The 114,499-nt window shown below is 41.2% G+C and overlaps 4 protein-coding genes and 3 pseudogenes across 7 annotated transcripts; 4 read left to right on the top strand and 3 right to left on the bottom strand.

The window, feature by feature from the left end:
- Window positions 1-45,114: 45,114 nt before the first annotated feature.
- Window positions 45,115-53,821, bottom strand: LOC139421448 (zinc phosphodiesterase ELAC protein 2-like). The gene is made up of 24 exons (XM_071172363.1): window positions 53,323-53,821; window positions 53,149-53,199; window positions 52,993-53,063; window positions 51,878-51,942; window positions 51,648-51,778; window position 51,520; window positions 51,340-51,481; window positions 50,715-50,770; window positions 50,568-50,626; window positions 50,409-50,481; window positions 50,181-50,293; window positions 49,960-50,058; window positions 49,689-49,827; window positions 49,438-49,523; window positions 49,099-49,220; window positions 48,744-48,840; window positions 48,479-48,617; window positions 48,343-48,381; window positions 48,134-48,243; window positions 47,929-48,028; window positions 47,682-47,802; window positions 46,951-47,029; window positions 46,198-46,342; window positions 45,115-45,864 (listed from the first exon to the last, which is right to left on the bottom strand). The coding sequence occupies exons 1-24, from the start codon at window positions 53,664-53,666 to the stop codon at window positions 45,619-45,621; spliced, it is 2,628 nt and encodes an 875-aa protein (XP_071028464.1). The 5' UTR covers window positions 53,667-53,821; the 3' UTR covers window positions 45,115-45,618.
- A 2,500-nt stretch (window positions 53,822-56,321) lies between these two features.
- LOC139421449 (dual specificity mitogen-activated protein kinase kinase 4-like) lies at window positions 56,322-72,677 on the bottom strand. 4 transcript variants are annotated; one of them, XM_071172364.1, is made up of 13 exons: window positions 72,070-72,603; window positions 71,091-71,126; window positions 69,573-69,605; window positions 67,556-67,658; window positions 64,321-64,492; window positions 63,821-63,940; window positions 63,545-63,664; window positions 63,386-63,437; window positions 63,086-63,213; window positions 58,462-58,539; window positions 58,170-58,318; window positions 57,806-57,851; window positions 56,322-57,629 (listed from the first exon to the last, which is right to left on the bottom strand). In XM_071172364.1, the coding sequence occupies exons 1-13, from the start codon at window positions 72,212-72,214 to the stop codon at window positions 57,516-57,518; spliced, it is 1,296 nt and encodes a 431-aa protein (XP_071028465.1). In that variant the 5' UTR covers window positions 72,215-72,603; the 3' UTR covers window positions 56,322-57,515. The 4 variants fall into 4 exon arrangements, with proteins under 4 accessions (XP_071028465.1, XP_071028467.1, XP_071028466.1 ...); XM_071172366.1 differs by lacking the exon at window positions 69,573-69,605 and having other exon boundaries at window positions 56,325-57,629; window positions 67,556-67,646; window positions 72,070-72,677; XM_071172365.1 differs by lacking the exon at window positions 69,573-69,605 and having other exon boundaries at window positions 56,325-57,629; window positions 72,070-72,677.
- Window positions 72,678-73,167: 490 nt separating this feature from the next.
- On the top strand, window positions 73,168-74,059 carry LOC139421450 (transmembrane protein 220-like). Its single transcript, XM_071172368.1, is given in 4 exon segments — window positions 73,168-73,311; window positions 73,359-73,516; window positions 73,608-73,667; window positions 73,783-74,059. Coding segments are annotated over 4 exon segments (492 nt in total). The 3' UTR covers window positions 73,913-74,059.
- Window positions 74,060-74,541: 482 nt separating this feature from the next.
- On the top strand, window positions 74,542-77,364 carry LOC139422300 (protein SCO1 homolog, mitochondrial-like). The gene is made up of 7 exons (XM_071173492.1): window positions 74,542-74,924; window positions 75,061-75,180; window positions 75,341-75,431; window positions 75,613-75,810; window positions 76,004-76,096; window positions 76,206-76,321; window positions 76,445-77,364. Exons 1-7 carry the CDS (start codon window positions 74,769-74,771, stop codon window positions 76,577-76,579), a joined length of 909 nt encoding a protein of 302 aa, XP_071029593.1. The 5' UTR covers window positions 74,542-74,768; the 3' UTR covers window positions 76,580-77,364.
- A 2,681-nt stretch (window positions 77,365-80,045) lies between these two features.
- LOC139422563 (myosin-8-like) lies at window positions 80,046-89,537 on the top strand (annotated as a pseudogene).
- A 4,674-nt stretch (window positions 89,538-94,211) lies between these two features.
- LOC139422564 (myosin heavy chain, fast skeletal muscle-like) lies at window positions 94,212-100,285 on the top strand (annotated as a pseudogene).
- A 100-nt stretch (window positions 100,286-100,385) lies between these two features.
- Window positions 100,386-104,159, bottom strand: LOC139422565 (myosin heavy chain, fast skeletal muscle-like; annotated as a pseudogene).
- Window positions 104,160-114,499: the final 10,340 nt, after the last annotated feature.

The raw sequence follows: 114,499 nt of genomic DNA on the forward strand, positions 1-114,499 counted from the left end.
TTTCAAGACATTTGCAAAAATGTCTAAAAACATGTTTTCACTTTGTCGTTATGGTGTATTGTGTGTAGATGGGTGCGAATAAGAATATATTTAATCCATGCTGAATTTAGGCTGTAACACAACAAAATGTGGAATAAGTCAAGGGGTATGAATACTTTGAAGGCACTGTCTCTCACATGGTTTCCTTTTTCCCTCATCTTGTCCAACTGTTACCATGCACCTGCAAAAAAAGATTGCTCAGATGTGCGAGTGCCTTTTGAATCTTAAAAATATGCATTTCCATTCTACTCTAGAATCCAATTGAATGTAAAAAATAAAAAGATGAATAGCCAACATTATTTAAGTTGATAATTCAAGAGATGCCAAGCAATTCATATAAATGTCATATACCAGCAGTGCAGTACAAGTACACCCTTGGTTGTGTCCTAAATTCCTTTCTCACACATGGGCTTTATTGATATGGTTTGAAGACTTTAGCGGTGGGAGTTCTTGTGTGAGTGTGCTTCTCGGCTGATGAACATGAGAGAGGGAAATGTATGGGCACATGGAAAAAGGAGGCTTTATCGTGTGTCTCCAGACAGAGACAGTCAGCAGGCTGGAAGCAGCCGTTCGTTGGCAGCTTTTCTTCTCCGTCTCAGACAGAATCATTCTGAGCAGAATCAGAAGCCTCAATCAAGCAGCTTCTTCAGAATTTGCACTGTCAGAGGATAGAGCATGAGACAGATCTACATGAAACACCTGGGGACAGTCATTACTACTCTCAGAGACACAGACGTTGAGTCCTAGGATTCCCCCAGCAGTAGTCTAGTGGCCGGGTTTGGAGGAAATTAGGACAAAACATATTTTACTTGATGTTTCAAGCAATTGTCTGCGGAGCAACCTCAACCTTTTGCAGACCAATGGTAACATCCTGTAACAACAGAAATCTGTGTTTATTTTGATTTCATGATATCCTCAACACTCCAGATACTATGCAGTTCTAGACAACCAGGATTGGTTGTATTTGTAATGCAAGAAAGGAACGAGGTGAAGGTCGGTCTCACAGAGAAGGAGGGAGGAAGGTAGTCCTTCCACCCTGTGGTCAGAAGGCATCGCCTGCATTCTGATCAGAATGGGGTTGGGGGATGCAGGGTTGGGGTAGGGTTGGGCAGGATGGGTTGGAGTGCCAACCCTCTGTGAGATGGTGCCCTCTTCTCAGGAGAAAGACCTCTGAAATTAGAACCCAGGAACCTCATCTGACTTCCAATTAACATATGCCCTCCCCGTCATTCCACATCTGCATCTCAGTGTTCGCCCTGCTCCAGCCCGCCTTATACTTACACTAGGAGGAGACTAGAGGCTCTATAGGATGACGTGTCTTAGTAGAGGACATGCTGCCACCAAATGATCACCCTGCCATATCTGTCCCCCATCTCCTGCTCCCTGAAAATGAATAAACTCCTTATCAAGGCTTGGTGCCAAACAGATGCCACAGCCCAGATACCATGGGTTCTCAGTGCGAGACGTAGCAATATGGGATGGACTTAGACAAGATGAAGAGATAGGTGGCTAAGAATATATTCAGAGACTCAGAATCTAGAGACAACACCCTGGAAAGAGACTCAGAGACATATAGTCTGTGTCCATAGCAGGGAGCAGAGGTAGTAATTACCAAACTGAGGAAAAACAACCGGATAACCTGATTGTGTATCGATTGCGTATGTTCTGCTGTGGCTAGATTTAAGTTTGTTCCTTTAACAAGGCCAAGAGCATAGTGTTCTATGACTTACAGGGAGGGGTTGCATGTTGTAAACACAAATGGTGATAAATCACAACTGCGGCATGCACAGAATTGTCAGCAATTTTGCTGACATTGTTGTGGCAGTATGACATGCGACTCATACATCTCCAGATTATGGAAAGGGTTTTCACACAGAGAGCACAAATTAAGGCAGTGCCCCAGAGTTTGAGGCTGTTTCAAAACAGTGCTTCATTTTGTGATTTTCCAAATAGATTGTGTTTGTGGGAATGTTCTGTTGTCATTTCCTCCTACAAGGGAGTTTTGTTCCAGTAAACAGTATTTTTTTACACACCTGTGGGTATTATTGGTGTCTTGTGAAGTCATTATGAACCCAAAGAAACAACAACATTACCCTCACATATCTGCTATGGATCTAAAGCCCAATTTCCTCCCAATGGAAAACAAAGAATAGTCTCCCCCCTTCCTTACAAGACAAACTCCCTTTGTTTATATATCTAATTGATCACCTGATTATTTTCTTCTTCAAAAGAGGTGAAGATCTACCTTTCAAAAACAGAGGAAATAATACAAGAGGATTTTATTTTCTTCTTCTCCTGATGCAAACAGAGGCTATATGCAGACACAGATTGGTTTTGTTTTGTTGCAGGGGAGTGTGATAAGAAGGGGGAAATAATGAGGATTGTCTCATTAATGGGTAGAGAATGCATTATGGGTCATATGTTGAATAATTCATGAGGCATAAACACCCACTGTGGAAGTGGCGATCAGAGATGCCACATTACTCTGAGCAAATGTTTGATCATATTTCCTACACCTGAGTGGAACTTATATTGCACAGGGAATACATCACTGCAAGGACGCCAAGCAGTGTTGTTTACCCAATACAAGAATGGAAAAGGTTTCTCGTAATGAGTAAACATTACTGCGTTTCGCCTGGGTGCTATTTGATTTCTGTTTCTTTAAGAGCCTCGTGCAGGGAAAAACCCTTCGGGCTCGATTCAGGAAAAGCCTACCAAATATTAAGCAGGTCGATTTTTATCAAAAACCTTTTGATATTTCTTTAACTTATCTTGTTCCTGAAACAATACACATTTCATTAGGGTTCTGCTGTACATGAAAACGCTTCAGTCAGCCCAACCTCTCTCGTGCCTGATCCATTTAAAAGACAAAGGCAATCAACCAACAGCTTAATAAAGCAGTGTTAACAACGATGAACAGTTACATGAAAATGCTTCATCAAGCATCCCAATTGTTTCTGATGGCCCAATAAAAGAGTTCACTCAGCTCCACAACGACAGTGCATTCGGAAAGTATATAGAACCCTTGACTTTTTCCATATTGTGTTACGTTACAACCTATAATACAGTGTATAATACAGTGAATACTACAGTCAAGTCATCAAAAACACTATAGTGAATACTATAGTATTTATACCATAGTATACAATAGTATTTTTTAATGTGGGAGAGGGCACCATTGGTTACTGAAACTTAAGGTTGTGAGAGAAAAACAGGCCAATGCAGAGTTTCTCTTTCTCTTTTGATCTTCTGTTTCTCACTGTGGAATGGTGTTACTTCACTGATAAGGACAGAGTGAAAAATAACTAAGATAGACGCAGGACCTTCCAAAGCTGCAGTAACATGACTTTTAAGTCACTGACTGAAAAGCACACACATATATGGGTACACTCAATCATGATGGCACAGTTGTTACTGGTCTGAAATAAATAAGCACATTGCCCACAACATGAGATGGAAACACATATTTACCTCAGATTACACAGAGACACAAATCATTTGAAAACAAATCCAATTTTGATAAACTCCCATATCTATTGGGTGAAATACCACAGTGTGTGTAATATTTACTGTTCACTTTTTATTGTTTATTTAACTTTTGTTTATCCATTTCACATGCTTTGGAAATGTAAACATATGTTTCCCATGCCAATAAAGCCCCTTGAATTGAATCTAATTGAGAGCGAGAGCAGCTTGGAGTGGAATCTTAAGAAGGAAGTTTTTAACATCCTCTCTCCTTGGAGGATCATTGGAAGAAAAGCACTCAGATGTTCATTTTCAATAGTAGTGAGTTTGTTAGTCCAGAGTGAGTCACACTCTGAGTAGAGCTGCTTGTTGACTAACACTTACAGGAGGGCTGATCTATATCACTGGGAGTTCACTACCTAATGTACTGTAGGATACTATTCAATCAAAACTGTTTACCGGATTTGTGGGGAGTTCCCATTTGATCTTTAAATATACTGTATGTGGATTTTTATCTCCAGTGATTTGTAATCGATTGTAGGCAAGGTCACAACTGAAACTTCTGAAAGAGACCAATAAGAGACAGGTGGGATGCACATGTCACCTACAGTATCTCAGAGAGATGCACTCTCTAAGTATGACTCTGTATATGTGTACAGGCACATAAATAGTTTCCCATTTGTGAAGCTGTCCATCTAAATACATCATTCTCCTGTCACCAGCTGACTGGTCAGGCCATATTCCCAGCTTGTTTTGTTGCGGCCCAGAGATTGAGTGTTGATTGCCTGTCCCCTCCTGTCGTGGAGCAGGGGAGTGATCTGAGACAGCAGGCCATTATTCAGTCTTTGGATGTGCTGCTTCTTATCACTACGCAGGGCTGACTGAGGCAGCTGGTCTTGTCAATGCGCCAGCATCGCCATGTCCTTTGGGGATGGACTTTGACGAGACCGGCCGTCCGCACAACAACCTCCTCCTCCAAACGCACACAGACAGACATGCACACACAACCAAAAGAACACACACACATGTATGTACACAAACACACACTCACTCTTTCTCCCTCCCTCCCTTTCTCAAACATGCAACACACAAACATGGCCCTGGATTTTAATTGGGACTTCAGACGAGCACTGTGATAGGGAGGTGACAACTCTGCTCAAATTAAATCAAGAATATGTCCATTTTAAATTTAAAAAAAATTGCTTCCAGTATTGTTCATTTGGTGAGAATTGGCAGTGATGGACTAGGGCCAACATACAGTATGTTCCTCCAGCCCCATTTGGGGGGTGGGGGTGTCTATATAAGGACATGTTTAATCGCTGATGGAAACTCGCCAAGTAGTATAGCTACAACAAGATATATAGCTAGACCTTGGTAAACAATGCTTGATTACTGTTTCTTTATCTTTTGGAGTCCCCTCCAATCTGCTATGTCCATGCTGCTGACTATGGCTGGTTTAAGTCTTATCTCTCCAGATGCCTTAATAAGTCCATGACACTCAGCCTACAACTATTTACTGGTTCCGACCATGTATCAGGCTACGGGAGCAAGGAGTAAAGTACAGGAAACAGTGTCCCGACAGAGTGAAAACTGTGAAATAAGCAGGCCACTTGTATCAATACTGTCATTTTTTTCAAAGAGGTCTAACCTATAAACATACCGACTTCTCTTGCATTTACATAAACCACCTAATGGTCAGTCCAGGCCTGAGACTTGGAACGCTACAGTTGTGATTATCTCAGTGTTTATCATTATGTTTGGTATGGGGGAACACACCATTTTCCTACTTTAATAACGTATAGCAGAGGGATATCTCAGGGGAGGAAGGCAGAGTCCCCCGTTTTAATGTATAATTCTGAGCAGCAGAGGCACAGGGATAGGCGACAGGAAGAGACTAACGAAGACCGATGAAAGATAAGTCTCACAACATTTCAAGAAATGCAACGTCTAATATATTAGAAGAGCTACTGTATATAAACACTCTGAGGATAAATATCCACTGGGTACAGATGTCAATCCAAGGGTTCAACGTAATTTCATTGAAAGGATGTGGAAACAACGTTGATTCAACCAGTGTGTGCCCAGTGGGTAGAGTTTTACCTGAGGAGTAAATGTGGGACTAAGATGGAGACCCCACTCTAGAGACCCATCACCTGGGTTTCACACAGTTTTCTACGCAGAGCTCTACTCCGGTCTGAGCCCCGGGGAGATGACAATGGATTTTCATGTTTTCTTCTCTGTCTCCTTTGACAACGGGAAATAATAAATAAGTTAAGTCAGCTACAGCTGAATTTATAATACCTAGACAAACGCACGGATTAGGCAGTAGTCGAGACAGGCCGCTGTTCTGCTCTGCTGGACCGACATCATACACAACAAGAACAGGGGGCTGCTTTTTGATGTGCAAACTCTCTGAAGTTTGTCTGAGGTCTCTGGGAGACAGCTTTCACCATCCTATATCCAACCTGCTGGTCGGCTGCAGCTATGCTTCTGTTCAACTGAAGAAGGACATTTTGGAACAAGTGTCAAATGTTACTACAGTGACTTTTGAGGAATGATATGAGATGGAAATTAATCTAACGTTATCTTCACCTGTCCAGGTGTCCTTTGACAGCATAATGTTGACATCGTCAACCTCAATGAAACATCATACCATGTAATGCTGCCTTGGAAGCATGAAGATGCCTTAAAGCCCTGAGGGGTCTTGTTGAGGTTTAGCCCTGACCTTTGGCCACCATTACAAAGTCAGTTCTCTTGAGTCTTAAATTGAGATCTACATTTTGCCGTGTGGCTGACTGTTTGAAAAGACCATGTACTTTCAAAGCCGAGTGTATTCCTGAGTGTCCTTGGAAGATAAAGCAGTAGCAGGTATCTTTCCCCCATCTGTCTGAGGTGCCCTGCTTTAAACACAGCTCTGAATCCTCCCTGAACCCCAGCTCCGCCACAGCAGGCTCACAGCATGGGCAGGTAAATGGAGTCTACTATCATGGCTACCTACCTCTGCTAAGGCTGCTGGGTTCACTTCTCCTCCCATAGTGGAAGTCGACTCTGTTCTTCACAATGCTGAGTTCACATCACTCAAGTCTGGTGTATTGTTGATAGCAATATTTGTAGTTCTTTTCTTCCAGTTTTCCTTATCAGCAGCTATTGCATGTGCAGTGCACCACAGAACGTGGAGATTACGACACATGTACTAACAATGAGCAAATGCCCCCAGAACAAATTAAAAGTTGGAGAATGTGTTGGAGGAGCATTGTAGGGGAGATTTTCTTCCCTTTCTGCAGTGAAGCAATTTCACCATGACTCACAGGCAAGACCTCATAAGGTTATCATACAGTGTGCATGAGCCGCTTCAACAGCCGTCCTCAAATAATGGATCTCTTTGATCTACCAAACGTCAGCACTTAAAATAGCAAATATGCTTGTCGCTAAATCCAATCTCAAATTGAGCCCTGGCCTGTCTTACATAAGCCACATTTCTGAGGAAGGGACCTAAATCATAGAAGGAATGGAGAATCCCAAAGCCTTTGTGTTCTACAGGCTCCTGGTGAACCTGAGTACTGTTCAATCATCAAATGAATGGACTCCATACATTCAATATCCCGCATCACATCAGTCCTCTTGCCATGGAACATGGGGGTATATTAAGCTGGTGACAAGGTTAGGACTAACTGTTTTTAGTTTGAGGGTTTAGAACAGCGCTGTTGTCACTGTTTAAGTTTATAGAGCAAAACCAGTTGAGGAAGCGGAGATGGTCTGGAGAGGGGCTTATGGAAACATTTTGGTATTCTTCTTTATAGACTTCCAAAATAAAAAATAAAAACTTCCCAGCCTTTATGTCTCTTTACTGCAAGCTGGAGGACCTTGGTATCAGCACAGATAAATAACCACAGTGTTATAAGGAAGAAACCTAGACTTTTTGTTGACCAGTTTCATGACAGAGTATAGGTCAAAGGTATTATCAAGTTGGGTTCTATAACTGATTGAAATATTTTTAGCCAAATCCTAATTGGTATGTTGAATTTTATGTTCCTTTTGATGTATAGAAGGCCCCATAACTAAAATAAATGAACAGCAAACATTACACTCACAAAAGTTTTGAAGGAATAGAGACACTTCAAATGTCTTATTATGGCCACGTACAGTGTTGTAACAATGTGTTGAAGTACACTCTCTCTCTCTCTCCCCCTCCCTCCCTCTCTCCTTCTCTCAGTCAGTCTATCACTGCCTGTGTCTGGCACAGTAGGACATGGTCCCTGCTGGTGGTCTGATTGGAGCAGCTTGCCTGCATCACAGAGCCCCTGTCGATGACACTGAATAGTAGTGGGACCAGATGGTTTGCCAACTCAAAAGAAACAAGAACAATAGAATATGGGCCCCCCAAAAAACGAACAAACACATCAAAGTGTCGCTGGTGACTTGGAACAGTCGCTTTTTATCAAGAACACAGGCCCAAAGATAACATAGTTGAACTACATGGGATAGCCAGGAAATGATGAGTGAGTAATTTTGCTGAATGTCAAGCAGACACATATTTTGTCCTCTTTCACAGTCCCTCTACACAGCAGGCCTGTCATAGTGTTGTGTAAAGAAATCTATTACAATTCAAATTCTTGTTAACACCAACAGATACAAACGGCATCACATTGCATTTCTCAACACTTGTCTCAGCATTTTGTATTATACTGTAGAGACGGATAACAATACAATTGTAATACAACAAATCTGGCTTCAATGTTGTCATGTATACATATCTTTTCTTAACGGGCTTACTCAATTCACCTCTCAAAAGTAATCCGTGAACACGACTATTGCAAAATGCTGCATGATTAATAAGAAAAGTTCCAGAGAAACCATTTGAAACGTTGCATTACACGTAAATCAGATGTTAACAGCTAGCTCTGGAGAAGATAATTCAGTCCCTGTGTTAACAGATGAGATGACATGAGCCAGTACTACATTAAAATGACAAGAGAGATGAGTTACCCCCACCAAATGATTTCTCAAAGGACTTAAAGTACAGACATAACTGGTAGCACATACTCTATAATAGACATTCTTGTGATATATATTGTCTTGGTATAAATTAAAACAACAATGTATTAATTTATCTCACTTTTTGTGGGACACGTACAGTACTCCATAATGGGTACACAGTCATTTGATTGAACACAACGTGGCTCTGGGTATTGTTGATATGGATTCTGACACACGTACTAACTACAGTGCATCAATTGAACCTGACCTTGCCCTCGAACGTCTGTGCTATGTGGGGGTCAATGAGAAGCTCAAAGAGAATACAACATGGGAACAACACTTATGCTGACTTTTCCAACCACAAAGACACATGCAGCTCATAAAGGTCGACAGCATGGTTGAAACTGTCAAATGCAATTCAATTATGTTTTTGCATTAGTGAATAGCAGTCTGCAAGATGGTGTGTGTGCTCCGGTGCGTTCATGTAGATTTGGACCAAAGCCGTATATTCGTTTTTTTAGCCTCAAGACTAAGAGATTTATTTTCAAAGGCGAGTCTTACAAAAAGAATGCTAATGTTTGATCCCGTGTTTATTTCATCCCTTATTATCCAGCTGGTCTCTAAACAGAAGGGAATGGATTTGTGCTGACGAGTCAACTCCCTGTCTTCTCTTTTCCTGATCCCTTGTTTACATTTCCTTCTCTCTGTACACAGAGGTGGAGTTTGTTCTTTTTGTAAACTAGCTACAGTATCAACCAGAAAGAATGCAGAATACATTGCCTGCAGCCTCAATGGCACAATAGTTGACCACGGTAGAGCAGTGTTTTTATAAATTACAGAAATACTTCTAGAGATACCTAATGACTCACAATGGGCCTCTATAAATTACAGAAATACTTCTGGAGATACCTAATGACTCACAATGGGCCTCTATAAATCACAGAAATACTTCTAGAGATACCTAATGACTCACAATGGGCCTCAAGATCTACATTTGAGGATGTCTGGGCTGCCAGCTAAGATGTCTTCACACTCTTTATTACCACCCAAACTAGTGTCCTACCTCTCTATAGAACATGGAAGTAGGGTTCGTACATATGGTATTCCTTTAAACAGTGTTTCTTGATAACAATGAAAAAATGCAATCTGGTTGATCTAATGGGACTAAATAAATATCTTCCATTAATCGTGAAGATTGAATTGGTTCATAATTCAGTCTTTTTTTTTACACATTTCATCAAGCAGTTCACAACTTTCTGAGCTCTATCAAAGCACACTACTTCTGAACTAGCACTTTAAAGTACTCCTAAAGGTCGCCCACCCATTGAGAAGTGTGGAGTTTGTGAACAATTCATTCTCACTGTTCTCTTCTAAAAATGGAGAGCGGAAATAAATTTCACATACTTGAGTCCATCTCCTTATTTATGCCTGTTGGTAATTTTGGGTGGCATTTATTTTATAATTACTGTAGTAAATTATCAATATGCCAATTGATTTGGCAAAGTGTAAGACTGTAAAAAAGTGTATTTTGTATCATTGGAATGTGATACAAAACGAGGCAATGGTGTGCTTTAGGACCATGAGGACGCCTCTAAGTGGTCGGGGGGAGTGTTTATCTGACTCGATAATAATAAAAGTTGCTCTCCTGTGTAGTAAGATGGCCAATGATCCTCATACTGAACATATCCACTCCCAAGCAATGAAAACTACTACTCTCTAAGTTTTCAGACACTTACATTGACATTTTAGCTATCCAGAGTGACTTACAGTTTGTGCATTACTCTTAAGACTGGTAGGTAGGACAACCACATATCACAGTCATAGAAAGTAAAAATGTTTGCAATAAAGTAACTATCAGCAAAGTCTGTGCTTGTAGGGGAAAAAAGACATGGCAGGGAACATGGATTCATTTGTTTGTTTTTCATTCATTATTCAAGGATTTCAAACACAGTATGAAACAAACACTGAATGAAATGAAGGGCATTTCAAAAAGGCTTCCCTGAATGTCACAACAATACGTCGAACAAGGGCAGCAGCTGTAGACCAAGGATTAAATCTCTGGCACAATTCAATGGCCATGGAGTCAACTGGGCCCATGCTGCCATAGTAACTGACCTTTCGGCAGCAAGTGACGACTGAGGCTGCTGTTCGAGGCCAGACCACACACCACAGCACAATCCTCTGGTTTGGCACCAGCCATAGTCATTAGGGGCCATTGCCACATCCAAAGTCTCCACTGACACCGCTGCCAGCAGTCCACCCCATATGATCATCAAACAGCGATTTGCCCACTCACCAGAAACTTTCTAAGTAAGGTCTAAGTTGAAATGCAGGACAGAAGGATAGGACAAAATACAGCATGTACATAAAGATAGGGCTCCTGAACGGTGCAGTGGTCTACAGCACTACATCTCAGTGCAAGAGGCCTCACTACAGGCCTTGGTTTGAATCCAGACTGTATCACATCTGGCTGTGATTGGAAGTCCCATAGGGCAGAGCACAATTGGCCCAGCGTCATCCAGGGTAGGCCGTCATTGTAATAAGAATAACTTGCCTAGTTAAATAAAAAATGTAGGTTAATTCTATTGGTTGTAATGGTTGTAATATATTTTCCTAATTGAGCATGGCATATTTGGCCTAGGACTTGCCTTCATGAAAATGACAAGAGCTTTCTTATTGCTAACAAGACGCAAAGTATAAAACCGTTCTATGTTCTCTAAAGAAAAAACATCACAGCCACTGCCCAGGCACTCTGTATCTGTGCTCACAAACCATTGCAAGAAGATAAATGGAGCTCACTGGGGGAAATGGATACTGTGTCATCCATTCACAGAGCAACGGAAGACTGGTCACAGCAGAATGTAACCAGTGGTACACAGAGGAAATTCTGCTTCAGTCTGCTTGAATGGACACGCCTGTAAGTGAGGCTTACTGTCACAGTTACAGTGTTCTTCTCAATCGAATACAATTCTGTAATACCTATGTTACTCTTTAGAGAGCCGTTCAGCTTTATGGGAAACGGATACTGTTTACTTGTCATATCAAGGTGTGACAGATGGAACCACCAGTTGATTGTTGATACGGTTGCTCCCTGCAAATACATGTCAAATCAAATTAAATCACATTTCATTTGTCACATGCGCCGAATACAACAGCTGTAGTAGACCTTACAGTGAAATGCTTACTTACAAGCCCTTAAGCCCTTAACCAACAATGCAGTTTTAAGAAAAATATGTGTTAAGTAAAAAATAAGAAATAAAAGTAACAAATACTATAATTAAAGAGCAGCAGTAAAATAACAATAGCGAGGCTATATACATGGGGTACCGGTACAGAGTCAATGTGCGGAGGCACCGGTTAGTCGAGGTAATTGAGGTAAGTTTACATACACCTTAGCCAAATACATTTAAACTCAGTTTTTCACAATTCCTGACATTTAAATCCTATTAAAAATTCCCTGTCTTAGGTCAGTTAGGATCACCACTTTAAGAATTTGAAATGTCAGAATAATAGTAGAGAAGGATTTATTTCAGCTTTTATTTCTTTCATCATATTTCCAGTGGGTCAGAAGTTTACATACACTCAATTAGTATTTGGTAGCATTGCCTTTAAATTGTTTAACTTGGGTCAAATGTTTTGGGTAGCCTTCCACAAGCTTCCCGCAATAAGTTGGGTGAATTTTGGCCCATTCCTCCTGACAGAGCTGGTGTAACTGAGTCAGGTTTGTAGGCCTCCTTGCTCGCACACACTTTTTCAGTTCTGCCCACAAATGTTCTATAGGATTGAGGTCAGGGCTTTGTGATGGCCACTCCAACACCTTGACTTTGTTGTCCTTAAGCCATTTTGCCACAACTTTGGAAGTATGAGTGAAGACATTGTCCATTTGGAAGACCCATTTGCGACCAAGCTTTAACTTCCTGACTGATGTCTTGAGATGTTGCTTCAATATATCCACGTAATTTTCCTTCCTCATGATGCCATCTATTTTGTGAAGTGTACCAGTCCCTCCTGCAGCAAAGCACCCCCACAACATGATGCTGCCACCCCGTGCTTCACGGTTGGGATGGTGTTGTTCGGCTTGCAATTCTCCCCCTTTTTCCTCCAAACATAACGATGGCCAAACAGTTCTATTTTTGTTTCATCAGACCAGAGAACATTTCTCCAAAAAGTATGATATTTGGCCCCATGTGCAGTTGCAAACCGTAGTCTGGCTTTTTTATGGCGGTTTTGGAGCAGTGGCTTCTTCCTTGCTGTCCGGCCTTTCAGATTATGTCGATATAGGACTCGTTTTACTGTGGATATAGATACTTTGAACCTGTTTCCTCCAGCATCTTCACAAGGTCCTGTGCTGTTGTTCTGGGATTGATTTGCACTTTTCTCACCAAAGTACATGAATCTCTAGGAGACAGAAGGCGTCTCCTTCCTGAGCCGTATGATGGCTGCGTGGTGTTTATACTTGCGTACTATTGTTTGTACAGATGAACGTGGTACCTTCAGGCGTTTGGAAATTGCTCCCAAGGATGAACCAGACTTGTGGAGGTCTACAATTTATTTTCTGAGGTCTTGGCTGATTTCTTTTGATTTCCCATGATGTCAAGCAAAGAGGCACTGAGTTTGAAGGTAGGCCTTGAAATACATCCACAGGTACACCTACAATTGACTCAAATGATGTCAATTAGCCTATCAGAAGCTGCTAAAGCCATGACGTAATTGTTCTGGAATTTTCCAAGCTGTTTAAAAGCACAGTCAACTTAGTGTATGTACACTTCTGACCCACTGGAATTGTGATACAGTGAATTATAAGTGAAATAATCTGTCTGTAAACAATTGTTGGAAAAATTACTTGCATCATGCACAAAGTAGATGTCCTAACCGACTTGCCAAAACTATAGTTTGTTAACAAGAAATTTGTGGAGTTGTTGAAAAATGAGTTTTAATGACTCCAACCTAAGTGTATGTACATGTAGGTAGAGTTCAAGTGACAGTGCATAGATAACAAACAGAGAATAGCAGCGGCGCAAAGGGGGGGGGGGGGGGGGGGGCAATGCAAATAGTCTGGGTAGCCATTTGATTAGCCATTCAGGAGTCTTATGGCTTGGGGGTATAGCTATTGAGCAGCCTTTTGGACCTAGACTTGGTGCTCCGGTACCACCTGGTATAGAGGTCCTGAATGGCAGGAAACATGGCTCCAGTGATGTACTGGGCCGTACGCACCACCCTCTGTAGTACCTTGCGATCGGAGGCCGAGCAGTTACAATACCAGGCAGTGATGCAACCATGCTCTCAATGGTGTAGCTGTAGAACTTTTTGAGGATCTGAGGACCCATGCCAAATCTTTTCAGTCTCCTCAGTCATCAGCAAACTTAATGATGGTGTTGGAGTCGTGCCTGGCCATGCAGTCATGAGTGAACAGGGAGTACAGGAGGGGACTGAGCGAGCACCCCTGAGGGTAGAATTAAAGTAATATAATGTTGTATTATTTTAGCAATTAAAAAAAAAAATTGTATTGTATTATCCTGTTAAAACACTGCTTACATGCTTATCTACATACATGTGCTTATCTACATACATGTGCTTATCTACATACATGTGCTTATCTACCTACATACATGTGCTTATCCACATACAATTTTCTTTTCCATCTAGATTAAAATTAATATAATTTCTTACCAAAAAAGCCAATCTATCTGTAGTTGATTTAATAATTTAGGGGTCTGTAATAAATCACCTTGAGAGGCTCTTTGGAGGCCCGGGGTGAAATATATCTGAATTAGCCTCTGAATATATCTAGCTGCTCCATAGCAACCAGTCAACTCAGCGGAACCAATGATGTTCTAGCAATCATCTTTTGGCCCACGTGGGTGGCATTTTAAAGAGTCTACCGTCACAAAGGTAGGGAGGGTAATGGTGAAAGAGGGCACTCTAATGTGGCTCAAAGCAAATGGAGCTCTGACGTAGGGGAGTGTCTGTGAGTCCCCTACTTACCTTTGGTCGTCCTTGAAAGACTGCTGTTGTCAATTCCCCTCCCACCCAACATCTTTTCCCTCTGCTCAACTCCAACCTACTTAATACACTCTCACACCATCTGTCTCTCTCTCTCTCTCTCTCTCTCTCTCTCTCTCTCTCTCTCTCTCACACACACACACACACACACACACACACACACACACACACACACACACACACACACACACACACACACACACACACACACACACACACACACACACACACACACACACACACACACACACACACACAGCTGTGTTTTCATGACATTTCAGGACTTTTATTTTTACCATTAAAAAACATTTTTTTCCTAACCCTAAACCTAGCCCTAACGCTAAACCTAACCCTAATCCCAAAACCCTAAACCTAACCCTTAAGCTTAAAATAGCAATTGAACAATTCAGGACCTGGAAAAGTCCAGACATTTCAAAAAAGTTATTGTAAGGACATCACGCTGGTTGCTTAGCATGTACCACTTCCTCCTGATTTGGTCACACTAAGGCTCAAACCCAGGAACTCTGCCTTGCTAGCACATGTGACCGCCCTCCTGAAGCATCCTACCGGTTGGCGTCACCAGGCTGAGGAGTAGGTATCACACATTTCCATGTGCTACATTCACCTCTCAAACTTACTCAACAGTGACTCCAGCGTTGAGCTCTAAAGGACGTCACATTGCTTGCTTAGCGAGTACCACTTTCTCCTGATTCATCCAGGTGTGCACACACACACATACACACACACACACACACACAGACAATCTACTTATTTTCTTCATGGGGCATTAGACATTTGTTCATAGGCTAAGGAGATGATTGTGGACTACAGGAAAAGGAGGACCGAGCAAGCCCCCATTCTCATTGACGGGGCTGTAGTGGAGCAGGTTGAGAGCTTCAAGTTCCTTAGTGTCCACATTAACAACAAACTAGAATGGGCCAAACACACCAAGACAGTCCTGAAGAGGGCATGACAAAGTCTATTCCCCCTCAGGAAACTTAAAAGATTTAGCATGGGTCCTGAGATCCTCAAAAGGTTCTACAGCTGCAACATCGAGAGCATCCTGACCGGTTGCATCACTGCCTGGTACGGCAGTTGCTTGGCCTCTGACCACAAGGCACTACAGAGGGTACATGCGTACAGCCCAGCTTCCTGCCATCCAGGACCTCTACACCAGGTGTCAGAGGAAGGCCCTAAAAATGGTCAAAGACCACAGCCACCCCAGTCATAGACTGTTCTCTCTACTACCACATGGCAAGCGGTACCGGAGTGCCAAGTCTAGGACAAAAAGGCTTCTCAACAGTTTTTACCCCCAAGCCATGAGACTCCTGAACAGGTAATCAAATGGCTACCCGGACTATTTACATTGTGTGGCCCCCCCTCCCAACCCCTCTTTTTACGCTGTTGCTACTCTCTATTTATCACATATGCATCGTCACTTTAACTATACATTCATGTACATATGTACATACTACCTCAATTGGGCCGACCAACCAGTGCTCCCGCACATTGGCTAACCGGGCTATCTACATTGTGTCCTGCCACCCACCACCTGCCAATCCCTCTTTCACGCTTCTGCAACTCTCTATTCATCATATATGCATAGTCACCTTAACCATATCTACACGTACATACTACCTCAATCAGCCTGACTAACCGGTGTCTGTATGTAGCGTCACTACTTTTATAGCCTTGCTACTGTATATAGCCTTTTTACTGTTGTTTTATTTCTTTACTTACCTATTGTTCACCTAATACTTTTTTTGCACTGTTGGTTAGAGCCTGTAAGTAAGCATTTCACTCTAAAGTCTACACCTGATGTATTCAGTGCACTTGACAAATAAACTTTGATTTGATAATTATCCACATGATGATTACATGGAAAATGACCAGCACACTTATTTCATCACTTTTCTTTGGAATGTGTTGCTGTGATGAATGCAACAATTTCACTGAGTCATTGTGTCCTTAACACTTTGACCTCTGGCATAATATATGTCTGTATTTCTACAGCTTCATTTCATCCAGTCCAATATGGAGATTGCAGCTGTGTTACTTGGAGGTGGGGATAAAATGACCCATGCAATAAAACGAGAGGAAATTCACTGTAATTTCACTGTAAGGTCTACTACACCTGTTATATTCGGAGCATTTGACAAATAAAGTTTGATTTGATTTGAATCCTTTTTTATTAGTGTACAGGTGTCTGAACATTTTGAAATACATTCTTGAAGTTATATTCCTGGCGGCAATGACGTGTTTCTCACCATAGTCTGGGTAAAAAAAGGCAATTCTACAGTTCTGAGAAAATGGCTGTTGATAATTATCTTTCCTCAATTGCAGAGTAATAACATCTAACTTGGTGTGACACCAATATGAAAGGAAAGAGTCATGATTTATTAATGAAAGATAAAAGACAAAAGCATTCTCACCCATTCCAGCTTTGAAATGTAGCTTTGTCAGTTGTTCTTTTTTTAGTAGTTGTGCAACACCATTTTTCTAATTATGCTTAAATTACTTTCCTGCCAACTCATTCAATGTAAAAAAAAATAATGGCATGACAGTGAAAGTGTATTACAATTTAAGATCCATTCTATCAAATCCTTACGCCATGAACTAGCCTAGTTAAATAGAGACCATGCCTAATTAAATAGAAACGTGACTCCTTTTACTTTCTGAATCCATTACGGTTGATCTTTATTGTTGAGGAAGTTCTGGCAAAAAGACAATAGTAAGGAAGTCTCCTAATCAGTGTAAAGGTTTGCCCTATGGCACCAGTTGTCAGGACCGTGGACCAAAGCACAGCGTGGGGAGCATACATCTTTGTTTATTTGAATGAATGTCGCCCAACAAAACAAGAAATGACCATAACACTTACTAGGGCTATAGTGCCACTAACAAAGATAACTTCCCACAATAACAAAAGGGAAAAAGGCTGCCTAAGTATGATTCCCAATCAGAGACAACGATAGACAGCTGTCCCAGATTGAGAACCATACCTGGCCAAAACATAGAAACACAAAACATAGAAACACAAAACATAGAAATCAGAACATAGAATGCCCACCCAAATCACACCCTGACCAAACCAAATAGAGACATAAAAAGGCTCTCTAAGGTCAGGGCGTGACACCAGTGAACATTAGACATTTTCAATTTGGAAATGTTGTTCTGAGTTCGGTTCTAGTTGTGTAGATTGTTTCATGAATTGTTCTGCATTTAATGAATATACGTCTCATGATGAACCACTCCTAAAAGGTCAAGGTTTTATCAGGGAGTAAAAAGAAAAACATGTCCCTTGCAAATATTGAAGTGTTCTTTTGAATATTAGCTTTGGGTAGTTCTTTGCAATGCAGCATCGCCCAATGAAAACACACAATCAAACCATTTTCAGCTGTACTACTTATTCTAATAACCCCAGCAAAGTATATTCAATAATATTGCACATGCATCTGAATCTTGGTTTCCTCTGGCCTATGCAGCTGTAGCTCAATGTTAGGGACTTGAAATCCCATTGTGTTATGAGAGGAAATGGCCCAGACCGAGTAGTCAACTATGGTGAGCGAAGAACAAAATAAATCATTTATCACCTATAACTGCACCCATTGAACCATGCAGTGGTGAAATAGAGGAGGCAGACCCAGCAGGGCTTTATCATGCAGATGACATACACATGTACCACGGGAGAGAGAGAGCTAGAATGACTCCCAATCCCTTCACATCCTGCTGACATTGGAGGTGTAGGAGTATTGGGGCTAGAGTAGAATTCCTAACCTGGTGGCATCGTGAGCTGATATTGGGAGGAGAAGTTGGGAATAGGGCAGAAGGTTATGGAATAATGGAGATGCATCCCTGCAGTGCACAATGTATGAGACAGTCATTCAACAGTTTCCCCTATTTCCCTGCACATATTAGACATTTAGGGGCCCTGTAGGAATCTATATACCACAGCCTACATGCACCAGGAATAGAAGCTCATAGCATTGTTTATGAGATTGTTGTTCAATATCCAACCCAGGGCCTCTATAGAAAGACTGTACAGTATTTCAAGTTAGACACCTCTCTTCCAGTTGTGCTTTCTTCCTCAAATTGTTGGAAAAATAATAGGCCAACTGTGTTCTGTGCCTCTCTCAGTCATTACCATGGATACCAGAGGGATCAAGGGGCCTGTAGATGTATGAGGCCCTGTGAAAATCTGATGACCAATCTGATCCAGCAGATAATGGCTGTGGATGAGCTGTGTTATCTGCAGGATGGCCAACGGGTTGTGATGTATTGCCCCCATCCCCTGGTTGACACCTTCCAAACAAAGTGTTTTTTAAGTCTTCTACAATAAACAGAGGGAGGATTAGTGTCACATGGGCACAGACCCATTCTCAGTAGCTATAGTGTCACCAGAGTGGAACTTCCTAGCCCCAACAGATCAGGTTGGAATGCATATGCTAGCATGCAGACAGGTCTGTGGCAACTTGGGGTTAGATTTGAAGGTCAGACTTTATGGCTCAATAGCAGTTATACAATATGTAATGTTGTAGTTTTATTAATTTAGTTTTATTTCCTATAATGAAACTAGCTTATAAGCTTATAAAAAAACATTTAAATCAAGAAGAAATAGATAAATTCCTTGTACGGCTTACAAAGCATTCAGCAGCATGGACAACTCTGCGTGGCTAACTCAATCAGGGGGGTTTAGGAGCTACAACTAGACAGACCAATGTTTTCATGCCATATATGTTACAATAAAAAAATGTATCATGAAACTACAATGTGCAGACTTTAATGTGCATACTGTATATGAGAGCCAGGAAGCTTGGCCCCAGTGATGTACTGGGCCGTACGCACTACCTTCTGCAGTGCCTTGCGGTCAGAGGCCGAGCAGTTGCCGTACCAGGCAGTGATGCAACCATGCTCTCGATTTTGCAGCTGTTGAACTTTTTAAAGATCTGAGGACCCATGCCAAATCTTTTCTAAAATGGTTTTGCGGCTGACCCCATAGGATAAGACTTTTTTGTTCCAGGTAGAACCCTTTTTGGTTTCAGGTAGAACTATTTTGGGTTCCATGTAGAACACTCTGTGGAAAGGGTTCTACATGGAACCCAAAAGGGTTCTAATTGGAACAAAAAGGGATTCTTCAAAGAGTAGTCCTATGTGGACAGTCGAAGAACCTTTTTTAGTTCTAGATAGCACCTTTTATTCTAAGAGTGCAGGCCCGAATAATGAGAGGTTCTGAATACCCGTACTCTTCTCATGACTGGGAGCAAAAAGTCTAACCCCTCAACCCACTACTCAACACCTACTCAAAGTTCAGTGTGAAATAACTTCAGCTATGTCCTCCAACCCTTGAGACGTCCTCTGTATGTGCTTTGCTTTGTTAGTGGGCGGCATTCACGTATATGATCTCTCTCTCATAACAATAATAACCATCTACCCACCTTGGACATTTCTGCCTCACAGTAGGATGACAGTGAAGTTTTATGTGAACATCTGAAAAACGAAATTCCTGTCACCATCACTATCTCTGTGACAGGCCAGGGGACCAGTCCCCCTCCTCATTATGCCTGACCTCTTCCTGTTTGTGTCCAGCTGTCCTTGCATCCTGCCCGCCACTGTCTGTCAAGCACCATAATCATATTCAGACAGTGGAAATCACATGACATATTAACTGCTACTGTGGAGGAGCCTGGTTAGTGACTGGATCAGCCTAATGAATGCATAACCATGAAAATGACCGTAATAATGACATGAAAAGAGAGCCCAAAGATATCCCTGTCCTCTCCTCCACCTGTCCCTGTCCCCTCATAGCCCCTCAATGCACTGAGTGGAGAACACAGTCACACACACGTCTTATGTTCCTATACGAAGTGAAAGAAACAGCACAAATACATTGTGGTGAAAGAGGTGAATTAAGTCAAGAGGTGGAGGATGTGTCTTCTCAGCCGATGGAGTGGAAAAGGAGGAGGAGAGGGAGCAGGGGAAGGGTGAGTCTGACAGGGTTAATGTGATAACTAAAGGGAAGCTCATGTCACCCAGACGCTCCGAAGCCTGGTGAATATTCATTAAATCTCCACAATAAGAGAGAATTTAATCTGCCAATTTAATTACGATGCCGGCGCTCAGGAAGGCTTTGGTCTAGATTCCGCTTCCCCAGGAGATTCACTCTCTATCCCTCCTCACTCCCACGATGAGCACGAGAGGAGCCATTTGACCAGCAATGAAGGGAGGCTTGGCCTCACAGCTGCCTCACCACAGAGGGCGAAATAATGAGAGAAGGGTGAGGGAGGGAGAGAAGAATGGAACAATAGAGGAGTGTGGCCATTACTTCTCCATGTGTCCCATTATCCTGAGAAAACAAGCAATCTCCAGCACCACAAATTGGGACACTAGAGAAACAGAGAGTTATTGGGGAGAGGAAATAGTCTGTAATAGCTTTAGAACACACTTTTAAACTCTGTAAGTCTGACATTCTTCCTAGCTCGCTAGGTCCTGGGCCTTGAATGAATGATGTGGTATAGTATACTGGTTCTCAGGTCAATTAAGTAAGGCAAGCCAAGAGGAACAACCTATACGCTGGCAAACTGCTTTAGAAAATGTTGAACACGGAAAACCACTTTCACAATGGTCTCTAACGGTTTGCGAAGATATATAACCTGACAAAGTGAGTGGAAAAGTATCATTTCTTTGCAAGTAGATATACATGGTCTAATGGGTGTTATGTTGCTGATACTGTAAATATTGCACCGTTAATGAAGCAATTCAGCTCCTCTTTTCATTTCTCCTCACAGCAGTCAAAGCAATATTAACCATCTTATACTAAATAGTTTCATTACAAAAGATTTCATTCCATCTGATTTTTAAAACTCATTAAAAAGTTATTCACTAAAATAATGAACATAAAACCATTCTTTCTCAAATAAATTTGATTTCCCTCTTTTATGTAACCAATAGTGCTTTGCAGAGAGAGACAAATTGACTAAGAGAGTCATCTAAGAGAGTCATCTAAGAGAGTCATCTCTGGAGGAGCAGAAAGTTACAAGTTCCAGTAATTGCATTTCATAATAAAGAAAGCATGTCTCAGCTTCTTGCCCCTATATAATGACATCCAATTAGAAAAGGGTAATGCAGCTTTGCCTCTCTACATGAATTTCAGCACCAAGAAAATCACACTCATGAAACATGTCCCTCAAATGACTTCTCCTGGAAATAGCTGATCCTCCTAAACTTGTCAACTCTAACATCTAACTTCAAACATACACAATAACATAGTCATAATGGACGACTAATACTGTACGTCAAAAGGGAGCTGGTAATTGTAAAATATGCATTGAGAATAGAATAGTAGTTAGATCCTGGAGTAGGGCTAGTGTGGTGCTGTTGCTGCACCTGGTTCACTGCAGATCCCAAGATGCAAACGTATCAAACAGTGGGAAAATCAGCATGACATAGTGTTGGGGCTATTGTGCCTGCTTCTGCCAGGGTTGTCATCTCTTGATAGGTTTGCAGTTGATGGCATTCTATTGTGCTGGAGGAATTAACTAAGTGTAATCTACTGTTGTGACATCAAATGTAAAGAGATTATTATAGAGCTACTCTGGCGCCTGAAGTAATGGACATTTCAAGCTATGAGTAGCAATTAAGTACCTTAGAGTGATTGTTTTCAATTCAAATGGTCAAAAAGAAACAAAAATGGCTTCTTAGCTAAATGCAATTTCTCAAGCAAAAATGTAGCTAGGACTGTCTGGGAGTGGTCTGAGAGGCCAATCGGAGGAGCCTAATGAGAGAGAAGTGTAACCTGAAAACTATCTTTTGGCAGAGCGGAGGCTAAACTTTCTTTGTTATTGGTCGTCACCAGGGGGTCCCCCCCAAAAAATCAGCTGAAATTTCAAACTGCTTTTACACTATAAGTGCATTGTCATAATTTTCTCAATTTCACAGCATTATTCCAACCTTAAAGTGTGGGAACATATAAAAACACTAATAAATACAATGTTTTACTTCACTGCCCCATTATATGTAAACAGAACATAGAGCATTATCGTTATTATGCCTGCCTGCAACTCTGCTGTGGTCCAGGTACCCTCTAATCACGGACCTACTCTGCTCTGCCTGGCCCATCCACACTAAGGATATGACTAAGACTACAGCAGGAGGTGTCCATCACAGGAGGTTGGTGGCACTTTAATTGGGGAGGACAGGCTTGTGGTAATGGCTGGAGCGGAATCAGTGGAATAGTATCAACTACATCAACCACATGGTTTCCATGTGTTTGATGCCATTCCATTTACTCCGTTCCAGGCATTATTATGAGCCGTCCTCCCCTCAGCAGCCTCCACTGGAGTGTCTACATACAGTTTTGTCCTGTCCACGTTTTGAATCCAGGTAGATTATGAGGTTGATTGCCACTAATAGGAAGTAATACCTCATGGCTGTTTTCTGATAGATACCAGACAGTAAATGGGATTCTAAAGCTGACATGCTCTACAGGCAGTTATGGTTATATCTGCATAGTGATATGTTAATTTTTTTGCCAGGAGAGATTATTTTCAGGACAGCTTTCCTGTGATTTTGGGAGCTTAGAGATGATCAGTGTAGGGAAGTTTACAGCATGTCAGTTTCACACAGGTCTTTACCATTGCAGCAGAGGATACAGGGATAAAACAAACTGCAGATCCCAAGATGCAAATGCATCAAACAGTGGGAAAATCAGCATGACATAGTGTTGGGGCTATTGTGCCTGCTTCTGCCAGGGTTGTCATCTCTTGATAGGTTTGCAATTGATGGCATTCTATTGTGCTGGAGGAATTAACTAATTGTAATCTACTGTTGTGACATCAAATGTAAAGAGATTATTATATGCAGAGCTACTCTGGCACCTGTAGTAATGGAAATTTCAAGCTATGTACCGGAGGAAAATGAATGGCCTTGGATAAGCTCAAGTCCCATAGGTCTTCCCCTCAATGCAAAAGACCTGACATACATTATTAAAATATGAATCAATGCAGAGCCTGTCTGCTTTTTGTAGATCTTTATTCTGATCTCTCGCCCAGATGGAGGTAGACAGGGAGGACAGGGGGCTGGAGGCCTGCTCTGGTCCACCCGTTGACCTGCCGTGTGTCCACTAGCCTCCTCCAAGGATTACGCGGTGAATTTCTCTGGCTTGTCTGCGTTTTTCCTCCCCAACAGTGGGACACCTGTTTCTGCTGCCGGCAGCCCTCGACGGGTCATCTACAGACGATTATGTCAGGCGGTGGAGAGATGAACCGACTCTGCAGGGGAGAAGTGCGACTGACAGTCAAGATCATTTCTTTCTCATCTCTCTTTTCATGACTTTTTTTTATTCCCGTTTCTTTTGAGTGGAGAATATGGGATGTATCCCTCCAGGGGATCAATGAAATTCTGAGCCAAAGTGAAGAAAGAGAGTAAAAACAACTGAAAATATAACTCAATATAATAGAAGATTCTATTTGGATTATGACAGAGAGCCCATGAAGCAGAATGGTCATATTATTTACACTGTAGGCTTTGGGTGCTGGTGGGTGCTGGTAATTTAATTAAATGCTGTATAACCTTTTATACTGTATACCCTGTAGTCAGGAAAGAGTAAATATTCAAGAAGGAATTTAGAATTTAAATTGCAGGCTTCACACCTACAGTAGCTCCTCTTTATTGCACCCGAAAGGAGTGCAACTACTGTCTGCAGGTATCACTAACACAAGTGATTATGAACTCTCTTTGGCAAGCTAACAATCTTTTACAAGTATTCAAATGACCTAATTCTCCAAAGTGCCAAACATTTGAAAGTGCTTTTGGGTGTATTCCAATTCCACCAACAATGACATTAAACTCTGTGAGTTGGATGCTCATCGAAGGTTTCTTCTTGCAACTGAGAAAATCAGAGGTGGAATTTGAAGGCCCATTTTCAAGAACTGCTGACACAAAGTGTATTTGAGGCAATTTACAGGCTGTAAGGGCAACAAATCAAATCAAATTTATTTGTCACATACACATGGTTAGCAGATGTTAATGCGAGTGTAGCGAAATGCTTGTGCTTCTAGTTCCGACAATGTAATAACCAACGAGTAATCTAACCTAACAATTCCAAAACTACAACCTTACACACACAAGTGTAAAGGGATAAAGAATATGTACATAAAGATATATGAATGAGTGATGGTACAGAACGGCATAGGCAAGATGCAGTAGATGGTATCGAGTACAGTATATACATATGAGATGAGTAATGTAGGATATGTAAACAAAGTGGCATAGTTTAAAGTGGCTAGTGATACATGTATTACATAAAGATGCAGTAGATGATATAGAGTACAGTATATACAGTGGGGAGAAGTATTTGATACACTGCCGATTTTGCAGATTTTCCTACTTACCAAGCATGTAGAGGTCTGGAATTTTTATCATAGGTACACTTCAACTGTGAGGGACGGAATCTAAAACAAAAATCCAGAAAATGACATTGTATGATTTTTAATTAATTAATTTGCATTTTATTGGATGACATAAGTATTTGATACATCAGAAAAGCAGAACTTAATATTTGGTACAGAAACCTTTGTTTGCAATTACAGAGATCATACGTTTCCTGTAGTTCTTGACCATGTTTGCACACACTGCAGCAGGGATTTTGGCCCACTCCTCCATACAGACCTTCTCCAGAGCCTTCAGATTTCGGGGCTGTCGCTGGGCAATACGGACTTTCAGCTCCCTCCAAAGATTTTCTATTGGGTTCAGGTCTGGAGACTGGCTAGGCCACTCCAGGACCTTGAGATGCTTCTTACAGAGCCACTCCTTAGTTGCCCTGGCTGTGTGTTTCGGGTCGTTGTCATGCTGGAAGACCCAGCCACGACCCATCTTCAATGCTCTTACTGAGGGAAGGAGGCTATTGGCCAAGATCTTGCGATACATGGCCCCATCCACCCTCCCCTCAATACGGTGCAGTCGTCCTGTCCCCTTTGCAGAAAAGCATCCCCAATGAATGATGTTTCCACCTCCATGCTTCACGGTTGGGATGGTGTTCTTCGGGTTGTACTCATCCTTCTTCTTCCTCCAAACACGGCGAGTGGAGTTTAGACCAAAAAGCTCTATTTTTGTCTCATCAGACCACATGAACTTCTCCCATTCCTCCTCTGGATCATCCAGATGGTCATTGGATTTTAATCCATGACGGTGTAGTGTGTTACTAATGGTTTTCTTTGAGACTGTGGTCCCAGCTCTCTTCAGGTCATTGACAAGGTCCTGCTGTGTAGTTCTGGGCTGATCCCTCACCTTCCTCATGATCATTGATGCCCCACGAGGTGAGATCTTGCATGGGGCCCCAGACCGAGGGTGATTGACCGTCATCTTGAACTTCTTCCATTTTCTAATAATTGCGCCAACAGTTGTTGCCTTCTCACCATGCTGCTTGCCTATTGTCCTGTAGCCCATCCCAGCCTTGTGCAGGTCTACAATTGAACCCTGATGTCCTTACACAGCTCTCTGGTCTTGGCCATTGTGGAGAGGTTGGAGTCTGTTTGATTGAGTGTGTGGACAGGTGTCTTTTATACAGGTAACGAGTTCAAACAGGTGCAGTTAATACAGGTAATGAGTGGAGAACAGGAGAGCTTCTGAAAGAAAAACTAACAGGTCTGTGAGAGCCGGAATTCTTACTGGTTGGTAGGTGATCAAATACTTATGTCATGCAATAAAATGCAAATTAATTACTTAAAAATCTTACAATGTGATTTTCTGGATTTTTGTTTTAGATTCTGTCTCTCACAGTTGAAGTGTACCTATGATAAAAATTACAGACCTCTACATGCTTTGTAAGTAGGAAAACCTGCAAAATCGGCAGTGTATCAAATACTTGTTCTCCCCACTGTACATATACATATGAGATGAGTAATGTAGGGTATGTAAACATTATATTAAGTAACATTGTTTAAAGTGGCTAGTGATATATTTTACATCAATTTCCATCAATTCCCATTATTAAAGTGGCTGGAGTTGAGTCAGTGTGTTGGCAGCAGCCACTCAATGTTAGTGGTGGCTGTTTAACAGTCTGATGGCCTTGAGATAAAAGCTGTTTTTCAGTCTCTCTGTCCCAGCTTTGATGCACCTGTAGTGACCTTGCCTTCTGGATGATAGCGGGGTGAACAGGCAGTGGCTCGGGTGGTTGTTGTCCTTGATGATCTTTATGGCCTTCCTGTGACATCGGGTGGTGTAGGTGTCCTGGAGGGCAGGTAATCTGCTGAGAAATATAGTGACAAAGTTGATCAGAGAATTGATTTGGCACAGTTTCGCAATTATTGGGCAATGCAAATGGCAAGGGCTCTAACCTTAAGGAATCTTGCATTGTGTTAAAAAAAACTCTTCATGCTTCATTTTATAGGAACATGTTTAGTTTAATATAGTAGTTCATTACTTTAAAGTTAAAATGCAGCCATTTTTATCTCAATATCAAATAATTTCTGGGTAGAAATTAAGTACCTTAGAGTGATTGTTTTACATTCAAATGGTCAAAAATAAACAAAATAGCTTCTTAGCTAAATGCAATTTCTCAAGCAAAAATGTAGCTAGGACTGTCTGGGAGTGGTCTGAGAGGCCTAATCGGAGGAGCCTAATGAGAGAGAAGTGTAACCTGAAAACTAACTTTTGGCAGAGCGGAGGCTAAACTTTCTTTGTTATTGGTCGTAACCAGGGGGTCAAAAAAAAAAACAAGGTGAAATTTCAAACAGCTCTTACAAGTGCATTATCATCATTTTCTCAATTTTACAGCATTATTCCAACCTCATAATGTGGAAATATATATAAACACGGGAAAATCATATTTTTGACTTCACTGCCCCTTTATATGTAAACAGAACATAGAGCATTATCATTATTACTTGGGTTACGTCTGTGGTGCACAAAATGTCCATATGTTATAATAACATTTTCTTGAAATACTTTTTTCTCATCAGCTTCAATTTGAACAGAATTCCTTAGAATCAATAGAAAACCACCAGACTATTTTAAGGCCACATGACAAACAATAATGCAGGTACTATGGATGGGGGTGTGAGCATGTGGGTCTGGGCAGATGGGATGGAGTCGTTTGTGTGCGTCTGTAAGTTTGTATGTGTATGTTTGTATTTGGAGTGAGAGAGAGAGAGAAAAAAAAAGGAAAACCACCAGTCCATCAAACATCCTCTGACTCAGCTCCATAATTAATAACACAATTCTAAGACCTGTCGTTCATAGCCATATGTCAGGAACGCTCTGCACTTTAGCTGCATTGTCCGTTATGCTCTGGTTTATACTAAGTGAGGGAGGGGGCTTTCCTCAATCATTTACATTTCCTTGAAATATTTCATTATGGTCCCAAAAAGCAATTAAGCCACATTAACAAGCAATGGTTTGGCTATTGTCTCTAACGTCAGCCATTAATGTTAGGATTAAGGTTTGCCTCTCTATTCTCATTTGGGACAGTTAATGGCTTTCTGTGTCTCTGGCAATAATGTGATTTATATGCTAGGCAATTTTCCTCACTTTTAGCACAGTGCTAGTGGATATACATCAATTCTGTTTTTTCACCCTCGGTATTAAGTTATACAGCTAAAGTCAGTAGCTTGTGTTTTCATCTAACCAGCAAATATTATTTATTTTTTATCATGCACTTGCTCCTATTTTGCCCCATATTTCTTATTAAACTGTGTGTTGCATTAGTGAAAAACACGGTTTTCATCTAGGCTTGATGGTTCTCAGCATGACTGAGTCAAGTGAAATCAGTGGTTTCCCAATATAAAAAGTGCCTGCTATAACTCCAGTCCTGGGATAGTATTTGAGCTGACAGTAAATCAAAACCAAGGACACTCTTCCACAGCACCGGGGGACTTAGGAGAGACTGAGATGATATCACCATACAGTACAACGATAATAAGCCTGCACACATTCATCACCCCAGGCAGAAAGCCTTACCTCAGCTAAAGGCTCCATTCATTTCCACTGAATAGCCACAGTCTAACTTCATGATCATTCTATTATTTCTGATTCCTCCCATGTTAAATTAAAACGTCCTCATCTTGGAGTTAAAACGATTGGCCTGCGACTGGCTTCTTGTTCCTTTGAGAAGTGCTCGCTAGCTATTGTATTTTCAAACTGCCATCATTTCTTTCTCTGCAGAAAAAAACAGCTATATTGTTTGTACTTTGTTTCACTTGCAAATATGATCTGTCTTGTGCTGTTATAAAAACATTACCATATGCTGCAATGCCAATACATGACTTTGTTTATATTGTATTGAGCAGTCTGTGAAGACAGAGGAATTAACATAGAGCTGAGCGTAGCTATTCAGACGGAATACAAGTGAAGGTTACTACCATAAGAAGGACTTTCTCTATGATGATTCATCATTTAATAACTAATGCACAAAATAATGCAAGGATTGCAAATGTATACCATTTTCTCAGATACCCTTGGTCTGCGTTAGGCATACTAATCATCTGAACAGATATGGTCCTGAATAGTTTCTTCCTAAGGATCATCTCTGGGTCATAAGTTGTTTACGATTGCAATGAGAATCACAATGTATTATTCAAGAAGACAATGCTTCAGAATGTGCTGCACATAAAGAAGGTAAATCGGTCAGATGACGCGGATGCTACGCTACAGGACAATTTTGCTAGCACAGACTGGAATATTTTCTGTGATTCATCCAATGGCATCAAGGAGTATACCACCTCAGTCACTGGCCTCATCAATAAGTGCATCGATGACGTCGCCCCCACAGTGACCATACGTACATACCCCAACCAGAAGCCATGGATTACAGGCAACATCCACACTGAGCTAAAGGCTAGAGCTGCCGCTTTCAAGGAGAAGGACACTAATCCGAACGCTAATAAGAAATCCCGCTATGCCCTCAAACCATCAAACAGGCAAAGCGTCAATACAGGAATACGATTGAATCCTACTACACCGGCTATGAAGCTCGTCGGATGTATCAGGGCTTATATTGTGGACTACAAAGGGAAACCCAGCAGCAAGCTGCCCAGTGACGCGCCTACCAGATGAGCTAAATGCCTTTTTTGCTCGCTTTGAGGCAAGCAACACCGAAGCATGCATGAGTGCACCAGCTGTTCCGGATGACTGTGTGATCACGCTCTCTGTAGCCAATGTGAGCAAGATCTTTAAACAGGTCCACATTCACAAGACCGCGGGGCCAGACGGATTACCAGGGCGTGTACTCAGAACATGCGCAGACCTGCAAGTGTCTTCACTGACATTTTCAACCTCTCCCTGACCGAGTCTGTAATACCAACATGTTTCAAGAAGACCACCATAGTCGGAAGGTAACCTGCCTAAATGACTACCGCCCCGTAGCACTCACGTCAGTAGCCATGAAGTGATTGAAAGGCTGGTAATGGCTGACATCAACACCATCCCGGAAACCCAAGATCCACTCGAATTTGCATACCGCCCCAACAGATTCACAGATGACGAAATCTCAATCTCAATCTCAATCGCACTCCACACTACCCTTTCCCCACCTGGACAAAAGGAACACCTATGTGAGAATGCTGTTCATTTGCTACAGCTCAGCGTTCAACACCATATTGCCCCCAAAGCTCATCACTAAGCTAAAGACCCTGGGACTAAACACCTCCCTCAGCAACTGGATCCTGTACTTCCGACGGGCCGCCCCCCAGGTGGTAAGGGTAGGCAACAACACACAACACCGGGAACCCATCAGGGGTGCGTGCTTAATCCCCTCATAAACTCCCTGTTCACACATGACTGCGTGGACAAGCACGACTCCAACACTATCATTAAGATTGCTGACGATACAACAGTGACGATACAACAATCACCGACAACGATGAGACAGTCTATAGGAAGGAGATCAGAGACCGGGCAGTGTGGTGCAAGGACAACAACCTCTCCCTCAATGTGAGCAAGACAAAGGAGATGATCGTGGACTACAGGAAAAGGAGGGCCAAACAGGCCCCCATTAACATTGACGGGGCTGTAGTGGAGCGTGTCGAGAGTTTCAAGTTTCTTGGTGTTCACATCACCAACAAACTATGGTCCAAAAACACCAAGACAGCTGTGACGGGGGGCACGAAAACACATTTTCCCCCTCAGGAGACTGAAATGATTTGTCCTCAAAAAGTTCTATAGCTGCATCATCAAGACCATCCTGACTGGTTGCATCAACACCTGATATGGCAACTGCTCGGCATCTGACTGTAAGGCGCTACAGAGGGTAGTGTGTACGGCCCAATACTTCACTGGGGCCAAGCTTTCTGCCATCCAGAACCTACACTACCGTTCTAAAGTTTGGGGTCTCTGAGAATTTTTTGTCCACTAAAATAACATCAAATTGATCAGAAATACAGTGTAGATATTGTTAATGTTGTAAATGACTATTGTAGCTGGAAACGTCAGATTTGTTTTATGGAATATGGCATATGGAGGCCCATTATCAGCAACCATCACTCCTGTGTTCCAATGGCAGGTTGTGTTAGCTAATCCAAGTTTATAATTTAAATTTTTATGCTAATTGATCATTAGAAAACCATTTTGAATTATGAAAACTGTTATGATTAAAGAAGCAATACAACTGGCCTTCTTTAGACTAGTTGAGTATCTGGAGCGTCAGCATTTGTGGGTTCGATTACAGGCTCAAAATGGCCAGAAACAAAGACCTTTCTTCTGAATCCCGTCAGGCTATTCTTGTTCTGAGAAATGAAGACTATTCCATGTGAGAAATTTCCAAGAAACTGAAGATCTCGAACAACGCAGTGTACTACTCCCTTCACAGAACCCCGCAAACTGGCTCTAACCAGAATAGAAAGAGGAGTGGGAGGCCCCGGTGCACAACTGAGCAAGAGAACAAGTACATCAGAGTGTCTAGTTTGAGAAACAGATGCCTCACAAGTCCTCAACTGGCTGCTTCATTAAATAGTACCCGCAAAACACCAGTCTCGACGTCAACAGTAAAGAGGCGACTCCAGGATGCTGGCCTTCTAGGCAGAGTTGCAAAGAAAAAGCCGTATCTCAGACTGCGAATAAATAGAAAAGAGGACAGAGGAACTCTGCCCAGAAGGCCTGCATCTCGGAGTCGCCTCTTCACTGTTGACATTGAGAATTGGTGTTTTGCGTGTACTATCTAAACTTGGATTAGCTAACACAGCGTGCCACTGGAACACAGGAGTGACGGTTGCTGATAATGGGCCTTTGTACGCCTATGTAGATATTCCATAGAAAATCAGTAATTTCCAGCTACAATAGTCATTTACAACATTAACAATGTCTACACCTTATTTCTGATCAATTTGATGTTATTTTAATGGACAAAAAATTTGATTTTCTTTCAAAAACAGGGACATTTCTAAGTGACCCCAAACCGTTGAACGATGGTGTACATACTAGGCAGTGTCAGAGGCCATAGACTGTTCTCTTTGCTACCGCGAGGCAAGCGGTGCTGGAGCGCCCAAGTCTAGGTCCAAAAGGCTCCTTAACAGCTTCTACCCCCAAGCTATGAGACTGCTAAATAATTAATCAAATGGCCACCGGACTATTTACATTGACCCCCCGCTGTTTATTATCTATGCAGTCACTTTACCCCTACCTACATGTACAAATGACCTCGACTAATCTGTACATTGACTCGGTACCGGTACCCCTGCACATTGACTCGGTACCGGTACCCCTGTACATTGACTCGGTACCGGTACCCCTGTACATTGACTCGGTACCGGTACCCCTGCACATTGACTCGGTACCGGTACCCCTGCACATTGACTCGGTACCGGTACCCCTGTACATTGACTCGGTACCGGTACCCCTGTACATTGACTCGGTACCGGTACCCCTGCACATTGACTCGGTACCGGTACCCCTGTACATTGACTCGGTACCGGTACCCCTGTACATTGACTCGGTACCGGTACCCCTGCACATTGACTCGGTACCGGTACCCCTGTACATTGACTCGGTACCGGTACCCCTGCACATTGACTCGGTACCGGTACCCCCATATACAGCCTCATTATTGTTATGTCATTTTATTGTGTTCATTTTTATTTTGTACTTTGTAAATATTTTCTTAACTCTATTTCTTGAACTGCTGTTTTTTTGTTTTGTTTATCGATTTAACTAGGCAAGTCAGTTAAGAACAAATTCTTATTTACAATGACGCCATACACCGGCCAAACCCAGACGACGCTGGGCCAATTATGTACCGTCCTATGGGACTCCCAATCATGACCAGATGTGATACAACTTGGATACGAACCAGGGACTGTAGTGACACCTCTTGCATTGAAATGCAGTGCCTTAGACCGCTGCGCCACTAGGGATTGTAGGTAAGTGTTTCACGGTAAGATGCACCTGTTGTATTCGGTGCATGTGACAAATACAATTTGATTTGATTTAATGTTGTAGCTAGGCATTGTCTTAAGTCAGATAGCACCTTGATTCCGCCTGCAGGGACGAGCGTCGAAAAGGAGTGACGCCATCTGACGTAAGACAATGGTTGCTAGATTGCTTTGCTTTTCATGGCCAAGCAGCTTGTCAACTATAAACGGACAGGTGCATTCCTTCTTCATCACAATTAAAACATGCTGTTCATCACATGGCCACCTTGAGGGTGGAACAGAGATTTGGCTCAGAATGTTTGTGGGTGTTTGTCTCTTAAGTTAACAAAGGAAATAATTCTGGAAGTGGAAGAGGCACTGAATTCAGGCTTAATTATCCCAGGACTTCTTAAATCAACCTTTCACATGATACCAGTGTTTGGGTATATAAGACAGATCCATCTTCGTCTACCTTTGGCTGTCTTCCTTCCTCAGGAAAGCTTATCTCTTCACACTATCTCTGGACAGATGCCACACCATTGTGTGATTGGCTACCACTCATTCTGGCGTTTACCATTAAGGGGAAAATATGCATGGGCAATGTAGCAACACATTTTGGCAATGTCTCATACAGTATTATATCCACGGTTGAGGAGTAACTGATTACCTGTAAAAAGTTACATGTAATCTGATTACCTTTTTTGTTTTTCTTTACATCACCAGCAAAAGTATTGTTTTACATTTTTATTTTATTTAACCTTTACTTAACTAGGCAAGTCGGTTAAGGACAAATTCTTATTTACAATGACGGCCTACACCGGCCAAACCAGGACGACGCTGTGCGCCACCCTATGGGACACCCAATCACGGCCGGTTGTGTTACAGCCTGGATTGTAATCAGATTTCAGATACTTTTGAAAAACTACATGATTACTTATTGGATTACATTTCAATTCAAAAAGGATGTTTGCAATAAAAAAAAAACATGATGAAACCTTTCTGTTCTCAATGACATTCAATTGAAAAGAGGCGCAAGTTTAAGTTTATTCCACCTGAGCGAGTCTTGACCACAAGTCAGAGACCAGTATTTTTTATTATACCTTTATTTAACTAGGCAAGTCAGTTAAGAACAAATTCTTATTATCAATGACGGCCTAGTGGGTTAACTGCCTGTTCAGGGGCAGAACGACAGACCACAAGTCAGAGACCACTATGATGGTCTCCAAATGTGTTTGATCCTTTTTGTCTTCTTCGAATGCTTCTTAGGGGGAAAGTAATTGAAAATTACATTACTGAGTTTGGGTAATCCAAAAGTTACATGTTACATGTTACATGTTACAAGTTACATGACATATTTCAAATTTTGACAGGTAACTAGTAACTGTAACAGATTACATTTAGAAAGTAACGTACCCAACCCTGAATTTATTTCATAACGAATATACCTGTTCATTTCTTCATCTTTGTGTAACACCAATTCATCTTGATTCATCTGAACCAAACAAACTCTTATTCTTGCTTGAGGAAGAGCTTTTGCTTGAAATGGAAACGTGTTAGCTGGGTAACAAGACGTCAAAACTCGCAGGCCTAAGTAATACCATAATAAAGTATGACAGTTTCCTCTTCGCAGTTCCAGGTAGACAGTGTGTGAAGACAAGAGCAAGGACAGCTGTGTCAACTTGAACAGCCTCAGAGGCCCACGCATGTGTCAGGGCTACATGTGGGCCCACAGGGAAATCAAAGCAGGGTAGGGATACGTGCAAGCGGAAGGCTAGTGAGCTCTAAGTGCTGAGATCTGACACAATGGGATCTGTAGCGTCGGACCACCTGCCGTAATTGTGCCAAAGAAGAGACAGGAGACCATTGTTTGATCTGCTGGATATAACCTTTTTTTTACACTCTTAGAAAAAAAGGTGCTATCTAGAACCCTTTGAAGAACCCTTTTGGTAGAACCTTGAACCAAAAGGGTTCTTTAATAAAGGGTTCTAGATAGCAGATTTTTTTCTAAGAGTGTAGCTGTCTGTCCCACAACCACCAGTGAGAGTTCAGCATGCTAACACCACCAGCCTGCTACAGCTTATGCTATTTCAGCTGGAGTTTTGTGTATTCTAAGGTAACTCTATTGGACCCACATCTGACACAAACACACATAACTGTATCACACCCAAATTGTACATGTACATACACTTTAAGCAGAGATAATGTAACTCCTAAAGACTACCAGTTGTTCTACTGAACCTGTCCCATCTTTAACTGTTTTTCAGATAAACTCCCCCAGACGTGTCTTCAACTGAGCACAGCTACTACATCTAGAATTAGATCACCATTCCACAAGGTGATACAAATGAACCACTGGTCTTAACACAGAATGCATTGTAAGGTGTTTTCTATGTATGCCTCTTTCTCCTTTTGAGATTAAACTGATAGAATCATGCTTTCCTTTTTCTGAACAGAAATGAGCTATCTCTCAATAGATTCTATGCAGCACACATCCAGACAGACTCAGTGTGTGGTAAATCTCAAATTCAATAGTTGGCATTGAGTGTTGGCCACACAACTTCTACGAGTCTCCCCCTCCTCTCTCTATCTCCCTCAATATTATATTTTAATATCAATTTAAGGGCCTTATTGGCATGGGAAACATATGTTTACATTGCCAAAGCAAGTGAAATAGATAAAACAAAAGTGAAATAAACAATAAAAAATGTACAGTAAACATAATATAAAATATAAAATAATATAGACTTTTCAAATGATGTGCAAATAGTTAGAGTACAAAAGGGAACATAAATAAACATGCATATGGGTTGTGTTTACAATGGTGTTTGTTCTTCTCTGGTTGCAGGTCACACATCTTGCTTCTGTGATTGCACACTGTGGTATTTCACCCAATAGATTATTTTCAAATTATTTGTGGGTCTGTGTAATCTGAGGGAAATATGTGTCTCTAATATGGTCATACATTTGGCAGGAGGTTAGGAAGTGCAGCTCAGTTTCCACCTCATTTTGTGGGCAGTGTGCACATAGCCTGTCTTCTCTTGAGAGCCATGTCTGCCTACGGCGGCCTTTCTCAATAGCAAGGCTATGTTCACTGAGTCTGTACATAGTCAAAGATTTCCTTAATTTTGGGTCAGTCACAGTGGTCAGCTGTTCTGCCACTGTGTACTCTCTGTTTAGGGCCAAATAGCATTCTAGTTTGCTGTTTTTTTGTTGTAAATTCTGTCCATTGTGTCAAGTAATCATTTTTTAGTTTTCTCATGATTTGGTTGGTTTAATTGTGTTGCTGTCCTGTGTCTCTGTGGGGTCTGTTTGTGTCTGTGAAGAGCCCCAGGACTAGCTTGCTTAGGGGGCTCTACTCCAGGTTTATTTCTCTGTAGGTGATGGCTTTGTTAAGGAAGGTTTGTGAATTGCTTCCTTTTAGGTGGTTGTAGAATTTAACAGCTCTTTTCTGGATTTTGATCATTAGTGGGTATCGGCCTAATTCTGCTCTGCATGCATTATTTGTTTTTTAAGTTGTACACAGAGGATATTTTTTGCAGAATTCTGCATACAGAGTCTCAATTTGATGTTTGTCCCATTTTGTGAATCCTTGATTGGTGAGCGGACCCCAGACCTCACAACCATAAAGGGCAATGGGTTCTTTCACTGATTTGAGTAGTTTTAGCCAGATCCTAATTGGTATGTTAAATGTTATGTTCCTTTTGATGGCATAGAAGGCCCTTCTTGCCTTGTCTCTCAGATTGTTCACAGTTTTATAGAAGTTACCTGTGGTGCTGATGTTTAGGCCGAGGTATGTATAGTTTTTTGTGTGCTCTAGGGCAACGGTGTCTAGATGGAATTTGTATTTGTGGTCCTGGGAATTTTCCATTTTATTTTATCCCAACAAGCTGTTTTTAAAACAACTTTGCAAGACAGGCAATTTACTGTTAAAGAACTGATACGCGGTTCTTCACTGGCGAGGCTGGTCTTGATCTGCTGGTATGAAGAGGGAAGATAGATAACGAGGAGTTTTCACAGCATGCAGTCAAAAAACACAAGGCTCTCCCAGGTCAAAGGTGCAATATGTGAATATGCGAATACCCTATTACACTGTCTTGGAGGCTGGAAGACACATAAAGCAATGAATCATAAGTTGACAATGGTTTCAATGTAACCCAAAAAGGTAATGATATCCATGATACTGTAGCAACATATCTAAGATGAGACTGTAATATGTTCTGCCATAAGTTACTGCCCATTACTCATGTCATAATGAATCAATAAACTATGCAAGAGCATAGACCATCAATTTCTGTTAAGTGCCTCTGTAGACGCGTCCCTAATTTATGTGCTGTCTGTCACCTCCGGCCGCATGGCAAATGGCCCAGCAAAACAAAAAAGACAATGCCCAAGGACTAAGTCAGCCTTTCCCTCTCTGAAGTGCCAACATGTATATCTCTCTGTTACAGTAACCAGAGGACTGATTATTTAAATGTATGTTAGTGATGTGATTGCTTCCATGTCTGGTATCTATCTAAAACTTGTCCCCTGAGGATAACTCTGATGCTATCTATATGGATGTATGATCTCTGTGGTAACTTGTATCTGGACAGGGTGAACTCTAACTGGTCTATGCAAAGGCTTTTATTGTCTTTAGCAATTCTGCCTTATCTCCACTGTCTCATCCCACACACAAGCCTTTAGATGCTGTGAGATTGGGCCTGGGTGATCAGGTTACTGTATCGTATCGTTTAATTGATCAATGGTGGTTGGTTTTGGTTTGAAAGAGTCACACCTTCAAATGTTATAAATGAAATTAAATGCATTTATTCTGCCTCTTATCCTGTATCCTGCCCATGGACTAAGATTGTATGTATGCTTCTCTTGTAAGCTACCCAGGCCTTCGGCTTGAGTAGGCCTGTTATGTTCATGCTTGGCTTTGGTAACTCTAGGATCTTCATGCCTAGATAATGCCTTGTAATGCTTGTTAATGCTTTGTAACTTAAGCTTATGCCTTGTACAATGTAATAATTCATTTTATAATGTTAAATAAATAAATAAACCTTTCTTGATTGCCTATTACTGTTTCTCAACTATAGTTTTGTGCATATTTCTAAATCCTCTTTATGGAGTCAGATAAATACATTTAATAGGCTAAGTGCATAGTCTTATTATGGGCCACATGTGAGGTGTGTATATAATATACACATATCAGATATTACCCCACTACACCTCTCTTACCATAAGGTAGGCATGAGAAATGCATCACAATCACAGTCGCGGTGTGAAAGTATCATCAGGATTATCAACAGCAAGAGAGCCCTACCTAGACTACAGTGTCAACAACGAACTATACCGTCTTCCAAAAAGACACTCAAATATTGATGTAAAACTGGACTGACAAAAGTTGACTTTTGAAGGGCACATTGAAACTTTAGCAGGACATTTTGAAAATAAGATATTATAGAGGGGTTATTCACCGTGCATAAACTGAAGTCCATGGCAATGTCATTAGGGACAGAGTGATATGCTGCTGCTTTAGGGATCACTCAAATACTGAGAAAGCAAGTCAACGTCAGAGCAGTATTAAAAGCTTTCCACTCAATGCACAGCGTTTTTCGTTAAAAGCAAAGGATTTGCAAAAAAGTATTAGGCCCCCTTGCAAGATCATTCAAATTAGGCGTCTTCTGCTTTGAATTTTGAAACAATGTTGACAGAGAAAGAAGTGGAATGGGGAGAGAGAAAGAGGGAAGTAGGAGAGAGGGAGAGGGAGAGAGAAACAGGGAAGTAGGAGAGAGGGAGACAGAAACAGGGAAGTAGCAGAGAGGGAGAGAGAATCAGGGAAGTAGGAGAGAGGGAGAGAGAAAGAGGGAAGGGGGATACAGGGAGAGAGAAACAGGGAAGTAGGAGAGAGGGAGAGAGAAACAGGGAAGTAGGAGAGAGGGAGAGAGAAACAGGGAAGTAGGAGAGAGGGAGAGAGAAACAGGGAAGTAGGAGAGAGGGAGAGAGAAATAGGGAAGGAGGAGAGAGGGAGCGAGAAAGAGGTCAGGAGGAGAAAGGGAGAGAGAAACAGGGAAGGAGGAGAGAGGGAAACAGGGAAGGAGGAGAGAGGGAGCGCGAAAGAGGGAAGGAGGAGAAAGGGAGAGAGAAACAGGGAAGGAGGAGAGAGGGAGAGAGAAACAGGGAAGGAGGAGAGAGGGAAACAGGGAAGGAGCGAGAAAGAGGGAAGATTTAATAAGTACATGATATTATTGACTCTGTAAGTGCACATTTATTTTACTAGGCAAGTCAGTTAAGAACAAATTCTTATTTTCAAGACGAGTGGGTTAACTGCCTGTTCAGGGGCAGAACGACAGATTTGTACCTTGTCAGCTCGGGGGTTTGAACTTGCAACCTTCCGGTTACTAGTCCAACACTCTAACCACTAGGCTACCCTGCCGCCCCGAAATACATCCTCCATCACTACCTACTGTAATGGACCACGGGCAAAAATGGGTCGTACAACATGTACTAAGTACCATGAAATTATTCACTTTTCCACTCTCACTGTTGGCTGCTGGCCATTCTTTCCTCATATATTCCCAACAGTCTTGGGTTTGAATAAGAAATCAATGCTACAGTCCATCCACCTAAACCTTCTATGGCAGTCAGTCATTTTATGTAAATGTGCTCTCTAAATCTGAAACTTTGTCAAGCCAGCACATCCCGAATCCCATCCTGCCCCTCTAATCTCCTGTGCTTTGCATTTATGCGGCAGGTGCTTTTTGTTGGGTTACTGCTGGTGAATGTAAGAGCACCCTGTCGTTCGTGGCAGCGTGGGGAGAATCCAACTTCATTCACATGCAGGGCCAGGTAAGACCAGTGTTGTTCATGTCTCCTGAGGTTTCTTCTACAGACAGTCTGTTAATGCAGCTTCGTCGTGGGGAAGACAGGCTGGCCCTGCTACGTGGAATACTAATGCCCTCTGTCCTCATGCAGAGACCCCTTATACACACCTTCTTTCTCTTGTCTTTTCTTTGTGTAGCATTAAAAAGTCAAAAAAATATATTTTCACCGTGTTGCAAAGTTATCAAAGATCTGGCTTGGAACTCTGATCTCAATTTCACAGCCTCCCCTCTCTCTTCCTTCCTTGCAGGGGAGGGTTCTAGATAGGTCCAGGTTGGATCTTCCTCAGGCGTTAGGATCGACGGAGTAGGACGGAGGGTAATAGATGGATGACAGAGGATGAGGAGTGGAGATGAAGAGCTCGATATGAGGTGACGGCAGAGTGACAGTCATGTGGGGGTCTCAGGCGAGTCGCCAGGGATGGCCGTCTGCCCACAATTACTGACCTGTCCAGGTGAGCTGTGATGAGTTGGCCAGAACCGTAACCTCCAATTGGAGTGGCTTAAAGTCCCGGTCCCTCTTCAGTCATCGAATTTCACAGAAGTCCCCTCAGATTATCTCACACTTTGATTCCTTCTGGCGGAGAATAGGGCCCCTCTTTGAATCAGCAGCCAGGCAGAAAATGTGAAGAGAGCAGAGCAGGCTGCATAATTGACTTTGGACTGAGGCAACATTCAAGTCTGCAGAGGTGTATCTGATTGGAGGCTGCCCTCCTGCCCCGTTCTGTTTACGTCTGCCGTCTCCCCTCCCAGACAAAAATATATGACAAACATTAACAATGAAGTGGCTCCCTGTTTGACGATGTTATATTTTAATGACATTCTCTTTTATCTATGGCTAAGTTGGGTAGATAAAGTCTCCAGACAAGATAGTTGAATGCAGAGATGATGGAGAAGCTTCTCTCCTCTATTCGACTTAATCTAGAAATAATCCCTTGAGGGCCTAAACCATATCCACAAATAACCACTATGAAAAAGAAAGGCAAACACAGCACATCTACCAAAGAAATTACATGCAAATGCTTCTCAGAAAAAGCTAAAACTACTTGTATGGCGAGGGTCAATACCAAAGCCAAATTGGCCCACTAGAGGTCTTTGTCACGCTAAAAAAACTCAATGTACAGACAGAAACAATCAGACTAGCAAATTAATGATACAATTAAAACGGAAGCTTCATACTATCGGTGTTTTAAATATACGTGCAATGAACGCGAATGTTGACTGCAGATCCAGTACATCTTCACGGTCGCTTTCTGTCTGACGAATTCTAGTTACAACAAAAGCTGTGAGAGATTTAGCCTACTCTCTGCCCCACTGCTTGTGATTTAGGTGCCCCCAGGTAGAATGGGCCATTGTCACTAGAATGGGCCCTAATGGACTGGACCTGGAAGCTTTGACTCTTCAACAGACTGCTTCACACTCCAGAAAATACGGTAATCACCTGTCCGTTGAGCCCACTAAGCCCAGAAAAACACTCACGTTACATTCAACTGAGAGTTAAAGCACCTGTCTTATCTACAAAAGGAAGGATTCTTCTTGATATGTATGCCGCAGCCTTACCCATTCAGAAATGCCTTTTTTGTTGCCGTTTCAGGAAATGCCAAGAGTAAACCTGATAGAAACGTATTGGGAGTACAATTAACAGACACAGAAGTCATCTAGAACCTGCTTATTAATCATTCAAGGCCCAGCTAATATTTGGATGGAAATCCATCTGATAGCAGGTTGTGTTGGAACAGGTCTGCAGTATTCCAACAATTGTGTGCCTCTGACTTGACATATTGCACAGGGCTAAGTGTCCCGTTTCCTGTGAGATGTAGGCTACAGTAAGCCTCAGAACTCCAAAGCTCCCACCTCAGTTCTCTCTACAGGTAGAACTTGTCATGTCTCACTTGGGTAACACACACAGACACACTATACTGGAGCTGTGTCATAGGGGGATAAGACCGACGGCCTGAAATAGCCTCCTTGAAAACACAAGACAAAACGTATACATACTTCTTATTCAGTAAAGACTTGCATTACAGAGATAAGACGGCAGGTAGCCAAGCGGTTAAGAGTGTTGGGCCAGTAACCAAAAGGTTGCTGGTTTGAATCCCAGAGCTGACTAGGTGAAAAATGTGCCCTTGAGCAAGGTGCTTTACCCTAATTGCTCCTGTAAGTCTGTCTTGATAGAAGTGTCTGCTCAAATGTAAATACTAGCTTTCTGGAACCTGAATGAGAGACTATTGTGCCGCATCACTCCTATTATTTTAGGAGTGTTTTGTAATTATGTGCCATTGATGATTGGCCCCTCTCATGGGTGAATTCCCTGAGCCTATATGTGCCATTACCTTGTGTTGAGTAGATGTTCATGGTTACCGCTCCCTCAAGTGGTAAATGGAAATAATGACTGTACATCACTCTCTCTCACGATGCCACTGCAGGATTGGAGCAGACATTAAGCTGCAATGACTTGCAAGTCATGTTGGTATTGTGAAGTGTGAGATTCGCCGCAAGACAAAGTTGCTACTTCACTGAAGCACAGGTTAGGAAATCTCATATCCCCTCGTATTTTGGGAACGAGAGTAAAGATGTCACTGTGTAGTCTTAGGCTCATAGTATTATACCTCTACAGGCAGACTCAGAAATACAATACTTCTAATGAGATCAACATTATAACACAGATATTGACTAAATTCTTACTCCCAGAGAATATTTGATACCTCAGTTTTCTAGTTTTGTTTAAACAAATGATATGGGGAGACACTACTCTGAGTCATGCCACATAATGCATCATGGGGTGGCAGGTAGCCTAGTGGTTAGAGCGTTGGGCCAGTAACCAAAAGATTGCTAGATCCAATCCCGAGCTAACAAGGTAAAAATCTGTTCTGCTCCTGAACAAGGCAGTTAACCATCATTCCTAGACCGTCACTGACTTGCCTAAAAATGATACCAATCATCTGAAAGGAAACTAAGATAACAGACTCTGGGAAGTTCCAACATCATGAATTATCACTGGCCCTTCACATGGCAACACAACAACAAGTCTGAGATAACCACCTAGTGCTGGATCTAGTCCTCTAGGTGGAGAATGATCAATGTGGAAAGATCAATACCCAATTGAAATGCAAATGTTACCCAAGGGACATGCAGACAAAGTGGCCAGCACTGGACAGAGGATCACGACTGGCCTCAGCTGTTCTCTGTAGGGGTTTTAGTAAACCAATGCAAATTCAACCTCAGTAAATTCTGTGAACATATTCACACCAAAGAGCTGGGACAGAAAACTCTGGCATTACACTACTGTTTACAATAGTTCTCACACAGGTAAGTCTAACAGGAATTTTATTTGAACCTAGTCAGTTAAGAACAAATTCTTATTTACAATGACAGCCTACCGGGGAACAGTAGCTGAGCTGACGAGGTAAGTCTTATGGGACTGCCTTGTTCAGGGGCAGAACAACATATTTTTTACCTTGTCAGCTCGGGATTCGATCCAGCAACTTTTCAGTTACTGGCCAAACGCTGTAACCACTAGGCTACCTGATGCTCCAAGAGAGCATATACATTCCTCACTCACTCATGACTGAGTGGCCAGGCACGACTCCAACACCATCATTAAATTTGCTGATGACACAACAGTAGGCCTGATTACCGACAACAACGAGACAGCCTATATGGAGGTCAGAGACCTGGCCATGTGGTGCCAGGATTACAACCTCTCCCTCAACGTGATCAAGACAAAGGAGATGATTGTGGACTACAGGAAAAAGAGGACCAAGCACGCCACCATTCTCATCGACAGGGCTGCAGTAGAGCAGGTTGACAGCTTCAAGTTCCTTGGTGTCCACATCACCAACAAACTAACATGGTCCAAGCACACCATGGCAGTCGTGAAGCGGGCACAACAAAAGCTATTCCCCCTCAGGAGACTGAACACATTTGGTATGGGTCCTCAGGTCCTTAAAAGGTTCTACAGCTGCACCATTGAGAGCCACTGGTTGCATCACTGCCTGGTATGGCAACTGCTCGTCCTCCGACCGCAAGGCACTACAGAGGGTAGTGTGTACGGCCCAGTACATCACTGGAACCAAGCTTCCTGTCATCCAGAACCTCTACCAGGTGGTGTCAGAGGAAGGCCCTACAAATTGTCAAAGACTCCAGCCACCCTAGTCATAGACTGTTCTCTCTGCTACCACACGGCAAGCGGTACTGGAGCACCAAGTCTAGGTCCATGAGGCTTCTAAACAGCTTCTACCCCCAAGCCATAAGACTCCTGAACATCTTGTCAAATGCCTACCCAGACTACTCGCATTTCCCCCCCCCCCCCCCTCCCACCACTTAATTAACTCTTCCTACATCTACATACTACCTCAACTAACCGGTGCCCCCGCACATTGACTCATGTACCGCCACCCCCCTGTATATATTGTTATTTTTTACTGCTCCTCTTTAATTACTTGTTACTTTTATCTCTTATTCATATTTTTTGAAACGGCACTGTCGGTTGGGGGCTCGTAAGTAAGCATTTCACTTTAAGCTCTAAACCTGTTGTATTCGGCGCATGTGACTAACAAAATGTGATTTGGTTGATGCATTTAGTGTAGGCAAATGATCTCATCTAGAGTGGATTACAGTCAACACTTCATGTCATTTGAGAGACTGGCCAGTAAACGGTCTTTGAAATGGAAGGTGGTGAGGCTGTGGCCCTTCCTCTCTCGGACAGCTTCCAGAAGGTCATTGCTGGCCCATCTATAGAATAATAAAACAATGACAGCTCGATACAGCCACCATGTGGAGGGACAGTACTGCATCACACTAGAGTATAGGCTACTGTGCTCTCTGGTATAGACAAAGATATGCGATATAGGCACTCAGTTATTCATCATTCTTTGTACATACTGTATAGGGATCAGAGGCAACCGGTGGGAGGAACTATAGAAGGACAGGCTCATTGTAATGGCTGGAATGGAGTCAGATGTGTTTTCCAAACATGATGTTTCCATATATTTGATGTGTTTGACACCATTCCATTCCAGCCATTACAATGACCCCGTCCTCCTATAGCTCCTTCCACCAGCCTCCTCTGATAGGGATCCATTTAGAGTGAACTGTCAGCTGCAAACTCCACCTGTCAGTAAAGTTGCAGTAGCCCCATTAATTGGTATATAAGGTGTCCTAACTTTATTCTGATTACTGCAATAAATATGACATCAAAACAGAGTTGTCACAGAGAGAGCATGCTGCTGGCACAGTGCTTTAGGGGGTCTTGTCTCACTGAAAGATCAGGACTGTTTTTGACAGATATCACGGTCAAATTTTTCATGTTTCAGGGCTAGAACAATAGCACATTTTGTGTTTCATATAAAGGAAAAAAACAGTTCATCTGGTTCGTGAAGCTTTATCATATTCATACCATCACACAACACTCCTAGACCATCATCTATGATGAAATGCAACCTCAACCTTCGCCAATAACTGTTAAGCAACGAGTGACCATGGTGCTGTATGACTTATGTATGACTATCAGTCCAATGTAATACTACTCATCCATGTGTGACAACTTCACTAAATTCATTTGTTCGGATGCAACTTTTAAGGGTGTAGTTTAATAGGACATAAACGTTGTATGAGTTGTTCACAATATGTTGCTAGAAAACAACAGGCCAATACCATGGAGCATGATTGACATTACTTTACTTTTCAAATGCAAAATCAAAGACTATGTTAATTACATGTTTTATATACACAGCAATGGTAATGACAGGAAAAACAGAAATTCTTTATTCACAAGCGATGAAGGCAGCCAGTCCAGCCAAATGAAAATCTCTTACTTTACAGAGCATCACGCTTGCAAGTTTCTCATAAAAATACAATTAAATAAAGCAAACTCAGTAAAATAACAGTCATTTGATTTCCACTAATCTCTGGTGTAACCCAAAGCTATGGTCAGGGTCTTAGTTTGTTTTGAGTCTCTTACTTCCCACGTCCTGTGTTGGTTCCTCTGGCTCTCGTTTGACACCTTCGCCCGTCTCGCCTTCATTGGGTGTCCTCTGCTCTTCGTTGCATTTAGCAATGACTCCTTTCATCTGTTTAAGCTCCCTCCTCCCTCTCCTCTCCTCCATCTCTCCGATCTCCTCGGCAAACAGGGCTTTGAGGGGCGGGATGAGTCTGGGGAGGATTCTAAAGTCTCCAAACCGAATCTGAGGAGAGACAGGGAAGAGAGATCACTCAGAGGAGGTCTTTCAACATACCCAGCCTCCTCTGAGGCAGCTGGAGATGTATCTCTGATGGGAGTCTAACACATTCTGAATGTTACCTTAAAATGGTACCTCTAGATTTAAACTGAAGTTGTCCGAGAGTATTCTACCTGGACTAGGGGCATTGTCTGCTCATACCGTAGTGAATCATGGTCCTAATTCATTCTGAGGCTACACATATCCAGTGGAATAGTACATTTCAGATGTGCAGAACCCACATAAACATTTTAATGTTGCTATGCATAACAAGTGGACTAAAGTACACCATTCACTTACCCTCATGTGGTCAAAAGATATTCCCACTCTGTCGTTGAAGTCCTCACTGAAGAGGGGGATCTTGGCATAGCGCTGGCTGAAGTGGTTCAGCATGATGAACTCAGCATTCATCTTCATGCCAATACCGATGGCCTGGGAGGTGGTACTGTCATTTTGGGAGGCAAGCAGAGAAGCATGATGCTACTCTGCTACTATTCTAACAGTAATTACCAGACTTAACCCCATGGTAAGCTATACAGAGTTTGTTCAGTTCAACTCAATGACTTTCAAGTTGTTTTCAATGCGAGATGGAGCTCTTTAACCAAAGCCACTGAAATTCCAGCAAGAAGGCAGAAATGCCTTCATTACCTCCAATACAGAGTTCCAGAAATCAATGTCAATCTCAGAGAAGAATGCAGCCAGTTACAAAGCCCTCTAAAAATGACTGGCTTCTCAAAAGCTCCTTGAGTTTCTTTGTCAGCTGAAAAATGGCACTAGTCTATTTCTCCTTCAATGCATGTCATATTTTCACACTTAGGGCTGGATTCAATCGGTATCACAGAAGTATCACGGAAGATATGCATTATGGCTCAATTGAAATAAAAAGGCAATGTCTCCTCGTTTGCGGAGACTGCATGTGTCGATTCAATCAGAAATGTTTTTACGCAGATCTTCCGCGATATAGATTGAATCCAGCCCAAGAAAGATAGTTTCCTAATAGAATAACGAAGGACACCTCTGAAGAGAAGCACCATACTAGATCCATCTACTAACCTATGTCTCTTCTCCACAGCCTCGTCCTCCAATCCATCTTCCAATGTGGCTTCATGAATAAGTAAAGTTGCATTCTTTCCTTTGAAAACACAATGACAAACATGAATCACAAGACTGCTGCATGGCACAGCACTTCCAGCCTCTCTTCCTCTCCCAAAGGAAATCAATCACACAGCTCTGTGTAATAAACCATCAGCCAGCCCTGCTTGTCTGGCACACCCAGTCCTCTATAATGAACAGGCATGGGATATAGTCAGGCTCTCTCTGGGAGTCTTCAGCTGGATCACATCCAGTCGAACAATTTAAAAAGAGACAATGAAGTGGGATCCCACAGGAACTATGTGGGAGACCTTGTGATTCATAGCGAACATCGGAGCCGATCAATAGCAATAAGCAATATCTGGTAAATGATGCCAGACAGCATAGAGCATGGATGACAGGTTCAGATCAGACTGGCTACTGTAGATGTCTAGTCCATTAACAGTGATCTATATGTATATCATACCACCAGCAACTGTGTAGAAGTTACAGGATACACTCTGGGTCCAAAATTTGAGTATGGCTCTGTGGAACGCACGTAACGGCAAATCAAATGGCATTGGTGAGTATTTACCATTTCATCCAGAAGTCACAAGTGTGGTTCATAGAGAGTGTGTAAATCTTTTCACATCACACAAATTCTGGGATCTGTACAAACATCACAATTGGGGTCAAGAACTGTTGGTACTGACCCATATGTGCGAGGGCATCGCAGGGCATTGTGTCCCCAGAGAAGACCAGCTGCCAGCCAGACTGATGAGTGATGCTGCAGGCAAAGGCATTCTTACAGTGACGCACTGGACAGGTCTGGAACTATGAGAAAAACAGAATATATGTATTTAAGCTTTGATGACAGCCTCAATAAACAGTCGTTGAACCTAACAAGAGTGTTATGAGTCTTATTGAACCACGAAGCAGCCTGTTCAAGTCTCCACATACCTTTGCTAAATCAGATTTCTTCAGCAGTGCTTGGATGAATGCTTTGGTTTTGAACTTGGACACCTCAGCCCCCTCACACATGACTTTGCTTGGGACAATGCTGAAACATAGTCAAGAATACATCAATATTAGAGACGATGGACATCATATCATCCGGTTTGAAAGCATGAATTGAACAGAGTAAGGCGTGTCTTTCCTGACATACTTGACATGGCTGAGGATCTCCTCACAGTGGTCATGGTACTGGTTGAGCCAGGTCATCATCTGGACAGGGGCTATCAGATAGATGGGGCTGAAGGCTTTCCCAAGAGTTGCCTGAAAGGTAAAGAGATAAGGACATACATTCATTAAAGTGTTCCATTTTTGCATGAATTAAACAGGACACATCTGAAAAAAGGGAAACTCTTTACTGACCAAGGCTCTCTCTCTTTGAAACAGCAAACTCAACAATCCCTGGAAAATAAAGTCATATTCTTTAAAATTACTTTATGCCAGAATATATGCTATAACTCCGTAATAAACAAATATTTATACGAAAAATAATCCTTACTGTGTGATGGTCCGCGTGCATGTGAGAGATGAAGACAGTTGAGATCTTTGCAAGAGTCTCGTCCACACTGTCCCCATAGTGTCGGCACAGCTGGCCAAAGGTGCCCTCTCCACAGTCCAGCAGCACTGACTGAGTGGCACTGAAGGAGATGGGACAGAGCATAAACACAGAGAGACAGACAGACAGACATTTATACTGGCTACCTCACACAGACATATCTTTAAGGATCTTGAATAGTAACTCGAGTCTAACTGAGGGCCATTACCTGATGTTGACCAAGTTACCACTAACATTCCTGATCTTCATAGGAAGAGCTGATCCAGTTCCTAGAAAGACCACCTCTGGGTATTTGTCTGCCCGCCCTGCAAGAAACACATTGTCATACGATACAACACAAAATGTTGCTATGCCACTGAAATTTCAGTGGCAAACTAGGATATTCTATTAGACAGACAAAAGGACTACAGGAAACTAAACTCTGTTACCTTCTTAAATGCCCAGAGTGAAATGTTTGCAACTCCATTCAAGAGGAGTAAAGAGAAATTGATGGAACTTTGGACTGAGCAATGTAACATCTCCCCTTGGGCTTCTAGCCTGACCTGTATCAGAGCAGGGCTCACCAGACAGCACTGCAGCATTAGTCGCACGGAACCGCTTGCACTCCTCCACTTCTTGGAGGAAGTTAGGGGCCTCCGCAGCCTCTTTCACAAACTCTTCAGTGTCACAAGAGGGGATGGCATCTCTGATGAATAAGAAACAGTAGAGCACACACACCACTCATCACATAGTGCTGAGAGGGGCAGCAACGCTCTCATTTGACTTTGACAGTGTTGGCATCTATAAGATCATAGAAGAAATAGTAAGTCACACTTGAAAGTAGTGTTTCATCTGAAAAGGTTTTCTTTGACAAAGCAGCCCTTTGTAAGTCTGGTAAATTGTGGCCTAAAGGACATACTCACCTTTGCCATTCAATCTTGGGTCTGAGCTGGAACTTCAGAAGACACTCGGCTCTGACATTGGGGACATGCAGGGCAGCCTGGGTCTCCTTGAGAAGATCAACAACAGAAGTTTTTTTTTTATAAACAAGAGTAGAAACATATTAGCACAATACAACGCAAGCTACAAAAGGTTTCCAAATGAACACGCTTATCTCTGTGTAACAGCAGGTTACAATGGTGAATAATGAAAGTTGTAGCACTCCACAACTTACCTTTGTTGTATAGTGCTGGAGCTCTGGAAATATCTCTGGATGAATCAGATGGAGCTGAGTTTGAATCTTGTGGCTCCTGACGTTGTGGACAGTGCAAACTTGCTCATTCAGGATCAGGTGCTCCGTGGTAGATGGAAACCTAAAATAGAAAAACACACAAAAACATGAAACATGTAGAAAGACCAACAGAAAACAGAGAGACAAGTGAAGTGCAGAATATGGAATATGTAAACAGTCTGAAACTGAGTATTACATATGGCTGATTTTGTACCTTTCCATCCATTGCTTGTATTCATCTGTTTTCAGCACAGACTCAGGGCTCATGTGGACTACTAAGGCAGCAGGGTCCTCTGTTCCTCCACGTTGGTATCTGCAGATGAGACAAATAACTCAGAACTTAACTACAATCTCCTAAAGAAGGCCCGAGGAGTAATGACGCAGGATGCAGAAGCAGCCTTTAACACATTTGGCCAACTTTGCTCAGGCCATTACCTGCTCAGCTGCTGATCGATGCAGATTGGTTGAACAAACTCCTCAGAGGGACACTCCACAACAATGAAGGCTGGTCCTGGATCAGTGGGAGTGCACACCTCCTCAGGATGGATCTGTAGGACAACCATCAGGATCACATCAGATAACAAGACCAAATGTATCTAACATTTACAATAGCTAATCCAAAAGTCCAGAGCCCTGACAATCAACCAAATATAATTGAAGTACCTCTCTTCCTTCGTAGGTAACACTTTTCCCATCCTTCAGAGCTGCAATGAGAGGACCAATAGCTGCAGTGCCTCTGTGGAGAAAGTGCATCAAAAAGTCATTACCAGCTCAAGTTTGTTGAGCAGGAAAAACTGAATTTGTATTGAAAAATCAACTTACACTGGTAATCCAAGGTTTTTTGCTTGAGCAACCAAGAAGTTCCCCTTCTTAGGATGAAGCTGCAAGTCAAAGAGAAAATTTGACATAAATTGCATCAAAATGCAATAATTCAGTATGTCACTGAGACAATGAGATTGTGTTTCTTACCTTACAAATGAATGCCACAACTAAAGACGGATCCCTTGTTGCTCTTGCTTTTCCACCTGAGATGAAAATGCAATGTGAGAAATTGTGTCCTTTGGAGCTCAACATTGAACTAGGGCACTGATGCCCCTGATAGCGCTGCATGCTCCTTTAGTCATCCTTCCCAATCTCTTCCCGTTGACTTGACTATTAGAAGTCTGGATAAGTTTAGTATTGAATTTTGCATTTGAATGGGAGCGCTGCCTTGGTTAACACTTGCATTTGATTGGCTCTGAGTATAAATTATATTTTCCTTCAGGACAGGTATTTCCTTGCGTTTCTTTTTTGTTTTTCCTTGTTTTGTTCGTCAATATCTCTTTTCCTACTGTGTCGTACAAAGTTTTAGCAGCCTGTTTTGTATCTTATGCTAGCTAGCTTTTTGCAAGTCAGAAACATTTTCAGAAACACAACCTGTTTGGAGCTCCATCCTTGCAAAATAGTTGATTGGTTTGATAAACGTCCCTAGTTTCCATGTAGACTCCACCGTACTTCCCCTCTTTTTATCATCTTCCTGAGAACGTCCCCAGGGTTTCTAACAGTCAGAGCATGCGCAGCCTGGGCTTCCGAGCCTACAAGCTCTTAGTCTTACCTGGGCTGGTTGCTCTCTCCTTCCTGCTGTCTGTGCTGGTGTCCTCAGAGTCTTCCTGCCTCCACAGCTCCCTCCTCTGGGGACTACTGGAGGGGCTGCTCCTCCCTGAGTTAGGGGAGCACTTTGGCCCATCCTCTCTGAGCTGGTATAATTGGGGTTAAGAGAGTGTCAACTACCAACTCTTCAGGATGAGAACACAAATACTCACTATTTTACCCGTCATAAACTTAATATGCTTTAAGATAAAGAGTGTGAGTAACAGTAAATCACTCAACGCTAAAAAAAATTACAAAGGTGATTTCTAGTACTCACCAAATATTGGTATTTGACTAACTGTCATCGTGTCATCTGTGTATTGTTTCTCAGTGTATGGTCGAACAGCTAGCTTGATTTCTTCTAGTGGTCCAGAAAATACTCTGATGGCATTCACATATTTCTCCTAGATCAAGAGGAGGAAATGACATATTAGACTCAGGATACCACAAAAACAGTTGACTCATTACAGACAATCTTTTGTACTGCTACAATGTCCACTCACCAGTTGTGGTGGTCCAGAGAGAACAACCTCAGGGACACCAGTGTCTTTCAGTGTCAATATCATCCCTAAACCAGAGAGTACACAATTTATCACACCTAAGGACATACGCGGAGACATATGCTAAGCATGCAATAAGCTTTGACCTATGTCTATCTACAGTCATGTGAAAAAGTAAGTACCACCTCCTGGAAAGTGGTATTTTTTTGTTCATATTTGGACAGATGGCTATGTAATCTTCACTTCAACACTATTGACAGATAAAGGTAACCTAATTTAACAAATGACACCGAAAGTTTATACTTTGCAATCATTTATTCATCAAAAAAAAAGGCAGAAATGCAATTCCATAGTGCAGGAAACATAAGTACACTCCTAGCTTCAATAGCTGGTGTTGCCCCCTTTGGCTGAAATAACTTCATATAGCCGTTTCTTGCAACTGTCTATGTCTCTTACATCCACTGGGAGGAATTTTTGCATACTCTTCTTTACAGTACTGCTTCAATTGTGTCATGTATGAGGGCTTGTTTTGCATGTACAGCCTGCTCAATTTCTTATTTTTTAGCCATTCTGTTGTAGTTTTGCATCATTGTCCTGTTACAAGATCCATGTTCGGTTTAGTTACAGCTTTTTGACAGATGGCCTCACATTCTCCTCAATAATTCTCTGGTATAATATTGAATTCACGGTTGACTCAATATTGGCAAACTGGCCAGGCCCTGTGGTAGCAAAGCAGCCCCAAACTATAATGCCACCACCTCCATGCTCTACGGTTGGTATGAGGTTCTTCTGTTCAAAGGCAGTGTTTCGTTTTAGCCAAACATGGCATCTGGCATTGCAGCCAAACATGGCATTTGGCATTGCAGCCAAACATTTTTATTTTGTGATTTGTTAAATTGGGTTACCTATATCAATGAATGTGGTTGGAATTTAGCTCAAATATATGTGCACAAATATGTAAAAACAACAAAAAGACCACTTTCCATGGGGTGTACTTACTTTTTCACGACAATACACAGAGACATAGGCTAATCATGCAATAAGCTTTGATCTATCTATTATGTATGCACAGTTGTTTCCAGGTTGATGTCATGTGGCTAGAATAACAAGAAACTTACCTGATAGACCACCAACATTCTCCCAGCTCATTCTAGTGAGGAAAATATTGTCCAAGCGAGCAGCTTTTAACCTGACAAGCGGAACATTGAGACTTATTGAGCCGAGACTGAATTATAGATTTTAGTTGAACATTGACAGGATGCAAATCAACTTACTTGTGCTCTTGCATCAGCCTCTGTGTTCCCTCACCACAGTTGAAGAGGTACCTTCCACAGAGGGAAAAGGGTAAACAAATATGATGCAGCCAAGTGCCTTTCTGATACCCACTATACAAATATATTTGGCAATGTTACAAATTGTCAGACACTCATGTTCTCCGGTTAATTTACCTATTGAACTCAGAGAAGACATAAAGTGATGCGCCATTATCTCGGCTCCCTGCCCCGACGACCTGCGCGTAGACAGTGGCTGGTCCATGCACATCCACTCCACGTTTCCTCTGTTCTCTAGACTTCACATGTCGCAATGTTTCTTTGGGTGCTCTGGGTTTCTTTGATCCCCGATGTTGGTTGTCTGTTGTGTTCGTAGACATTGTCCGCAGAAACTGGAAAATAGTCCGGGGAAAACGATGTTCACTGCATGCGAAGCTTTGTTGGCGACTTGTAGATGTGTGTCTCACGAATAGCCATGCAATAGATTTACAGGGTAGAGACACTTTAGTCATACTAAACATTCGATTTAATTGAAGTCAGTTCTGCTCGTCGTACAAGACAGCAAACCAATCGATAATCATTGCATAATCTTTATGAAAATAAAATGTTACTTATCAGCACACATATCATTGAAATATAAACATTCAGCAGTTGAGACATGTGATTTGACGCTCAACTGTGTTTCTTCCGGCGTAGAATGATGACGTCTTCATCACTCTCTCGATCATTGGTGTGTAATTGTAATGCGATATTGTACCCCCTAGCTCGATTGTCTATTGTTTGTAATCTATGTATGCTTGTGTTCCCTCATGTGCTTTATGTATTGATTTGTTGTTAATAAAAAATTAAAAAATAAAATAAAAAGTGTTTATTTTGTAATTTTGAACCTTTAACATGTCAGTTAAGAACAAATCCGTATTTACAATGACGTCCTACCAAAAGGCCTCCTGCGGGCACGGAGGCTGGGATTAAACATTTAAAAATATATAAATATAGTACAAAACACACATCACAACACTACATAAAGAGAGACCTAAAACGACAACATAGCAAGGCAGCAACACATGACAATACAGCATGGCAGCATCACAAAACATGGTACAACCATTATTGGGCACAGACAGCACAAATGGCAAGAAGGTAGAGACAACAATACATCACGCGAAGCAGCCTAAACTGTCAGCAAGAGTGTCCTTGATTGAGTCTTTGAATTAAGAGATTGAGATAAAACTGTCAGTTTGAATGTTTATTGCAGCTCGTTCCAGTCGTTAGCTGCAGCGAACTGAAAAGAGAGTGACCCAGGGATGAGTGTGCTTTGGGGACCTTTAACAGAATGTGACTGGCAGAACGGGTGTTGTATGTGGAGGATGCTCTCTCTCTCTTTCGCTTTCTCTCTGAGGACCTGAGCCCTATGACCATGCCTCAGGACTACCTGGCCTGATGACTCCTTGCTGTCCCCAGTCCACCTGGTCGTGCTGCTGCTCCAGTTTCAACTGTTCTGCCTGCGGCTATGGAACCCTGACCTGTTCACTGGACGTGCTACCTTGTCCCAGAAATGCTGTTTTAAACTCTCTAGAGACAGCAGGTGTGGTAGAGATACTCCGAATGATCGGCTATGAAAAGCCAACTGACATTTACTCCTGAGCTGCTGAACTGTTGCACCCTCTACAACCACTGTGATTATTATTATTATCTGACCCTGCTGGTCATCTATGAACATTTTAACAGTTTGGACATGTACTGTTATAATCTCCACCCGGCACAGCCAGAAGAGGACTGGCCACCCCTCATGGTTCCTCTCTCGGTTTCTTCCTAGGTTCCGGCCTTTCTAGGGAGTTTTTCCTAGCCACCGTGCTTCTACACCTGCATTGCTTGCTGTTTGGGGTTTTAGGCTGGGTTTCTGTACAGCACTTTGTGACATCAGCTGATGTAAGAAGGGCTTTATAAATACATTTGATTGATTGAAATCTGATGGCCGAATGGTAAAGAACATCTAGCCGCTCGAGAGCAGCCTTATCTGCCGATCTATAAATGATGTCTCAGTAATCTAGCATGGGTAGGATGGTCATCTGAATCAGGGTTAGTTTGGCAGCTGGGGGGAAAGAGGAGCGATTACGATAGAGGAAACCAAGTCTAGATTTAACTTTAGCCTGCAGCCTTGATATGTGCTGAGAGAAGGACAGTGTACCATCTAGTCATACTCCCAAGTACTTGTATGAGGTGACTACCTCAAGCTCTAAACTCTTGAGGTAGTAATCACACCTGTGGGGAGAGGGACATTCTTCTTACCAAACCACATGACCTTTGTTTTGGAGGTGTTCAGAACAAGGTTAAGAGTAGAGAACGTTTGTTGGACACTAAGAAAGCTTTGTTGTAGAAAATGTAACACAACATCCAGGGAGGGGCCAGCTGAGTATTAATAAATGTGGGAGGTCTCACTGTTCTTTTGCATTGATTTGCAATATAGTAATAAAACAACCAATCAATAAACTGGAGTATTTTTGATAAACGCTAATCATATCTGACAACGTTCCCTTCAGTAATATAACAGAGCTTATCAATAGCTTCATATGTAGCAGGTCAGGTAGAATGATAAATTGTATGGCAAATTCATGATGTTAAAAATAAACATTTAGATAACATATATTAATATAAATATATGACTATGAATTTCAAATACAATATCCAAATGTAAATGTTTATTAATATCATGAATTTGGCTTTGTATTTATAGGGCTACAGACTCTTCACACTGGTTATTTATCCTTCACATTTGACCATTTATCCTGCTAGCTTGTACCCGTTGACCCCTGAAATAAGTTATTAATGAGATATTGTCATGGCTATTTCTTTGAATATCAATATTTTTTATATGACATTTTTCTTCATATTGTGCTTTCAGACTTACTGCGTTCCTTTATTGTGCAGCAATTATCCTGACCAAAAGGAATGGACTAAATAATGAATTACAAAAGCAAAAACTAGTAAATAAGGTCTTACTTCATGTGTTTCAAATGCTCCATTGCCACTTGCCAGAGTTACTCTGTATGAACACCAGTAAGGAAAATCCCTGTACAGGTTTTGTTGGATAGTTCTTACATTTTGAGCTTGGTGTCACAGAAAAATGTACACTCATATTTTCAGTCAGATGAAAGATCAAATAAATTGATACATCCTTATTTCATAAGCTCATTTTAATATTCTCAAGTCATTAAATATTTTACACATTCTGCCCAGCAAGATATTCTATTTTGAATGTTCTACAGTAAAACTGCAAACATTTAAATGCATGTTGTATGCAATGATATCCAGCCAATTTAATAGTTTACTACTGTACCAGTATTTTACCAGCAGTAAAATAAATTATATCTGGTAATCTAAAAAGATGTGAACTGTGTGTACTAAACCTCTAGATTCTGTGTACATTGTGAATATTATAGGAGTCAATCAATCACAGTCTGAAAACAGTTCAGGTGCCATGCATTTGAGAAACAAGTACTGGCATATCAGCTGAAATAATTAGGGGCCGGTTGGGTCCATTAGAACGGTTGCAACATCCAGAACAGCAGGCAATTTCATTACAGATAAATGTGCAGCTATATACAGGGATACAAGATGACATGAGTAATTACAGATCAACAGCACCATACATACATACAGCTTAGCATTTAAAGAGAGTGTTGCATATGCCATGGCTGAGAGAGCCAGTGAGTGTGTTTGTGTGGTTGCTTGCCTTCTTACATCAATGGATTAACCTGAGCTCAAATAGATGCAGAGTAACTAAATGTCTCTCAAAACACAATTATTTCTCTCTTTATTTATATAATCAGCACAAAGTCCATTGCACAGTGACGGCAGCACCCTCACAACATTGGATGGAGGCCACATGATCCTGTCCATCAATGCTGTTACGTTTTAAATTGCTTTACACCATAAGAAGCAAGGTTTCATTTAAGATACCAACCACAATTCTTAAAGTCACATACATGGAAGAGATGGGAAGTTTCAAAGAGCATGATTCCAGTATCTCCAAATCATATATTCCACAAGTGATTAAACACTATAAATACATTTCCAGATTTTAAATCACTGTACTGTATCCACATTAGAGATGAGGTCTCACATCGAGGTGAACCAAGACCATGGTATATTCATTCAGTTACTAGTTGTACTTACATGTAAGTGTGTGTGTAGGATAGAGAAAAGTGTGAGAATGTTGATAGCATACAGACGTGACTGATCACCAGTCTTAGTACACGTGGTGTTTTAATTTGTACATTTTCTGTCTTAGTTTAACACTGCAGTATGGGATGAAGCAACTCTTTAGGTCATTGTTTTGTTGTTTCTGTTCCAGGCTTCCGTTTCTACAGTCAGTCGACGTACATGGGGGAGCTGGGAGAAGTGGGCATCTGATCCAGGATTCTGCAGACGTAACTGGCAACATCCACTGAGCGCTCCTCATACATCAGAATGAAAGCATGTTTCTGTATTGAAGAGAACCAGAAACATGTAATAATATGTACGGGTGATAAGTATCTCTGCATGTAATACAATTACATTAATATTTAGTCATTTAGCAGACGCTCGGATGCATACACCACCCCCGGTACTGAGGGTGCCATGCTCTACCAACTGAGCCACACGGGACGTACGTACTTACCAGAAGCTCTTTGTACTTTGGCCTTTTTGACTCATCCTTTGTAAGGCTAAAGGGAATAAATAAAGGGAATAAATAATTAAAATTCTGCTCTGCAATAAACCACATTTTGGTTCTCTTCGAGACTTAAAACAGACATGACATGTTTTGTTCACCAGGGGGAAATCAAATCCAGAGGATGTCTCATGCAGAAGATTACCTTATGAATTTCACATATTTTATTATTTGTGGGTGAATACTGCGAAAGTATGCAGTAGTTTACATTGACAATATTGCTCTGCAGTGATTCAATGTACTTCAACTTATACTATATCATCGTGAGAATAACATTGAAGCAGTGCCAGCAGAAGTTGTATCTGTCCTTTACCACAGATTGACAAAGTTGATGAATTTGGGGGAGAACTGCCTGTCTTCTGAGTTGGTAAGCTGTGGAGGTTCTCCCTTCACCACCTGTGTCAACTGGTCAAACACACTGTTCCACTTTGGGTAGGGAAACCGCCCAGTCGCCAGCTCGTACTGTAAAACAAACCCCACAAAGACAACATGGTGAGTCTACAGTTACAATATACTATCTTGTCTTGTGGATTTAACATTCAGTGTATCTTCAAATAGCTATTTGAATGTTAAAGACAACGTGGACCAGAGGGTTGAGGACCCACCAGTGTTATCCCCAAACTCCATACGTCTGACCGGACGTCATAGCCTTGTCTGGAGGCACTTGGGTCTATTCTCTCAGGCTGTGGAAGAGACAAGGAAAACATGTTACAACTCATCATAGTGATATCATAGATGGGCCTTTAAAGAGAAAAACTAAAATGAAGAACAAACATTCAAATAAATGTTCAAAAATCCCCTTGGATTGATGAGGAATTGAAAAATTGTATGGTTGAGAGGGATGAGGCAAAAGGTATGGCAATTAAGTCTGGCAACCCAACTGACTGGCAAACGTACTGCAAATTAAGAAATCATGTGACTAAACTAGCTTGGGAGCTTGGCCCCAGTGATGTACTGGGCTGTTCGCACTACCCTCTGTAGTGCCTTGCGATCGGAGGCCGAGCAGTTGCCATACCAGGCAGATATGCAACCAGTCAGGATGCTCTCAATGGTGTAGCTGGAGAACCTTTTGAGGATCTGAGGACCCATACCAAATGTTTTCAGTCTCCACGACTGTCTTGGTGTGCTTGGACCATGTTAGTTTGTTGGTGATGTGGACACCAAGGAACTTGAAGCTCTCAACCTGCTACAATGCAGCCCCGTCAATGAGAATGGGGGTGTGCTCAGTCCTCTTTTTCCTGTAGTCCATAATCATCTCCTTTGTCTTGAATAGATTCACTGTCCAAATACATATGGTGAGGACTGTATTATTGAGTGCATTAATTATCATAGGCACTCAATTGTGTCTATTCAACAGAATACAACATACACCCAAGGGCTGACCCCATTTAGTCGATAGGCTGTTGGTCAACAGATGTTTTTAGTCGAGCAGGCACACCTGTCTGATTTGCGCTACTCTGAGTGGACTAATCCATTGAGGAGGACTCTAGGATGCCACGTTCCTATGAAAAGGGGAGTGTGACTAAGATCAGAGAGGAAGAGAGGCCCAATTCGGCGGAAATCTGTTTTTTTTGTGCTTTATCAGTATATATCCATAATCTTTACTAAGATGCACAAGGCACGTCTCTCGAGAATGCGCTCTTGCGCGTTCATTGTTTCATAACTTCATTGTGTTTACCCTAATTATTAGTGTATATCAATTCCCCATTACATATAAATCACCAGTAGTAGCCTACATTTACCATTAATTCCCATAATGTCTAATCTACAATGTTTGTTGGGTTACGGTAATTTCTGCTAATGCGCTCAATATATTATTAGTCGTTTACCGTTCCCATTGTCAGAGTGGACACATTTGCAGAGCTCACCACCTATGCTACGCGTGTGAGAAACAAGTTTTGGTTTATTTCATGCCATTTAAGAGTTGTCAATTTATTCATAGTTTTTTTGTTTTTTGTAGGCCTAGGTTACCTGGACTGCGGGCAAATGTAGGCCTATAAATGTGCCCATTTCAGATGTCTGATAGTATTTCTGATTGTCTGAATCCACCATCACTAATGAGCTGTGGAGCTTCTCAAAGTAATTTTTTCTTAACCTTAAACTGCACGTAAAGAGAGTCTGTTTTTAGAATCCATTGAACAATAGGTACTCAACATATTAGAACAGAAATCCAGCGCTCTCCCTTCCGATAACCACTTGGCATGAAAGGAAACAATGTAATGCTCTGATCCAGTGGAAACGTCATAAAATACCAGATTACTTATTTTCCCTTGCACAATTAGCCTACAGCTGTGTATGTCCCTGTCGTGGGAAACTGAGGGCCCAGAGTATTTGATGCAATGTTGCAAGTTGGCTAGCACGAGCTTAGGGTCGGACTGTTGATACGTTTCAAGTTTGGTTACGCGTGGCCTGTGCAACAATGTGAATTATAGGATATTTATTTTTAAATCAGGATATTGTTTACCTGCAGGCTGCAATGTTGTTATTTGTTGGTTTTATGTAGGCTATTCTTACATCATTGGTAATAGAAGTTATTTTAGATTTGTAGTATTGTTTTCATTTAGATAGAATGTAGATTTACCACATGACAAAGAGATTGAGATACAAAAACCATTATAAATTAAATGAAACTGTTCCACAAAAATGAGCATATGAAAATCATAACTGGCACGCAGATCGGTAGAAATGGTCAAATAAATTGGCACTCCAAATGGAAAAAGGCTGTCGGCCCCTGGTGTAGCCTATTACCAGCAACTTCAGGAGCATAACGCAGAATCCAGGAAAGCCAGCAGGGGGTAGACGAGCTTGATAACTGGCTCCCTCGAGTCGTGTGTGTGTGTGTTAATTATTTAAATCAAACTGTGCTTAAAGTACCAGACAAGCTCAATACACAGTTCATTTTAAAACACAGGGTGTGTATATGAAAAAAATATAAATGTAAAACATTTTAGACCAATAGAATGGTCGAAAGAAAAGACTACTCTGGGACAGCCCTAAGGAAAACCCTGTCCATGTCCTCATTGCCTGGTTCTACACGCCTTTCATAATAATCACCTCAGCCAGTTACTTCACGTATGACCTCACCTCCACACATATAAAACAAATTCAGTGGTTCCAAACAGTGCCCAGGTCATCAGAAGCAGACTTCTACCAGCCATGCTGCTGAGTGGAGGGAGCACCTCCTCTCCTCTGGCTCATTCATTCATGCACCAGAAATAGATGATGATGTCACCCATTCACAGCAGTGGGACAGAATTCCCTGACCGCAGCACTGATGTGTTTTATGGCATAGTGGCTACAGCATCAGCTCACCTCTGCCAAGACTAAAAAAGATCTGGCTGCCCAGCTTTCACCTAGGACACAGCTCACAGTTACTCAGACATGTTATTAACTCAAAACACAACTACTCAGACCTACTACACCGTGTATAAAACATTAAGAACACCTGCTCTTTCCTTGACAGACTGAACAGGTGAAAGCTATGACCCCTTATTGATGTCACTTGTTAAATCCACTTCAATCAGTGTAGATGAAGGGGAGGAGACAGGTTAAAGGATGTTTTAGCCTTGAGACAAGTGAGACATGGTTGGTGTATGTGTGCGATTCAGAGGGTGAATGGGCAAGACAACATATATTAAGTGCCTTTGAACAGGGTATGGTAGTAGTTGGCAGGTGCACCGGTGTGTCAAGAATTGCAACGCTGCTGGGTTTTTCCACACTCAACAGTTTCCTGTGTGTATCAAGAATGGTCCACCACCCAAAGGTCATCTAGCTTGACAACTGTGGGAAGCATTGGAGTCAACATGGGCCAGCCCACCATACCTGTGGGACACTTTCAGCACCTTGTAGAGTCCATGCCCTGATGAATTGAGGCTGTTATGAGGGCAAAAGGGGATGCAACTCAATATTAGGAATGTGTTCCTAATGTTTTGTACACTCAGTGTATATCAACTCAAAACGACACCGGTGCACATTTAATTTAGATGTGTAATTGCTTTCAAATACAAAAAGTATTTCCTAATTAAAATGAATGAACTGTGGATTAAAGAATGCTTCGGTACATAATGGTAGTAGCAAAATTAACCTGACACTACAGTGTGCAAAATAATTAGTGAGCATATTCCAACAAACATTTCAGACATGTGGCCACTTGCCAGCTAAATGAACTAAATCATAACAACCAGAGGGGAACAGAGCTAGACTGTCACCTGAACCAAATACCATGAACCAAATCTAACCTACTTAATTGTAGTGTAGTACATAATATTCCATTGAAGTGAAATCAATCCCTCTCTAATATCTAGACCAAACAGAGACAAATGGTGCTAAAGCAATTAGCAATGGGGTGGCCAAGAAGCACCTGGCAGGTCTGCAATATTTATATTTGAAAAAGGAAACTGGAGCCATGTGGGTTGGATTCCTGCACTGTGAGCTCACAGCTGTGGGAGCACCAACCCAAACAGCTTTATTCTGACAGACATGAATGAAGTAACCCAGCCCTTCCTCGGCCTTCTGATAGATGCGTGGCAGAGATATGGCAGAGGTGTGCCCTACGTCCTGATAGGGAGATGCCAAATTTAGAATGGAAACTGGAGGGGCCGTGGCTCCCTTCTCCCATCAGCAATACCACCTCCAGAAAATTAACCCTGTGATGACACGATGAGCTCATTCAACTGCACTGCCAGCAGTTTGGAAGACTACAACCATGTCACATACACACAGACAGCATGAGATTCCTCTGCAGCTAGTCCAAAAAAAGAACAAGACAACAAGCATCTGCAAGAACAGATATCAGTAGCAACCATAATATAATTACCAACGCTGCCATCAACAATAAGGAAAGGGGAATCAGAGAAGTGTAGGGGGCTGCCTTAAATTGGCATCCACTTCATCAGCGCCCGGGGAGCAATTGTTGTTAGGGGTTAACTGCCTTGCTCAAGTGGGAGAACGCCAGATTTTTCCACCTTGCCGGCTCAGAGATTTGAACCAGCGACCTTTCGGTTAATGGCCCAACAATCTTAACTACCTGCCTCCCCTCAATAACAACAAAACCACAGTCTCCTTACAACTGACGATCACCACCAAGTCACTAAGTACCAAAACAGTTGAATTCTTATCATGTGAAAGTGAAATGTATTCTTAGAAAGAGCCTTAGTTGTACATCTTCCACTTGCCTTGTCTTTCAGCCATTAATGAAACATTGCACCAAAATCCCCATACATCACTTACTGCCATGTACGGTCTGCACCCTGCATCTCTGGTTTTGGCAATGGAGTCCACCAGCTGCCCACTGATGCCAAAATCACAAAGCTTAATGTTGCCATTCCTGTCCAGGAGGATGTTGGATGGCTTGATGTCTGAGAGGAGAAACATATAGAAGACATGACAAAGCTAGGCTAAGAGTTCTGGGTAAAGGAAGTGACACTTCTGTTGTGGTACAGTAAATAGAGCATTGTGAGGTAATAACGGCAATTACACATCTCAAATGAGGAAATAAAGAACAAGGTCTCCATTTTGGAGTCGTCTTACCTCTGTGAATTATTTTCAAGTATTCTTTTAAGTGGTTAAGTGCTTTCACAGTCTGTAATGAAAACACATAAGCAACTAAATTAATATAGAGAAATATGTAACCTTCCTGTCAAATTAATCAGTGTAAATTATGTAAGGAGAAAATGCATGAAAACTTACAGCTAATGTTATTTTGCCTAATATTTCCTCTGGAATCACATCATCTAAAGCACAATATACATATTTGTAGAATTTGTCGAAGGAGGTAGACATAAGTTCCATACATATCCAACAGTCCCCCTGACAAAGAAAAGAATCGTAAGACATAACATTACCTCGTGAAGACAATACACTGCTTATTGCTAACTACACAGAACGATTGATTGACATCCAATGCATTTCCTATATAGAGAAATCAATCAACAAAACACAGAAGTGAAAAACTTGCATGGTCACCTCTCTGAAAAGAGCCCCGTAAAACTGAACTATGTAGAGACAGTCACTACTCCTCATGACCACATCCAGATCCATTAGCAGCTGCTTCTGTTCCTTCTCATCAACCGTTGACCTAATCCTCTGTGGGAGACACACATTGTAATCAGATGCATGTTGCTTTCAAATTGTGACCATGGTTGGAAGTCACAGGAGGTTGGTGGCACCGTAATTGGTGAGGACGGGCATGTGTTAAATGGCTAGAGTGGAATTAGTGGAAAGGTATCAACATCAAACACATGGTTTCCATTCGCTCTGTTCCAGCCATTATTACGAGCCTTCCTCCCCTTATCATGAGCAACATGTTACCATATCCTGCAATGGGAGTCAGTTACACTTTGGTGATTATGATGATTACTGAGTGTTCATTTCACAATATAGCCTAAGACTGATGAGCAGGCATAAATCTTGCCCTGAACACTTCCTGTAGTTTAGTCAATAAGAGGTCAGTAAGGGGCAGTCACCTTGACAGCCATTATCTGGTTGCTGGGCTTGTGCACCATCTTGTTGACAGAGCCGTAAGCGCCCCGCCCAATCTCCCCCAGGTCCTTGAGGTCCTCAGCCGTGAAGTCACAATCGCCACCGGCGGTCTTCAACTTCCCTGACGACTCGATACTATGCGTACGCAGCCTCTCTCTGGCCACAGAAATAGGTGGGAGACATAAGAAACACAATCTTAGTTGATGTTAATTTCACCTTAATCATATACTGAACAAAAATGTTAATGCAACATGAAACAATTTCAAAGATTTTGCTGTGTTACAGTTCGTATAAGGAAATCAGTCAGTTTAAATAAATTGGGCCCTAATCTATGGATTTCCTATAACTGGGCAGGGGTACAGCAATGGGTGGGCCTGGGAGGGCATAGGCTCCGACGATCCCACAGGTGAAAAAGCCGAATGTGGATGTCCTGGGCTTGCGTGGTTACACGTCTGCGGTTGTGAGGCCGTTTGGACGCACTGACTAAACATTTTTTTAAATGCCGTTGGAAGTGGCTTAGAGAAATAACTTTAAAATTATCTGGCAACAGCACTGGTGGACATTCCTGCAGTCAGCATGCCAATTGCATCCTGCCTCAAAACTTGAGACGTCTGTGGCATTGTGTTGTGTGACAAAACTGCACATTTTAGAGTGGCCTTTTATTGTCCACAGCACAAGGATCACCTGGGTAATGATCATAAATCATAAATCAGCTTTTTGATTTGCCACACCTGTCAGGTGGATGGATTATATCGACAAAGGCTAAAGTGCTCACTAACAGGGATGTAAACAAATGTGTGCACAGAATGAGAGAAATAAGCTTTTTGTGCGTGTGGAACATTTCTGGAATCTTATTTCAGCTCATGAAACATGATACGAACACTTGACATGTTGCGTTTATATTTTTGTTCAGTATACATACATACATACGTACGTGGGGCAAAAAAAGTATTTAGTCAGCCACCAATTGTGCAAGTTCTCCCACTTAAAAAGATGAGGCCTGTAATTTTCATCATAGGTACACTTCAACTATGACAGACAAAATGAGAAAAAAAAAATCCAGAAAAATCACATTTTTCTTATGAATTTATTTGCAAATTATGGTGGAAAATAAGTATTTGGTCAATAACAAAAGTTTATCTCAATACTTTGTTATATACCCTTTGTTGGCAATGACAGAGGTCAAACGTTTTCTGTAAGTCTTCACAAGGTTCACACACTGTTGCTGGTATTTTGGCCCATTCCTCCATGCAGATCTCCTCTAGAGCAGTGATGTTTTGGGGCTGTTGCTGGGTAACACGGACTTTCAACTCCTTCCAAAGATTTTCTATGGGGTTGAGATCTGGAGACTGGCTAGGCCACTCCAGGACCTTGAAATGCTTCTTATGAAGCCACTCCTTCGTTGCCCGGGCGGTGTGTTTGGGATCATTGTCATGCTGAAAGACCCAGCCACGTTTCATCTTAAATGGGGCGGCAGGGTTTGGGGCGGCAGGGTAGCCTAGTGGTTAGAGTGTTGGACAAGTAACTGGAAGGTTGCAAGTTCAAACCCCCGAGCTGACAAGGTACAAATATGTCGTTCTGCCCCTGAACAGGCAGTTAACCCACTGTTCCTAGGCCATCATTGAAAATAAGAATTTGTTCTTAACTGACTTGCCTAGTTAAATAAAGGTAAATAAATGCCCTTGCTGATGGAAGGAGGTTTTCACTCAAAATCTCACGATACATGGCCCCATTCATTCTTTCCTTTACACGGATCAGTCGTCCTGGTACCTTTGCAGAAAAACAGCCCCAAAGCATGATGTTTCCACCCCCATGCTTCACAGTAGGTATGGTGTTCTTTGGAAGCAACTCAGCATTCTTTGTCCTCCAAACACGACGAGTTTTTACCAAAAAGTTATATTTTGGTTTCATCTGACCATATGACATTCTCCCAATCTTCTTCTGGATCATCCAAATGCTCTCTAGCAAACTTCAGACAGGCCTGGACATGTACTGGCTTAAGCAGGGGGACACGTCTGGCACTGCAGGATTTAAGTCCCTGGCGGCGTAGTGTGTTACTGATGGTAGGCTTTGTTACTTTGGTCCCAGCTCTCTGCAGGTCATTCACTAGGTCCCCCCGTGTGGTTCTGGGATTTTTGCTCACCGTTCTTGTGATAATTTTGACCCCACGGGGTGAGATCTTGCGTGGAGCCCCAGATCAAGGGAGATTATCAGTGGTCTTGTATGTCTTCCATTTCCTAATAATTGCTCCCACAGTTGATTTCTTCAAACCAAGCTGCTTACCTATTGCAGATTCAGTCTCCCCAGCCTGGTGCAGGTCTACAATTTTGCTTCTGGTGTCCTTTGACAGCTCGTTGGTCTTGGCCATAGTGGAGTTTGGAGTGTGACTGTTTGAGGTTGTGGACAGGTGTCTTTTATACTGATAACAAGTTCAAACAGGAGCCATTAATACAGGTAACAAGTGGAGGACAGAGGAGCCTCTTAAAGAAGAAGTTACAGGTCTGTGAGAGCCAGAAATCTTGCTTGTTTGTAGGTGACCAAATACTTATTTTCCACCATAATTTGCAAATAAATTAATTACAAATCCTACAATGTGATTTTCTGGATTTTTTTTCTCATTTTGTCTGTCATAGTTGAAGTGTACCTATGATGAAAATTACAGGCCTCATCTTTTTAAGTGGAAGAACTTGCACAATTGGTGGCTGACTAAATACTTTTTTGTCCCACTGTATATGATACGGCACCTGAAAAAGGATGGTTAGTTGACATCAGTTTGTTCAGTTTGCATTATCCAGCATCAGTAATTTGCTTGTCCAGGGTAACTTAGCAGGCTCATGTTATCTTCAAATTACACAGCAAAGACACAGGGCTTATTCACATTCACTACAATGGTGTTGCCCAAACAGGTACTTGAGGCTACATTCAGTTACTCTCTGTTTTCCATGAGCAGGTGGAGATAGAAATACAACAACTGCTAATCATTCCAACCTCACTTAGCCTGTCTTTATTGTGACAGATTGCCTGGGTACCTATACAGTACTGAATGTTACATTGACAATGTGTGGCTTTGGAGATGAAGAGTCTCAACAGACTGTAGACTAGAGTGCAGAGTCATATAACAATTCATTATGCAGGAGTTTGCATTGTGGCTAATGCAAATTCCGCTCCACGTACATCTTCAGAAAACCACATCCATGCAAAGTTCGGAGGTCAACTTACATGTGGGGGTTCTGGAATGGGGGTCCTGCTGTACTCAGAGTGAATCTGGTCGTTGGTTTAATCGGGGGATTGGCAAAATTTAACTTCAGTGCTTTGCGTTTACCTGATAGGGGAGAGGCAGAGTTTATGTCAGATTGCACACAAGACATCTATGGCAGGTGTAGAGCCAAGAACCAGAAAACAACATTTACACACTCAAAAACAACATGAAAACAAACAGTTACCATACCACAGAATGAGAACCAGTAAAGCAATGGAGAGGTAAATTTAACAAGAGTATTCAAGTAAATTTACTGAAGTCATGCAATCCACATCTAGGGACAATGGATGTAAGAGTAATGACCTGCTTCTTACCAAAGGCATTCCTCTTTATATTTCTCTGTGAGAACATACATTTCTTCTATAGATGCTGATTTTTAGATTTTGGCTGATACTGAACTATATGGGATAGTCAACAAAACAGGTCTTGACCAAATTAAAATGAATCACGAGTAGGTCTAATAACAGGTTCTCAATCAAATATGTGTATGCTACAGCCTCAGTGGCCAGGAACAGAAACCCCCTGGAGGTATTTTTACAAGACATGTCCTGGTTGTACCAGTGACTCATTGCAGATGGTAGTTATATACTTTAACCAGTTCACTGAAGTTGATGCAGAGGCATACACTTCTCAGTAGACACCTGCTCTAAACCATAGCCTAGTACTAGATCACATCATATGGCTATTCAGGCTGGAGGCTTAGCTAAAATCCAACCCTCACCTACCATGTTTTAGTAGGTTTTGCGTGGTAATTTAAACAATGAGGGAATAGGTGAGAATTTAAATTAAAAACGGACCATTTCTTGCTTGATTTTTACATTTTTTATTTAGGCTACTACCCAGAGACTGTGAAACATGACAACATTGTGTAATGAGATTCTAACTCAACAAAAGCATTGTTCTGACAGAAAATATTTGAAAATACAAAATGTGACTTTTGGCTCATAACCATACACAAGAGTCAAATAGCCTACACTACAGACTAGAAAATCTTGCCAGAGGAGAAGGAGCTTCCCAAGTAGAACTGTTCTGAGTTCACCTTGAAATGAAGGATGCATTCTGTTCTCTCCACCCAAAACACCACAAGAATGTATGTACTCAAATTCCAATAAAATGGCACAAGCCATTGGAAATTACACTAGTGTCTCCATGTCTCAACAGGCAAGTGTTTAAGTACAGCTCATGCCAAAAATCACTTAAGTGTTCAAAAACAAAACAGCTGCAAACTGGTTTGTAAAACAATGTGGCAAAACCCCAAGCATTACTAGCTAGTTTTGCTTGTTAGTAGCAAGCTGACTAAAAATGCTAAAACTAAAAAAAGGTAGAGCTTCCATTACAATGTTTATTAAAAACACACCTAATAAATAAATACAAGCAAAGGACTACACTTCTGTCAAGATACATTTATTTTCCAACACAGTGCTATTTTGTGTTGAAGGCCGAACCAAACAGTGGTAAAGACCAGTTGAAAGCCAAAGTGTGAATCTATATACACCAATGCTAATGGAAGCTCTAAGCCCTAGGCTTGTGCCGATGATGGATGATCAGAATATAGATTGGAACGTCTTGGTAAATGAACATTATGAAACTAAATTGTTTGGTGATATCTAATAGTAAGGTAAAAACATACAGGATGGTTAACACCAACTGTTGTTGTTTTTTAAACTACAGAGAAGTTAAATCAATAAGACTCACAGTTGGACAAGTCTTTCTTTCACTTGCTTTGCATCAGTAAAATATTATGACCTAATGTCTTAAATAACAGACCAACATAAGCTGCACTCTAACTCTAGGATAATCAATGTTTAGCCTCAACTACTAGCCGTAACTATCAAAACCGGCACAAGCCTACTAGACCCCAACAACTCTTCACTTGGATTAGTTGAAAAAAGAGGACAGACTCCCCCATACCAGACCATCAGGCGGAAGCAAAGGGTTGAGAACTGTTGGTACTGTAGCAAAAGAGGTTTGGCTTACTTGGGGGAGCTCCAGACAGGTTTATCTGAAACCCTAGGAGGTGAGAAGAGAACATTTCTTTTTCATATTTCACCTGTATTTAGGCTACTGTTTGACCGATAAACAAAAAACAATCAAGTTCTATTAGGAAACGTGGTAAACAACAAACACTGTTCTTCTCAGCTTCAGTTCAGACCAGGGAACGATGCAGCACTGTTTCCCAACACCCGGCACCACCATGACTGACAACTATTTGAAGTATCTCAAATCAACTTTGATTTTGCTAAATGGGGCTTCATTACTGGAAAGTTCTATGAATCACATTTTGATACCAAGTGTGGACAACAACTACTACACACACTAAAACATGACCAACTAGCCCAATTGAAGAAATCCTGACCGGAAATATTTTATCTAGGCCTAACCTACATGCAATACTTAACTAAATAATTAGGGTACCAGCTGAAATTGCAGCAGTCTTGTTATCAATGTTGCATGCTAGAGTTAATAATCATAAATGTACTTAGTTTGAAGCAGGAAAAGCTCCTTTGTGTAAGCCCCCCAAATTATACAATTTGAACACAGAGACAACTGGCTGAATAGACACTGGTGCTAAGAAAGGCTTACTAAAAACATAGGTTTACAGCTCTTGCACTTGTCTTCTCTATGCTATAGATGGTACATTACCCAGACCCTATAGTATTCATGTTGTATGCACTTTTCCAAAAGAAACCAACCAATAACTGAAGAGTTAAAAACATATTTATTATTCAAATCTAGAAGACATTGTTTTGTTCTGTTTTTTGTTCACTGTAAAATGTAACACTGCACTTTGAAATGTCCCTGTAAACAAATGTGGCTATGGCCTCATGACATACTCAAATTATTTTCTTCTGAGTGAACTACTGAACTTTTATAACTTGGCCCCACGTCAGTGAACTGGTAAACGTTAAAGCTGAGCATTCCACCACACAGAAAACAGAAACATGTATTGCATATGGGGGGGGGGGGGGGATTAATCTACATGCACACATATATAGCCAGAAACAACCAAGATAACTTTGGTATGATTAAGGATTAGCTCAGGAAGATTCAGTGGAGCAAATTGGGGTAGACCTATAAAAATAACAACCTACAAATGATTTTTTTAAATGGAGTGGTGTGAGAGAAAATGAAATGCATCCACAAAATGATCCTGGCAGGGAGAGACAATGACAATTGAAGAAACTATTCTTGGGACAGCTCACCATCGATCAGCATCAAGTCATGAGGGTTATGGGAAGTTAGTAGAATTAAGGAAAGGGAAGAAAAATATCACAGAAATGTAGTTTCAATACTTTGACAGTGACAGAAGTGGACCATAACATATTTATTTAATTTACTACCTGTTAAATATCAGATTGAGAACGGCATGCAAAAGTATAGAACCAGATCCCCCAAAAAACTAACGAGCTACGACAGTTATTGTTAAAGCATCAACAAAAAATGTAAATATATTATCTTTATAAAATGTGTAATATTGACAGTAACGTTAGCTACCTGTTTCACTCTGACATCTCCAGCACGTGTTGGATTCTGTAAGTTAAAAAATATATAGTTTGTAAAAACATAGCTAGCTAATGATGCATTGGGTGGAAATTTAACAGATTTCTTCTGGTGGATGTAAATTAACGTTATTTGAAATCTAAGAGATTCTCATGCAACAGTTTCACTGTGCTAGCAATAACTGCATGGCCTAGGATACTTCGGGATTTTAGTAATAAATTAATAATAAAGCCCTTTATCCACTTCACAAGAGTCAGATCAAATAATGGATAACATTGTCTCTGCATCCAGTAGTTGAGGTAGTTTCGCAAACTAATGCTAACAAGAGTTAGTGCAATGACTGGAATTATATGGTAACTGCTACAGTAGCATGTTAGTAGATACAATGAATTTCCCCAAAACACATCCCAACATGATCTTGTTATTTTTAGAACTGCAACATATTGTAGTTAGCTAGTTAGAGGTAACCTGACATTGAAAGACAGTAAGCAACACATGACCAGATCCAGATAAAGCATGACAGGCCTTCTTATATTCTAGCTAGCTAACGTTATTTAGGCTAACTAGCAATGCCGCTTGTTAGCCAACCTTAGCTAACGTTACCCAGCAAGCGAGTTAACTTACTTACCAACTATTCACTAGTTAACGTAAGCTGTGGCTAACTAACGTTGTTTTTGGTGTTACTTATTTCTAACACACATTTTCAGAACCCGTTATTTGCTTAGAAGACAATGTTTTGGGTGTGAGGGCAACTGATTTTGACAGTAGCTAGCTAGCGTTAACTGTAGACACCAAGCTAACTAACTAACAAACTAGTAATAGTGTGTGAATACAACTGAGGCAAGTTGTTAGTAAGTAGATAGCTAGCCAATATAGGTAGCTAGTTCGTTAGCATAGTCATTAGGTTACTCCCGTTAACACCACTCACAAACAAATATCTAGTTTTAACAAGCTGGTATTTTACAATCCTTACCTTGCATACTGCTCATTGTTGTTATGTGTTGCGACTGGGATTGATGGTGATGTGAGCCTGTAGATCCTGCGTTATTGCTGTTGTGGCTGGTAGATGTTGTTGAGTTGTTGGGGCTGGGTGTCGCCATTGTGTGTTTGAATTCCATCAGCAGCACTAGGCTGCAATGCAGAGAGCAACTTCACCCTAACAAAACAAGACTGGAGAATAATCAAACTGGCTAGACTTCTTCGACTCAAATGTGGTTGTAGAGAGCGCTACCGAACAAGACTGTAACTACCAACAAACAGTAAGAAATCGGGACAGTGTTTGACAGTCCAGTAACCCCCTTTCCACATAGAGTCGAGACCGAAGATGGTGGATAAATAAAGATTATTCAGTCAGGCCTTTTACGATTGAAAAAAGGTCAGTTCCGGCTTACTTAACTGGGTGTGTCTCCCATAGACACAAATGCAATAGCAGCTTGTCTGGTCTACCTAGTTTAATTGAACAAGAAAAAAACAGTGAGTGGGGTGTCTCGCTTCCTCTTCTGTCTCTGGTGGAGACTCAGTCAGCTGACCAAATGTCACTTGCGAACGTGAACACCCACAGCTTCCAACGCTGCTGTGTTTGTGGGCCGAGTTCGAGGAACACAAATCTAGGCTCAGATAACCATACCGCCTGCGTTAACCTTAAGCACTATGGGGAAGACAAATATCTGATCGTGTATCAGTGGGTAGGGGCGATTTCTAGCCTAATTGTATTAGACTATGAATTACCATACAGTTAACAGTAAAATGTCAGTTTACGTACATTTAAAGTATGTGTAATACTGTCCAGAATTGTTTTTATTTTAAAGTAGCCAAATCAGTATTTAATGTAACAGTAACACATATGTAACGTTTAATCGTTTTCCTTATTCATATATATTCAGAAAGCACTTTTCATGAAAAAAAGATACAAAACAACGAGTCTTGGCGACTTTGCTATAGTGCCTATAAATGTTCACTTGTCGAAACTTCAAAAACAAAACAAAAATACGGATACGCAAAGTCCAGGAGGAAAATTTGCTGTCGAATGGCTGATTACGAGAAACTGGTTCTGTAGTTATAGACCGTGACAATGAACGAACCTAGTGAAGTTAGGTGCACAAAAACTAACTTTTCTCTGATCATTTGGAGACTTTGCAATGTATGCATGTCATTGTTCTCTGCCTATTTTTCCTATTAAATAACATTTCCATTTTAACATTTTTGGCCATTGACTGTTTAGTATCATGAGTGTAGTTAAAGCTAGAAATATATATGCATGAGCCTGCACTGCACCCTGAATGTTTAAATTTTTCAGAGACACTACTTTGGAGGAGAATTGCTAAACTTCATATGCTTATTTCGACTGCTGTTGTTTCCATGATGGGATGGACTCTGTATAAAGAGCGCATCATAAATATCTTCCAGCAAGAGGAGGGAAGGTATAGTCTCACAGTCAACATATTTTTCTGTTTAGATGAGCATTGTGTACAATAATTATTTTTGGTCACACCTGTTTCTCTCTATCCCCAGGGAATTATCTGGTCTCATGTTGATACTTGTCTGGCTTCTCCTGTGTCAACACTCTGGAAGGTAAGGACTTTCAACATAGATTTGGACCATATCCCTACATGCAATACTTTATTTAAAAAAGACTCAAACTCAGTACATCACTGATATGTGTACTGTCGTAACTCTTTTCTATTAGTTCTATTGGGGCTCTCAGACTGTCTGTTGCTGTTGCCATCCCAATCTTCCCCTTTGTGGCCTGGCTGTACTACTACATTAACAAGGAGCTGAGGACCAGCTGGCCCCCGCATTGTAAAACTGCACTGTAGATATCCATTCATTAAGATAGTCCAGTGACGAGTGAGCAACATATCTGCGGGATGGAACATTTACAAGAGGATATGACCTAGCTACAGAGGCAGTATGGAAATCATGAATGGTTTAAAAAGACGCATGTAAAAAACACCCCTGCTAAACCATACATCTAAATAAGTGACAATGTCATAAATTAGAATGTATATGATTGATACATTTTCCTTTTTTTTACTGGAATCATAATGAATATTTTTGTTGTTGTAGGCAACCCATTGCACTTGTGGTGATATCTGGTGTAATCACAATCAAATAAAGCAATTTAATAACAAATATAAATGACTTTTTATTATTATTTTTGCATCAGAAATCGAAATTGAAAGAAATGCATGTACTGTAGCCTACTCAAGGCTCCAAATAATTAGGTATTATTATTTAGCACAACTGCGCCTCGATAGCTACAGGATATGTGCTTTAAAAGTAATGTAGGCTATATCTAAATCAAACTAATTTTGTGTTTGGTGCGCCTAACTTGTTAAAGTTGGCAGCAGAAGTAGGCTACTGCCAATGAAAAGTCAATTGTCTGTACTGTGTTTTACAATAGCTAGATGTCAGTAGCCCCCAGAGAACCCAGTACAAAAAAAGGACTTCAGGTGCGTAATTTCCGGTTCTAACAGACAAAAATAACTGTGTTCGCCGGCAGGGTCAGCTTAAAAGGTGTATATTGCGAGCCACTCGGTCAATGAGAATCGTTGTTAAAGGTATACTGATCCAAGATCAGGAATTTGAATGCGTTTTTACTTTCATGATTCACGTTGTGTAAAATTCTGCCACCACTTCCGCATTGAGATCTTGACAAACTAGCTCAACATCATGGCAGTGGGCCTAATATCGTATCAGACTTTGAGTTGTCGACTGTTAAACCGTATGATTTCGCACCAAAGCGTGAGCACAATCTGCAGCTTTACACGCGCTTTATCGAGAAAGACTCCGTACACCGATCTCTCACCACGGACAGTCCACCGTCTGGTAGGTCATACATGGCTTACAACACTCAGACTAGGATCAAATGTGTTCACCGTTTGAAGCGCGGAATGACTAACAGCTTGAAGACAGATATCCTTGTACCTATCTACCATGTTAACATATTGTGTGCACTGCACAGGTAAATCTATGCGGGAGTTTGACGTGCCGGACATCACAGTGGTTGTCCTTTTACGACTCAAGATCATTCTCGTCTTTACCTCCACCACCCCCTTCTGGTGATAAAACCAAAAAGACAGGGGTATGTAAACGTATCAATTCATTTCTGAGTGATATGTAAACAACTGTGGCTGGGCACCTGACAACCTGGTTTTAATGTCTATGGATAAAATAAAGCACCGTGCCTTTTGCTTTGTCTTTAACCTTGTGCTTGCCTGCCTCCATTCATCTATCCTCTGCAGCCAGTGACTTGGAAATCATTAGCAATAACATTTGCATTCGGGGGTGTTCTCCTTGCCGGAATGAAATATTTCAAGAAGGAAAAAGAAGAATGTAAGGACATTTCACCTCTTGGCATACTCACCATCATGCAGTAGGCTATATCCATCAGTGGATTTACACACATTAATTTATGTTCCGAACTGAACTTCTCCTGGAGTTAATCGTCAGTTTCTGTACATGTTGGTAACAATCTGTTTTCCATTATGTTGTCTTTTTTACACATGCACTGCAGTGATTGAAAGAGAAAGGACAAAGTCAATGGGGAAACCAGCACTTGGGGGTCCATTCTCTCTTGTGGATCAGAATAATAAACCCTGTAAAAGTGAGGATTTCCTCAGCCAGTGGGTCCTTATCTACTTTGGGTTTACACACTGCCCTGACATCTGTCCTGATGAAATCGAGAAAATGATTGAGGTGGTTGATGAAATAGGTAAAGTCTTTTTATTTTAATCATCTCTTTATGATGCATCATATTATTTATTAATGTCATGGCAATTAGATGGTTGTGAGTAGCCAGTCAGTCACTCATATCATGTTGTCACAAAGCATAATGTTAATGCTACAACTCTGGGATGTACAGGAGATTTGTTGTGATCAACATCATCTCTTTCCATGTTTCCCAGACAGGATACAGTCTCTTCCAAACCTGACCCCCATCCTCATCACCATTGATCCTGACAGGGACACACCTGAGGCCATGGGGACATATGTGAAAGGTAAAGAGAACAAGCCATTAACTACTGTAGCTTCCATGTTATGGTAAAAGGGGGGCTTAGACTCACATTGGTGGAACAATAACATTCCCCCTCTGTCCTCTATCCCCAGAGTTCTCCCCTAAGCTCATTGGCCTGACTGGGACAATGGCCCAAATTGACCAGGTCTCTCGAGCCTACAGAGTCTACTACAGCCAGGGACCAAAGGATGAAGACAACGACTACATTGTGAGTTCATCGTCTGATCCTGCCCTTATTCAGAACTCTCATTTATTCATTGTAAAGTAGATATTCCCACTTTTCCCAGCTGAATTGATATCTAAATGAAACCTCCTTTATTCTTGACTGCAGGTCGATCACACAATCATCATGTACCTGGTTGGTCCGGACGGAGAGTTCAAAGAGTATTTTGGACAGAACAAGAGGAGCGCTGAGATCTCCTCTTCCATTGCATCACACATGAGGAAGTACAAGAAGGGGAATTAAGAGGTGAGATGAAGGAGAACTGGTCAAGTGCACTGTCTGTGTCTGGGAACACATCTTATGTGCCTCTCTCACAGCCTTCAGAGACCGTCAGCAGCCTCTGGCCCAGCAGCCTCTGGCCAGCAGCCTCTGGCCCAGCAGCCTCTGGCCCAGCAGCCTCTGGCCCAGCAGGACTGAATGCTGCCATGTTATGTCAATGACATGGAATATTTATTTGCATTACAGATTTTCATTGAATTCAGATGTCTACGACTTACCATTTCCTTGTTGCGGTTCACCATTTAATATGGTCTCTAATATCATATTTAAGTCTAAGATGGTTTAAAGTGATTGTTTGCAAATGGGTGTGGACAACACTTAAGTGTTTACTTTTTCTGCTTTGCCCATTATTTAAATCGATGTGAAATACAATTGTTTCGATGTAAAAATATGAGAGCCAAAAAGAAATACTTGATTTTAAGTACCTAAAGAAATGTAACTACCATAAAATGTAGGGGGGAAGTATTCCCTGGAAATCAATACTGAAGAACTAAAGGTTTCCAGTGTTTACCCTTGGACACTCCTAATGGAAAAAAACATGAGTCGTTGTGCAGTTACAGTTCGGCTTTACTTCCTTTACACTAATTCTTCTGTTAAGTCTGGCCCAATACCTGGACTCGTCTCAGTGACACCAGAAACATTTATGCACTGTAATAACTCTTTGGTTACTCGATTTGTACTATTCATAAATCAGTCATATTTCAACTGAATTTCCAAAATAAGGTTTAATTTATTAAACTTGGATTTACTGTTATGTCTGTCTGTCTTATTATTATTTATGTTTTACTGCCCTTGTAGTCGTAGGCTACCATGCAGGTTATCAGGGCTTCACTTTGTGCAACCATATTGTAGACTAGCCTGTTCCTAGTGGCAAACACGTGCTGGTCAGAGTTTAAGGTTGTTCGTATTAGTTGTCAAGAGTACTGTCCTAGATAATTCATTTAACAGCTTGATTTGTAATCATGTTGCTATTGATATGACAGCCAGGCCAGTGTCTTGACTGGGCGCATTGTTCTGCAAATAAATGGTAATCACCGGAGCCTCTATTTCTGGTTATAGCCATAGATGCATGATTGGCTCATAATAACATATACTTTTTGTTGAAGTTACACACACACACACACACACACATTTATTTGTGTTTTATAATACATACAAATTATTTCTCAATATCCTTGCAAACTGAATATGCAGCCGATGACTGTATTTTAGGCAAGAACCTGTTGAGTTCCTCCTTGTTAACCTGAACTAGGGAGAGCACAGCAGTTGTTCAGCACTCTTTGGCAAAGCACTCCACTCATTCCTGGCTGGTTGGTGGTTTGTGATGACTGGGAAGAATACTCTTCTAGATGAGAAGAGGTCACCTTTCAGCTCTCAAAGTATCAAATCATCCTTTATGAGAATTTTAAATTGTATGCTCATGAATTCCCCCACTGAACCATTCCATATCTTGATTTGTTGTGTCCAACCTACAGTAAATGCCTGTCTCTTTGCAAAATTGGACAGGAGTCCCTTGTGCCTTATTCAATATACACTGTTGCCCTGGAGAGTTAAGTTTGATGATACGATCAGTGTCTGTCCCTGTGGATGTCTTGTCTGAGACAGTCCCCCTAAAACTGGGTGTTCTTTCAGACTAGAAGTGGTTATCAGCAGCTTTATTTTGTGGTCTCCTGTCCGTTGACCCTCTAATTTAAGGCAGATATACCCGTCCTCAGATCTATTTTCCACCAGGGGCAGGCATCAGTCTGCCTCGGACAGAACCAACCGACGGGGAATGTCTCCTTACTTCCTCTCGTTCGCACTGTGACTTCAAATTCCCACAATCTCGCAGTGTCCTTGACACAGTCAATGTACATACTTTACTATAAAGTGGAGGTCAGCATAGCCAGTGCCTACTGCCTGCCCATGACCAATTATACCCACAACCGTTGCCAGCCCTTCAAATGACATTCATGGGATATTAAATCACCAATTAGGTTGGCTTTGATGCAGTGTCAGTTTGTCATAGTTTATGAAAATGAATGGCCCACACACCGTACAACTCTACTGACTCTTTCCTTGGAGACAGTTCACACATTCATTTGACGTTTTACAGATAAATGTTCTTTGTAACATGTTTATAGGGTAGAATAGGATCATGCATAGAGTGTAAGTCTAAAGAAATTGTTTAGCATTGTGCGCAGCTGAGTTAATCAATAGATATAAAGGAAATTGAAAGAAAGAATGCAGGCGTTGGAGTTCTATTGTCGACTGCATGTGACATCACATGAGTTTTAGAGGGAGCTGTGGAGGGTCATGATTATGACCACAGCACTTCTATGCCAGTCAGTTTACATTCTAACTGACGCGTGGTTAGGAGCTTGTCCAATGGAGTGCATGATCTCAGACAAACAGTCTAAACTAAACTACCTGATGATGAGGCAGCATCTGTCTAGTCCACAGGTGCCAAACTCATTCCACGGAGGGCCGGGTGTCTGTGGCTTTTCACTCTTTCCTTGTAGTTGATCAATGAATTAAGGTCACGAATTAGTTAGGATGTCCCCATACCTGGTTGTCTAGGTCTTAATTGAAAGGAAAAACCAAAAGCCTTGGCCCTCCATGGAATGAGTTTGACACCCCTGATCTAGTCTCTAAATGGGATGTTTTGTCACTGTAAAGTGTGCCGGTATAGTCAGTCTTCTGATTCAGAGGTAAACAAAACACAGACCCTGCTCAACTGTGCTAGCTCTGGTCCAGGGCGTTACTGACCGTTCCTTTACTAATGTGCACTAACACCTTGGACCAGAGATAATTTTGTGCTCAAAATGTACAACAGTATATCTGTCAATTTTGTTTTCAAAATAAGTTTGAATTTGAATCAGTAAAATGTTTATTTCATAGAATTTAGAATTGCTCTTGCACACTGCCACACGCAGGAATAAACGGAACATAAACCAATTGAAAACATCTACAGCACTCTGAATGCATTGTATTGTTTGTCATTGCATTCTTGAAATGCCACCTGTATATGCATAAACGGAGGCCTGGATTTTTTTGAAGCCATGGTGAGGCACGGGCTGCTTTTGTATGAGATATATTCAGGTCGTCTGTAAAGCGTTTTACTACATGCAACATCATCACATTTGGAAGCAGCTTAGATGTTTGTATTGTCAGACTTCTTGTATTTCTTCAGCGTGCTTCATTATAGAGTCGACAAAGGCCTCTGGTATTCAGTTTAGTAGATCATTTTTGTTCAGATCATTTTTGTTCATTCCTGTGTCAAATATGCTGTGTCAGTATGTTTCATTTTTATTGCACATTTATGTATTGGTCACTGTGACTCAATCCAATCTCATATAGCAACATTACCTCAGTTTAGCATTAGGTCAATTGAAAGCAAAACTGAAAAGGTTTTTGATAACATCTCTTCGTCTCAGGTCTTTGAATGACAATGGAATACACGCAGACGGACTTGTCTCTGTCTGTCTGGAACATGCTAACTGCCACCTGTCAACCCCAGCCCGTATCGGGCCATGCCCTCCCAGTGAGCCCTAAATGACCGTGATCCCAGTCGCCCAATGCCAGAATCTGAGCAATGCCCTAACAAACCTAATCTTCCCTGATCCCAGAAAATGAGGAATGTCGTATCTGAACCCAAGCCCTCTAAACTGCCATCCTTATCCATCATTGCTTTTTAATGGACAGGCTGCAGGGTTACAATTGAAAACATTTAAATGTGACACAATACAGCTATAGATAGACAGTTGAAAATACAAAATGGACATACTTTACTTTTCCATGGTGGCATATGAGCCAGATTAGATTTTTATACAAATACAGAGAAGCTGTCAAGCAAATAGAAAAAAAACAAGCCATCCCTTATAAAAATTATTGTTAGTGCGATGACAGCAGGGCATTGGAGGTATGTCTTTGGCGTACTGTTGAGACAGCAAACATTTAACAAAAATAGAGGTTGCATCCATAGAGAGAGAGCATCCATACAGTCTTTGTCACTTTTCTGAAACTCCAGGGGTTGTCCTACTGTGATCATTGATTTTGTAACTGCAACACTCAGGTAAGAATAGACCAAATCATATACTTAGGCCTTTGATGTTTATTGGATCTTCTCAAGGAATATAGACTGCCTCGTACCTCCGCAAGCCGGAGCGGGAGAGGATTGCGGCACAGGTCAAGACATTTGATGCCAAAACGGCCTGCTTTGTGGCAGATCTAAAGATGGAGTATGTGAAAGGCAAAATCAAGAGCCAAGACATCTCCAAGGTCATAGTGGAGACTGAGGATGGGAGGGTGAGTACATATCAAATGGTCTAGAACATCTGACCATATAGCTATGTTCTAACCCACTGGGCACAGACGTCAGTTTAACGTCTAGTTTTCATTTACATTTGGTTGAGTTGTCAGCTAACATGAATTCAAAGTGATGTCAACAAAACATTCCACCATGGTTAACAGTTGGGTTAAGAGAAGACAATATTCACTTACGTTGATGATTTGGTCTATTTCAAATCCAATCAGTTTTCCACATTGATTCAACGTCATCACATACAATTTTTGTTGTTGAAATGACGTGGAAACAACATTCAACCAGTGTTTGCCCAGTGGGAAAGCATGATATATTTAACTTACTATGTGAGAGTGACTGAAATTCAGAGTACATGTCATTTCATCAAAAAGTTAATTATGCCACCGTGGAATGATTTCGATGCAGTTTCATCCAGTTGTTATTCTAGAATGCAACTGGTTTGTTATTTGAATGGAAACTTGCCTCCCCTAACTGCCCTCCTCTTTATTTGATCATGTTGCAGGTTGTCACAGTGAATCCGGATGACATCAGCCCTATGAACCCTCTTAAATTTGCCAAGATCGAGGACATGGCCACGTTGACCCATCTCCATGAGCCAGCCGTGCTGTACAACCTCAAAGAGCACTACGCTGCCTGGATGATCTATGTAAGCAGACACAGATCAGATTACATTTCAACTCAGTCAAACGTACATCTTCTAATTGCATTGTCAATCAAACATCTACCAACTAGTTTAATGGGTTCAATCAGATCAAGTCATGAATGACATAACCTGAGTTGTTCCCCTATTGCAGACCTACTCTGGGCTGTTCTGTGTGAATGTGAACCCCTATAAGTGGCTCCCGGTCTACAACCCAGAGAAGGTGGCTGGCTATCGGTGCAAGAAGCGCAAGGAGGTCCCACCCCACATTTTCTCCATCTCTGATAATGCCTATCAGTTTATGCTAACAGGTATAATCTTCATTTCATGATGTATCATATTGTGGCAATTTTATCCAGTGGTGTAAAGTTCTTAAGTAAAAATACTTGAAAGTACTACTTAAGTAGTTTTTTGGGGTGTACTTTACTATTTCTATTTTTGACAACTTCTACTTTTACTCCACTACATTCCTAAAGAAAATAATGTACTTTCTATTCCATACATTTGCCCTAACACCCAAAAGTACTTGTTACATTTTGAATGCTTAGTAGGAAATGAAAATGGTATAATTCACTCACTTAAAGAGAAAATCCCTAGTCATCCCTACTGCATCTGATATGGCGGACTCACTAAACACAAATGCTTTGTTTGTAAATTATTTCTGGCTATCCATACATTTTAAAAACAAGAAAATCGTGCCGTCTGGTTTTCTTGATATAAGGAATTTGAAATTATTTATACTTTTGATACTTAAGTATATTTTAGCAATTACTTTTACTTTTGATACTTAAGTATATTTTAAAAAACAAAATACTTTTGGACTTTTACTCAAGTAGATTTTGCTGGGTGACTTTCGCTTTTACTTGAGTCATTTTCTATTAAGGTATCTTTACTTTTACTCGAGTATGAAAATGGGGTAGTTTTTCCACCACTGATTTTATCTTTCAACAGATCGTGAAAACCAGTCCATCCTTATCGCGTATGTACTGTTGCACATGCGGTTACTAATTGTCTGCCTCTGTAAAGAACTAGATTTACTATGAAAGTTTACATTATTACACTCAATTGTGTTGTTCAATCTTGATTTTGACAGTGGGGAATCTGGTGCAGGGAAGACTGTAAACACCAAGTGAGTCATCCAGTATTTTGCCACAATCGCAATGGCTGGAGGAAGTGATAAGAAGAAGGAAATCAATGGAAAAATTCAGGTTCTATCCATACTCATGTTACATTAACATAAGATGTATATAGTTCCCTCTTGCATTTTCTGTTGCAAAAGTAATTTCTATTTCATTTACTGTAAAGTGTATTTACTCATACTTGCCAACACTTTTATTCTCAAAGGGAACCCTGGAGGATCAAATCATCCAGGCCAGCCCTCTGCTGGAGGCTTTTGGGAATGCCAAGACAGTGAGGAACGACAACTCCTCTCGCTTTGTGAGTGTGTTTGATCAACATACAGTATGAGCATATAGGGTTAACATATAGCCAGGCATGCATTCATAAACCAGTCACCTTAGCTGAAATGTGACAATTTAAAAACAATTTAATATTTGGAAAACATACAGGGAAAATTCATCCGCATCCACTTTGGAACAAACGGGAAGCTGTCCTCAGTTGATATTGAGACTTGTGAGTTTGCTTGCCTATTTTCTTTGCAAATACAAGGCCATTGCTCTGGATTGGAACAAGATGTCCCTTGATTTCTATGATTTCCTACTTTAGACCTATTGGAAAAACCAGGGTAACGTTTCGGCTCCTAGCAGAAAGGAGTTATCATGTCCAATAAGAAGCCTGAGTTAATTGGCAAGTTGAGTAATTCTAGCTGGTGGATCTATGTAAAGCCATACACAGTAATTGTAGTTTTGGACTGCAAGGTTATTGGTTACTTTAAGTGGACAATCTGTGATTGCTACATCCATTTGTGTACTTTTAAATTAATGATATATACCCATTGATTCTTGAAGAATAAATGCCTCATGAGCTAGGTCAACTGTCGTTCCCCATCAGAACCCAAAATATAAGATTGTTTACGAACAATAGAGTAAAACAATGTAATTGTAAATAAAAAACTGTATAGCCAAGTCAGTCCCCACATCCATAGCTCTCTCCATGAATTTGAGAGTGGTTATATTTCCCCAGCCCCATCCCTCAACTGTTTACCAAAAACAGTGGTAGGTTAACCACTTTGTTGTTTGAATTGCAGATTGACCCTTTAAACGTTTTGCATCTAAAAAGAGGGCTGGAATATGCAATCTGGAAAATGTGCTGTGTACTGTAAATTCAGCCTCCAACACCAATAAAACCCCTAATGGTAAATATACACCTTCTCTATCATGTTGACCAGAGATGCTGCTCATCACCACCAACCCATATGACTACCCTTTCATCAGTCAGGGGGAAATAACGGTGCAAAGCATCAATGACACAGAAGAGCTCATGGCCACAGATGTTAGTCCACCTATACCTTATATCCATATCTTTATATTACCCACACAGCTTGGAAAATAACTACATTGAAAACATAATAGAAAGCCCTCAACTGTACTGTATAAGATTGTCTTCGGGACTGATTAAATGTTTCTATGTGTTTGACTGAGCTCCAATATCTGTCCCAATAGAGTGCCATTGATATCCTAGGCTTCAATGCAGAGGAGAAACTTGGGATCTACAAACTGACTGGTGCTGTGATGCATCATGGGAACATGACGTTCAAGCAGAAGCAGCGTGAGGAACAGGCAGAGCCTGATGGCACTGAGTGTCAGCAGTCTTTGATTTTGACTTATTTAGAAATTCGAATTAAATCTTCACTTATTCACAGCCAGAATCCACTCATATTTTTTGTCTCGTGTATCCAATAATGGCTGACAAAGTCACCTACCTCATGGGCCTGAACTCTGCTGATTTACTGAAGGCTGTGTGCTATCCCAGAGTGAAGGTCGGGAATGAATATGTCACCAAAGGACAGACAGTTCAACAGGTATGACAACTACATTGAAGTGTGTACAGACATGAATGACCCTCACCCAACTCTCACAAATTTGTATTGTTTTGTCTCATTTGCAGGTGAATAACTCCATGGGTGTCCTGTCTAAGGCAGTGTATGATAAACTGTTCTTGTGGATGGTGACCAGAATAAACCAGCAGCTAGACACCAAATTGCCCAGACAGCATTTTATTGGCGTTCTGGACATAGCAGGCTTTGAGATCTTTGAGGTATGAGTGGACTCCTCATTTGAAACACTTTTACGACAACATAATAATTGATTGTATGTTATTTAATTCTATTTTGTAAACCATGTAGATGAACAGCCTGGAACAGCTCTGCATCAACTTCACTAATGAGAAACTGAAATCGTTTTTCAATCACCACATGTTTGTGTTGGAACAAGAGGAATACAAGAAGGAAGGAATAGACTGGGAGTTCAGTGACTTTGGTATGGACTTGGCTGCCTGCATTGAGTTTATTGAGAAGGTATTGTGACCTTTTCAGCCTTTCTTTAAGTCACTCTTTACAGTCTAACTGTTAATGGATTCAATAAGTTAGGATCAACAGGACAGAGTTGAAAAACATCTGTTTATTGACAGTAATTCAAAAGGTTACAAGCAAAATATTGAAATTTAGTAGACAGACATGATCAAAACAATGAACCTTGGTTCTTCTAAACCCGTTACACTAAATCTTCCACAGCCAATGGGTTTTTTCTCCATCCTTGAAGAAGAATGCATGTTTCCAAAGGCAACAGACTGCTCCTTCAAGAACAAACTCTACGACCAGCATCTTGGAAAGAACAGCAACTTCCAGAAGCCCAAGTCTGCCAAAGCCAAGGCAGAGGCCCACTTCACCCTGGTGCACTACGCTGGCACTGTGGACTACAACATCGGTGGCTGGCTGGAGAAGAACAAGGACCCACTGAATGACACTGTGGTACAACTGTACCAAAAAGCTGCCCTGAAACTATTGTCTCAGTTGTTTGCAACGTTTGTCTTAGTTGATGGTGAGTTTACATCAGCATTATAAGACATCAGTGAAAAATGACCTTGAGTTGAAATATAATTGTTTTATGCCTCTCTTTCTGTAGCTGATAGAAACCAAAGAGGAACAAAAAAGAAGGGGTCCTCTTTCCAGACTGTCTCTGCACTTTTCAGGGTAAAACTGTTTCCTCCTACTCCTATGAACACGTATATCCATCTAATGATCGTATGTAGACTTCAGAACCATTCCATGCACAATTCAGTGAGCATTGATTTGCTTGTTCATTATTTTTGATCATTTCATAACCTTCTCTCAGGAAAATCTCAACAAGCTTATGTCTAACCTGAGGTCCACACATCCCCATTTTGTGAGATGCATCATCCCAAACAAGACCAAAACACCAGGTATGTAAAGGTTTGAAACATGTAATGTGGGTTGTTTGCTCTCAAGGCTGCCTGACCTGACAGAATTCTGCCTTTCCATGTAGGGTCAATGGAACACTTCCTTGTTTTGCATCAGCTGCGCTGTAACGGTGTGCTGATGCAGAGGAGAGATGTGAGGGGTTGCTCAAGAGCAAGATCCATCTAGAGGCAAAAACCAAGGAGGTCTCTGAAAGAATTGAGTAAGAGGAGGAGATCAATGCAGAGGTCACTGCCAGGAAGAGAAAACTGGAGGATGAGTGCTACGATCTCAAAAGGGATATATACGACCTGGAGCTCACTATTGCCGAGGTTGAGAAGGAGAAATATGCCACAGAAAATACGGTCAGGGCATCTGATAAGCACATCAGCTCATGACTTTAAATCTCATAACCACAGTGAATGCAGGGTAACTGTGTGCATTTTTTAACACAGGTGAAACATTTGACAGAAGAGTTGACCACATTAGAAGAACATGTTCTGAAGTCTTCAAAGGAGATCAAGGCATTGCAAGAGGTGCACCAGCAGACCCTGGATGATATCCAGGCAGATGAGGACACAGTCAACACTCTGACTAAGACAAAGGTCAAGCTGGAGCAACAGGTTGATAATGTAAGCATCAAGTGACGTATTCTTTCAAGATTTCGATTGTTCTGGACTATGGTCTCCTTCCAGCTTGAGGGATCTCTAGAGCAGGAGAAGAAGGTGCATGCGGATTTGGAAAGAGCCAAAAGAAAACTTGAGGGAGATCTCAAGCTGTCCCAGGAAAATGTTATGGACCTGGAGAATGAAAGACAACAAATGGATGAAAGATTTAAAAAGTAAGTTAGAAATTATCATTGAGTTTATGGAGATTAAAACCTCTTGATTCACATTTTGATAGAGCAACAGTTGAAAGTGATAGAAGCAGCACAAACAATGGAGCATCAACTCATTTCCATTCAATGAATTCTCAAATGTTTTCAGGAAGGATTTAGAGTTCAGTTACCTGCAAGGTAAAATTGAGGATGAACAAATATTGAGCTCTCAACCTCAGAAGAAAATAAAGGAGTTTCAGGTATGTAGTTTGTGAAAATAAATTAAATGCATACATTGTAACGTTTGCCAAAATGTGGACGAAATCATTTTCTTTACCACAGACTCGCATTGAGGAACTCGACGAGGAAATCGAAGCTGAGCGCTCTGCTCGGGCCAAGATAGAGAAGCAGAGGTCTGATCTCTCCAGGGAACTTGAGGAGATCAGTCAGAGACTGGAAGAAGCTGGTGGAGCCACTGCTTCCCAAATTGATGCAAACAAGAAGCGCGGAAGTGAGTTTCAGAGGCTGCGTCGTGATCTCGAACCCTGCAGAATGAGTCAATCACTGCTGCTCTCCGCAAGAAGCAGGCAAACAGCGTGGCAGAACTGGGAGAACAAATGGACAACCTCCAGAGAGTTAAGCAGAAACTGGAGAAGGAGAAAAGTGAATATAAGATGGAAATTGATGACTTGGCCTGCAACGTGGAAGTGTTCTCAACAGCAAGGTAGGTTAATCAGATGTTGACCATGTTGATATTCAACATACAAAAGAAACCCATTCACTATACACCAGCTTGGTCTCATAGACTAGCGGTAACATAGTAAACGTAAATCCAGGAAGTTCAAATTAGTATGATATGTTACGTTTGGCATGGTTATATAAGACAGAAGGTTGCTTAATACAAAAAACAAAAGTAGGTTGGGTGTATAATGCGAACGTCTAGCAATCCGTAGGTTGTGTGGGTGGGTAGCTACTTTGCAACTACTTAGCTGATAGCTAACCCTAACTTTAACCTAACTCCTAACCCAAACCTTAAATCATAGTCTAGCTAACATTAGCCACATAAAATTGGAATTTGTAAATTTGTAACATAACACAATTTGTGACATATCATAGAAATGGATGATGGACATCTGCAAATTAATACATACCATACGAAACATAACATTTACATTTACTATGTTACGTCTACCCCTGAGTCCAGGTTGGATACACTGGTTACTTACTGTAAGAGCATCTTACTTACTATACGAGCATGGTTACTTACTGTAAGAGCATGGAGAGCATGTGCAACAGTACATACGTGATAAGGATGGACTGGGCCATGCCAACCACCAAGCAGCTGATGCTACCAAGCAGCTCAGAAACATCCAGGGCCAGCTCAAAGTTAGTGTTTGATTCCAGAAACCCATTTTCTTTCAACCACGACACTCACCATCTCTATCAAAGTTCTAGTCAGTGGGTATTGGACTTATTCATGACCTTTCTGTTTCAGGACACTCAGGTCCATTTGGATAATGCCCTCCATGGGCAGGAGGACTTGAAGGAGCAGCTGGCCATTGTAGAATGCCGCAATACACTGATGATGGCAAAGATTGAGGAGATGAGGGCAACACTAGAGCAGTCAGAGAGGTGCCGTAAACTGGCCGAGCAGGAGCTGGTCGACGTGAGCGAGAGGATGCACCTGTTGCACTCTCAAGTGAGGCCCCATAAACAATTCAGAACGTTGGCCTTAAGAGAAATGTATCAATTGAACTTATTGTGTTACCTTATCTCTTTACTCATTTAACAGAACACTGGTCTCATCAGCACAAAAAAGAAGATGGAGTCTGACGTAACTCAGCTGCAATCAGAGGTGGAAGATGCAGTCCAAGAAGCAAGAAATGCAGATGAGAAAACTAAAAGGGCTATAATAGATGTAAGTCCGAACTAAGTGTAAATCTCAGCCCAAATGAAGTCTGCTTAAACAATGTCTTGATCGATTGCAAATTCTGTATCGATAAGCTGCCATGATGGCTGAGGAGCTGAAGAAGGAGCAGGACACCAGTGCTCACATGGAGAGGATGAAGAAGAACCTGGAGGTCTCTGTTAAAGACTTTCAGCAGCGTCTGGATGAGGCTGAGCAGTTAGCCCTGAAATGTGGAAAAAAAGAGCTCCAGAAACTAGAGACCAGAGTAAGGATAAAGATAAAAGTTTTATTTCCAGTTCACACTCTCTTAGTTTGTGATTATTTTGTAATACATTATTTACACTCAAGGTTAGAGAGCTGGAGAATGAACAGGATGCAGAGCAGAAACGTGGGGCGGAAGCCATGAAGGGTGTGCGAAAATATGAGAGAAAAGTCAAGGAGTTCACATATCAGATAAAATATGTTAGGTTGTTTATTCCTGACTTTTACAGAATCATGATAAAATATGTGAGTAATTAATAACACTGGGTTTGTAGGGTGAGGAAGATAAGAAGAATGTATGCAGACTGCAGGAGTTGGTCGACAAGCTGCAGATGAGGGTGAAAGCTTACCAAAGGCAGAGTGAGGAGGCGGTGAGTACAATATATTATTGGCAACAACTGTGCATAGTATTATGAGATAAATAGGACAACAGTTCACCACTTCTAACTTATTCATATCTATCTATTTTCTGTGAACCACAGGAGGAGCAGACCAGTATCAATTTGGCTAAATTCAGGAAGGTGCAACATGAGCTTGATGAAGCAGACATAGCAGAATGCCAAGTGAACACATTTTGAGCTAAGAGTCTTGATGTTGGCGTCAAAGGAGAAGAATAGAGATATGAGCATCTTCTGCTGATAGTGCTGTAATTCATGTTTAGAATTACAATAACTCAGACACAGAATGTAGATCCAGTATACAATAATTATTGTTGCAAAGATACATGCATGCTTACACCGTTGTACATACACCTGTATGTTAGCATTCCTCTGTGCTATAGTTTCACTGCCATGCTCAGATGTTCTACTTAAAAGCAGAAAATGACAATGAAATACAGTACAAATTAATGTAACTTATAAGAATTAAATAGAATAGAATTAAATTATACAAAGCAGTTTCATACTGGTCTATTGTCTTTGTGTCATAAATTTGAGGTAACACTTCTTCATAGACCAAGGGTTCCCAAACATGTTGCTTCATGAACCACCAATTGAATTGTCTTGAGTTGCAAACCACCATAAAGGTTGAGAGATGAAAAAACCATACACAGACCAAAGAATAATTAGGAATTGATGAATAAAACCCTCTTCTTCAAGTCATTTAACTGAATGTAGATTTGATTATGGGCTCTTCAAATAAAATGTTATTGGTCACACACACATATTTAGCGGATGTTATTGCGGGTGTAGCGAAATGATTGTGTTCCTATCTCCAACAGTGCAGTAGTATCTAACAGTTCACAACAATACACACTAATCTAAAAGTAAAATAATGGAATTAAGAAATATATAAATATTAGATTGAGCAATGTCGAAGTGGAATTGACTAAAATACAGTAGAATAGAATACAGTATATGTCTTGTGACCAATTGCATAGACTATAAAAAACATTAACATCTTATTTTCAAATATATGGGCATGTTAAGGCATCATAGTTTAATCATAGTTTAATAGTTTAAAAGCAAAATTAAACAAACAACCTACTTCCAAGAAAAACAATACCATTTAATACCTGAGCTATAATATTTTTGGGCGGAATGGTTGTTGTGAAAAACTAGAAAACCCATCACAGTATGTACCCATAAATAACGTCTCATAGTGTCACGCCCTGGCCATAGAGAGGCTTTTATTCTCTATTTTGGGTAGGCCAGGGTGTGACTAGGGTGGGCATTCTAGTTTCTTTATTTCTATGTTTTCTGTTTCTATGTTTTGGCTAAGTATGGTTCTCAATCAGGGACAGCTGTCTATCGTTGTCTCTGATTGGGAATAATACTTAGGCTGACTTTTTTTCCTTTGTATTTTGTGGGTAGTTATCTTTGTTAGTGGCACTTTTGCCTTAGTAAGCTTCACGGTCGTTTCTTTGTTTCTTGTTTTGTTGGCGACATTTACATAAATAAAATAAAATGTACGCTGCATTTCCACGATGACGTCCGTGACATATATCCATTCTTCAGTGTATGTTAGAGACAGCTGGGAATCCAACTTTGAGTGAATACAGACAGATTCCATGGATAGCTGTCTGACAATAGTTTGGCCTCACTGACCTAGACTTTAGGAGACATACAGCTTGATTCTAGGCGAGGCAGAGTGCAGAAAAATAAAATCCAAAAGCATTTGATTAAAAAGCCAGGCATTATTGGAGAAACATTCATACTCCAGGAGATTAGCTTCCCCACATACAGAGTTATGTCAGAGGTGTCCACTCATCTCTCATTTATCAACGAGACATCTGTCAGGAGCTACAGTACATCAGAATCATCCACTGCTTTCATCAGGAACGATCATGAATACACAATGACTTTCGAAGATGAAAAGATATTTGGACAAGTTGAGAATGCAAACACTTGTCCACGTATAGATACTGTACATACCAAAATCACTGTGTGAATTCCTGAACCTCTCCCCCAGCTCACTCTAATCATAAAATGCATTACAAAATGCATCTCATTAAAGTATCCAAACTCAGAGCTTACTAATGGAAGAAAAAAACATTGTGAGAAGCATAGAGATCAAGGTACACTGTCTGGTTAATTTGACAGGCATGCTGTTAATATGAGATCCTTAAGGATGGAACTCGTGACAGTAACCTCTTGCAGTCACATGAATATCTAACTGCTAGCATTGGTTCCATTGTTGTAGTATTGTTCAACGACCAATAGATGGAGACACTTCCTGTGTCTTCAACACGCCCACCCAACACACATCCCCACACAGTGGGAGACGGAGAAAGAGTGAATGTGTAATAAAGGGACTTCAAGTTTCAATAATCAAGCTATACTTTAATGTGACAGGCAACAAGCAATCATGCTTATTGTAATCACACGAACGTATTACTCATTGCTATGTAACCTATTGCTGCACACACATCTTCTTGGAAGTTAATGCAACAGTAACACCTGCAGATAGGTCATAATGTATATGATATGTAGCATTGGAGGATTACAAATTTAATTTTGTGACCTATTTACTGGTGGTTGGTCAACTGGCCACTTCAGTGTACACAAACAGTATCTTCCTGTTACACGGATGCTTCTCCTTCTCTGCAGTTGAACACAAACAGTATCTTCCTGTTACACGGATGCTTCTCCTTCTCTGCAGTTGAACACAAACAGTATCTTCCTGTTACACGGATGCTTCTCCTTCTCTGCAGTTGAACACAAACAGTATCTTCCTGTTACACGGATGCTTCTCCTTCTCTGCAGTTGAACACAAACAATACAACACTACTTCACATCCCTGCAACAAATGGGGTTTTGTTGGATTATGATAAGGTAATAACCATACACATCAGGTAATAACCATACACATCAGGTAATAACCATACACATCAGGTAATAACCATACACATCAGGTAATAACCATACACATCAGGTAATAACCATACACATCAGGTAATAACCATACACATCAGGTAATAACCATACACATCAGGTAATAACCATACACATCAGGTAATAACCATACACATCAGGTAATAACCATACACATCCTATAACTACATTTGAATCAGGATCCTATATTGTGTTATAGCATAAAATATATAATTCTAAGCCGTATTCTTTTTTTTAAACACAGAGAAATGGAAATGAGAAGTAAACAGCTGCACAGTGCACCTATAAGGAATGAGCAAGAGGAAACTCTGAAGTACCTCACTAACGCACAGATGATGATGCCGCAACATTTTGTGAGCATTGCAGGTACAAGGTACCGCGTGGATTATTGAAAGCTTGGTTTTGAACAGCCCTCATCACATTCTGTTCCACGAATTGGCAGCAGCTGTCATTTATATGACAATTGTGGCTGTCCCTGACCCTGTTGAGGATGGGTTAGTTAATTACTGCTGTGAGACTTTCACTCTGGGTCACATTGACACAGGCTGAGGAAGCAAGTGTGATGATAAACACTCAAAGGCAATGGGGGGGGGGGGGGACATGATGGGGATGCTCTGTATTTGAGGACCTGGACACTCAGTTCAGACAGGTGACAGCTGCAGGGTCTTAATACAGGACATAACACAATATGCACTCAAGGTTTCTGTTCATTTGATTTTATATCAGAAAATGATATGCTACATAAACATCATTGACATCAATTTGCCTAGTGGTTCGAGTGTGGGCCAAAGGTTGCTGGATCAAATCCCCGAGTGGACAAGGTAAACATCTGTTGCTCTGCCCCTTGAACAAGGCAGTTAACCCACTATTCCTCGGTAGGCTGTCATTGTAAGTAAGAATTTGTTTTTAACTGACTGGCCTAGTTAAATAAAGGTTAAATATAAAAATGTGTATCCTTTCTTAAATCAGTTGTTCACCTTTTAGGCCTAAGCCGGCTTGATTTAATAGAACGTCTATGGAAGGGATGAACAATTCTCTCTCCGCCCAGATATAAAATAGTCTATGATCAAAAGACGAGGACGAAAACCATCACACACTACAGCCCTCTGTGACTGGAGTTGTGCATCCCTGACCTCTGGCCTTAGCAGAATGCTGTGAACTAGTTAGCAGGAGCACCCCCGAGACATAAGCATGGTCATATTTCTCCACAAGGACCTAAGGTCAAACTCATCATGTAATGGGTCTGGCTCTTTATCATCGACGCCAAAAGAGCTACTGTGAGTGTGTAATCATTCAACCATCTTAAAATAAAATAAAATGCTGTTTTGTGTTTTCAAATGGTCACTCATCAGTCCGCCCTTCGTGCACCGTGAGACTCCCCATGCCTATTCTAAATGTTCCGTTAATGTATCTCAGCAACCTTGAATATGGACATCTAGAAGCTTGATACCATAATGTGTTCATCTGAAAACCAGCTAGACAACCATTACAGGCCCTTTGATTTCAAAACTGGTAACCTTGCAATTTATGAGGTACATCCACTAAATATGAAAGCTTATGTCATAGCTTAAGCAATTGTTTGACTACGGATGTAGGATGTGCTTGCTGAAGCAAGTAAAAATGGTATGTCCTCAATTGCAACACTCACTACCGAGTTCCAAACTGCCTCTGCAAGTAATTACAGCACAATAACGGTTTGTCAGGAGCTTCATGAAATGGGTTTCCAGGCCCGAGTAGCCATAGACAAGCCTAAGATCAAGAATGGTGTAAAGCTCACCGCCATTGGACTCTGGAGCAGTGGAAGCCTGTTCTCTGGAGTGATGAATCACGCTTCACCATCTGGCAGTCCGACGGACTAATCTGGGTTTGGCGGATGCCAGGAGAAGGCTACCTGCCCCAATGCATAGTGGCAACTGTAAAGTTTGGTGGAGGAGGAATAATGGTCTAGGGCTGTTTTTCATGGTTCAGGATAGGCCCTTAGTTCAAGTGAAGGGAAATCTTACAAAGTCCATCTATGAGAAGATGTTCTTATGGATGGTCATCAGAATAAACGAGATGCTCGATACGAAGCAGGCAAGACAATTCTATATAGGAGTGTTGGACATCACTGGGTTAAAAATCTTTGATGTAAGTTAATTTCTTTATACTTATCTTTCTGAAATGTATTTAAAACATCATTAAGCAACCTTAAATGCAGCTATGTCAAGACTGCCGTCTTCAGTGGTGAACAACCATATAAACGGTTTGATTTTTGTAACTCAGTACAACAGCTTGGAGCAGTTCTGCATTAACTTCACTAATGAGAAACTGCAACAGTTTTTTAACCACACCATGTTTGTGCTAGAACAAGAGGAATACAAGAAAGAGGGAATAGAATGGGAGCTGATTGACTTTGGTATGGACTTGGCTGCCTGCATTGAGCTTATTGAGAAGATATAAGAAAATGTTAAAAACCCACTTTCAGTCATTTGAAAATGTATTTTTTTTTTATCAATACCTACACTTCAAGTAAGAATGATTTCATCAACAGCCATTGGGCATCTCCTCCATCCTTGAAGAGGATGTTCCCCAAGTCTTCAGACCCTTCTTTCAATTACAAACTGTACCACCAGCATCTTGGAAAGAACCAAGCCTTCCAAATGCCAAAGATTGTCAAAGGCAAACCTGAGGCCCACTTCACCCTGGTGCACTATGCTGGTACTGTGGACTACAGTTTCACTGGCTGGCTGGACAAGAACAAGGACCCGTTGAATGAATCTGTTGTGCAGCTGTACCAGAAGTCACCAGTCAAGCTGCTGGCTTTGCTGTATGCCTCCTTTGCGGCTGGTGATGCAGGTAGTACGCACGTCATATCCCACTGGGCACAGATGTCAATTCAACAGCTATTCCACGTCGGTTCAACTTCATTTCATTGAAATGACATAGAAATAACATTGATTACAATCAGTGTGTGCCCAGTGGGATGGTAATGAGTAAATTCTACATTGATTGTCATTTGTTGGTACAGTAAATGTCTCTTCTTTATGAAGATGCTTGTGGTGGTGAGAAAAACAAAGGAGGGAAGAAGCAGAAAGGTGGCTCTTTCCAGACGGTCTCTGCTGTTTTCAGGGTACATTAATAGCTAATCAGTATATTCAACTCGTGTGACATTTATATCAACTAACATCTAAGAAGATGTGTAATACTAACGACAATACTCTTCTCCACAGGACAATCTTGGCAAGTTAAAGACCACCTTGAGGAGCAATCACCCTCACGTTGTTGCCTGATTCCTAATGAACTAAAGACACCAGGTACTGCTCTGCTGACAGATAACTATTCTTGTTAGAAGTCCAACAAAGAGATCTTACCACAGGACTTTACAGAGGAAAACACTGAAAATATTTGATTTGTGACATTGAGGAAGCTGCTATACATGACAAAAATATGGCGCTATTGTCATGTGTGTGATGTTTTTCATTCATTTCTATTGAATACAGGTATAGTGGATAATCATCTGGTTATTCATCAGCTGCGCTGTAACGGTGTGCTGGAGTGTATCAGGATCTGCAGGAAGGCGTTCCCAAGCAGGATTATATATGCTGACTTCAAGCAGAGGTAAACCTTTATTCTCATAATTTAACTACCACAAGCTTAATTTGGTAGTTTAGTAATCTCTTATGCCTGCCATTGCGTCTTCTGTAATCTGACAGATACAGAATATTGAATGCCGGTGCTATCCCAGAAGGACAGTTCATCGATGGCAAGAAAGCTTCAGAGAAGCTTCCTGGATCAATTGATGTTGATCACACACCATATAAATTTGGACATACCAAGGTGATGATCCAATTACTTTATAAACATGCTCTTGTTTGCAAACCACATAGCAGTTATTCTCTGCTGATTTTCACATGGTGTTTATACAGTGCCCTCCATAATTATTGGGACAGTCAAGCATTTTCTTATTTTGGCTCTATACTCCAAAACTCTCAATTTGAAATCATTTTGAAATTACAGCACTTTTTTGTAGTCTCCCCATGCTAGGGGACCAAAAGTATTGGGACAAATTCACTTATGTGTATTAAAGTAGTCAAAAGTGTAGTATTTGGTCCCATATTTCTAGCATGCAATGACTACATCAAGCTTGTGACTCTACAATTTGTTGGATGCATTTGCTGTTTGTTTTGGTTGTGTTTCAGATTGTTTTGTGCCTAATAGAAATACATGGTAAATAATGTATAATGTAATTTTGGCGTCACTTTTACTGTAAATAAATGTTTCTAAACACTTCTAAGAAAAGTGTCACTGTCTCAATACTTACAGAGGGCACTGTATATACACATACAGTTTATCAACAGCATCTGTGTCTCAGTAAGCCATGTTATTGCAGGTCTTATTTAAAGCCGGTCTGCTGAGAAGAGGAGGAGTTGCGAGATGATGTGGGTACCTCATGAGAAAAGAATTCTCAGCTGGCTATAAAGAATTAAGACAACCCATCAGTTGAAATATTTGTATACTTATCTTTAAAAGAAAGTACATGCATTAGAACTGGTCAATAATATGGCATTACAATTACCTCTTTTTCAGAGATTGTGTGTTCATTCTGCAATACAACCACCGCTTATTCATGAACGTGAAACACTGGCCATGGATGAAGCTGTACTTCAAGATCAAGCCCCTTCTGAAGAGTGCAGATAGTGAAAAGAAGGTGGAGAAGATGGAGGACTTCATCACATGTAAGGGGGACCTGGCAAAGGCAAAGGCCAAGAGAAAGGAACTGGAGGAGAAGATGTTTCTCTGTTCGTGGAGAAACAAAACCTCATGTCACAAGTTCAATCTGTAAGTGCTATTAGAATTGTCAACATGAACTATCATTGCTTTTAAACATATCGGGTGTAGTGTAGTGTTTAAGAAGTGTTCCATTAGAAAGACAATCGGTTTTCCTGGGATTCCGAAACTCTTTTGGATGCAGAGGAGAGATGTGAGGCTTTCATTATAAGCTAAATACAGCTTGAAGCCAAACTGAAGAGTTGACCGAGAGACTGGATGATGAAGACTAAATCAATTCTGAGCTGACTGCCAATACGAGGAAGCTGGAGGATGAGTGCTCTGAGCTGAAGAAAGATATTGATAACTTAGAGCTCACCTTGGCCAAAGTGGAGAAGGAGAAGCATGCCACTGAAAACAAGGTTTGCATTTTTATATGAAATTGCAGTATCCATCTTCCTCTTTGCAGGTATTTTACTAACATCACTATGCCATTGCAGGTTAATAACCTAACAGAGGAGATATCATTCCAAGTTGACCAAGGAGAAGGCCTCCAAGAGGCACATCAGCAGACCCTTGATCTCCAGGCAGAGGAGGACAGTCAACACTGACAAAAGCGAAAGCTATGCTTGAACAAAAAGTGGATGTTGTGAGTAACACCTTATCAGTAGAAAAAAAGGATTGCATTGTAATGATTTAACTTAATTCTATCGCTACTTGTTTTCATACCATAGCTTGAGGGTTCTCTGGAGCAAGAGAAGACGATTCGCATAGACCTTGAGAGAGCCAAGAGAAAGCTTGAGTGTGATGTGAAAGTGACACATGAAGCCATAATGGATCTGGAGAATGAAAAGCAGCAGTCAGATGAAAAACTTAAGTAAAATCAGAGACTGCTGAAATAATAAGCAAGTTTTTCTCTGTTGTGGTCAAATGTACTCAATATATTTCCCCTTTGCAGGAAAGACTTGAAACAGCCCAGCTGCAAAGCAAAATTGAGGATGAACTAATACTGAGCTCCCAGCTTTGAAAGAAGATGAAGGAACACAATGTAATATAGTAAAACATGAAATATCTTTCAAATTATTTGCTCAAACTTCTTTGGTTTAAAATGGTATGTTCTCTCAATGTTCGTATTGAGGAACTCGAATAAGAAATGGAGTCTGAGCACTCTGCTTGTGTCAAGATAGAGAGGCAGAGGTCTGATCTCTCAGGGAACTTGAGGAGATCAGTGAGAGGCTTGAAGAGGCTGGTGGAGCCACTGCTTCTCAAATTGAGAAGAACAAGAAGTGTGAGGCTGAGTTTCAGAAGCTGCGTCGAGACCTGGAGGAGTCCACCTTGCATTACGAGTCCATCGCTGCCGCTCTTCTCAAGAAGCAGACAGACAGTATGGCAGAACAAATTGACAACCTCCAGATAGTTAAGCAGAAACTGGAGAAGAGTGAATACAAGATGGAAATAGATGACTTGGTCAGCAACATGGAAGCTGTGGCCAAATCCAAGGTATCATAAAACGTACAAATAGCATCAAATTGTCACCTATGCTTTCATGGTTCATTTGACAAAATCTCAATATTACTACAATACAGATTAACCTTGAAGAAAATGTGCCTCTCGAGGGTCAGCTAATCGAGTTAGACCAAGAGAGGAGAATGTACGTCATCTCAATGACATCAGTAATCAAAAGGCCCTTTCTCCAACCTGAGAATTGTTATTTTAATCATCCTTCCTTTTTACATGTGGAGGAGAAACAAACAAAAACTACCTTAACACGTATTCTAATTTGATCTTGTAGGGGAATTTAAATCGGACAATGGAGGAGAAGGAAGGTCTCATTTCACAACTGACAAGAGCCAAGCATGGGTTCACAACACAAAATGATGACCTGAAGAGACATCTTGATGAGGAAATTAAAGGTATCCTAATATTGTTACCATACTATATTGAATACATTGAAAATCTTATACGTGAGACCTACTTTACACTGAGTATCCCAAACATTAGGAACACCTTCCTAATATTGAGTTGCAGCCCCTGCTTTTGCCCTCAGGACAGCCTGGTACCTACTACCATACCCTGTTCAAAGGCAGTTAAATATTTTGTCTTGCCCATTCACCCTCTGAATGGCACACATACACAATCCATGTCTCAAGTGTCTCAAGGCTTAAATCCTTCTTTAACCTGTCTCTACACTGATTGAAGTGGATTTAACAAGTGACATCAATAAAGGATCATAGTTTTCACCTGGATTCACCTGGTCAGTCTCATGGAAATAAATGTTTTGTACACTCAGTGTGTTGTTTTCATCAAGGCTAAGAATGCCCTGGCCCATAGTTTACATTCAGCACATCACGACTGTGACCTCCTCCGAGAACAATTTGAGGAAGAACAGGAGTCCAAGGCTGAGCTGCAGCGCAGCATGTCCAAGGCCAACAGTGAGGTAGCTCTGTGGAGAACCAAGTATGAGACTGATGCCATCCAGCACACTGAGGAACTTGAAGATGCCAAGTAATTGCCAACTTTTTATAGATGTTCTACTTGTTTGCCATAGGTTACCCTATGCATAATCATGAAAAACGGTCTCACTTTCCACTGGAAAAGACTAAGCAGAGACTGCAGAGTGAAATGGAGGATCTCATGGTTGATGTGGGGAGATCAACTAGTGTGGCTGCTAATCTTGATAAGAAACTTTGACAAGGTAATATAAAAGTTTGATTTTATCTTTTTATGTATTAATGACAATACTCATTACATGATTTTAGATTCTAGTTGACTGGAAGAAGAAGTACTAGTCAGTCGGAGCGGGAAAGTGCTCAGAAAGAATCTCGATCACAAACCACAGATCTTTTCAAAATGAAAAGCTCATTTGAAGAAGCTCTGGATCATCTGGAAACTCTCAAAAGGGAGAATAAAAACCTAAAACGTAAACCCAATTCATGAAACGTGACAATCCATGACGTAATAGTCACAACACATAAAAACCTTAAGGTTTTACAATATGAAATGACCCGATTGTCTTTTGACATGTACTGTATGGCTTTCAAAATACAGAGGAGCAAATTGGTGAGAGTGGAGAGAGTGTCCATGAACTGGAGAAAGTCAGAAGACAAGTGGAAACAGAAAAGTGAGATGCAATCTGCACTAGATGAAGCTGAGGTAAAACATTTATATTAAAAACAAACTCAACAAGCACAATGTTTAAAAAATGAACACAATTAAGCCAAATCAAAAGAGTTTAAGGTTTACAATAATCAATATACATTTTCTTTTTTAAGGCTGCACCTTTTTGAATTTGGCCATATGAACATGAGCTTACTCCTCCTGAAATGTAATGAGATGCAGTGTAGGTTAGCCTACATGAATTATTGCAGCCAGAGCCCAACCTTCCCTTTAATACTCAACATTTTGTGGAGAATGGTCCTTGGTATATGGTTTGCTTACAGCTTCCTCAGCCTGTCTTTTGTAGGCCTTCACTTTGATCTGTAATTTATCCACCAAATCCTGAAGTCTAGTAACATTCTTCTTGTCTTCCTCAGTCTGTATGAAATCACAGGTGCAAGTTTATTTTTCACAAAAGGTTCAGGACAATGTGATAAGTGGATTGCAATTTAATTTCAAACTAGGGCTATGCCCATGAATGGAAAATAAATACATCTGTTAAAATGTTGGTGACAATATGACTTTACCTCTTGATTATACGGTACATTAATACGTTCTTATTTCTTACCTGATTGGTGAGCTCTTTCTCCCTCCTCTCATATTTAAGAACTCCATTGATAGCATCAACCCCCTGCTTTTGCTCAGTCTCAAGCTCATTTTCCAGATCACGGACCTAGATAGAGAAGTTTCTAAATCAGTATGCAATACAGTATTATAATTACCTTTGCTACATACCCTGCCCTCCAGTTGTACACGGAGCTTACAGTGCCTTGCGAAAGTATTCGGCCAACTTGAACTTTACGACCTTTTGCCACATTTCAGGCTTCAAACATAAAGATATAAAACTGTATTTTTTTGTGAAGAATCAACAACAAGTGGGACACAATCATGAAGTGGAACGACATTTATTGGATATTTCAAACTCTTTTAACAAATCAAAAACTGAAAAATTGGGCGTGCAAAATTATTCAGCCCCCTTAAGTTAATACTTTGTAGCGCCACCTTTTGCTGCGATTACAGCTGTAAGTCGCTTGGTGTATGTCTCTATCAGTTTTGCACATCGAGAGACTGAATTTTTTTCCCATTCCTCCTTGCAAAACAGCTCGAGCTCAGTGAGGTTGGATGGAGAGCATTTGTGAACAGCAGTTTTCAGTTCTTTCCACAGATTCTCGATTGGATTCAGGTCTGGACTTTGACTTGACCATTCTAACACCTGGATATGTTTATTTTTGAACCATTCCATTGTAAATTTTGCTTTATGTTTTGGATCATTGTCTTGTTGGAAGACAAATCTCCGTCCCAGTCTCAGGTCTTTTGCAGACTCCATTAGGTTTTCTTCCAGAATGGTCCTGTATTTGGCTCCATCCATCTTCCCATCAATTTTAACCATCTTCCCTGTCCCTGCTGAAGAAAAGCAGGCCCAAACCATGATGCTGCCACCACCATGTTTGACTGTGGGGATGGTGTGTTCAGGGTGATGGGCTGTGTTGCTTTTACGCCAAACATAACGTTTTGCATTGTTGCCAAAAAGTTCAATTTTGGTTTCATCTGACCAGAGCACCTTCTTCCACATGTTTGGTGTGTCTCCCAGGTGGCTTGTGGCAAACTTTAAACAACACTTTTTATGGATATCTTTAAGAAATGGCTTTCTTCTTGCCACTCTTCCATAAAGGCCAGATTTGTACGACTGATTGTTGTCCTATGGACAGAGTCTCCCACCTCAGCTGTAGATCTCTGCAGTTCATCCAGAGTGATCATGGGCCTCTTGGCTGCATCTCTGATCAGTCTTCTCCTTGTATGAGCTGAAAGTTTAGAGGGACGGCCAGGTCTTGGTAGATTTGCAGTGGTCTGATACTCCTTCCATTTCAATATTATCGCTTGCACAGTGCTCCTTGGGATGTTTAAAGCTTGGGAAATATTTTTGTATCCAAATCCGGCTTTAAACTTCTTCACAACAGTATCTCGGACCTGCCTGGTGTGTTCCTTGTTCTTCATGATGCTCTCTGCGCTTTTAACGGACCTCTGAGACTATCACAGTGCAGGTGCATTTATACGGAGACTTGATTACACACAGGTGGATTGTATTTATCATCATTAGTCATTTAGGTCAACATTGGATCATTCAGAGATCCTCACTGAACTTCTGGAGAGAGTTTGCTGCACTGAAAGTAAAGGGGCTGAATAATTTTGCACGCCCAATTTTTCCGTTTTTGATTTGTTAAAAAAGTTTGAAATATCCAATAAATGTCGTTCCACTTCATGATTGTGTCCCACTTGTTGTTGATTCTTCACAAAAAAATACAGTTGTATATCTTAATGTTTGAAGCCTGAAATGTGGCAAAAGGTCGCAAAGTTCAAGGGGGCCGAATACTTTCGCAAGGCACTGTATATTCCTTATGCTCCAGAGATGCCTGAATGGGAGATAATGTACAGTCAGAATAGACAGGAAGGTATTGTAGTTGGGAATTAGGATAAATATGAGGTACCCATCTTTACTATTACCTCTGCCTCCTCCAGGGCAGTCTGAACCTCTGTCTTCTCCTGTTCAGACTTTCTTTGACTTTTCAAGCTCATGGTTTTCCTGTTTCCCCTAGCTGTCCAGTAAGATCCATAATTTCCTCTAGAAAAGAAAAACATTTTCAGTAAGCATAATTGTTTCTATACTTAAAGATAGTGTGGCATGAGCGCATTTACTTAATAAAGAACCTTGACATACGTTGCAGGTTTTTGTTTTCGCGTTTTCGAAATTGTCAAGATATTCTTCATTTGAAGTTTAGTGCCCATGAAGCGAACCTCTTTCAACAATGCCTCCAGCTCTGCCTGACTCCTCAAATTTCTGCTTCCACTCTGCAAATTACAAAATAGTACTTATTATAGACAGGCTATATTTGTCATATAAATAAACACGTTAAAGCATCATAAACATTTATTTCTAAAATAGTAGGTATGCCATCTTGCACCTTATCAACATTTCTTTGCTTCTTGTCCAAAGAGACAGCAGCAGAGTTGGCTTTCAATATCCATCAGATACTCCACCTCCCCTTGGTCTTCTCCAATGAGGAGCACTTGGAGTTGGTTGCCTCAACAGCTTCCTCTGCTTCCTGAAGACGTAGGGCTAACTACTTCCTGTGGTGGGAAACATGGAATTCCATAATACCTTTCCCTTTGGTTGAAGCGATCACATGGAGAAAATAGCTCAGTTATGTTTGATCTTACTTGGCCTGTTCAAGTTCCTCAGTGCACTGGATGGCATCAGTATCAGTCTCATACTTCATACTCATACATCAGTCTCATACATACCTCACTGTTGGCCTTGGACATGCTCTGCTGCAGCTCAGCCTTGGACTCCTGCTCCTCCTCATACAGCTCTTTGGGCCAGGGCATTCGTAGCCTAATATGGAAAGCAAATGTCACAGGCTTTTTATTCAGAAACATAACATTTTAGTAGCATATATTATGTTGACCTTAACATCCTCCTCATTCTGCCTTTTCAGCTCTTCAATTTGTTGGACTTAAGCTTGTTTGCCATGAGTTAGGTTTGACATTAAGGAATCCTTCTCCTCACTCAAGCTGTCGTGACATCTCCCCTGAAAATGATCAAAATAGAAGTTCAGAAATATGTAGATGTGAATATTTTGGCTTTGGCTATTTGGATGTGAAGTTGTCACCATTTTCTGTCTGGAGTCGAGCCTTCTGGCTTGAAAGGTCATTGATCTCTGATGTTCTTCCTCTTTAGTATTCACTTCACTCAGATGATCTTCAAGAGAACTTCACAGTTTTTCCAAATTGATCAGCAAAATTGTAGATTTCACAAATTAAAAAGCTGTAGCTATTTCAATACATATTTCAAAACCAAAAACAAACATTAACAAATATTTGTTAACTTACCTTTGCTTTAGCAATAGCCTGCATGTTGCTTGACAGGTCATCCACCTCCACTTAAGCTCACTGCTTAACTCTCTGGAGGTTGTCAATCTGCTCACCCAGTTGCCACACAGTCTGCATGTTTTTTACAGAGTAGAAGAGGTAGCGTCATGCTGTAGAGAGGACTCCTCCAGGTCTCAACGCAGTTTCAGACTCAGCAGCAGAAACGCAGCAGCAGAAACAGCAGAAACTCAGCCTCACGCTTCTTGTTCATCTCAACCTGAGTAGCAGTGGCTCCACCAGCCTCCTCAAGGTTCTCACTGATCTCCTCAAGTTCCCTGGAGAGGTCAGCCCTCTGCTTCTCTAGCTTGGCCCGAACAGCACGATCAGCCTCAGTTTCCTCCTCAAGTTCCTCAATACAAACCTACAGGTTGACAAACTACTATCCAGTTTGCCTAGCACACCCATAGTGCATTTATCCATAACAGATCCTCAAGTACTGTAGTCCACAGTACCAGCATAGCATAGTGCACCAGGGAGAAGTGGGCCTCAGGTTTGCCTTTGACAATCTTTGGCTTTTGGAAAGCTTGTTCTTTCCAAGATGCTGGTCATAAAGTTTGTTCTTGAAAGAAGGGTCTGTTGACATAGGGAACATGTCTATGTTCCCTATGTCAACAGACCCTTCTTTCAAGAACAAACTCTATGACTCCTCTTCAAGGATGGAGAAGATGCCCATTGGCTGGTGGACAAGAGATTATTCTTTTTTTATTTTTATTTATTTTTTTATTTCACCTTTTTTAAACCAGGTAGGCTAGTTGAGAACAAGTTCTCATTTACAACTGCGACCTGGCCAAGATAAAGCGTAGCAGTGTGAACAGACAACAACACAGAGTTACACATGGGATAAACAATTAACAAGTCAATAACACAGTAGAAAAAAAGAGAGTCTGTATATATTGTGTGCAAAAGACATGGGGAGGTAGGCGAATAATTACAATTTTGCAGATTAACACTGGAGTGATAAATGATCAGATGGTTATGTACAGGTATATTGGTGTGCAAAAGAGCAGAAAAGTAAATAAATATAAACAGTATGGGGATGAGGTAGGTAAATTGAGTGGGCTATTTACCGATAGGCTATGTACAGCTGCAGCGATCGGTTAGCTGCTCAGATAGCAGATGTTTGAAGTTGGTGAGGGAGATAAAAGTCTCCAACTTCAGCGATTTTTGCAATTCGTTCCAGTCACAGGCAGCAGAGAACTGGAACGAAAGGCGGCCAAATGAGGTGTTGGCTTTAGGGATGATCAGTGAGATACACCTGCTGGAGCGCGTGCTACGGGTGGGTGTTGCCATCGTGACCAGTGAACTGAGATAAGGCGGAGCTTTACCTAGCATGGACTTGTAGATGACCTGGAGCCAGTGGGTCTGGCGACGAACATGTAGCGAGGGCCAGCCGACTAGAGCATACAGGTCGCAGTGGTGGGTGGTATAAGGTGCTTTAGTAACAAAACGGATGGCACTGTGATAAACTGCATCCAGTTTGCTGAGTAGAGTATTGGAAGCTATTTTGTAGATGACATCGCCGAAGTCGAGGATCGGTAGGATAGTCAGTTTTACTAGGGTAAGTTTGGCGGCGTGAGTGAAGGAGGCTTTGTTGCGAAATAGAAAGCCGACTCTAGATTTGATTTTAGATTGCCGAGAATAACTAATCAAATGCAGGGCATTCAACATGATTAAATCAATGTATATGGTTTTTGACAATACCTTCTCAATAAGTTCAATTCAGGGAGCCAAGTTGTCACGACCATTGAATGAAGTAGACCAAAGCGCAGCGTGGTGAGCGTACATATTCCTTTTTATATGATGACGCCGACAAAAACAATAAACAATCCAACCGTGACGCTTAAATGCAATGTGCCACAAACAAAGTTAACTTCCCTCCCTGAAAGAAGGTAAAAATATATATATATATATATATTTTTTTAAAAGAGCTACCTAAGTATGGTTCCCAATCAGAGACAACGATAGACAGCTGTCCCTGATTGAGAACCATACCCGGCCAAAACATAGAAATACAAAATCATAGATAACAAAAACATAGAATGCCCACCCCAAATCACACCCTGACCAAACTAAATAGAGACATTAAAAGGCTCTCTAACGTCAGGGCGTGACACAAGTCCATACCAAAGTCAATGGACTCCCAGTCTATTCCTTCCTTCTTGTATTCCTCTTGTTCCAACACAAACATGTGATTATTGAAAAACTGTTGCAGTTTCTCATTAGTGAAGTTGATGCAGAGCTGTTCCAGTGTGTTGTACTGAGGGAATATGAAAGTATCATGCAAATGAATGCCTGAGGATCAATGTGTGCTTGTTTCATTTCACAAAACATTAGTAATGAAAGATATCAATATGTTGGAACCATACTTCAAAGATCTCAAATCCAGCAATATCCAGAACACCAATGAAATGTTGTCTGGACTGCTTTGTATCCAGTTGTTGGTTGATCCTTAAGACCAACCAAAATAACATCTTCTCATAGACTGATTTGGCAAGGGCTCCAATGGAGTTATACACCTATAATGTATAGAAAATATCCCCTTAGTTGACCATTACTTAGTCTAAAGACACATATTGTCCATGTCTTACTGTCTTACTTGCTGAATGCTTTGTCCTTTGGTGACATACTCATTCCCAACCTTTACTCTGGGATAGCAGAGTAAAGTTCAAGCCCATCAGGTATGCTGCTTTATCAGCTTCTGTGTAGGGAACACAACAATACTTTACAAACAGAGCAGACAACCGTCAATTTATGACATTACAACTTTTGTTTTGTTAATACCTGTTCTCTATGACAAAGATTGATGACTACCTGATTAATTGTGTTTTATTCAGTTATGATATACACAATCATGTGATGATGTCACGTTCTGACCTCTTTTTCCTTTGTTTTGTATTGTAGTTAGTATGGTCAGGGCGTGAGTTGGGTGGACAGTCTATGTTTTTCTTCTTCTACAGACGAACGTCGTTACAGATGAAGGGTTTTTAGAGTGTTCCCCCTCACCCTCGGTGCCATCAGGTTCTGCCTGTTCCTCACGCTGCTTCTGCTTGAACTTCATGTTCCCATGATGCATTATGGCTCCAGTCAGCTTTTACAGTGCCTTGCGAAAGTATTCGGCCTCCTTGAACTTTGCGACCTTTTGCCACATTTCAGGCTTCAAACATTAAGATATACAACTGTATTTTTTTGTGAAGAATCAACAACAAGTGGGACACAATCATGAAGTGGAACGACATTTATTGGATATTTCAAACTTTTTTAACAAATCAAAAACTGAAAAATTGGGCGTGCAAAATTATTCAGCCCCTTTACTTTCAGTGCAGCAAACTCTCTCCAGAAGTTCAGTGAGGATCTCTGAATAATCCAACCTAAATGACTAATTATGATAAATACAATCCACCTGTGTGTAATCAAGTCTCCGTATAAATGCACCTGCACTGTGATAGTCTCAGAGGTCTGTTAAAAGCGCAGAGAGCATCATGAAGAACAAGGAACACACCAGGCAGGTCCGAGATACTGTTGTGAAGAAGTTTAAAGCCGGATTTGGATACAAAAAGATTTCCCAAGCTTTAAACATCCCAAGGAGCACTGTGCAAGCGATAATATTGAAATGGAAGGAGTATCAGACCACTGCAAATCTACCAAGACCTGGCTCTAAACTTTCAGCTCATACAAGGAGAAGACTGATCAGAGATGCAGCCAAGAGGCCCATGATCACTCTGGATGAACTGCAGAGATCTACAGCTGAGGTGGGAGACTCTGTCCATAGGACAACAATCAGTCGTATATTGCACAAATCTGGCCTTTATGGAAGAGTGGCAAGAAGAAAGCCATTTCTTAAAGATATCCATAAAAAGTGTCGTTTAAAGTTTGCCACAAGCCACCTGGGAGACACACCAAACATGTGGAAGAAGGTGCTCTGGTCAGATGAAACCAATATTGAACTTTTTGGAAACAATGCAAAACGTTATGTTTGGCGTAAAAGCAACACAGCTCATCACCCTGAACAGCTCATCACCCTGAACACACCATCCCCACTGTCAAACATGGTGGTGGCAGCATCATGGTTTGGGCCTGCTTTTCTTCAGCAGGGACAGGGAAGATGGTTAAAATTGATGGGAAGATGGATGGAGCCAAATACAGGACCATTCTGGAAGAAAACCTGATGGAGTCTGCAAAAGACCTGAGACTGGGACGGAGATTTGTCTTCCAACAAGACAATGATCCAAAACATAAAGCAAAATCTACAATGGAATGGTTCAAAAATAAACATATCCAGGTGTTTAGAATGGCCAAGTCAAAGTCCATACCTGAATCCAATCGAGAATCTGTGGAAAGAACTGAAAACTGCTGTTCACAAATGCTCTCCATCCAACCTCACTGAGCTCGAGCTGTTTTGCAAGGAGGAATGGGAAAAAATGTCAGTCTCTCGATGTGCAAAACTGATAGAGACATACCCCAAGCGACTTACAGCTGTAATCGCAGCAAAAGGTGGCGCTACAAAGTATTAACTTAAGGGGGCTGAATAATTTTGCACGCCCAATTTTTCAGTTTTTGATTTGTTAAAAAAGTTTGAAATATCCAATAAATGTCGTTCCACTTCATGATTGTGTCCCACTTGTTGTTGATTCTTCACAAACAAATACAGTTTTATATCTTTATGTTTGAAGCCTGAAATGTGGCAAAAGGTCGCAAAGTTCAAGGGGGCCGAATACTTTCGCAAGGCACTGTATAAGAATTCAACTATTCTTGTCAAGCATGGGGGGAGACTTACCTTGTTGCTGATGCTAAGGGGGTGATAGCCTGCTGCAGAAGCCTCTTTTATACTGGGCCATTGTCCTTGGTGAGAATTTGCACCAGTAATATCTGCCAAAGCATTCATCTGCTGTTGTTGAGAAGAGCATTTGAAAATGACCCCAAAGCTATAAATATGAGTTGTGCTTAGTAGGCATTTTGGACACACTCACTATTCATTCATCCAGGTTTTTACATTAATCAAGATCCAATTCCATAGACTCGGCTACATTTAAAATAAAGTAGGGGTACTCTACTAAATATTCCATATCAGACTTAACATTGGCCAAAGACAACTTTACGTACCATAGTTACAGTATGAGCAAACTATATACATTATGGGCTAATAGATTTGTCCCTTTTTCCTCTACCCCGGGGAATGTGATATAACAGAGACATCTGACAACCAGCAGCTTGTTTAATGACTGTCTTAGTGCGGTTGCTGTTTCAGTGATTGTAGAAAGTAACATGATTTCTCAGACACGTTCAAGCAGATTTGTAGAGGATTGTTTCCCTTCTTTTTAACGGATAATTCAGGTTAATTGGGATGGAAATACTGGAGTACAAAGCCCTGGACTTGGTTGGATATAGCTGTTTTAACAATAAGTACATGGCCACAGTCCAAACAACAGTTACAGTATGAACCCTGTTCTTCTCCTGTTCTTCTCCTGTTCATCAGAATGGCAGAATTAACCGGCATAACTTATATGTCCACTCTACTGACCATAACATTCACAAAGAAGTAAAGTTAATCATTTTCATGTGACATTTTGTTCATTGTTAAAGGGATACTTTGGGATTTTGGCCTTTTATCTACTTCCCCAGAGTCAAACGAATTTGTGGATGCCATAATCAACATACATGGCACAGTGGGTAAACTGCCTTGCTCAGGGGGAGAACAACAGATTTTTACCTTGTCAGCTCAGGGATTCGATCCAGCAACCTTTCCGTTACTGGCCCAAAGCTCTAACCACTAGGCTACCTGCCGCCACTGACTGGAAGTCTATGGGTATCTACTAGCATGCTAGCAGATATTCATAGACTGCTAGTCATTGACCTAACGCTAGTTGGCATTTGCGCTTGTTAGCAACTTCATTCAAACTGCACGCAGAGACATAAATATGGTATCCACAAGTTCATCTCACTCTGGGGAAGTCCCAAAGTATCCCTTTAAGACAAGTTTATCTCACTCTGGGGAAGTCCCGAAGTATCCCTTTAAGGCAAGGCTTCATCAGAACATTATTATACCATGTGACTGTAGAGTGCAACGTCACAGCAAGGTGAGCGATAGGACAGTGTACTCACATAGTGACATCCAAGTGCATGCCAACTAGAAATGAACTAAGCAGGATTTGTATTTCACTTTGATTGAACATTTGATATGTCATGGACAGCAGGATAGCCTAGTCTGCAAGGGCTTTGAACTTAATATCCACACACAAGGTGTCCTTACACAATGAATGTATGGGATAACAAATGAATGAATACATACCTAAACTGAAAACGATCCAATAAGACATTGTAGTTCAAGTTGTTGGACACTGAATATTGTGCTTTGGGGTGACAAACGTAATTCAATTTGAAGAATTACAGATCATGTACTGAGATGTCAGATACCGTATTTATTTATGTATCTGTTGCTTGGTGTAACATTTTATGGATTTTAAATGGTCAAATCAAATCTTCTAAAGGCTATTCGTTTTCATTCTGTGTGAGTGAAAGCATCACACTGCTTGTTTCTCCGTTATCTTCCACAAGAGGGTGCTTACTTACTGAGCTTAGCGTAGCTGCATCAATCACGTTCTGGTGTGAAAAGCTTTTCTAGTACAAGATGTCGATGACAATAAGCAAGCCTTTCAAACCTGTCGTCTTTCATTTCAAAATGTACAGTAATAGGGCCTGCCTGACGAGAAGGCCGCACGCGAATGCATGCACACACACGCACACACACACGCACACACACACACACACACACACACACACACACACACACACACACACACACACACACACGTGATGTACCTATATGTATATACAGTACACTTTACAATAGTAATCAAAGGTACAGTATATGAAGTGTATTTGAAAGTTGAGCAATCTGAAAGGGGACTATTATGATCTGCAGGCTGATCAACTCATGAACTCATTAACTGATCAGTCTGATCAACTCATGAACTCATTAACTGATCAGTCTGATCAACTCATGAACTCATTTACTGATCAGTCTGATCAACTCATTAACTCCATTAACTGATCAGTCTGATCAACTCATCAACTCCATTAACTGATCAGTCTGATCCACTCATTAACTGATCAGATACAGATACTCCACAGCTGCTGTAGGCGCATGTTTGTGTTTTATACCCCTCATAACAGACGAGAGAACCAACATTGAATTATTGCTGCTCCTTCAGTGAAGATTGTTTGATAACATGACACACTCCATTGAAGTCGGTCAACGATGCTCCAGTATGCTCTGGATCTAATCAACGGTGCTTTGCCACCTGTCAACAAGTTCAGTCAACAAGAAACACTGTGTCCTCATTTATGGAACGTTTAGTGTGAGCTTATGTGTTCTTCTAACTCATATTCAAAACGCAAGAGGACAACGTGTTCGTTTCAGACATTATCATGTGTTGTCAATCATCAACATCTCAAGAATCTCATCATGAAGTCGTCCCAATAGTGCACATTGCGTACCAGATATACTACTGTAACAAGCTTTGAGAACTTAATGCTGAGTATGAGTTCTGTGTCTTATAGGTAATGTAAGCCTTTGTTCTGATTTGCATTTAGCTGAGTGATTGTGAGAAGGACAAAATAAATAGGCCTTATAAACATATTCCACACAAATAGTCCCCCATGGCCTTGATGAGCTCTTAAGGACATGTCAGACATCCTGGCTGTAAACAAACTTGATGTTGAACAGGACAACTCCGCTTGAAAGTTGGGTTTCTAAAGATTGAAAATGTGTCTGCTGTCTTCTCTGGTTCTTATCGCTTTTTCATTTAGATCTCTGTCTAGCCAGCTGCCAGATGATGTAGCCTGGCCGGCTGCATGCCATGTTAGAGATAGTCAGTCACAATCAGTCAGTATCAGAGGGAAGTGTGGCAGCTCGAACACACTTCACACAGGGTCAATTTGATTTATAAGAAATGGAGGGACAGACCAACACAAAACAGGCCTTGTTGCCTGCGAGTGCCTCACAGCTCTGTCTCACAGTGTTGGCCATTGTGTGGCCTGCCATGGAGCAGGGTCCTGGCTGCATCTGGGAACGGGCTTCCAGACCCTTACATCTGCTAACAAAGACTCATAGAAAACGTCTCATACCACAAGATGGTTCTTCCTGGACCGTTTTATTCTTCATCTTGTAAATAAAGAAAAGAGGCGGAGTAGAAAGATGTTTAGTGTCTGTCCATTCCTTCCATGTCTTAGCGTTGACCCTGGGTGCCGGGTCACTCTGGCCAGTAATGAGAACCCATATGTGTGACAAATGTTTCCTCCTCCTGGTTCTAAAAGAGCCTTGTCCCACTCAATGTTCACTGTGATTAGTTAACGGACACTTCTCTCATTTGGCTGTTTGCTTCCTTACGACGTAGTCTTAGCCCAACATGGTAAGGCTTTGCTTTTAATGCTATTATTATCAGTCTCTGTTATCAATGACATTTTTGACAGTACTTTATGTGCGGTGTTAACATTTTTTGACATATTTATGAGTTCCTTCAATTGAACACTGTTGCTTCAGTGGAACAATTGTGGTAGTCAGACAGAATGGGTACAGGAGATTCATTGGCTCTGTTCAAGCCTTTGTGTCGGATGTAGTTGTATTTTATTTCTCATCCTTTTGAGTTTGGTGGATTTTTATTCTGCTTTGACATCGTCTGTCTGTCTCTGTCCAGATATAGCTCTCATATCCCGCTTCTTCTGCAGCCCAATGTGTGTGGGGGGGCCTGCCAAAACACTTTGATCTTCACTGTTGGTTTTAAATGTCCCTCTGTCCCTCAGCCACCCTGCTCTCCTAGCTCAGTCAAATTTCCTATTCTTCTGTGTCTTCAGGAAGGCTCTGTTTCCTTTGAAAGAAAAAAACAGAACCTGTGAAATGAAGTCTGGATTGTTTATTGTCACGTTCATTAGCCTGTGTAAGAAACAGGGCTCACTGATTTGTCCATGTTTGCCCCTTTTTATCATTATCATGTGTGGAGTTACGGTATGTTGTTTTACAAGACTTTTCTCATAATTACTGCAATTTACAGTACAGTTAGTACTGTACATGCCCTGGAGCCACAGAGAAAATCATGTAAAAACAAATGACATTTAGTCTACTATTTTATGAGTGTTTCAGATTAAGAGTCACTTACCTTACTGAACTGAATGTAACATTTTGTTGCAATATATTATTTAACACGTACACAAATGTGGGTGACTGACAACAAGCACAACAGTAACTTCATTTGAATTGATTTGATTGGACAGAATGGAAGATATTATGTGCATAGCAGAGCCTGAGGTAGCAGGTTGAATCAATGCAGATGCAGTGTTTTTGAAATCACCTCAGTATGTAGACATTCTAAACAAAGGGCCATACAATGACAATCAACTCAATTGACTGATGACTCAAAGCTAGTGTAACAGTATAGCTTCCGTCCCTCTCCTCGCCTTGAACCAGGGACCCTCTGCACACATCAACAACAGCCACCCTTGAAGCATCGTTACCTATCGCGCCACAAAAACCACGGCCCTTGCAGAGCAAGGGGAACAACTACTTCTAGGTCTCAGAGCGAGTGACATCACTGACTGAAAAACTATTAGCGCACCACCGCTAACTAGCTAGCCATTTCACATCGGCCACACTAGCACAAGTACAACATTTGCAGTGGGATTTCATCTATTCCTCCCACTCTCGTTCTCTGGAACATTTCCCAATGACCTTTCGCTAAGCCCTGCCCCCTTTGGTTACTGTTGCAACCTTGGACAACATTTTCCCGAGAAGCCCAATTCCCCATTCAACCACTGGCGAAATCCTCTCAAAATGATCTCAAACTGTTTAAAATATATAATGAAATTAAACCCTACCTCAGTGGGTTAAACACAGACTACGCCTTACACAGACTACGCCTTACACAGACTACGCCTTACACAGACTACACCTTACTAACTCTTGGTTATGTTCTGGTGGACTGTCATTACAATTGCTTCAAGGGAACCTGGTAATGTTTGTAGTGTAGCTAACCACTGAATGGTGCTGAATTCACTCAGCATGCAGTCAAAGATATAACCACTTCTGGAGCTAACTAGTGCTCATAAATCGTATCCTGATCTCGACAGCACATGAGAGTTGTGTTCATAACATTGCTAACTTAGCTAGCTAACATACATTTTTTTTAAACAAGTTATACAATGTAACAAAAGTATAATTTCGGATTCGAAAAATACTCCATCAACAGACTCTGCACTTCAGGAATCACAATACTCCCTTTGCACTGCTCAATTATTAAGCTATTTCATTTTTTTATTTTTTATAATTCAGTTTTTGCCATAGCCCTCACTGGCTTTCATGCAATTGGAAGGTGAGCTTGTCCAATGTGTTGGACTTGACAGTTGTCGCACTGCGATTGGTTGCTAAA

This window comes from Oncorhynchus clarkii, chromosome 12 (genome assembly GCF_045791955.1).
Source record: "Oncorhynchus clarkii lewisi isolate Uvic-CL-2024 chromosome 12, UVic_Ocla_1.0, whole genome shotgun sequence".
NCBI lineage: Eukaryota > Metazoa > Chordata > Actinopteri > Salmoniformes > Salmonidae > Oncorhynchus > Oncorhynchus clarkii.

What these genes read in the sequence shown, in the direction of transcription:
- LOC139421448 (XM_071172363.1), bottom strand. Translation starts at nt 53,666, where the DNA reads ATGTTTAGTATGACTAAAGTGTCTCTACCCTGTAAATCTATTGCATGG. An exon ending in GGAGAGAGCAACCAGCCCAG is followed by an intron (nt 50,771 to 51,339) that starts GTAAGACTAAGA and finishes TTTTCATCTCAG; the next exon opens with GTGGAAAAGCAAGAGCAACA. An exon ending in GCTGTGGAGAAGAGACATAG is followed by an intron (nt 46,343 to 46,950) that starts GTTAGTAGATGG and finishes CCAAAATGACAG; the next exon opens with TACCACCTCCCAGGCCATCG.
- LOC139421449 (XM_071172364.1), bottom strand. Translation starts at nt 72,214, where the DNA reads ATGGAATTCAAACACACAATGGCGACACCCAGCCCCAACAACTCAACA. An exon ending in AACAATGAGCAGTATGCAAG is followed by an intron (nt 71,127 to 72,069) that starts GTAAGGATTGTA and finishes TTTAACTTACAG; the next exon opens with AATCCAACACGTGCTGGAGA. An exon ending in CCTGTCTGGAGCTCCCCCAA is followed by an intron (nt 67,659 to 69,572) that starts GTAAGCCAAACC and finishes CTCCCCTATCAG; the next exon opens with GTAAACGCAAAGCACTGAAG.
- LOC139422300 (XM_071173492.1), top strand. Translation starts at nt 74,769, where the DNA reads ATGGCAGTGGGCCTAATATCGTATCAGACTTTGAGTTGTCGACTGTTA. An exon ending in CACGGACAGTCCACCGTCTG is followed by an intron (nt 74,925 to 75,060) that starts GTAGGTCATACA and finishes TGCACTGCACAG; the next exon opens with GTAAATCTATGCGGGAGTTT. An exon ending in ATGAAGACAACGACTACATT is followed by an intron (nt 76,322 to 76,444) that starts GTGAGTTCATCG and finishes TCTTGACTGCAG; the next exon opens with GTCGATCACACAATCATCAT.